Source organism: Protopterus annectens, chromosome 1.part2, assembly GCF_019279795.1.
Source record: "Protopterus annectens isolate FY-2018-M chromosome 1.part2, PAN1.0, whole genome shotgun sequence".
Taxonomy (NCBI): Eukaryota; Metazoa; Chordata; order Ceratodontiformes; family Protopteridae; genus Protopterus; species Protopterus annectens.
In genome coordinates, this window is record NC_056727.1 from 1,184,770,670 (window position 1) to 1,184,914,848 (window position 144,179).

The following is a 144,179-nucleotide window of genomic DNA, read 5'->3' on the forward strand; positions in this document are numbered from 1 at the left end:
AAACTCAAGTAGTGTTGCAACATGGTTACAGCATCAGAACTGACAAACGGCCAAGTAACTCAACTAAACAAACTCCAGCAGTGTTACAACATGATTGCAGCATCAATACTGACAAATAACCATCTAACTCAAATAGGCAAGCTCAAGCAGTGTTACAACATGGTCCCAGCATCAATACTGACAAATATGCATCTAACTCAACTAAGCAAACTCAAGCAGTGTTACAACATGGTAGCAGCGCAAGTATTAACAAACATCCAACTAACTCAACTAAACAAACTACAGTACTGTTACAACATTGTTACAGCATCAGTACCGACAAATATCCAGTTACCTAAACTAAATAAAATGCAAACAGTGTTACAACATTGTCACAGCAAAAGTATTGACAAGCATGCAACTACCTCAAGTAAATAAACTCAAGCAGTGCTACAAAATGTTCACAGCACCAATACTGACAAATGTCCAACTAACTCAACTAAACAAACTCAAGTAGTGTTACAACAAGGTTACAGCATCACTACTGACAAACATCCAATTAACTGAACTAAATAAACTAAAGCAGTACTACAACATGGCTACAGCATCAATACTGAAAAAAGTCGAACTAACTCAACTTAACAACCTCAAGCAGTGTTACTACATGGTTGCAGCATCAAAACTGACAAACATGCAACTAAATCAACTAAACAAGCTTGAGCAGTATTATAACATGGTCATAGCAAAAGTACTGACAAACACCTAAATAACGCACCTAAACAAACTCAAGCAGTGTTACATCATGGGTGCAGCTCTAGTACTGACAAACATCCAACAAACTCAACTAAGCAAACTCAAGCAGTGTTACAACATGGTCGCAGCAACAGTACTGAGAAACATCCATCTAACCCAAAGAAACAAACTCAATCAGTGCTATAACTTGGTCGCAGCCCCTATACTGACAAACATCCAACTAACTCAACTAAACAAAATCAAGCAGTGTTACAACATGGTTACAGCACCAATACTGACAAATATCCAAGTTGCTCAATTAAACAAACTCAAACAGTGGTATAACATGGTCAAATCATCAATACTGACAAATATCCATCTAATTCAACTAAGCAAACGCAAGCAGCGTTACAGCATGGTCGCAGTACAACTATTGACAAACATCCAACTAACTCAACAACAAAATCCAACCAGTATTGCATTGTCACAGCACCAGTACTGACAAACATCCAACTAACTCAAACAAACTCAAGCAGTTCTACATCATGCTCACAGCACCAATTCTGACAAACATCGAACTAACTCAACTGAACAAACTCAAGCAGTGTTACAACATGGTCCCAGCATCAATACTGACAAATATCCATCTAACTCAACTAAGCAAACTCAAGCTGCGTTACAACATGGTAGCAGCACAAGAATTAACAAACATCCAACTAACTCAACTAAATAAATCCAAGCAGTATTACAACATTGTCAAAGCACCAGTACTGACAAACAGCCAAATAACTCAACTAAACTAACTCAGGCAGTGCCTCAACATGGTCACAGCACCAGTTCTGACAAAAACCCATCTAAATAAACTTATCAAACATTAACAGTGTTAAAACATGGTTACAATACCACTACTGACAAACATCCAAGTAACTCAACTAGGCAAGCTCAAGCAGTGTTACAACACTGTTGAAGTAGAGGTATTGATAAACATCCAGCTAACTCAACTAAAAAACCTCAAGCAGTGCTAGAATATGATTACATCACCAATACTGCTAAACATCCAGCTAACTCAACTGAACAAACTCAAGCAGTGTTACAACATGGTCCCAGCATCAAAACTGACAAATATCCATCAAACTCAACTAAGCAAACATAAGCAGTGTTACAACATGGTAGCAGCACAAGTATTAACAAACACCCAATGAACGAAATTAAACAAAGGTAAGCAATATTGCATCATGGTCACAGCACCAAAAATGAGAAACATCTAACTCAACTAAACAAACTCAAGCAGGGTTACAACATGGTTACAGCATCAGTACTGATAAATGTCCAATTAACTCAACTAAACAAATGCAAACAGTGTAACAACATGATCACAGCAAAAGTATTGACAAACATCCAACTGCCTCAAGTAAACAAACTGAAGCAGTGCTACCAAATGGTCACAGCACCAATACTGACAAATGTCCAACTAACTCAACTAAAGAAACTAAAGCAGTCTTAGAACAAGGTTCCAGCATCACTACTGAAAAAAAATCCAATTAACTCAACTTCAAAAACTCAAGCAGTACTACAACATGGTCACAGCATCAATAATGACAAAAGTCGAACTAACTCAACTAAACAAACTCAAGCAATGTTACTACATGGTTGCAGCATCAATATTGACAAACATGCAACTAAATCAACTAAACAAGCTTGAGCAGTATTATAACATGTTCACAGCACCAGTACTGACAAACACCTAACTAACTCACCTAAACAAAGTTAAGCAGTGTTACATCATGGGTGCAGCACTAGTACTGCCAAACATCCAACTAACTCAACTTAGCAAACTCAAACAGTGTTACAACATGGTCACAGCACCAGTACTGAGAAGCATCCAACTAACTCAACGAAACAGACTCAAGCAGTGCTATAACATGGTTGCAGCCCCTATACTGACAAACATCCAACTAACCCAACTAAACAAAATCAAGCAGTGTTACAACAGGGTTACAGCACCAATACTGACAAATATCCAAGTTGCTCAACAAACTCAAACAGTGGTATAACATGGTCAAATCATCAATACCGACAAATATCCATCTAATTCAACTAAGCAAACTCAAGCAGTGTTACAGCATGGTCGCAGTACAACTATTGACAAACATCCAACTAACTCAACAAAAAAATCCAACCAGTATTGCATTGTCACAGCACCAGTACTGACAAACATCCAACTAACTCAAACAAACTCAAGCAGTTCTACATCATGCTCACAGCACCAATTCTGACAAGCATCGAACTAACTCAACTAACCAAACTCAGGCAGTGTTACAACATGGTTACAGCACCAGTACTGACAAACATTGAACTAACTCAACTAAACAAACTCAGGTAGTGTTACAACATGGTTACAACACCATTACTGATAAACATCCAACTAACTCAACTAATCAAATTCAAGCAGTACTACAACATGGTTACAGCACCAGTTGTGACAAACATTGAACTAACTCAACCAAAAAATCTCAAGCAGTGTTACAACATGGTTAAATCACCACTACTGATAAACATCCAACTAAAGCAACAAAACTACTCAAGCAGTGCTACAACATGGTCACAGCAGCAATACTGACAAACATCCAACTAACTCAACTAAACAAACTCAAGCAGCATTACAACATGGCCGCAGCACAAGTATTGACAAATAAATAACTAACTCAATTAAACAAATGCAAGCAGTATTCTAACATGGTCACAGTACCAGAACTGACAACATCTAACTAACTCAACTAAATAAACTTAAGTAGTGCTACAGCATGATCAAGGCAGCAATACTGACAAACATCAAACTAATTCAACTAAATAAACTTTGGCATTGTTCCAACATGGTTAGAGCACCACTACTGATAAAAATCCAACTAACTCAACTAAACAAACTCAAGCACTGCTACGATATGGTCACAGTACCAATACTGACAAACATCCAAATAAGTCAACTAAACAAACTCAAGCAGAGTTTCAACATGATTACAGCACCAGTACTGACAAACAACCAATTACGTCAACTAAACAAACTTAAGTAGCGTTGCAACATTGTTACAGCATCAGAACTGACAGTCAAGTAACTCAACTAAACAAACTCAAACAGTGTTACAACGTGATCGCAGTATCAATACTGACAAATATCCATCGAACTCAACAAAGCAAACTCGAGCAGTGTTACAACATGGTAGCAGCACGAGTGTTGTCAAACATCCAACCAACTCAACTAAATATACCCAAGCAGTATTACAACATTGCAAAAGCACCAGTACTGACAAACATCCAAATAACCCAACTAAACAAACTCGAGCAGTGCCACAACATGGTAACAGAACTGGTACTGACAAACATCAAACTAACTCAACTAAACAAACTCAGGTAGTGCTTCAACATGGTCACAGCACCAGTTCTGACAAAAATCCATCTCAATTAACTTATCAAACTCTAACAGTGTTAAAACATGGTCACAGCACCAATACTGACAAACATCGAACTAACTCAACTAACCAAACTCAGGTAGTGTTACAGCATAGTTACAGCACCATTACTGATAAACATCCAACTAACTCAAAGAAACAAACTCAAGGAGTGCTACAACATGGTCACAGCACCAGTACTGACAAACCACGAACTAACTCAACTAAACAAACTCAGGCAGTGTTAAAACATGGTTACAGCACCATTACTGATAAACATCCAACTAACTCAAGTAAACAAACTCAAGCAGTGTTACAACATGGTTACAACACCACTGCTGATAAACATCCAACTAACTAAACAACAAAAACTCAAGTAGTGTTACAACATGGTCACAGCGCCAATACTGACAAACATCCAGCTAACTCAACTAAATAACCTCAAGCAGTGTTACAACATGGTCACAGCACAAGTATTGACAAACAACCAAATAACTCAACTAAACAAATACAGGCAGTGCTACAACATGGTCACAGCAGCAATACTGACAAAAATCAAACTAATTCAACTAAAACTCAGGCAGTGTTACAACATGGTTAGAGCACCACTACAGATAAAAACCCAACTAACTCAACTAAACAAACCCAAGCAGTGCTACAACGGATTCACAGCACCAATACTGACAAACATCCAACTAACTCAACTAAACAAACTCAAGCAGTGTTACAACATGGTTACCACATCAGAATTGACAAACATCCAGCTAACTCAATTAATAAACTCAAGCAGTGTTACAATATGGTCACATCACCAATACTGATAAACATCCAGCTAACTCAACTGAACAAACTCAATCAGTGTTACAACATGGTCCCAGCATCAATACTGACAAATATCCATCTAACTCAACTAAGCAAACTCAAGCAGTGTTACAACATGGTAGCAGCACAAGAATTAACAAACATCCAACTAACTCAACTAAATAAATCCCAAGCAGTATTACAACATTGTCAATGCACCAGTACTGACAAACAGCCAAATAACTCAACTAAGCTAACTCAGGCAGTGCCTCAACATGGTCACAGCACCAGTTCTGACAAAATCCATCTAAATAAACTTATCAAACATTAACAGTGTTAAAACATGGTTACAATACCACTACTGACAAACATCCAAGTAACTCAACTAGGCAAGCTCAAGCAGTGTTATAACACTGTTGAAGTAGAAGTATTGATAAACATCCAGCTAACTCAACTAAACAACCTCAAGCAGTGCTAGAATATGATTACATCACCAATACTGCTAAACATCCAGCTAACTCAACTGAACAAACTCAAGCAGTGTTACAACATGGTCCCAGCATCAAAACTGACAAATATCCATCTAACTCAACTAAGCAAACATAAGCAGTGTTACAACATGGTAGCAGCACAAGTATTAACAAACATCCAACTAACGAAATTAAACAAAGGTAAGCAATATTGCATCATGGTCACAGCACCAAAAATGAGAAACATCTAACTCAACTAAACAAACTCAAGCAGGGTTACAACATGGTTACAGCATCAGTACTGATAAATGTCCAATTAACTCAACTAAACAAATGCAAACAGTGTAACAACATGATCACAGCAAAAGTATTGACAAACATCCAACTGCCTCAAGTAAACAAACTGAAGCAGTGCTACCAAATGGTCACAGCACCAATACTGACAAATGTCCAACTAACTCAACTAAAGAAACTAAAGCAGTCTTAGAACAAGGTTCCAGCATCACTACTGAAAAAAATCCAATTAACTCAACTTCAAAAACTCAAGCAGTACTACAACATGGTCACAGCATCAATAATGACAAAAGTCGAACTAACTCAACTAAACAAACTCAAGCAATGTTACTACATGGTTGCAGCATCAATATTGACAAACATGCAACTAAATCAACTAAACAAGCTTGAGCAGTATTATAACATGTTCACAGCACCAGTACTGACAAACACCTAACTAACTCACCTAAACAAAGTTAAGCAGTGTTACATCATGGGTGCAGCACTAGTACTGCCAAACATCCAACTAACTCAACTTAGCAAACTCAAACAGTGTTACAACATGGTCACAGCACCAGTACTGAGAAGCATCCAACTAACTCAACGAAACAGACTCAAGCAGTGCTATAACATGGTTGCAGCCCCTATACTGACAAACATCCAACTAACCCAACTAAACAAAATCAAGCAGTGTTACAACAGGGTTACAGCACCAATACTGACAAATATCCAAGTTGCTCAACAAACTCAAACAGTGGTATAACATGGTCAAATCATCAATACTGACAAATATCCATCTAATTCAACTAAGCAAACTCAAGCAGTGTTACAGCATGGTCGCAGTACAACTATTGACAAACATCCAACTAACTCAACAAAAAAATCCAACCAGTATTGCATTGTCACAGCACCAGTACTGACAAACATCCAACTAACTCAAACAAACTCAAGCAGTTCTACATCATGCTCACAGCACCAATTCTGACAAGCATCGAACTAACTCAACTAACCAAACTCAGGCAGTGTTACAACATGGTTACAGCACCAGTACTGACAAACATTGAACTAACTCAACTAAACAAACTCAGGTAGTGTTACAACATGGTTACAACACCATTACTGATAAACATCCAACTAACTCAACTAATCAAATTCAAGCAGTACTACAACATGGTTACAGCACCAGTTGTGACAAACATTGAACTAACTCAACCAAAAAATCTCAAGCAGTGTTACAACATGGTTAAATCACCACTACTGATAAACATCCAACTAAAGCAACAAAACTACTCAAGCAGTGCTACAACATGGTCACAGCACCAATACTGACAAACATCCAACTAACTCAACTAAACAAACTCAAGCAGCATTACAACATGGCCGCAGCACAAGTATTGACAAACAAATAACTAACTCAATTAAACAAATGCAAGCAGTATTCTAACATGGTCACAGTACCAGAACTGACAACATCTAACTAACTCAACTAAATAAACTTAAGTAGTGCTACAGCATGATCAAGGCAGCAATACTGACAAACATCAAACTAATTCAACTAAATAAACTTTGGCATTGTTCCAACATGGTTAGAGCACCACTACTGATAAAAATCCAACTAACTCAACTAAACAAACTCAAGCACTGCTACGATATGGTCACAGTACCAATACTGACAAACATCCAAATAAGTCAACTAAACAAACTCAAGCAGAGTTACAACATGATTACAGCACCAGTACTGACAAACAACCAATTACGTCAACTAAACAAACTTAAGTAGCGTTGCAACATTGTTACAGCATCAGAACTGACAGTCAAGTAACTCAACTAAACAAACTCAAACAGTGTTACAACGTGATCGCAGTATCAATACTGACAAATATCCATCGAACTCAACAAAGCAAACTCGAGCAGTGTTACAACATGGTAGCAGCACGAGTGTTGTCAAACATCCAACCAACTCAACTAAATATACCCAAGCAGTATTACAACATTGCAAAAGCACCAGTACTGACAAACATCCAAATAACCCAACTAAACAAACTCGAGCAGTGCCACAACATGGTAACAGAACTGGTACTGACAAACATCAAACTAACTCAACTAAACAAACTCAGGTAGTGCTTCAACATGGTCACAGCACCAGTTCTGACAAAAATCCATCTCAATTAACTTATCAAACTCTAACAGTGTTAAAACATGGTCACAGCACCAATACTGGCAAACATCGAACTAACTCAACTAACCAAACTCAGGTAGTGTTACAGCATAGTTACAGCACCATTACTGATAAACATCCAACTAACTCAAAGAAACAAACTCAAGGAGTGCTACAACATGGTCACAGCACCAGTACTGACAAACCACGAACTAACTCAACTAAACAAACTCAGGCAGTGTTAAAACATGGTTACAGCACCATTACTGATAAACATCCAACTAACTCAAGTAAACAAACTCAAGCAGTGTTACAACATGGTTACAACACCACTGCTGATAAACATCCAACTAACTAAACAACAAAAACTCAAGTAGTGTTACAACATGGTCACAGCGCCAATACTGACAAACATCCAGCTAACTCAACTAAATAACCTCAAGCAGTGTTACAACATGGTCACAGCACAAGTATTGACAAACAACCAAATAACTCAACTAAACAAATACAGGCAGTGCTACAACATGGTCACAGCAGCAATACTGACAAAAATCAAACTAATTCAACTAAAACTCAGGCAGTGTTACAACATGGTTAGAGCACCACTACAGATAAAAACCCAACTAACTCAACTAAACAAACCCAAGCAGTGCTACAACAGATTCACAGCACCAATACTGACAAACATCCAACTAACTCAACTAAACAAACTCAAGCAGTGTTACAACATGGTTACCACATCAGAATTGACAAACATCCAGCTAACTCAATTAATAAACTCAAGCAGTGTTACAATATGGTCACATCACCAATACTGATAAACATCCAGCTAACTCAACTGAACAAACTCAATCAGTGTTACAACATGGTCCCAGCATCAATACTGACAAATATCCATCTAACTCAACTAAGCAAACTCAAGCAGTGTTACAACATGGTAGCAGCACAAGAATTAACAAACATCCAACTAACTCAACTAAATAAATCCCAAGCAGTATTACAACATTGTCAATGCACCAGTACTGACAAACAGCCAAATAACTCAACTAAACTAACTCAGGCAGTGCCTCAACATGGTCACAGCACCAGTTCTGACAAAAATCCATCTAAATAAACTTATCAAACATTAACAGTGTTAAAACATGGTTACAATACCACTACTGACAAACATCCAAGTAACTCAACTAGGCAAGCTCAAGCAGTGTTATAACACTGTTGAAGTAGAAGTATTGATAAACATCCAGCTAACTCAACTAAACAACCTCAAGCAGTGCTAGAATATGATTACATCACCAATACTGCTAAACATCCAGCTAACTCAACTGAACAAACTCAAGCAGTGTTACAACATGGTCCCAGCATCAAAACTGACAAATATCCATCTAACTCAACTAAGCAAACATAAGCAGTGTTACAACATGGTAGCAGCACAAGTATTAACAAACATCCAACTAACGAAATTAAACAAAGGTAAGCAATATTGCATCATGGTCACAGCACCAAAAATGAGAAACATCTAACTCAACTAAACACACTCAAGCAGGGTTACAACATGGTTACAGCATCAGTACTGATAAACATCCAATTAACTCAACTAAACAAACGCAAACAGTGTAACAACATGATCACTGCAAAAGTATTGACAGACATCCAACTGCCTCAAGTAAACAAACTGAAGCAGTGCTACAAAATGGTCACAGCACCAATACTGACGAATGTCCAACTAACTCAGCTAAAGAAACTAAAGCAGTCTTAGAACAAGGTTCCAGCATCACTACTGACAAAAATCCAATTAACTCAACTAAAAAAACTCAAGCAGTACTACAACATGGTCACAGCATCAATAATGACAAAAGTCGAACTAACTCAACTAAACAAACTCAAGCAATGTTACTACATGGTTGCAGCATCAATATTAACAAACATGCAGCTAAATCAACTAAACAAGCTTGAGCAGTATTTTAACATGGTCACAGCACCAGTACTGACAAACAGCTAACTAACTCACCTAAACAAATAAAGCAGTGTTACATCATGGGTGCAGCACTAGTACTGCCAAACATCCAACTAACTCAACTTAGCAAACTCAAGCAGTGTTACAACATGGTCACAGCACCAGTACTGAGAAACATCCAACTAACTCAATGAAACAGACTGAAGCAGTGCTATACTATGGTCACAACCCCATATACTGACAAACATCCAACTAACGTAACTAAACAAAATCAAGCAGTGTTACAACATGGTTACAGCACCAATACTGACAAATATTCAAGTTACTCAATTAAACAAACTCAAACAGTGATACAACATTGTCGAAGTACAAGTACTAAAAAACATCCAGCTAACTCCACTAAACAAACTCAAGCAGTGTTACAACATGGTCACAGCAATAATACTGACAAATATCCATCTAACTCAACTAAGCAAACTCAAGCAGTGTTGCAACATAGTAGCAGAACAAGTATTAACAAACATCCAACTAATGAAACTAAACAAAAGCAAGCAATATTATGTCATGGTCACATCACCAATACTTATAAACATCCAACTAACTCAACTAAAAAAACTCCAGCACTGTTACATGGTTACATCATCAGTACTGACAAACATCCAATTACCTCAACTAAACAAACACTAACAGTGTTACAACATGGTCACATCAAAAGCATTGACAAACATCCAACTACCTCAACTAAACAAACTGAAGTAGTGCTACAAAATGGTCACAGCACCAATACTGACAAATGTTACACAAACTCATATAAACTAACTCAAGAAGTGTTACAACAAGGTTACAGCATCAGTACTGACAAACATCCAATTAACGCAACTAAAAAAAACTTAAGCAGTACTAAAACATGGTCACAGCACCAATACTGACAAAAGTCCAACTAACTCAAGTAAATAAACTTAAGCAGTGTTACTACATGGTTGCAGCATCAATACTGACAAACATGCAGCAAAATCAACTAAACAAGCTTGAGTAGTATTGCAACATGGTTACAGCACTAGTGCTGACAAACATCTAACTAACTCACATAAACAAAGTCAAGCAGTGTTACATCATGGGTGCAGCACTAGTCCTGACAAACATCCAACTAGCTCAACTAAGCAGACTCAAGAAGTGCTATACCATGGTCACAGCCCTTATAATGACAAACATCCAACTGACTTAACTAAACAAAATCAAGCAGTGTTACAACATGGTTACAGCACCAATACTGACAAATATTCAAGTTACTCAATTAAATAAACTCAAACAGTGGTACGGCATTGCCGAAGTACAAGTATTGAAAAACATCCAGCTAACTCAGCTAAACAAACTCAAGCAGTGCTACAATATAGTCATATCACCAATACTGATAAACATTCAGCTAACTCCACTGAGCAAACTCAAGCAGTGTTACAACATGGTCCCAGCATTAATACTGACAAATATCCATCTAACTCAACTATGTAAACTCAAGCAGTGTTGCAACATGGTAGCAGAACAAGTATTAACAAACATCCAACTAAGGAAACTAAACAAAAGCAAGCAATATTTGTCATGGTCACATCACCAATACTGATAAACATCCAAGTAACTCAACTAAAAAAACTCCAGCACTCTTAAAACATGGTTACAGCATCAGTACTGACAAACATCCAATTACCTCAACTAAAAAAACTCAAGCAGTACTACAAAATGGTCACAACACCAATACTGACAAAAGTCAACTAACTCAAGAAAACCAATTCAAGCAGTGTTACTACATGGTTGCAGCATCAATACTGACAAACATGCATCAAAATCAACTAAACAAGCTTGAGCAGTATTACAACATGGTCACAGCACCAGTACTGACAAACATCTAACTAACTCACATAAACAAAGTTAAGCAGTGTTACATAATGGGTGCAGCACTAGTACTGACAAACATCCAACTAACTCAACTAAGCAAACTCAAGCAGTGTTACAGCATGGTCACAGTACAACTATTGACAAACATCCAGCTAACTCAACTAAACAAACCCAACAAGTATTACAACTTTATCACAGCACCAGTAATGACAAACATCCAACCAACTCAATTAAACAAGCTCAAACAGTTCTACATCATGGTCACAGCACCAATTCTGCAACACATCAAACTAACTAAACTAACCAAACTCAGGTAGTGTTATAACATGGTTACAGCACCATTACTGATAAACATGTAACTAACTCAAAGAAACAAACTCAAGCAGTGCTACAACATGGTCAGAGCACCAGTACTGAAAAACATCGAACTAACTCAATGAAAAAAACTCAGGCAGTGTTACAACATGGTTACAACACCATTACTGATAAGCATCCCACTAACTCAACTAATCAAATTCAAGCAGGCTACAAGATGGTTACAGCACCAATCATGACAAAGATTGAACTAAATGAAAGGTAAAAAGTAAAAAGTAAAAAATGCACCAAGATAACACACAGCAAACATTTAATCACAGCAAAGTACAAAGTGGTAAGCGCTTTCACAACCAAAGTTTCTTCATCAGACACCACAGTAAACAATGCACAGGTTTAAATAGAGATTCTAAAATGCCAATTAATCAATAAAAATCACACAATGATTAAGTAGCAGTGAAAAACAATTAAGCCTCATGCTCAAACTAAAAAAAGCATTGCTTAAAAACATTGCTTAAAAACATTGTACAAGAAGGAATCAAATACTATACATGAGAAAGCACTTAAAAAACTTATAAAATCATTATAAAACATGGAAAAATACTAGGCAGGAAAAAGTTAAATAGAATACTTGGAAACTAATAGTTCTCAAAGATAGAACTAACTCAACTAAAAAAACTCAAGCAGTGTTGCAACATGGTCACATTACCAGAACTGACAACATCCAACTATCTCAACTAAATAAACTTAAGCAATGCTAACACATGGTCACATCAGCAATACTGACAAACATCAAACTAATTCAACTAAACAAATGCTGGCAGTGTTACAACATGTTTAGAGCACCACTACTGATAAAACTCCAACTAACTCAACTAAACAAACTCAAGCAGTGCTACAACATGGTCACAGCACCAATACTGACAAATGTCCAACTAACTCAACTAAACAAACTCAAGCAGTGTTGCTACATGGTTGCAGCATCAATACTGACAAACATGCAGCTAAATCAACTAAACAAGCTTGAACAGTATTATAACATGGTCACAGCACCATTACTGACAAACATCAAACTAACTCACCTATACAAAGTTAAGCAATGTTCCCTCATGGGTGCAGCACTAGTACTGAAAAACATCCAGCTAACTCAACTATGCAAACCAAAGCAGTATGACAACATTGTCACAGCACCAGTACTGGCAAACATCCAACAAACTCAATTAAACAAACTCAAGCAGTTCTACATCATGGTCACAGCACCAATACTGACAAACATCGAACTAACTCAACTAACCAAACTCAAGCAGTGTTACAACATGGTTACAGCACCATTACTGATAAGCATCCAACTAACTCAACTAATCAAATTCAAGCAGGCTACAACATGGTTACAGCACCAATCGTGACAAACATTGAACTAACTCAACTAAACAAACTCAAACAGTGTTACAACATGATCGCAGCAACAATACTGACAAATATCCATCTAACTCAACTAAGCAAACTCGAGCAGTGTTACAACATGGTAGCAGCACAAGTACTGACAAGAATACAACTAACTCAACGAAATATACCCAAGCAGTATTACAACATTGTCAAAGCACCAGTACTGACAAACATCCAAATAATTCAACTAAACAAACTCAAGCAGTGCTACAACATGGTAAGAGCACCAGCACTGACAAACATCGAACTAACTCAACTAAACAAACTCAGGCAGTGCTACAACATGGTCACAGCACCAGTTCTGACAAAAATCCATCTAAATTAACTTATCAGACTCTAACAGTGTTAAAACATGGTTACAGCACCAGTACTGACAAACATCAAAGTAACTCAACTAGGCAAGTTCAAGCAGTCTTACAACATTGTCGAAGAACAAGTATTGACAAACATCCAGCTAACTGAACGAAACAAACTCAAGCAGTGCTACAATATGGTCACACCACCAATACTGATAAACATCCAGCTAACTCAACTGAACAAACTCAAGCAGTGTTACAACATGGTCTCACCATCAATACTGACAAATATCCATCTAACTCAGCTAAGCAAACTCAAGAAGTGTTACAACATGGTCGCAGCACAAGTATTATCAAACATCCAACTAATGAAACTAAACAAAAGCAAGCAATATTACATCATGGTTACAGCACCCATAATGAGAAACATCAAAGTAACTTACTAAACAAACTCAAGCAGTGTTCCAACATGGTTACAGCATCAGTAGTGACAAACATCCAATTACCTCAACTAAACAAACACAAACAGTGTTACAACATGGTCACAGCAAAAGTATTGACAAACATCCAACTACCTACACTAAACAAACTCAAGCAGCATTACAACAAGGTTACAGCATCAGTACTGACAAAAATCTAATTAACTCAACTAAAAAACTCAAGCAGTACTACAACATGGTCACAGTACAAATACTGACAAATGTCCAAGTAACTGAAGTAAACAAACTCAAGCAGTGTTACTTCATGGTTGCAGCATCACTACTGACAAACATGCAGCTAAATCAACAAAACAAGCTTGAGCAGTATTATAACATGCTCACAGCACCAGTACTGACAATCATCTACCTAACTCACCTAAACAAAGTCAAGCAGTGATATCTCCTGGGTGCAGCACTCAAACTGATAAACATCCAACTAATACAACTAAGCAAACTCAAGCAGCGGTACAACATGGTTGCAGCACTAGTACTGAGAAACATCCAACTAACTCAACAAAACAAACTTATTCAGTGCTACAACATGGTCACAGCCCCAATACTGACAAACATCCAACTAACTCAACTAAACAAACTCAAACAGTTTTACAACATGGTCACATCATCAATATTGACCAATATCCTTCTAATTCAACTAAGCAAACTAAATCAGTGTTACAACATGGTCGCAGCACCAGTACTGCGGAACATCTAACTAGCTTAACTAAAGAAACTCAAACAGTGTTACAACATGGTCAAAGCACCAATACTGAAAATCATCCAACTAACTCAAATGAACAAACTTGAGCAGTATTACAACATGGTCACTGCACCAGTATTGACAAACCTCCATGTAACTCAACTAAACAAACTCAAACAGTGTTGCAACATGAAAACATTGATACAGACAAATTTCCATCTAACTCAACTAAGCAAACTAAAGCTGTGTTACAGCATGGTTGCAGAACAACTATTGACAAACATCCAACTAAATGAACTAAACAAACTTGAGCAGTATTACAACATGGTCACAGCACCAGTCCTGACAAACATCTAACTAACTCAATTAAGCAAACTCAAGCAGTTCTACATAATTGTCACAGCAACAACACTGACAGACATTGAACTAACTCAACTAACCAAACTCAGGCAGTGTTACAACATGGTCACAGCACCATTATTGATTAACATCTAACTAACTAAATGAAACAAACTTAATCAGTGCTACAACATGGCCACAGCAACACTACTGACAAACATCAAAATAACTCAACTAAGCAAACCCAGGCAGTGTTACAACATGGTTACAGCACCGTTACTGATAAACATCCAACTAATTTAACTGATCAAATTCAAGTAGTGCTACAACATGGTAACAGCACCAATACTGACAAACATTGAACTAACTCAACTAAACAAATTCAAACAGTGTTACAACATGGTTACAGCACCACTACTGATGAAAATCCAACTAACTCAAATAAACAATCTCAAGCAGTGTTATAACATAGTAGCAGCACAAGTATTGACAATCAACTAACTCAGCTAAACAAACCCACAGTGTTAAACAACATGGTCACAGTACCAGAACTGACATCCAACTAAATCAACTAAATAAACTTAAGCAGTGCTAAAACATGGTCACGCCAGCTATACTGGGAATCATCAAATTAATACAACTTAACAAACTCAGGCAGTGTTAAAACATGGTTAGAGAACCACTACTGATAAAAATCCAATGAATGCAACTAAACAAATTCAATCAGTGCTACAACATGGTCACAGCACAAATACTGACAAACATCCAACAACTCAACTAAACAAACTCAAGCAGTGTTTCAACATGGTTACAACTTCAAAACTGACAAACAGCCAAGTAACACAACTAAACAAACTCAAACAGTTTTACAACATGATTGCAGCATTGATACTGACAAATATCAATCTAACTCAACTAAGCAAACTCAAACAGTTTTACAAAATGGTAGCAGCACAGTAATTGACAAATATCCAACTAACTCAACTAAACAAACCCAAGCAGTATTACAACATTGTCACAGCACCAGTACTGACAAACATCCAACTAACTCAACTAAACAAACTCAGGCAGTGCTTCAACATGGTCACAACACCAGTTCTGAAAAAAATCCATCTAAATTAACTTATTAAACTCGAAGATTGGTAAAATATGTTACAGCACCAGTATTGACAAATAACTAGGCAATCTCAAGCAGTGTTATAACATTGTTGAAGTACAGGTATTGACAAACATCCAGCTAACTTAACTAAATAAACTCAAGCAGTGCTACAATATGGTCACAGCACCAATACTGCTAAACATCCAGCTAACTCAAATGAGCAGTCTCAAGGAGTGCTGCAACATGGTTCCAGCATCAATACTGACAAATATCCATGAAACTAAATGAAGCAACTCAAGCAGTGTTACAACATGTTAGCAGCACAAGTATTGACAGATATCCAACTAACAAAACTAAGCAAACACAAGCAGTACTGCATCAGGATCACAGCAGCAATACTGACAAACATCCAACTAACTCATCTAAACAAACACAAGCAGTGTTACAACATGGTTACAGCACCAGTACTGACAAACATCCAATTAAATCAACTAAACAAACTCAAACAGTGTTATAACATGGTCATAGCACAAGTACTGACAAACATCCAACTACCTAAACTAAACAAACTAAAGCAGTGCTACAAAATGGTTACAGTACCAATACTGACAAACATCCACCTAACTCAATTAAATAAACTCAACCAGTGTTACAACAAGTTTATAGCATCAGTACTGACAAACATCCAATTAACTCAACCAAAAAAAGTCAAGCAGTGGTGCAACATGGTGATAGCACTAATACTGACAAATCTCCACCTAACTCAAATAAACAAACTCAAGCAGTGTTACAACATCATTGCCGCATCAATACTGCCAAACATGCAACTAACTCAACTAAACAAACCCAAACAGTATTATAACATGGTTACAGCACCAGTGCTCACAAACATCTAACTAACTCAAATAAACAAAACCAAGCAGTGTTACATTATGGGTGCAGCACGAGTACTGACAAACATTAAACTACCTAAACTAAACAAACTCAAGCAGTGTTACAACATGCTCACAGCACCAGTACTGAGAAGCATCCAACTAACTCAAACAAACAAACACAAGATGTGTTTCAACATGGTCACAGCACCAATACTGAAAAACATCCAACTAACTCAACTAAACATACTCAAGCAGCATTACAACATGGTCACAGCACCAATACTGACAAATATCCAACTAACTCAATGAAAAAACTCAAGGAATGCTACAACATGGTCACAGCCCCAACTCTGACAAACATTCAGCTAACTCAACTAAACAAAATCAAGCAGTGTTACAACATGGTTACAGCACCAGTACTGACAAACATCCAAGTAACTCATGTAAACAAACTCAAAGAGTGTTACAACATGGTCATCATAAATACTGACAAATATCCATCTAACTCAAATAAGGAAACTCAAGCAGTGTTATAGCATGGTCACAGTACATGTATTGACAAAAATACAAGTAATTTAACTAAACAAACCGAAGCAGTATTAAAAAATTGTCACAGCACCAGTACTGACAAACATCCAACTAACTCAATTAAAAAAACTCAAGCAGTGCTACATCATGGTCACAGCACCAATACTGACAAACATCGAACTAACTCAACTAAACAAACTCAGGCAGTGTTACAACATGATTACAGCACCATTACTAATAAACATTCAACTAACTCAACAAAACAAACTCAAGCAGTATTACAACATGGTCACGCACCAATACTGACAAACATCGAAGTAACTCAACTAAACAAACTCAGGCAGTGTTACAACATGGTTACAGAACCATTACGATAGACATCCAACTAACTCAACTAATCAAATTTAAGCAGTGTAACAACATGGTCACAGCACCAATACTGACAAACATCGAACTAACTCAATTAAACAAACTCAAGTAGTGTTATAACATGGTTACAGCACCACTACTGACAAACATCCAACTAACTCAAATAAACACAATCAAGCAGTATTTCAACATGGTCACAGTACCAGAAATGACAATATTCAACTTACTCAACTAAACAACCTTAAGCAGTGTTACAAAATGTTCACAACAGCAATATTGACAAACATCAACCTAGTTCAACTAAACAAACTCAGGCAGTGTTACAACATGGTTAGTGCACCACTACTGATAAAAAGCCAACTAACTCAACTAAACAAACTCAAGCACTGCTACAACATGGCCACAGCACAAATACTGGGAAACATCTAACTTAACTAAACAAACTCAAGCAGTGTTACAACATGGTTACAGCACCAGAACTGACAAACAGCCTAGTAACTCAACTAAACAAACTCAGTGTTACAACATGATGGCAGCATCAATACTGACAAATATCCATCTAACTCAACTAAGCAAACTCAAGCAGTATTATAACATGGTCACAGCACCAGTGCTGACAAACATCTAACTAACTCAAATAAACAAAGTCAAGCAGTGTTACATTATGGGTATGACACTAGTACTGACAGACATTAAACTACCTAAACTAAACAAACTCAAGCAGTGTTACAACATGGTGACAGCATCAGTACTGAGAAACATCCAACTAACTCAACCAAAAAACATGGTCACAGCACCACTACTGAAAAACATTCAACTAACTCAACTAAACATACTCAAGCAGCATTACAATATGGTCACAGCACCAATACTGACAAAAATCCACAAACTCAATGAAAAAACACAAGGAAAACTGTTTGTAAGTTTCTTGGAGGCCAGTGCTTACTTGGTCTAAAGGGAAGTCTCTGTGTTCACCAGTGGCAGTGGTTAACACCGAGCAGCCTGCCTGTCCCTGTAGGAGTGTTTACTGCCTAGAAACTGTAGTTTTATTGGCCATTTTGGGTCAATTCCAAACTCCTTGATCTCTCTCTCTTAAAACCCTGTAACCGTGTGGTTTTGGGGTCTTTCCAGGCTTGATAATTGTTGCTGAAGCACCTACCAAGAGGAGAAAACACTGAGAGAAGAAAGGAGCCACTTTTGAGATTTTAAGAATTTTCTTCTGATTTATTTCTTAGAAAAACTGCATTGCCACCTACTTTTCAGAATTTTCTTGCTTGCAAAAGTTGATATCTTTGTTAGAAACAATATTTAGAACATACCTAGAGCCTGTTTATTGCATTTTTTGTGTTGCACTTAATTTAAAATCATTTTTTTCTTAAAATTGCATTTTACCTGCCTCTGACCTAGCACACACGTGTTGGGTAATTTATTGCACTGTTCTGACTAGTTTGCTACTTGTGTGTCTCTGCTATCCTTAAACAATAACAAAAAAATCTTGCTATTTTCCCACTTTCTATAATTTAAAAAAAGTTCAGATGCAGAGTTGCTGTTCTGAACTGTTTGTAAGTTTCTTGGAGGCCAGTGCTTACTTGGGCTAAAGGGAAGTCTCTGTGTTCACCAGTGGCAGTGGTTAACACTGAGCAGCCTGCCTGTCCCTGTAGGAGTGGTTACTGCCTAGAAACTGTAGTTTTATTGGCCATTTTGGGTCAATTCCAAACTCCTTGATCTCTTGCTCTTAAAACCCTGCAACTCTCTTTTTGCATGGTCTTGTGCATAGAGCAGTGTTGGCCAGCGCCGGTTAGCTGGGGTATACTATTCCTGGCTCCACAAAGTCTGCACTGCAAATTTTCCCTTAGAACTAGGCAAGCCTCAACACAAGTGCTTCAGATCAACTGCTCTTATTGCAGCACTTGCATAACCCAAATCAGCACTTGTCCAAATCTCCTAGACAGCACTATTATTTTCCAAATCTCCTAGATAGCACTATTATAATACAGCATAATACCCTCGACTGTCCACAAGACAAGTTAAACTCACTCTTCCAAGCATGTCCAGAGGTCAGCTTCTGGTGTACTCTCCAGTTCATCTGGTGGAATTGGGCATCCTGAGGCAATGTCACAACTGCCTCATGTATACAGACAACCCTCTTCTCTTACCTCTAGACAATAACACTTGTGAGAGATGCAAATACACAGCCAGACTGGAGGCTAAGCGCTCCCAACCCATGACTGTAACAGACAGTCAAGAGGAGAAGAGACACACTAGCATCACACCACCAGTCACACATGGATCTAAAAAACAAGCACCAGCAAAACATACACATAAATACACAAAAACATATTTGGAGGCACTAGGTACCAATCTGAAAAAGAAACAGTGCCCTCCAAAGCAGACAAGCAAGCAACCTGCACCTCCAAACATAAGCCAGAAAACACATAATTCACATCAGCAGTGTGCCTCATGACAGCCCCTAAGGCAAAACACCATAACCAACACACTAGTAATAGGAGACTCTATAGTAAGGCACACAGATGTTCCACTCACCAGGCTGAACAAGGAGAAAGTTACTGTCAGGTGCTAGGATCCACCATATAACACAGGCACTTAGGTCACTCCAGAACAAGTACAAGTATGATGCTGTCATTGTACATGTTGGTGTGAATGAACTAAGACGTACCTCCCTGGACTACAATGAAAGAGACATTGCAGAGCTCTCTGATCATATAGCCCAAGCTGGTATGACCCTGACCTTGAGTAGCATACTACTTTCACCTAGAATGATACCACAATACAAAGACAAAATGATCAATTTCAACAATTGGCTAAGCTTCTGGTGCCATTCTAAGGGGATCCAGTGTCTGTCTGCCTGGGATGACATGATAGACAAGCCTAGCTGTTTCGCCAGAGATGGTTTGCACCTGTCAACCCTAGGCTTTCGAATACTGGCCAAGGATCTTGCCAACCCCATAGTGCCTTTTTTAGGCAAGCTCAAAGGACAAACCAACCACCATAACCAGCATAGGTAAACAAAAACTAAGGGCAATGCTACTCAACGCCAGAAGTCTCAACCTCAAAATGCACGTACTCAAGGCACTCCTCAGTATGGAGAAAACTGATGTTTGTGCAGTGACGGAAACCTGGTTCAAGGCTCCAGAGAGCACCCCAGCACTACCAGGTTACAGTTCATATCATATCTTCCAGCCTCAGTTACTGGACCGCTGTACAAAGGGTGGAAGTATATCCATATTCATCAAGGATACCCACATCTCCAGGTTAGTGGCACTGCATGATGCCCCAGAGATCATCCATGCGCAACTATCAGCAGGCAAAACCACATTTCAAGTTGTAGCCTGTTATAGATCGCCCACCATGTCCCAAGATGCTCACTCAGCATTCCTTGAGGCATTGGAAAATATAAAGGTCCTACCCAACACCATAATTTTGGGTGATTTCAACTACACTGGTATAGACTGGGCGAACTACCAAAGTTCTAACTCCTATGCCCAGCGGTTCATAGAATTTATAAATTCAAATGCCCTTGAACAACTGGTATGTTCTCCCACTAGAGGGGACAACATATTGGATTTAGTCATCGCAAATATGGGCGCCCATTGTACCACACCCATTATCACTCTCTCTCTGGTCAGATCAGACCACAAACTGATAACCCTGGATGTCCTCACCCCTCCACCTCCCCCAGTCAAAGAAACCATCATAAAATACCTTTCCAAAGCAAACTTCAAACTACTTGTGCCAGAAGTGGAAAGCTTCACTATTTCCTTGCAGAAGGATAATGATATCCAGGATGCAGAAACCTACACCAAGGCACTTTATATACATATTCAGGACTGCATGGACTGTGCTATCCCAAATAAAACCAAGACTCCTTCCTCAAGCAAGAAGAAACCAGTCTGGTGGACCCCGGCCATAAGCAAACTATACAATAAAAGAAGGAGACTTATACAAAAAAAGGCCAAATCTCAAGTAGAAAAAACATCCCTGATCAGCATTAGTAAGAAATTGAGGGTCCTCATAAAGTCAACTAAAGCTAATTTCGAAAAGAAGGTTGCCAAGGATGCCAAGGATAACCATAAGGCCTTCTATGGTTACATCAAAAACCTAAATGACAACGCTCAGGTCTGTTCTGAGCTAGTACAAAATGGAACAAAATACACTGATCCCACTGACATTGCCAACATCTTGGCTGATAGGTTCAGTACAAATCCCCCCCCCCCTCACCACCTACATGGCCTATTACTATTCCAGGGGACTGTGTAACTCCAATTATTACTGATATATTGGTTAATAAGGCTCTATCTAAAGCTAAAAACACTGCCTCCATGGGACCATACGCGAGCTCCAAAATAAATTAACCCCGCATCTGAATACCCTGTTCATTCTCAGCCTCTCAACAGGATATGTGCCCATAGAATGGTGCACAGCAATGGTGGTTCCACTGCACGAGGGTGGGCCCACAAATGACCCTGGGAGCTACCGACCAATAAGTCTGATCAGTCTGATCTATAAGTCAATGGAGCGAATCATTATGGAACTCATAAGTGGAAAGATTGGGAACCTCCAAACACTTGACCCCACACAGTTCAGCTTCATCAAGGGCAGATCATGCCTCCTGAACCTGGTGGACTTCTTTGAGACAGTTACTCAGGCTATAGATATGGGAAAGGAGGTACACACGGCTTACCTTGACCTTGCTAAAGCATTTGACACCATTCCCATTTGGGTATTATTGATAAACTCACCAACCTGGGCATAAACCCTTACATCACAAGATGGATCGCAAACTGGCTCTCAGACAGATCCCACAAAGTAAGAGTAGCGGGATCTATGTCTGAATCCAGACCAGTAATGAGTGGTGTGCCTCAGGGCTCTGTCCTGGGGCCCCTCCTGCTTGGCATATACTTCTCAGAAGTACAGGCAAGCACTGAAGGGCTGTGGCTGACCAAGTTTGCGGACGACTGCAAACTGGGTGCTATAATGGAGTCTCCGGCTGACATGGATATCCTCCAGAAGGGCCTTAATGAGACTGATGCATGGTGTCAAAGCCATGGTCTCAAGCTAAATGCTAAAAAATGCGTAGTAATCCCCTTTGGAAAAAACAGAGTACCAGCAAACTACCACATAGGAGGTAACTCCCTGAAATCTGAAGAGGTAATAAAGGATCTAGGAACCCAAGTAGATAGTCAGCTTTCCTTTGATAACCATGTTGCCAAAGTGGTTAGAAAATCCTTATATGTGACCCATCTGATCACAAAAGGGTTCGAATCAAGATCTAAGGATGTAGTGGTGCCCCTCTACTCTTCCCTCATCAGACCCATTATTGAGTACAATGCACCAATTGGAATGTACCTGGCTAGGCATCTCCAGCAGCTGGAGAGACCACAGAGGTACCTCACTAAGAGGATTACTGGCCTCAAACAGTTGCCCTGTGCAGCATGACTGAAAAAACTAAGGCTTTTCTCTGTTGCATACCGCCTTATCAGAGGCAAACTCATTCTAACATACAGAGCCATGTCCAACCCAGAACTGTTGAACATGCTCCATCTTAGCAAAACAAAATCTACTTGAGCTACACGCTCTAGGGATATAAACCTCAGCACAACAATGAATATAACATGCTGGAGGGATAGATTCCCTTCGCAAAGACTTCCCTTGCTATAGAACAAGGTCCCGATCTACATAAGACAGAGCCCCTCACTATCACTCTTCAAGAGGAACCTTGACGAGTGGATGGGTAACAGAAAGTTCACACCAGGGATCATACCAACAGCTCTACTAGATAGGGGCCAAGGGTACTAGATGCTAGATCAAGGGCCTAGGGAACTAACCAAAGGGGCGGTGAATACCGCACAATGTGGCTGGGCTAATATATGCCTTCGGGCAGATAGCTCAGTACCTACCTATGAACCTATGAGTACTACAACATGATCACAGCCCCAACACTGACAAACATTCAACTAACTCAACTAAACAGAATCAAGCAGTGTTACAACATGGTTACAGCACTAGTACTGCCAAACATCCAAGTAACTCATCTCAACAAACTGAAACAGTGTTACAACATGGTCACATCATAAATACTGACAAATATCTAAGGAAACTCAAGCAGTGTTACACTATGGTCACAGTACAAGTATTGACAAAAATACAAATAATTCAACTAAACAAACCGAAGCAGTATTAAAAAATTGTCACAGCACCAGTACTGACAAACAACCACCTAACAACAAAAATGAAACACAGTGTCAGCAAGAAGAAATAAAAGTTCAGATTTAATCCAATTTGACAAGGAAACACACTCCAAGCCAGTAGTAAGCACTTTCGTCAGACTAATGGCTGTGGCCATAAAAACACAAACTTTAAATAGTGCAAAAGCCATCAATTAAAAAGCAATTAAAAAGCATCAATTAGCATTTAAATGCAGAGTTCCATAAAATATGAAATATGAAGCTGTGCCAAATAAAACCTTCCTAGTGTTTCAACCCCTTCCTTTTCAAGTATATTTTAAATTATTCCCTATTGTTGAGTCCTGGAGGGAAACAAGCATTTAATCTAACCTGCCAACAATATTCCAACCATCCTAATTCTTCATCTATATTAATTATCTTAACATTAGGGTGCACTGTATCTAACACTATACATTTGAAACTAATTTTACATTTATTCTCAGCATAATGTTTACTCATAGCATTTTTTGTGTCACCTTTACTAATGGCATAATTGTGCTCATAGATTCTTTTGTATAGTTCCCTTTTTGTTCTTCCTACATAAAATGAACTACAGTCTAAACATACTAATTACATTATACATTTTTAGATTTGCATGTGAATCTTCCTGGGACCTGTACTGTTTTTCCAACCATTATTTCATTATTGTCAGTAAACAAATACTGGCAGTAATTGCAGTTATAACACTTAATCATCCCCTTTCTCTCCTCAACTTTTTTAACTTTATTGAGTTTACTTTGAAAAAATCTTTGAAGCTCTTAGCTCTTTTTTGTACAAACCTGGGTTCATTTCCTATTTTCTCTACAATTTCTCTATTTCCATTAAAAATTCCCCAGTTCCTTCTGACTATGTTTTTGATAGTATTAGAATCAGTACTATTTTGTATAGCTAAAGCTGTAGTATAATTTGTATAGGTCTCATCACCTGTGTGTTCAATTTCTGTATTCTTTCTTTTGGTCAGTTCATCAGTAAACACCGTATCTACCACTTCTTGTGGATAACCTCTGATTAACATTATTTTACAAAAATTCATAGCCTCAAATTCGAACACTTCATCTTTGTTAGTTAAATTGCTAATCCTTTTTAGTTGGCCTTTAACTATATTCGTCTTAGTTCTTTGGGATGTAAACTCAAATAGTGAAGACACATATTATTCTGAAAATCTTTTTTATAAATCTTAGAAATTAGCTTGTTCTCTTTTTTATAGATCATCAAATATAAAAAAATGTATTTTATCTTCACTAAAACTATACGTAAATTTATATAGGAACATACTTTATTTATATATTTCAGAAAATCATTTAATTCATTAATAGTACCATCCCATATTACAAGAACATCATCAATAAACCTTAACATCTTAACTATATTTTTAGCATATACACTTTGTAATATATTGGCTGTCCCACCCCTGCATGAAAATATTAGCATAACTAGGGGCTAAAGCAGCACCCATTGCAACACCATTGTTTGTACAAATAGTTGATCATAAAACTCTAGATAATTATGGCTCAAAACTAAGTCAATCATCTCCATTAATAGTCCCACTGTATTTGAAGAAAATTCTTTTGATTTCAGTAGTTCAATTCTAACTGTTTCCACCCCTTCTTTGTTGGGAATCATAGTATACAAAAATTGATATTTAATGTAACTAATAAATGAGAATCTGAGACCCTAATATCTTTCAGTTTATTTATACAATCATAAATGTCTTTTATGTAGTTGGTACTTTTTTGTACTACTTTTTGCAGATGCTTGTCAACTAACATTGACATTCCCTCTGTTCTGCTGTTTCTGCTGACAACTATAGGTCTTAATGGAGGAGAATCAATATTTGTATGGATTTTAGGTATTCCAAAAATCATACTTAGTTTAGGATTATTGTTGGATATATTTATTTTGATTTTGTCATCTATTCTCCCTGTATAGAGCCACTCCTCTATACATGAATCAATCAATGAAAATCCCTTATTTACCTCAGACATGTTAATCAGTTTGTAAAAATTCATAACAGATAACATCTCTCTCATTTTATTCTCATATTCATTTCTATCTAACAATACCATAGAACCACCTTTGTCAGCTTTGAAAATCAGCACATCTTCATTTTTAACTAAATCATCAAAACATTCATTTTCTTTTCTCGTCAAATTGTAGTATCTAAAGTTAGTATCATTATCTAACATTTCAAGCATCTGCAGTTCACATACATTGAGAAACATCTCTAGTTCTTTAATTAATGGTGGATTATAACAGCTGGGTTTATACATTTTACAATTACTTTGAATTTGTGTCCCCAGTATTATGTTTAGATTTAACTTCCTCACAAACATTCAACTAACTCAATTAAACAAACTAAGCAGTGGTACATCATGGTCACAGAACCAGTACTGACAAACATCAAACTAACTCAACTAAACAAACATAGGCAGTGTTACAACATGGTTACAGCACCATTACTGATAAACATCCAAATAACTCAACAAGACAGACTCAAGCAGTGCTACAACATGGTCAAAGCACTAATACTGACAAACATTGAAGTAACTCAATTAAACAAACTCAGTATGTGTTACAACATGGTTACAGAACCATTACTGATAGACATCCAACTAACTCAACTAATCAAATTCAAGCAGTGTGACAACATGGTCACAGCACCAATACTGACAAACATTGAACTAACTCAACTAAACAAACTGAAGCAGTGTTACAACATGGTTACAGCACCATGACTGACAAACATCCAACTAACTCAATTAAACAAACTTAAGCAGTGCTACAAAATGGTCACAGCAGTAATACTGACAAACATCAAACTAGTTCAACTAAACAAACTCAGGCACTGTTACAACATGATTAGAGCACCATTACTGATAAAAATCCAACTAACTCAACTAAAACAACTCAAGCAGTGCTATAACATGGTCACAGTACAAATACTGGCAAACATCAAACTAACTCAACTGAACAAACTCAAGCAGTGTTACACCATGGTTACAGCACCAGTACTAACAAAGTTCTGACTACCTCAACTAAACAAACTCAAACAATGTTACAACATGATCACAGCATCAATACTGACAAATATCCATCTAACTCAACTAAGCAAACTCAAGCAGTGTTACATGGTAGCAGCACAAGTATGACAAACATTCAACTAACTCAACTAAACAAACCTAAGCAGTATCACAACATTGTCACACCACCAGTACTGACAAAGATCCAACTAACTCAACTAAACAAAGTCAAGCACTGCTACAATATGGTCATAGCACCAATACTGATAAACATCGAACTTACTCAACTAAACAACCTTAGGTAGTGTTACAACATAGTTACAGCACCATTACTGACAAACATCCAACTAACTCAACTACACAAACTCAAGCAGTGTTACAACATGGTCATAGCACCAATACTGACAAACATCGATCTTACTCAACTAAACAATCTTAGGCAATGTTACAACATAAGCACAGCACCATTACTGAAAAACATCCAACTAACTCAACTAAACAAGCTCATGCAGTGCTTCAACATGGTCAAAGCACCACTACTGACAAATATCCAACTAATTCAACTAAACAAGCTCAAGCAGTGTTACAACATGATCACAGCAACAGTACTGACAAACATCCAACTAACTAAAGTAAATAAGCTCAAGCACTGTTACAACATCATTACAGCACCAGTAATGAAAAACATCCAATAAACTCAACTAAACAAAGTCAAACAGTGTTACAACATAGTCACAGCACAAGTACTGACAAACAACTAACTATCTCAACTAAACAAACTCAATCAGTGCTACAAAATTGTCACAGGACCAATACAGACAAACATCCACCTAACTCAAGTAAACAAACTCAACCAGTATTACAACAATGTTACAGCATCAGTACTGACAAACCCCAACTAATTCAACTAAAAAACACAGTAGTGATACAACATGGTCACAGAACAAATACTGATGAATCTCCAACTATCTTAACTAAACAAGTTCAAGTAGTATTACAATATGGTTGCAGCATCAATACTGAAAAACATGCAAGTAACTCAACTAAACAAGCTCGAGCAGTATTATAACTGGATTTATATGTGTATGAATATAAGTTCTTCAAACAATAGCCTACTCTCTGTTGTCACCTTTCTCGATGTATTATCATGCGAACAGAATGTGTCTAACCCTAGAATTACCATATATAAGTTTTTTTTATTTTTATGCTTATTCAAACATGTATGTACAACAATCTTTATTTGTCAATGTTAAAATACTTAGTGTTTTTAGTCTTTTATACCAGTTTGTATAACATTAGCTTATTTTTACTGTATTATGGAGCTTTTCTCCCCGAGACTTGGCTGAAAAAGGGCTATGGCTCAGTCAGCCATGCCAGGTCAACAAATGTAAAATAAAAATAATAAATAAAACAAAATAAATAACATGGTCACAGCACCAGTACTGACAAACATCTAACTCAACTAAACAAAGTCAAGCAGTGTTACATAATGGGTGTAGCACTAGTAATGACAACCATCCATATAACTCAACTAAGCAAACCCAAGCAATGTTACAACATGCTAACAGCACCAACACTGAAAAAAATACATCTAACTCAAATAAACAAACTTCAGCAGTATTACAACCTGGTCACTGCACCAGTACTGAAAAAATCCAAGTAAATCAACTAAACAAACTCAAGCAGCATTACAACATGGTCACAGCACCAGTACTGACAAAACTCCAGCTAACTCAACAAAGCAAACTCAAGAAGTGCTAGAATATGATCACAGCCCCTATACTGGCAAACATCCAACTATTTCAACTAACCAAAATCAAGCAGTGTTACAACATGGTTACAGCACCATTACTGACAAACATCCAGCTATCTCAAATAAACACATTTGATTAGTATTACAACATGGTCACTGCACCAGTATTGACAAAAATCCAAGTAACTCAACAACACAAACTCAAGCAGCATTACAACATGGTCACAGCACCAGTACTGGCAAAAATTCAAATAACTCAAAGAAACAATCTCAAGCAATGTTACAGCATGGTCACAGCGCAACTATTGACAAACATCCAACTAACTCAACTATACAAACCCAAGCAGTTCTACATCATGGTTACAGCACTAATACTGACAAACATCGAGCTAACTCAACTAATCAAAGTCAGGCAGTGTTACAATACGGTTACAGCACCATTACTGATAAACATCCAAATAACTCATCTAATCAAATTAAAGAAGAGATGCAACATTGTCACAGCACCAATACTGACAAACATTGAACTAACTCAACTAAACAAACTTAAGCAGTGTTACAACATGGTTACAGCATCACTACTGATAACCATCCAACTAACTCAAAGAAACAAACTCAAGCAGTGCTACAACATGGTCACAGCACCAATACTGGAAAACATCCAACTAACAACTAAACAAACTCAAGCAGTGTTACAACATGGTTACAGCACCAATACTAACAAAATTCTCAATACCTCAACTAAACAAACTCAGGTAATGTTACAACATGGTTAGAGCACCACTACTGATAAAAATCCAACTAATTCAACTAAATTAACTCAAACAGTTCAGCATCATGGTCACAGCACCAATACTGGCAAACATCCAACTAACTCAACTAAACAAACTCAAACATTATTACAACATGATCACAGCATCAAGACTGACAAGTATCCATCTAACTCAACTAAACAAACTCAAACATTGTTACAACATGATCACAGCATCAAGACTGACAAGTATCCATCTAACTCAACTAAGCAAACTCAAGCAGTGTTACATGGTAGCAGCACAAGTATGACAAACATTCAACTAACTCAACTAAACAAACCCAAGCAGTAGGACAACATTGTCACACCACCAGTACTGACCAAGATCCAACTAACTCAACTAAACAAAGTCAAGCACCAATACTGATAAACATCGAACTTACTCAACTAAACAACCTTAGGCAGTGTTACAACATAGTTACAGCACCATTACTGAAAAACATCCAACTAACTCAACTGAACAAGCTCAAGCAGTGCTTCAACATGGTCACAGCACCAGTACTAACAAATATCCAACTAATTCAACTAAACAAACTCAAGCAGTGCTACAACATGCTCACAGCAACAGTACTGACAAACATCCAACTAACAAGTAAATAAGCTCAAGCAGTGTTACAACATTGTTACAGCACCAGTACTGAAAAACATCCATTAAACTCAACTAAACAAACTCAAACTGTGTTACAGCATAGTAACAGCATAAGTATTGACAAACAACTAACTATCTCAACTAAACAAACTCAATCAGTGCTACAAAATGGTCACAGTATCAATACAGACAAACATCCATGTAACTCAACTAAACAAACTCAGCCAGTATTACAACAATGTTACAGCATCAGTACTGACAAACCCCCAAATAATTCAACTAAAAAACTCAGCAGTGATATAACATGGTCACAGCAAAAATACTGACACATCTCCAACTATCTTAACTAAACAAATTCAAGTAGTATTACAACATGGTTGCGGCATCAATACTGACAAACATGCGAGTGACTCAACTAAAGAAGCTCGAGCAGTATTATAACTGTATATATATGTGTATGAATATAAGTTTTTCAAACATTAGTCTACTCTCTGTTGTCACCTTTTTCAATGTATTATCATCTGAACAGAATGTGCCTAAACCTAGAATTACCACATATAAGTTTTTTTTTTTTGCTTATTCAAACATGTATGTACAACATTCTTTGTTTGTCAGTGTTAAAATACTTACTGTTTTTAGTCTTTTATACCAATTTGTATAACATTAGCTTATTTTTACTGTATTATAGGTTCATAGGTTCATAGGTTTATACTAGGCTATCTGCCCGAGGGCATTTACAAGCCTAGCCCATCGTTTTGTGGCTTACGCCACCCCTTTAGTATGGGGAACTATACCCATTATTTTGCTGTGCCTCTGTCGAGCAGTGACACTGAGGTAATCCCTGGGGTATATCTGCGATCTCCCATCCATTGGTCAAGATTTCTCTTGAACAAGGCCAGCGAGGTGCTCTGCCTCACATGTACCGGGATTTTGTTCCACAGCATAGGGAGTCTTTGGTAATGAATCTATCCTCTCCAGCACGCCCTATTAATAGCCGTGTGGTTTAAGTCTCCCGCCTTTTCTGATGGATCTAGATTTTTGAGGTGAAGCATATTCATCAAATCTGGGTTTGACATGGCCTTGTATGTTAGGCAAAGGTCACCTCTGAGCAGCGCTGAATAGAGCTGGAGAGCTTTCAGTCCAGCAAGGACAGATTTTTGAGACCCTTTATCCTTTTGGTGAGGAACTTTTGTGGCCTCCAGCTGCTGCAGGTGTCGGGTCAGATACATCCCAAATGGGGCATTGTACTCAATCATTGGTCTGATGAGTGATGAGTAAGGGGAGACTATGACCTCCCTTGATCTAGATGAGAATCCTTCATAATAAGGTGGGTAATGTAGAAAGTCTTCCTAACTACTTTAGCTACATGGGTGACGAATGACAGACTACTATCAACCTGGGTCCCCAGGTCCCTGATAACTTCTTCTGTGCTCAGTGGATTGCCACCTATTTGGTAGCTAGGGGTAACCTTGTTTTTCCCAAAGGGTATGACTATGCATTTTGGCATTTAACTTCAGGCCGTGGCTCTGGCACAGTTTATCGTTTCTGAGTTACCCTTCTGACCCTTGAAGGATATCTGTGTCAGATGTGTTTTCTACTATGGCGCCAGTTTGCAGTCATCTGCAAACTTTGTCAGCCATAACCCTCCTGTGTTTGCTTGTACTTGAAAAGTAGATGCCAAACAAGAGTGGGCCCAGGACTGAGCCTGTGGGACACCACTTGTGACAGGTTTTGAGTCTGACATGGGCGCAGCACTCTGACCCTGTGGGTTCTTCTCACTCCAGCCAGTTTGCAACCCATCTTGGTGATGTATGGGTTAACATTTTGATGAGTTTTTTTTCATGATACCGGTGGGGTATTGTATCAAAAGCCCTAGCCAGATCGAGAGGTAGGCTATGGACTGCCTTTCCCTCATCAATGGCTTTGGTGACTGTTTCAAGAAGTCAACCAAGTTTAAAAGGCATGATCTGCCTTTGACAAAGCCAAACTGGGTTGGATCCAAAGTCTGCAAATTCCTATGTCTTTATTTATGAGGTCCATTATGATCCTCTCCATGGCTTTGCAGATAAGGCTTGTCAGGCTAATGGGGTAATTTCCAGGGTCGGTGGAGGCACGCCTTTGTGAAGTGGGACCACAGTTGCAGTCGCCACTCCTGGGTGCGTGCCAGGAGGGTAGACTTAGATTTTTCCTAGCTGTCTGCTGTGGGTTTAATTCCTCATTGAGTTCGTGGAGCACACAGCCGGGGACACCATCAGGTCCCATGGATGCTGTGTTTTGCTTTGGAGAGAGCAGTTCTCACTTGGGCTGGGGATGTTTGGGGGCTGCAATCGTATAGATATCTCCTTTGGGGAGGGGAGAAGTTTGCACTGAACCTGTCAGCCAGTATGTTGGCAATGTCTGTAGGATCAGTCTCACATCATTTTGCACTAGTTCTGAGCATATCTGGGAGTTTCCTCCTAGGTGTCTAACATAGCTAAAGAAGGCCTTATGATCGTCTTTTGAGTCTTTAGCTATTTTCTTCTCGAAATTTGCTTTGGATGATTTTATGAGAGCTCTTAGTTTTTTATAGTGATCAAGGGTGTCTTACCTTTTAAGGATTTTGCTGTATCTTGTAGTAGCTTCCTCCTTTTATTGTAGAGTTTGTTTATGGCTGGGGTCCACCAGACTTTGCCTTTGGTACTAAGAGTCTTTGTTTTGTTTGGGATTGCCTTATCCATGCAGTCCTGCAGGTGCTGGTAGAAGGCCTGTAAGTGATTCAGCGGCTTGAGTACTGTTTTCCACCAGCTCGGGGCCTTAAAGGAGACCACACTAGTCTTTAGAAGTGTGAAGTCGGCTTTTGAGAAGTTCTTTACTGTGGTCTTTTATTTCAGGGTGGGGTGGGATGAGGACCTCCAGCGAGATTAGTTTGTGATCTGATCTCACCAGTGAGGGGTATACTCCGGTGTTGAACATTGTGCTCCCATGTTCGTGATGATGAGATCAAGTATGTTATCTCCTCTTGTGGGGATGGTGACTAGTTGTTCCATGGCATTTGAGTTTATGAATTCCAGGAACTTTTGGGCTAGGTGTGGGCTTGAGTAGTGTTCCCAGTCTATATTAGGGTAATTGAAGTCACCTAGTATGATGGTGTTTGGTGATACATTTATCCCCTCTAGTGTTTTCAGGAAGGCCATGTGAGGTTCCTGAGTTTGTGAGGGTGGCCTGTAACATGCTAAATTTGCAGAGCAGTCTTGCCTATGGTTAATTGCACCTGGATGGTCTCCGATGCATCGTTGCCACCAGTCTTGAGGTGTGGGTGTCCTTAATGAATATGGATACCCCCTCCTTTCTTGGTATTGTCCGATTTTGATTTTGGGCGAACGCATGATATGAGGTAAAACCTGATAGCGCTGGGGTGCTCTCAGGAGCCTTGAACCAGGTTTCTGTCACAGCACAGACATCGATGTTCTCCATACTGAGAAGGGCCTCGAAAAGTGCATTTTGAGATTGAGACTTCTGGCATTGAGCAGCATTACCCTTAGTTTTTTTCCTTTTTGTGTTCTAGGGTGGTAGGTTTAGAATTTGAGCCTTGCCTAAAAAGGCACTATGGGGGTGGCAAGAGCCTTTGCCAATATCCGAATCCCAGGGTGAAGCAGCGTGGCTTGTCCAGCATGTCATCCCAGGCAGACAGATACTGGATCCCCTTTGAATGACACCAGTGTTTAAGCCAATTGTTAAAGCTGATCATCTTATCTCTGTATTGTGGCATCACTCTTGGTGAAGGTAGGATACTGCTCAAGGTCAGGGTCATACCTGCCTGGGCTACATAGTCAGAGAGCTCCTCAATGTCTCTTTTCATGTAGTCCGTCTCAGGTCGTTTACACCAGCGTGGACAATGACTGAGTCATATTTGTACTTGCTGTTGAGAGACCTGAGTGCTTGCGTTATGTGGCGGATTCTAGCGCCCGACAGGCAGCTTACTGTGACCTTCTCCTTACTCAGTCTGGTGAGCGGGACATCAGTGTGTCTGACTATGGAGTCACCAATGACTAGTGTGTCTGGCATTGTGTTTGGCCTTAAGGGCTGTGACTGTTTGACACTCTGACTGTGAGGTCTATGGAGCTTTTCTCCCTGGGACTCTTCTGAAAAAGAGCTATGTCTCAGTCAGACATACCCGGTCAACAAATGTAAAATAAATAAAATAAAATAAATAACATGGTCACAGCACCAGTATTGACAAATATCCAAATAACTCAACTAAGAAAACCCAAGCAATGTTGCAACATGGTTGCAGCACTAGTACTGGGAAATATTCAACTTACTCAACTAAACAAACTCAAGCAGTGTTACATGGCAACAGCGCCAATACTGAAAAACATCCAACTAACTCAAATAAACAAACTTCAGCAGTATTACAACCTGGTCACTGCACCAGTATTGAAAAAATCCAAATAACTCAACTAAATAAACTCAAGCAGCATTACTAAATGGTCACAGCACCAGCACTGACAAAAATCCAATTAACTCAATGAAACAAACTCAAGCAGTGTTACAACATGGTTACAGCACCAGTACTGACAAACATCCAACTATCTCAAATAAACACATTTGATTAGTATTACAACATGGTCAGTGCACCAGTATTGACAAAAATCCAAGTAACTCAATAACACAAACTCAAGCAGCATTACAACATGGTCACACCACCAGTACTGGCAAAAATTCAACAAACTCAACAAAACAAACTCAAGCAGTGCTACAACATGGTCACAGCCCCGATACTAACAAACATCCATCTAACTCAACTAAGGAAACTCAAGCAGTGTTACAGCATGATCACAACGCAACTATTGACAAACATCCACCTAACTCAACTATACAAACCCAGGCAGTTCTACATCATGGTTACAGCATCAATACTGACAAACATTGAGCTAACTCAACTAACCAAACTCAGGCAGTATTAAAATACGGTTAAGGAACCATTACTGATAAACATCCAAATAACTCAACTAATCAAATTAAAGAAGTGCTACAACATTGTCACAGCACCAATACTGACAACCATTGAACTAACGGAACTAAACAAACTCAACCAGTGTTACAACATGGTTACAGCATCACTACTGATAAACATCCAACTAACTCAAAGAAACAAATGCAAGAAGTGCTACAACATGGTCACATCACCAATACTGGCAAACATCCAACTACCTAAACTAAACAAACTCAAGCAGGGTTATAACATAGTTGCAGCACAAGTATTGACAAACAAACACCTAACTCAACTAAAAAATCCCAAGCAGTATTACAACTAACTCACATAAACAAACTAAATTAGTGTCATAACATGGTTACAGCATCAGAACTGACAAAAAGCCAATTATCTCAACTAAACAATCTCAAACAGTGTTATAACATAATTGCAGCATCAATACTGACAAATATCCATCTAACTCAACTAAGGAAACTCAAACAGTATTACAAAACGGTAGCAGCACAGGTATTGACAAACACCCAACTAACTCAACTAAAAAAACCTAAGCAGTATTACAACATTGTCACAGCACCAGTACTGACAAACATCCATCTAACTGAACTAAATTAACTCAAGCAGTGCTACAACTTGGTCACAGCACCAGTTCTGACAAAAACATCTAAATTAACTGTTTAAACTCTATCAGTGTTAAAACATGTTACAGCACAAGTATTGACAAACATCCAAGTAACTTAACTAGGCAATCTCAAGCAGTGTTACAACATTGTCGATGTACAGGTATTGAAAAACATCCAGCTAACTCAAGTAAATAAACTCAAGCAGTGCTACAATATGTTCACAGCATCAATACTGATAAACATCTAGCTAACTCAAATGAACTGTCTAAAGCAGTGCTACAACATGGTTCCAGCATCAATACTGACAACTATCCATGTAACTCAGCAAAGCAAATTCAAGCAGTGTTACAGCATTGTAGCAGCACAAGTATTGACAAATATACAACTAACGAAATTAAACAAACACAAGCATTATTACAACATGGTTACAGCACTAGTATTGACAAACAACGAATTAACTCAACTAAAAAAACTCAAACAGTGATACAACATTGTCATAGCACAAGTATTGGCAAAAATCCAACTACCTAAACTTAACAAACTCCATCAGTACTACAAAAAGGTTACAGTACCAATACTGACAAACATCCACCTAACTCAATTAAACAAACTCAACTCAACCAGTGTTACAGCAAGTTTAAAGCATCAGTACTGACAAACGTCCAATTAACTCAACTAAAAAACTCAAGCAGTGGTACAACATGGTCACAGCACCAATACAGGCAAATATCCAACCAACTCAAATAAAAAAACTCAAGCAGTGTTACAACATCATTGCAGCATCAATACTGACAAACATGTAACTAACTCAACTAAACAAACTCGAGCAGTTATAACATGGTTACAGCAGCAGTGCTAACAAACATCTCACTAACTCAAATAAACAATGTCAAGCAGTGTTACATTATGGGTGCAGCACTAGTTCTGACAAACATCCAACAAATTCAACTAATCAAACCCAAGTAGTGTTACAACATTGTCACACCACCAATACTTTAAAACATCCAAATTAACTCAACTAATCATACTCAAGCAGCATTACAATATAGTTACAGCACCATTACTGATACACTTCTAACTTAACTAAACAAGCTCAAGCAGTGCTTCAACATTGTCACAGCACCTGTACTGACAAACATTCAACTAACTCAACTCAAAAAATGCAAGAAGTGTTACAACATGGTCACAGCACCTGTACTGACAAACAACCAACTAACTCAAATAAATAACCTCAAGCAGTGTTACAACATTGTTACAGCAACTATTCTGACAAACATCCAATTAAGTCAATTAAAGAAACTCAAACAGTGATACAACATGCTCACAACACAAGTATTGACAAACATCTAACTATCTCAACTAAACAAACTCAATCAGTGCTACAAAATAGGCACAGTACGAATACTGACAAACATACATCTAACTCAACTAAACAAACTCAGGCAGTTTTACAACATGGTTGAAGCACCATTAGTGATAAACATCCAACTAACTCAACTAAACAAGCTCAATCAGTGCTTCAACTTGGTCACAGCACCCGTACCAAGAAAAATCCAAATAAATTAACTTAGCATATTCTAACAGTGTTACAACATGGTTACAGCACCAGTACTGAAAACCATCCAGCTAACTCAACTGAAAAAACTGAAGAAGTGCTACAATATGGTCACAGCACCAATAGTGGTAAACATCCAGCTAACTGAACTGAACAAACTCAAGCATTGTTACAACATGGTCCCAGCATTAAATACTGACAAATATCCATCTAAATCAACTAAGCAACTTCAAGCAGTGTTACAACATGGTAGCTGCACAAGTACTGACAAACATTTAGCTAACGAAACTAAAGAAACCCAAGCAGTATTACATCATGGTCACAGCACCATCATTGATAAACATCCAACTAACTCAACTAAACAAACTCAACCAGTGTTACAACAAGGTTACAGCATCATTACTGACAAACACCCAATTAAGTCAACAAAAAAAAAACCTCAAGCAGTACAACAACATGGTCACAGCACCAATACTGACAAATGTCCAACTGACTCAACTAAAAAAACGTAAGCAGTGTAACATGTTTGCAGCATCAGTACTGTCAAACATGCAACTAACTCAACTAAACCTCCTCAAGCAGTATTATAACATGGTCACAGGACCGCTAATGACAAATATCCATCTTACTCAACTAAATAAGCTAAAGCAGTGTTACAACATGGTTACAGCACCAGTACTGACATTTATCTATTTAACTCAACTAAACAAACCCAAACAGTGTTACAACTTGGTCACAGCACAAGTATTGACAATCCTCCAACTACCTCAACTAAACAAATTCAAGCAGTACTACAAAATGGTCACAGTACCAACACTGACAAACATCCACCTACCTCGACTAAACAAACTCAACCAGTGTTACAACATGGTTACAGCATCACTACTGATAAATATCCAACTAACTCAAAGAAACAAATGCAAGAAGTGCTACAACATGGTCACAGCACCAATACTGGCAAACATCCAACTACCTAAACTAAACAAACTCAAGCAGGGTTATAACATAGTTGCAGCACAAGTATTGACAAACAACCACCTAACTCAACTAAAAAATCCCAAGCAGTACAACAACATGGTCACTATAACATGGTCACAGGACCACTACTGGCAAACATCCATCTTACTCAACTAAATAAGCTAAAGCAGTGTTACAACATGGTTACAGCACCAGTACTGACACTTATCTATTTAACTCAACTAAACAAACCCAAACAGTGTTAGAACGTGGTCACAGCACAAGTATTGACAATCCTCCAACTACCTCAACTAAACAAATTCAAGCAGTACTACAAAATGGTCACAGTACCAACACTGACAAACATCCACCTACCTCAACTAAACAGACTCAACCAATGTTACAACATGGTTCCAGCATCACTACTGAGAAACATCCAACTAACTCAAAGAAACAAATGCAAGACGTGCTACAACATGGTCACAGCACCAATACTGGCAAACATCCAACTACCTCAAATAAACAAACTCAAGCAGTGTTATAACATAGTTGCAGCACAAGTATTGACAAACAACCACCTAACTCAACTAAAAAATCCCAAGCAGTATTACAACATGGTCACAGTACCAGAACAGAAAAGATCCAATTAACTCAACAAAACAAACTTAAGCAGTGCTACAACATGGTCACACCAGCAATACTGAGAAACATCAAACTAATTCAAATAAACAAACTGAGGCAGTTTTAAAACATAGTTACAGCACCACTACTGATATAAATCCAAATAATGCAACTAAATAAACTCAAGCAGTGCTACAACATGGTCAGAGCACCAATACTGACAATCATCCAAATAACTCAACTAAACAAACTGAAGTAGTGGCACAACATGGTTACAGCATCAGAACTGACAAACAGCCAATTATCTCAACTAAACAATCTCAAACAGTGTTATAACATGATTGCAGCATCGATACTAACAAATATCCATCTAACTCAACTAAAGAAACTCAAACAGTATTACAAAACGGTAGCAGCACAGGTATTGACAAACATCCAACTAACTCAACTAAAAAAACCTACGCAGTATTACAACATTGTCACAGCACCAGTACTGACAAACATCAATCTAACTCAACTAAATTAACTCAAGCAGTGCTACAACTTGGTCACAGCACCGGTTCTGACAAAAACATCTTAATTAACTGTTTAAACTCTATCAGTGCTAAAACATGTTACTGCACAAGTATTGACAAACATCCAAGTAACTTAACTAGGCAATCTCAAGCAGTGTTACAACATTGTCGATGTACAGGTATTGACAAACATCCAGCTAACTCAAGTAAATAAACTCAAGCAGTGCTACAATATGTTCACAGCATCAATACTGATAAACATCTAGCTAACTCAAATGAACAGTCTAAAGCAGTGCTACAACATGGTTCAAGCATCAATACTGCCAACTATCCATGTAACTCAGCAAAGCAAATTCAAGCAGTGTTACAGCATTGTAGCAGCACAAGTATCGACAAATATCCAACTAATGAAATTAAACAAACACAAGCATTATTACAACATGGTTACAGCACTAGTACTGACAAACATTCAATTAACTCAACTAAACAAACTCAAAAAGTGATACAACATTGTCATAGCACAAGTATTGACAAACATCCAACTACCTAAACTTAACAAACTCCATCAGTACTACAAAAAGGTTACAGTACCAATACTGACAAACATCCACCTAACTCAATTAAACAAACTCAATTCAACCAGTGTTACAGCAAGTTTAAAGCATCAGTACAGACAAATGTCCAATTAACTCAACTAAAAAACTCAAGCAGTGGTACAACATGGTCACAGCACCAATACAGGCAAATCTCCAACTAACTCAAAAAAAAAAAAACTCAAGTAGTGTTACAACATCATTGCAGTATCAATACTGACAAACATGCAACTAACTCAACTAAACAAACTCGAGCAGTAATAACATGGTCACAGCACCAGTGCTAACAAACATCTCACTAACTCAAATAAACAATGTCAATCAGTGTTACATTATGGGTGCAGCACTAGTTCTGACAAACATCCAACTACATCAACTAAACAAACTCAAGCAGTGTTACAACATGGTCACAGCACCAGTATTGACAAACATCCAACGAATTCAACTAAACAAACCCAAGTAGTGTTACAACACTGTCACACCACCAATACTGAAAAACATCCAAATTAACTCAACTAATAATACTCAAGCAGCATTACAACATAGTTACAGCACCATTACTGATACACTTCTAACTAACTTAACTAAACAAGCTCAAGCAGTGCTTCAACATTGTCACAGCACCTGTACTAACAAGCATCCAACTAACTCAACTCAACAAATGCAAGAGGTGTTACAACATGGTCACAGCACCTGTACTGACAAACATCCAACTAACTCAAGTAAATAACCTCAAGCAGTGTTACAACATTGTTACAGCAACAATACTGACAAATATCCAATTAAGTCAATTAAACAAACTCAAACAGTGATACAACATGCTCACAACACAAGTATTGACAAAGATCCAACTAACTCAACTAAACAAGCTCAAGCAGTGCTTCAACATGGTCACAGCACCAGTACTAACAAAAATCCAAATAAATTAACTTAGCATACTCTAACGGTGTTACAACATGGTTACAGCATCAGTACTGAAAACCATCCAGCTAACACAACTAAAAAAACTGAAGCAGTGCTACAATATGGTCACATCACCAATAGTGGTAAACATCCAGCTAACTGAACTGAACAAACTGAAGCATTGTTACAACATGTTCCCAGCATGAAATACTGACAAATATCCAACTAACTCAACTAAACAAACTCAACCAGTGTTACAACATGGTAGTTGCGCAAGTACTGACAAACATTTAGCTAACGAAACTATTACATCATGGTCACAGCACCATCATTGATAAACATCCAACTAACTCAACTAAAAAAACTTAAGCAGTACAACAACATGGTCACAGCACCAATACTGACAAATCTCCAAATGACTCAACTAAAAAAACTTAAGCAGTATAACAACACATTTGCAGCATCATTACTGACAAACATGCAACTAACTCAAATAAACCACCTCAAGCAGTATTATAACATGGTCACAGGACCACTACTGACAAACATCCATCTTACTCAACTAAATAAGCTAAAGCAGTGTTACAACATGGTTACAGCACCAGTACTGACACTTATCTATTTAACTCAACTAAACAAACCCAAACAGTGTTACAACTTGATCACAGCACAAGTATTGACAATCCTCCAACTACCACAACTAAACAAATTCAAGCAGTACTACAAAATGGTCACAGTACCAACACTGACAAACATCCACCTACCTCAACTAAACAGACTCAACCAGTGTTACAACATGGTTACAGCATCACTACTGATAAACATTCAACTAACTCAAAGAAACAAATGCAAGAAGTGCTACAACATGGTCACAGCACCAATACTGGCAAACATCCAACTACCTCAACTAAACAAACTCAAGCAGTGTTATAACATAGTTGCAGCACAAGTATTGACAAACAACCACCTAACTCAACTAAAAAATCCCAAACAGTATTACAACATGGTCACAGTACCAGAACAGAAAAGATCCAATTAACTCAACAAAACAAACTTAAGCAGTGCTACAACATGGTCACACCAGCAATACTGAGAAACATCAAACTAATTCAACTAAACAAACTGAGGCAGTTTTAAAACATAGTTACAGAACCACTTCTGATATAAATCCAACTAATGCAACTAAATAAACTCAAGCAGTGCTACAACATGGTCAGAGCACCAATACTGACAAACATCCAACTAACCAACTAAACAAACTAAAGTAGTGGCACAACATGGTTACAGCATCAGAACTGACAAACAGCCAATTATCTCAACTAAACAATCTCAAACTGTGTTATAACATGATTGCAGCATCGATACTGGCAAATATCCATCTAACTCAACTAAGGAAACTCAAACAGAATTACAAAATGGTAGCAGCACAGGTATTGACAAACATCTAACTAACTCAACTAAAAAAACCTACGCAGTATTACAACATTGTCACAGCACCAGTACTGACAAACATCAATCTAACTCAACTAAATTAACTCAAGCAGTGCTATAACTTGGTCACAGCACCAGTTCTGACAAAAACATCTAAATTAACTGTTTAAACTCCATCAGTGTTAAAACATGTTACAGCACAAGTATTGACAAACATCCAAGTAACTTAACTAGGCAATCTCAAGCAGTGTTACAACATTGTCGATGTGCACGTATTGACAAACATCCAGCTAACTCAAGTAAATAAACTCAAGCAGTGCTACAATATGTTCACAGCATCAATACTTATAAACATCTAGCTAACTCAAATGAACAGTCTAAAGCAGTGCTACAGCATGGTTCCAGCATCAATACTGAAAACTATCCATGTAACTCAGCAAAGCAAATTCAAGCAGCGTTACAGCATTGTAGCACCACAAGTATTGACAAATATCCAACTAATGAAATTAAACAAACACAAGCATTATTACAACATGGTTACAGCACTAGTACTGACAGACATCCAATTAACTCAAATAAAAAACTCAAGCAGTGGTACAACATGGTCACAGCACCAATACAAGCAAATCTCCAACTAACTCAAATAAAAGAACTCAAGCAGTGTTACAACATCATTGCAGCATCAGTACTGAACAACATGCAACTAACTCAACTAAACAAACTCGAGCAGTGCTACAACATGGTCACACCAGCAATACTGAGAAACATCAAACTAATTCAACTAGTTACAGAACCACTTCTGATATAAATCCAACTAATGCAACTAAATAAACTCAAGCAGTGCTACAACATGGTCAGAGCACCAATACTGACAAACATCCAACTAACTCAACTAAACAAACTAAAGTAGTGGCACAACATGGTTACAGCATCAGAATTGACAAACAGCCAATTATCTCAACTAAACAATCTCAAACAGTGTTATAACATGATTGCAGCATCGATACTGGCAAATATCCATCTAACTCAACTAAGGAAACCCAAACAGTATTACAAAACGGTAGCAGCACAGGTATTGACAAACATCCAACTAACTCAACTAAAAAAACCTAAGCAGTATTACAACATTGTCACAGCACCAGTACTGACAAACATCCATCTAACTCAACTAAATTAACTCAAGCAGTGCTACAACTTGGTCACAGCACCAGTTCTGACAAAAACATCTAAATTAACTGTTTAAACGCCATCAGTGTTAAAACATGTTACAGCACAAGTATTGACAAACATCCAAGTAACTTAACTAGGCAATCTCAAGCAGTGTTACAACATTGTCGATGTACAGGTATTGACAAACATCCAGCTAACTCAAGTAAATAAACTCAAGCAGTGCTACAATATGTTCACAGCATCAATACTTATAAACATCTAGCTAACTCAAATGAACAGTCTAAAGCAGTGCTACAACATGGTTCCAGCATCAATACTGACAACTATCCATGTAACTCAGCAAAGCAAATTCAAGCAGCGCTACAGCATTGTAGCAGCACAAGTATTGACAAATATCCAACTAATGAAATTAAACAAACACAAGCATTATTACAACATGGTTACAGCACTAGTACTGACAAACATCCAAATAACTCAACTAAAAAACTCACGCAGTGGTACAACATGGTCCCAGCACCAATACAGGCAAATCTCCAACTAACTCAAATAAAAAAACTCAAGCAGTGTTACAACATCATTGTAGCATCAGTACTGAACAACATGCAACTAACTCAACTAAACAAACTCGAGCAGTAATAACATGGTCACAGCACCAGTGCTAACAAACATCTCACTAACTCAAATAAACAATGTCAAGCAGTGTTACATTATGGGTGCAGCACTAGTTCTGACAAACATCCAACTACATCAACTAAACAAACTCAAGCAGTGTTACGACATAGTTACAGCACCATTACTGATACACCTCTAACTAACTTAACTAAACAAGCTCAAGCAGTGCTTCAACATTGTCACAGCACCTGTACTGACAAACATCCAACTAACGCAACTCAACAAATGCAAGACGTGTTACAACATGGTCACAGCACCTGTACTGACAAACATCCAACTAACTCAAGTAAATAACCTCAAGCAGTGTTACAACATTGTTACAGCAACAATACTGACAAACATCCAATTAAGTCAATTAAACAAACTCAAACAGTGATACAGCATGCTCACAACACAAGTATTGACAAACATCTAACTATCTCAACTAAACAAACTCAATCAGTGCTACAAAATAGGCACAGTACGAATACTGACAAACATACATCTAACTCAACTAAACAAACTCAGGCAGTGTTACAACATGGTTGCCGCACCTTTAGTGATAAACATCCAACTAACTCAACTAAACAAGCTCAAGCAGTGCTTCAACATGGTCACAGCACCAGTACTAACAAAAATCCAAATAAATTAACTTAGCATACTCTAACGGTGTTACAACATGGTTACAGCACCAGTACTGAAAACCATCCAGCTAACTCAACTAAAAAAACTGAAGAAGTGCTACAATATGGTCACAGCACCAATAGTGGTAAACATCCAGCTAACTGAACTGCACAAACTCAAGCATTGTTACAACATGTTCCCAGCATGAAATACTGACAAATATCCATCTAAATCAACTAAGCAACTTCAAGCAGTGTTAACACATGGTAGTTGCACAAGTACTGACAAACATTTAGCTAACGAAAATAAAGAAATCCAAGCAGTATTACATCATGGTCACAGCACCATCATTAATAAACATCCAACTAACTCAACTAAACAAACTCAACCAGTGTTACAACAAGGTTACAGCATCAGTACTGACAAACACCCAATTAACTCAACTAAAAAAACTCAAGCAATACAACAACATGGTCTCAGCACCAATACTGACAAATCTCCAACTGCCTCAACTAAAAAAACTCAAGCAGTGTAACAACATGTGTGCAGCATCAGTACTGACAAACATGCAACTAACTCAACTAAACCACCTCAAGCAGTATTATAACATGGTCACAGCACCAGTACTGACAAACATCCATCTTATTCAACTAAATAAGCTAAAGCAGTGTTACAACATGGCTACAGCACCAGTACTGACACTTATCTATTTAACTCAACTAAACAAACCCAAACAGTGTTACAACTTGGTCAAAGCACAAGTATTGACAATCCTCCAACTACCTCAACTTAACAAAATCAAGCAGTGCTACAAAATGGTCACAGTACCAACACTGAGAAACATCCACCACCTCAACTAAACAAACAACCAGTATTACAACAAGGTTAGAACCTCAGTACTGACGAACATCCATTTAACTCAAAAAAAAAACTCAAGCAGGGATACAACATGGTCATAGCACCAATACTGACAAATCTCCAACTAAATCAACTAAACAAACTCAAGCAGTGTTACAACATGGTTGCAGCATTAATACTGAAAAACATGCAACTAACTCTGCTAAACAAGTCCTAACATGATTATAACATGGTCACAGCACCTGTACTGACAAACATCTAACTAACTCAACTAAACAACGTCAAGCAGTGTTACATCATAGGTGCAACACTAGCACTGACAAAAATCCAGCTAACTCAAATAGCCAAACTCAATCGGCATTACAACATGGACACAGCAGCAGTACTGACAAAAATCCAACTAACTCAATGAAACACACTCAAGCAGTGCTACAACATGGTTACAGCACCAGTACTGACAAACATCCAGCAAACTCAACTAAACAAAGTCATGCAGTGTTACAACATTGTCACATCATCAGTACTGATAAAAATCCATCTAACTCAACAAAGCAAACTCAAGCAATGTTACAGCATGGTCACAGTGCAACTAATGACTAACATCCAACAAGCTCAACTAAACAAATCCAAGCTGTTCTACATCATGGTTACAGCACCAATACTGACAAACATTGAAATAACTAAACTAACCAATCTCAGGCAGTGTAACAACATGGTTACAACACCATTAATGGTAAACATCCAACTAACTCAACGAAACAAACACAACCAGTGCTTCAACATGGTCAAAGCACCAGTACTAACAAACATTCAACTAACTCAACTAAACAAACTCAGTGTTAGAACATGGTTACAGTACCATTACTTATAAACATCCAACTAACTCAACTAATTAAATTCAAGCAGTGCTACAACATGGTCTCAGCACCAGTACTGATAAATATCCAACTAACTCAACTAAACAAACTCAAGCAGTGTTACAACATGGTAAAAACACCAATACTGAAAACATCCGACTAACTCAAATAAACAAACTTCAGCAGTATTACAACATGGTCACTGCACCAGTATTGAAAAATCCAAGTAACTCGACTAAACAAACTCAAGCAGCATTACAACATGGTCACATCCCCAGTACTGACAAAAATCCAACTAACTCAATGAAATAAACTGAAGCAGTGGTACAACATGGTCACAGCCCCAATACCGACAAACATCCAACTATCTCAACTAAAATAAAACAAGCCGTGATACAACATGGTTACAGCACCAGTACTGAGAAACATCCAAGTAACTCAACTAAACAAACTCAAACAGTGTTACAAATTGGTCATATCATCAATACTGACAAATATTCATATAACTCAACTAAGCAAACTAAAGCAGTGTTACAGCATGGTCACAGTACAACTATTGACAAACATCCATATGACTCAACTAAACAAACCCAAGCAGTTCTACATCATGGTCACAGCACAAATACTGAAAAACATCCAACTATCTCAAGTAATACAGCACCCTAAAAAAACAAAATTGTTACTTTTTGCTCCCACCCAAAAGTCACCAGAGTTCCACTTCACAATTACCTCTAACAACGGAACTACTATTTCCCCTGACACTACCACACGTCTACTGGGCATAACCATAGATAATAACCTCAGCTTTGATGATCATATCAACAATACTATACAGACTGTCAATAAAATACTAGGCTCCCTGTATAGAATCAAACACTTCCTCACACCACTAGCTAGAACCTCCATTGCCCAGATTCACCTAACTTCTACCCTATTCTATGCTTCTGCCATATACATCAACCTTTCAAAACACAATCTAAGCAAGCTTGAAACTAGCTATAATAACATAGCTAGATTTGTCACTGCCACCCCTTTCAGAACCCACCACTGTCACAACCTTAAACAACTCAGATGGTCAGAACTACAAAACCATCTACTGTATAATCAACTGGTTATCTCACATAATATTCTTTATCACCCAAATAACAAAACCATCTACTGTATAATCAACTGGCTATCTCACATAATATTCTTTATCACCCAAATAATACCCCAATCCTCTCTAACCTGATCTCCCCTTATAGAAATCTTGCAACACTTTGCTCAGCAAATAAGCTATTAATCTCCAACATTAAATCTAACAATAAAGCTGGGGACTCACGTTTTACTAACATTGTAGGTTAAATCTGGAATAATCTTCCTAGTACATTCACATCTCTCTCATCCACACCACTCTTCAATAAACATTTCAAAGAACATCTGAAAATTCATTGGCTTTGCCCCTGTTCTAAACCTGACTAAATCCTACTTTCTCCCCCTTAATGCTCTTTTTTCTATACCCCTTCCTTCTGGCCTCTGTCCCCTCTACAGCTTTAATCAATAGAATCTAACTTTATTCTAGTCCTTCTTTTTTTCTTTCTTCTACTTTTTTCTCTTTCTCTTTCTCTGACCTACAAATCATTACTTTAGAATTCTGAGTATTCTTGTACTCGATTGTATTTCTAACCTTTGCATAGACTGTGAGACATTATTCATAGACACAATTTTTACTTTTATATTGTATTTTAAACCTTGCACAGACTGCAAGCCATTATTCATAGAAACAATTTTGATTCTCTTAAAACATTTTTAATCTCTTTGTATTTGAATTTAGTCATTTTTTAATTATTGTAATCTTTTTTGTAATTTACTAATGCTTGGAGCTTATCTCCCTGGGCCAGTACTGAAAATGGACATGTATCCAGCTAGACTAGCCCAGCCAACAAAAGTAAAATAAATAAAAATAAAATAAATAAATAAACAAACTTGAGCAGTATTACAACATGGTCACTGCACCAGTATTGACAAAAATCCAAGTAACTCAACAAAACAAACTCAAGCAGCATTACAACATGGTCACAGCACCAGTACTGGCAAAAATTCAACTAACTCAATTAAACAAACTCAAGCAGTGCTACAACCTGGTCAGAGCCCCAATACTGACACCCAACTAACTCAACTCAATAAAATCAAGCAGTGTTACAACATGTTCACATCATCAATACTGACAAATATCCATCTAACTCAACTAAGCAAACTTAAGCAATGTTACAGCATGATTGCAGTGCAACTATTGACAAATGTCCAACTACCAAAACTAAACAAACCCAAGCAGTTCTACATCATGGTCACAGCACCAATACTGACAAACATCCAACTAACTCAACTAAACAAAATCAAGCAGTGCTACAACATGGTCACATCATCAATACTGAAAATATCCATCTAACTCAACTAAGCAAACTCAAGCAATGTTACAGCATGGTCGCAGTGCAACTATTGACAAACATCCAGCTACCTCAACTAAATAAACCCAAGCAGTTCTACATCATGGTCGCAGCACCAATACTGACAAACATCGAGCTAACTCAACTAACCAAACTCAGACAGTGTTACAACACGGTTACAGCACCATTACTGATAAATATCCAACTAACTCAACTAATCAAATTCAAGAAGTGCTACTACATGGTCACAGCACCAATACTGACAAACATTAAGCTAACTCAACTAAACAAACTCAATCAGTGTTACAAAATGGTTACAGCATCACTACCGATAAACCTCCAACTAACTCAATGAAACAAACTCAAGCAGTGCTACAACATGGTAACAACAGCAATACTGACAAACATCCAACTACCTCAACTAAAAAAACTTAAGCAGTGCTACAACATGGTCACACCAGCAATACTGAGAAACATCAAACTAATTCAACTAAACAAACTCAGGCAGTGCTAAAACATGATTAGAGCACCACTACTGATAAAAATCCAACTAATGCAATTAAACAAACTCAAGCAGTGCTACAACATGGTCACAGCACCAATACTGACAAACATCCAACTAACTCAACTTAACAAACTCAAGCAGTGTTACAACATGGTTACAGCACCAGTACTGACAATCAGCCATCTACCTCAACTAAACAAACTAAAGTAGTGTCACAACATGGTTACAGCATCAGAACTGACAAACAGCCAATTATCTCAACTAAACAATCTCAAGTGTTACAACATGATTGCAGTATCGATACTGTCAAATATCCATCTAACTCAACTAAGAAAACTCAAATAGTATTACAAAATGGTAGCAGCACAGGTATTGACAAACATCCAATTAACTCAACTAAAAACCTAAGCAGTATTACAACATTGTCACAGCACCAGTACTGACAAACATCCAATTAACTCAACTAAACAAACTCAAGCAGTGCTAAAATTGGCCACATCACCAATACTGACAAACATCGAACTAACTCAACTAAACAAACTCAGGCAGTGCTTCAACATGGTTACAGCACCAGTTCTGACAAAAATCCATCTAAATTAACTTATTAAACTTTATCAGTGTTAAAACATGTGACAGCACCCGCATTGACAAACATCCAAGCAACTTAACTAGGCAACCTCAAGCAGTGTTGCAATATTGTCTAAGTACAGGTATTGATAAACATCCAGCTAACTCAAATAAATAAACTCAAGCAGTGCTACAATATGGTCACAGCACCAATTTTGATAAACATCCAGCTAACTCAAATGAACAGTCTAAAGCAGTGCTACAACATGGTGCCAGTATCAATACTGAGAAATATCCATGTAACTCAACAAAGCAAATTCAAGCAGTATTACAACATCGTAGCAGTACAAGTATTGACAAATATCTAACAAAACTAAACAAACACAAGCAGTATTACAACATGGTTACAGCGCCAGTACTGACAAACATCCAATTAACTCAATTAAACAAACTCAAACAGTGTTACAACATGGTCATAGCACAAGTATTGACAAACATCCAACTACCTAAACTTAACAAACTCAAGCAGTGCTACAAAATGATTACAGTACCAATTCTGACAAACATCCACCTAACTCAATTAAACAAACTCAACTCAACCAGTGTTGCAACATGTTTACAGCATCAGTACTGACAAACGTCCAATTAACTCAACTAAAAAACTCAAGAAGTGGTACAACATGGTCACGGCACCAATACTGACTAATCTCCAACTTACTCAAATAAACAAACTCAAGCAGTGTTACAACATCATTGCAGCATCAATACTGACAAACATGCAAGTAACTCAACTAAACAAACTTGAGCAGTAATAGCATGGTCACAGCACCAGCGCTGACAAACATCTCACTAACTCAAATAAACAAAGTCTAGCAGTGTTACATTATGGGTGCAGCAGTAGTACTGACAAACATCCAACTACATCAACTAAACAAACTCAAGCAGTGTTACAATATGGTCAAACCACCAGTATTGACAAACATCCAGCTAATTCAACTAAACAAACCCAAGCAGTGTTACAGCATTGTCTCACCACCAATACTGAAAAACATCCAAATTAACTCAAGTAAACATACTCAGGCAGCATTACAACATGGTCACAGCACCAATACTGACAAAAATCCAACTAATTCAACTAAACAACCTCAGGCAGTCTTACAACATAGTTACAACACCATTACTGATAACCTTCCAACTAACTCAACTAAACAAGCTCAAGCAGTGCTTCAACATTGTCACAGTACCAGTACTGACAAACATCCAATTAACTCAAATCAAAAAACTCAAGCAGTGTTACAACATGGTCACAGCACCTGTACTGACAAACATCCAACTAACTCAAGTAAATAACCTCAAGCCATGTTACAACATCATTACAGCAACAGTACTGACACACATCCAATAAAGTCAATTAAACAAATGCAAACAGCGATACAACATGGTCACAACACAAGTATTGACAAACATCTAAATACCTCAACTAAACAAACTAAATCAGTGCTACAAAATAGGCAGAGTATCAATACTGACAAACAACCACCTAACTCCACTAAGCAAACCCAGGCAGTGTTACAACATGGTTACAGCACCATTAGTGATAAACATCCAACTAACTCAACTAAACAAGCTCAAGCAGTGCTACAATATGGTCATAGCACTAATACTGGTAAACATCCAGCTAACTGAACTGAACAAACTCAAGCATTGTTACAATATGGTCCCAGAATTAAATACTGACAAATACCCATCTAAATCAACTAAGCAACTTCAAGCAGTGTTACAACATGGTAGCTGTACAAGTACTGACAAACATCTAGCTAACAAAACTAAAGAAACCCAAGCAGTATTACATCATGGTCACAGCACCCTCATTGATAAACATCCACCTAACTCAACTAAACAAACTGAACCAGTGTTACAACAAGGTTACAGCATCAGTACTGACAAACATCCAATTAACTCAGCTAAAAAAAACTCAAGCAGTGCAACAACATGGTCACAGCACCAATACCAACAAATCACCAACTAACTCAACTAAAAAAATTCAAGCAGTGTAACAACATGTTTGCAGCATCAGTACTGACAAACATGCAACTAACTCAACTAATCCACCTCAAGCAGCATTATAACATGGTCACAGCACCAGTACTGACAAACATCCAACTAATTCAACTAAATAAGCTAAAGCAGTGTTACAACATGGTTACATCACCAGTACTGACAAATATCTATTTTACTCAACTAAACAAACTCAAACAGTGTTACAACATAGTCAGAGTACAAGTATTGACAATACTCAAACTACCTCAACTAAACAAATTCAAGCAGTACTACAAAATGGTGACAGTACCAATACTGAGAAACATCCAACTAACTCAACTGAATAAACATAACCAGTATTACAACAAGGTTACAGCATCAGCACTGACAAACATCCAATTAACTCAGCTAAAAAATTCAAGCAGGGATACAACATGGTCACAGCACCAATACTGACAAATCTCCAACTAACTCAACTAAACAAACTCAAGCAGTGTTACAACATGGTTGCAGCATTAATACTGAAAAACATGCAACTAACTCAACTAAACAAGCCCTAACAGGATTATAACATGGTCACAGCACCTGTACTGACAAACATCTAACTAACTCAACTAAACACCGTCAAGCAGTGTTACATCATAGGTGCAACACTAGTACTGACAAAAATCCAATTAACTCAACTAGCCAAACTCAATCAGCATTACAACATGGACACAGCAGCAGTACTGACAAAAATCCAACTAACTCAATAAAACACACTCAAGCAGTGCTACAACATGGTTACAGCACCAGTACTGACAAATATCCAACAAACTCAACTAAACAAAATCATGCAGTGTTACAACATTGTAACATCATCAGTACTGATAAAAATCCATCTAACTCAACTAAGCAGACTCAAGCAATGTTACAGCATGGTCACAGAGCAACTAGTGGCAAACATCCAACTAGCTCAACTAAACAAACTTAAGCAGTTCTACATCATGGTCACAGAACCAATACTGACAAACCAACCAATCTCAGGCAGTGTAACAACATGGTTACAGCACCATTACTTATAAACATCCAACTAACTCAACGAAACAAACTCAAGCAGTGCTACAACATGGTCACATCACCAATACTGACAAACGTTCAACTAACTCAACTAAACAAACTCAGGCAGTGTTACAACATGGTTACAGTACCATTAATGATAAACATCCAACTAACTCAACTAATTAAATTCAAGCAGTGCTACAACATGGTCACAGCACCAATGCTGACAAACATTGAACTAACTCAACTAAACAAAGTCAAGCAGTATTACATAATGGGTGTAGCACTAGTACTGACAAACATCCAAATAACTCAACTAAACAAACTCAAGCAGTGTTACAACAGGGTAACAGCACCAATACTGAAAAACATCCAACTAACTCAAATAAACAAGCTTCAGCAGTATTACAACATGGTCACAGCACCAGTACAGACAAAACTCCAACTAACTCAACGAAACAAACTCAAGCAGTTCTAGAATATGGTCACAGCCCCAATACAGATAAATATCCAACTATCTCAACTAACAAAACTCAAGCAGTGTTACAACATGGTACAGCACAAGTACTGACAAACATCCAAGTAACTCAACTAAACAAACTCAAACAGTGTTACAGCATGGTCACAGTACAATGAATGACAAACATCCAACTGACTCAACAAAACAAACCCAAGCAGTTCTACATCATGGTCACAGTACCAATACTGACAAACATCGAACTAACTCAATGAACCACACCCAGGCAATGTTACAATGGGTCTATATTATAACATCGAAGTCTTAAAACATTGAATGTTATAATATCGACCCCATTTAATTGAAACACCAGAACACTGAACAATCAGAATAGCAAATTTTTTCTCAGGGAAAAAAATTGCTGTTCCGACAAACATACACACAGCTCAAGCACACCAAAATAAATAATACACACACATACACTTCACAAAACCCTCCACTAAACCAGACATGCACCACTAGCTACCCACTTACCTTAACCCAACCCTAACCCTAAGGTCCCTAATTATTGCACACTCACCTTACCCGCTCCCTAACCCTACCTCACTGGGTCTATATTATAACATCAAATTTTATAAACAGTGAATGTTATAATATCGAACCCGTAATGTTGAACGCTGAAAAAGCGAAGGTGCAGGACACCAAATTCTTTCCCAGGGAAAGAATTTGGTGGGCCATTGCTGTGGCTTCGCTGTTTTCAGCGTTTGATATGTTGGAACGTTACAGTCAGGTTCAGGTAAGTGTGCGATTGTGTGTAGGTTAGGGTTAGGGGCAGGATAGGTGAGTTAGGGCTAGGGAGCGGGTCAGGTAAGTGTGTGGTTGTGTGGACGTTAGGGTTAGGGGGCGGGTTATGTGAGTTAGGGTTAGGGCGCAGGTCAGGTAAGTGTGCGATTGTGTGTAGGTTAGGGTTAGGGGTGGGTTAGGTGAGTTAGGGTTAGGGCGCGGGTCAGGTAAGTGTGTGGTTGTATGTAGATTAGGGTTAGGGGGTGGGTTAGGTGAGTTAGGGTTAGGGCGCACGTGAGGTGAGAGTGCGATAGTGACGGACCTTAGGGTTAGGGTTGGGTTAAAGTAAGTGGATAGCTAGTAGTGTATGTAAAGTTTAGTTTAGGTTTAGGTGTAAGATTTTAAGTGTATGTGTGTGGATTGCTGTTTTTTGTGTGTGTTTGCGTTGTGTGTATGTTTCTCGGAATAGCGATTTTTTCCCTGGGAAAAAATTTGCTATTCTGACTGTTTGATGTTTTCAGATTTCGGTGTTTGGGGTTTGATTTTATAACATTATATGTTTAAGAACTTCGCTGTTATAATATAGACCCAACTCACATACCCCCACCCTAACCCTCACGTCCACACAATCACACATTTACCTGACCCGAGCCCTAGCCCTAACTCACTTAACCTGCCCCTAACCCTAAAGTCTGTCACTACTGCACACTCACCTCACCAGTGCCCTAACTCTAAAGTCCCTAACTACCGCACACTCACCTTAACCCAGTCCATTCGCTCACTTATCTTAACCCTATCCGTAACCATCGCACCACACTTACCTGAACCCAATCTGTAACCTCCGTTAGCTAACTTCCCTAAACCTGGTCCATAACCATCGCACCACACTACTGTAAATAACTCAACTAAACAAACTCAAACAGTGTTACAACATGATCACAGCATCAATATTGACAAATATCCATCTAACTCAACTAAGCAAACTCAAGCAGTGTTAAAACATGGTAGTAGCAAAAGTATCGACAAACATCCAATTAACTCAGCTAAACAAACCCAAGCAGTATTATAACATTCTCACAGCACCAGTACTGACACAGATCCAACTAACTCAACTAAACAAAGTCAAGCAGTGCTACTACATGCTAAAAGCACCATTACTGATAAACATCCAACTAACTCAACCAAACAAGCTTAAGCAGTGCTTCAACATGGTCACAGCACCAGTAGTGGTAAGCATCCAACTAATTCAAATAAATAAACTAAAGCAGTCCTACAACATGGTCACAGCACCAATATGGACAAACATAGAATTAACTAAACTAAACAAACTGATGCAATATTACAACATAGTTACAGCACCAGTACTAACAAATATCCAAGTAACTCAACTAGGCAAGCTCAAACAATGTCTCAATATTGTCGAAGTACAAGTATTGACAAACATCCAGATAACTCAACTAAACAAACTCAAGCAGTGCTACAATATGGTAACAGCGCCAATACTGATAAACATCCAGCTAACTCAACTTGAACAAACTCAAGCAGTATTACAACATGCTCCCAGCATCAATACTGACAAATATCCATCTAACTCAACTAAGCAACTTTAAGTAGTGTTATAACATGAAAGCAGCACAAGCATTGACAAACATCCAACTAACGAAACTATACAAACCCAAGCAGAATTACATCATGGTCACAGCACCAATACTGACAACCATCCAACTCACTCAACTAAACAAACTTAAGTAATGTTACAATGTGGTCACAGCACCAATGCTGACACACATCAAACTCACTCAACTAAACAAACTCAAGCAGTTTTACAACATGGTTACTGCACCACACTGAGAAACATCCAACTAACTCAACGAAACAAACTGAATCAGTGCTAAAACAGGGTCACAGCACTAATAATGACAAACATCCAACAAACTAAAATAAACATACTCAAGGTGTGTAACAACATGGTTGCAGCACAAGTATTGACAAACATCCAACTAACTCAGCTAAACAAACCCAAGCAGTATTACAACATTGTCACAGCACCAGTACTGACAAACATCCAACTAACTCAACTGAAAAACTCAAGCAGTGCTACAACATGGTCACAGCACCAATACTGACAAACATTGAACTAACTCAACTAAACAAACTTGGGCAGTGTTACGCATTGTTACAGCACCATTACTGCTAAACATCCAACTAACTCAACTTATCAAATTCAAGCAGTGCTACAACAAGTTCACAGCACCAATACTGACAACATTGAGGTAGGTCAACTAAACAAATGCAGGTAGTGTTACAACATGGTTACAGCACCAATACTGATAAATATCCAACTAACTCAATGAAACAAACTCAAGCAGTGCTACAACATGGTCACAGCACCAATACTGACAAATATCAAACTAACTTAACTAAACAAACTCTGGCAGTGTTAGAATATGGTTATAGCACCATTACTGTTAAACAACCAACTAACTCAATGAGACAAACTTAAACAGTGTTACACCAGGGTCACAGCACCAATACTAAAAAAATCTAACTAATTCAAATAAACAAACTTTAGAAGTATTACAACATGGTCACTGCACCAGTATTGACAAAAATCCAAGTAACTCAAATAAACAAATTCAAGCAGCATTACAACAATGTCACAGTACCAGTATGGACAAATATCCAACTAACTCAATGAAACAAACTCAAGCAGTGGTACACCATGGTTACAGCACCAGTACTGACCAACCTTAAAGTAACTCAACTAAAAAATTCAAATCATCAATACTGCCAAATATTCATCTAACTCAACTAAGCAAACTCAATCAGTGTTACAGCATGGTCGCAGTACTATTGACAAACATCCAATTAACTCAACTAAACAATCCCAAGCAGTTCTACGTTATGGTCACAGCACCAATACTGAGAAACATTGAACTAAGTCAACTAACCAAATTCAGGCAGTGTTACAACATGGTTACAACAATATTACTGATAAACATTCAACTAACACAATGAAACAAATGCAAGCAGTGCTACAACATGGTCACAGCACCAGTACTGAGAAACATTGAACTAACTCAACTAAACAATCTCAGGCAGTGTTTTATCATGGTTACTGCACCACTACTGATAAACATCCATCTAAGTTAATGAAACAAACTCAAGCAGTGCTACAACATTGTTACATCACCAATACTGATAAACATCCAACTAACTGAACTAACAAAAACTCAAGCAGTGTTATGATATGGTTGCAACACAAGTATTGACAAACAACCAATTAACTCAACTAAACAAACACAAGCAGTATTACAACATGGTCAAAGTACCAGAACTGACAACATCCAAATAACTCAACTAAACAAACTCAAGCAGTGGTACAATATGATCACAGTAGCAATACTGACAAACATCAAACTAATTCAACTAAACAAACTCAGGCAGTGTTGCAACACGGTGAGAAAATCACTACTGATAAACATCCAACAAAGTCAACTAAACAAACTGAAGCACTGCTACAACATGGTCACATCACAATTACTGACAAACATCCAACTAACTCAACTAAACAAACTCAAGCAGTGTTACAACATGGTTGCAGCATCAATACTGACCAACATGCAACTAAATCAACTAAACAAGCTTGAGCAGTACTATAACATGGTCACAGTACCAGTAATGACAAACATCTGACTAATTCAACTAAATAAATTCAAGCAGTGTTTCATCATGGGTGCAGCACTAGTACTGACAAACATCCAACTAGCTCAACTAAACAAACTCAAGCAGTGTTACAACATGGTTGCATGGTACTAAGAAATATCCAAATAACTCAACTAAAAAAACTCAAGCAGTGGTACAACATGGTCACAGCACCAAGCCTGAAAAACATCCAACTAACTCAAATAAACAACCTTGAGCAGTATTACAACATGGGCACTGCACCAGTATTGACAAAAGTCCAAGTAACTCAACTAAACAAACTCAAGCAGCATTGCAACATGGTTATAGCACCAGTACTGACAAACATCCAAGTAACACAACTAAACAAACTCAAACAGTGTTACAACATGGTCATATCATCAATACTGACAAATATCCATCTAACTCAACTAAGCAAACTCAAGCAGTGTTACATCATGGTCGCAGTACAACTATTGACAAACAAACAACTAACTCAACTAAACAAAGCCAAGCAGTTCTACATCATGGTCACAGCAACAATACTGGAAAACATCGAACTAACTCAACTAACCAAACTCAGGCAGTGTTACAACATGGGTACAGCACCATTACTGATAAACGTCCAATTAACTCAATGAAACAAACTCAAGCAGTGCTACAACATTGTCACAGCACCAATACTGAAAAACATCGAAATAACTCAACAAGACAAACTCAGACAGTGTTACAACATGGTTACAGCACCAGTACTGACAAACATCCAATAAACCCAACTAAAAAAAACTCAAACAATGTTACGACATGGTCACATCACAAGTATTGACAAACATCCAACTACCTCAATTAAACAAACTCAAGCAGTGATACAAAATGGTCACAGTACCAATACTGGCAAACATCCACCTAGCTTAACTAAACAAACTCAATCAGTATTACAACAAGGTTACAGCATCAGTACGGACAAAAATGCAATTAACTCATCTAAAAAACTCAAGCAGTGATACAACATGGTCACAGCCCTAATACTGACAAATCTCCAAAAAAGTCAACTAAACAAATTCAAGCAGTGTTACAGCATGGTTGCAGCATCAATACTGACAAAAATTAAAATGACTCAACTAAAAAAGATCAAGCAGTATTATAACATGGTGACAGCACCAGTACTGATGAACATCTGACTAACTCAACTAAATAATGTCAATCAGTGTTACATCATGGGTGCAGCACTAATGCTGACAAACATCCAACTAACTCAACTAAATGCACTCAAACAGTGTTACATGGTCACAGCACCAGTACTGAGGAATATCCAACTCACTCAACTAAGCAAACTCAAGCAGTGTTACAAAATGGTCACAGTACAACTATTGACAAACATCCAACTGACTCAACTAAATAAAGCCAAGCAGTTCTACATCATGGTTACAGCACCAATAGTGACAAACATCGAACTAACTTAACTAACCAAACTCAGGCAGTGTTACAACATGGGTACAGCACAATTACTGATAAACATCCAACTAACTCAATGAAACAAACTCAAATAGTGCTATAACATTGTCACAGCACCAATATTGACAAATATCAAACTAACTCAACTAAACAAACTCAGGCAGTGTTACAACACGGTTACAGCACCATTACTGATAAATATCCAACTAACTCAACTAATCACATTTAAGCAGTGCTACAACATGGTCACAGCAGCTATACTGACAAACATCAAACTAAGTCAACAAAATAAACTCAGGCAGTGTTACAACATAGTTAGAGCCAGACCACTGATAAAAATTCAACTAACTAAACTAAACAAACTCAAGCAGTGCTACAACATGGTCATAGCACCAATACTAGCAAACATCCAACTAACTCACCTAAACAAACTCAAGCAATGCTACAACATGGTTCCAGCACCAGTACTGAAAAATATCTGATGACCTCAACTAACAAAACTCAAGCAGTGTTACAACATGATCACAGCATCAATTCTGACAAATATCCATCTAACTCAACTAAGCAAACTCAAGCAGTGTTAAAACATGGTAGAAGCACAAGTATCGACAAACATCCAAGTAACTCAACTAAACAAACCCTAGCAGTATTATAACATTCTCACAGCACCAGTACTGACAAAGATCCAACTAACTCAACCAAACAAGCTTAAGCAGTGCTTCAACATGGTCACAGCACCAGTACTGGTAAGCATCCAACTAATTCAAATAAATAAACTAAAGTAGTCCTACAATGTGGTCACAGCACCAATATGGACAAACATAGAATTAACTGAACTAAATAAACTCAGGCAATGTTACAACATAGTTACAGCACCAGTACTAACAAATATCCAAGTAACTCAACTAGGCAAGCTCAAACAGTGTCTCAATATTGTCGAAGTACAAGTATTGACAAACATCCAGATAACTCAACTAAACAAACTCAAGCAGTGCTACAATATGGTAACAGCACCAATACTGATAAACATCCAGCTAACTCAACTGAACAAACTCAAGCAGTATTACAACATGCTCCCAGCATCAATACTGACAAATATCTATATAACTCAACTAAGCAACTTTAAGCAGTGTTACAACATGGCAGGTGCACAAGTATTGGTCACAGCACCAATACTGACAACCATCCAACTCACTCAACTAAACAAACTTAAGCAATGTTACAACATGGTCACAGCACCAATGCTGACACACATCAAACTGACTCAACTAAACAAACTCAAGCAGTTTTACAACATGGTTACAGCACCACTCTGGGAAACATCCAACTAACTCAACGAAACAAACTGAATCAGTGCTAAAACAGGGTCACAGCACTAATAATGACAAACATCCAACAAACTAAAATAAACATACTCAGGTGTGTAACAACATGGTTGCAGCACAAGTATTGACAAACATCCAACTAACTCAGCTAAACAAACCCAAGCAGTATTACAACATTGTCACAGCACCAGTACTGACAAACATCCAACTAACTCAACTGAAAAACTCAAGCAGTGCTACAACATGGTCACAGCACCAATACTGACAAACATTGAACTAACTCAACTAAACAAACTTGGGCAGTGTTACGCATTGTTACAGCACCATTATTGATAAACATCCAACTAACTCAACTTATCAAATTCAAGCAGTGCTATAACAAGTTCACAGCATCAATACTGACAACATTGAGGTAGGTCAACTAAACAAATGCAGGTAGTGTTACAACATGGTTACAGCACTAATACTGATAAATACCCAACTAACTCAATGAAACAAACTCAAGCAGTGTTACAACATGGTCACAGCACCAATACTGACAAATATCGAACTAACTCAACTAAACAAACTCTGGCAGTGTTAGAATATGGTTATAGCACCATTACTGTTAACAACCAACTCACTCAATGAAACAAACTTAAACAGTGTTACAACAGGTTCACACCACCAATACTAAAAAAATCTAACTAATTCAAATAAACAAACTTTAGAAGTATTACAACTGGTCACTGCACCAGTATTGAGAAAAATCTAAGTAACTCAAATAAACACATTCAAGCAGCATTACAACAATGTCAAAGTACCAGTACTGACAAAAATTGAACTAACATAATGAAACAAACTCAAGCAGTGGTACAACATGGTTACAGCAGCAGTACTGACCAACATTAAAGTAATTCAACTAAAAAACTCAAATCATCAATACTGACAAATATCCATCTAACTCAACTAAGCAAACTCAAGCAGTGTTACAGCATGGTCACAGTACTATTGACAAACATCCAATTAACTCAACTAAACAATCCCAAGCAGTTCTACATTATGTTCACAGCACCAATACTGAGAAACATCGAACTAAGTCATCTAACCAAACTCAGGCAGTGTTACAACATGGTTACAACACCATTACTGATAAACATTCAACTAACTCAATGAAACAAATGCAAGCAGTGCTACAACATGGTCAAAGCTCCAGTACTGAGAAACATCGAACTAAGTCAACTAAACAAACTCAGGCAGTGTTACAGCATGATTACAGCACCATTACTGATAAACATCCGACTAACTCAACGAAACAAAGTCAAGCAGTGCTACAACATGGTAACAGCACCAAAATTAACAAACATCCAACTAACTGAACTAATCAAACTCAAACATTGTTACAACATGGTTACAGCACAAGTATTGACAAACAACCAACTAACTCAACTAAGCAAACACAAGCAGTTTTACAACATGGTCACAGTGCCAGAACTGACAACATCCAACTAACTCAACTATACAAACTTAAGCAGTGCTGCAACATGGTCACAGCAGCAATACTGACAAACATCAAACTAATTCAACTAAACAAACTCAAGCAGTGTTACAACATGGTTAAAACACAACTATTGATAAAAATCCAACTAACTCAACTAAACAAACTCAAGCAGTGCTACAACATGGTCACAGCACAAATACTGGAAAAATCCAGCTAACTCAACTAAACAAACTGAATATGTGTTACAACATGGTTACAGCACCCGAACTGACAAACAGCCAAGTATTTCAACTAAACAAACTCAAAATGTGTTACAACATGATTGCAGCATCAATACTGAAAAATATCCATCTAACTCAACTAAACAAACTCAAGCAGTGTTACATCATGGTAGAAGCACAAGTATCATCAAACATTCAGCTAACTCAACTAAACAAACCCAAGCAGTGTTGCAACATGGTCACAGCACCAATACTGACAAACATCGAACTTACTCAACTAAACAAACTCAGGCAGTGTTACAACATGGTTACAGCACCATTACTGATAAACATCAAACTAACTCAACTAAACAAGCTCAAGCAGTGCTTCAACATGGTCACAGCACCATTACTGACAAACATCCAACTAACTCAACTAAACAAATTCAAGATGTGCTACAACATGATCACAGCACCAGTACTGACAAACATCCAACTAGCTCAAGAAAATAAGCTCAAGCAGTGTTGCAACATGGTTATAAACATGGTTATAGCACCAGTACTGACAAACATCCAATAAACTCAACTAAACAAGCTCAAGCAGTGTTACAACATGATTGCAGCATCAATACAGACAAACATGCAACTAACTCAACTAAACAAGCTCAAGCAGTATTATATCATGGTCACAGCACCGGCACTGACAAACATCTGACAAACTCAACTAAGTAAAGTCAAGCAGTGTTACATCATGGGTGCAGTACTAGTACTGACAAACATCCAACTAACTCAACTAAGCAAACCCAAGTAGTGTTACAACATGGTTGCAGCACTGGTACTGAGAAATATATAACTAACTCAACTAAACAAACTCAAAGTCTGAAAAACATCCAACTAACTCAAATAAAGAAACTTGAGCAGCATTACAACATGGTCACAGCACCAGTATTGAAAATATCCAAGCAACTCAACTAAACAAACTCAAGCAGCATTGCAAAATGGTTATAACACCAGGACTGACAAACATCCAAGTAACTCAACTAAACAAACTCCAAACAGTGTTACAACATGGTCATACCATAAATACTGACAAATATCCATCTAACTCAACTAAGCAAACTCAAGCAGTATTACAGCATGGTCGCAATACAACTATTGAGAAACATCCAACTGACTCAACTAAACAAAGCAAGCAGTTCTGAATCATGGTCACAGCACCAATACTGGCAAACATCGAACTAACTCAACTAACCAAACTCAGGCAGTGTTACAATATGGGTACAGCACCATTACTGATAAACATCCAACAAACTCAACAAAACAAACTCAAGCAGTGCTACAACTTTGTCACAGCACCAGTACTGACAAACATCAAACTAACTCAACAAGACAAACTCAGGAAGTGTTACAACATGGTTAGAGCACCATTACTGATAAATATCCAACTAACTCAACTAATCACATTTAAGCAATGCTACAACATGGTCACAGCAGCTATATTGAAAAACATTAAACTAATTCAACTGAATAAACTCAGGCAGTGTTACAACATGGTTAGAGCACCACTACTGATAGAAATCCAACTAACTCAACTAAACAAACTCAAGCAGTGCTAGAACCAGGTCATAGCAGCAATACTGGCAAATATCCAACTAACTCACCTAAACAAACTCAGACAATGCTAAAACATGGTTCCAGCACCAATACTAACCAATATCTGATGACCTCAACTAATGAAACTTAAGGAGTGTTACAACATGGTAACAGCACCCCAACTGACAACAAGCCAAGTATCTAAACTAAACAGACTCAAACAGTGTTACAACATTATCGCAGCATCAATACTGACAAATATCCATCTACGTCAACTAAGCAAACTCAAGCAGTGTTACAACATGGCAGCAGCACAAGTATTGTCAAACATCCAACTAAATCAACTAAACAAACCCAAGCATTATTACAACATTGTCACAGCACCAGTACTGATAAAGATCCAACTAACTCAACTAAAAGTCAAGCAGTGCTACAATATGGTCACAGCACCAATACTGACAAACATCAAACTTACTCAACTAAACAAACTCAGGCAGTGTTACAACATGGTTACAGCACCATTACTGGTAAGCATCCAACTAACTCAACTTAACAAGCTCAAGTAGTGCTTCAACATGGTCACAGCACCAGTACTGGTAAACATTCAAGTAATTCAAATAAACAAACCCAAGCAGTCCTACAAGGTTACAGCACCAATACTGACAAACATCGAATTAACTAAACTAAACAAACTCAGGCAGTGCTGCAATATGGTTACAGCACCAGTACTAACAAATATCCAGGTAACTCAACTAGGCAAGCTCAATCAGTGTCACAACATTGTTGAAGTACAAGTATTGACAAACATCCAGATAACTCAACTAAACAAACTCAAGCAGTGCTACAATATGGTAACAGCACCAGTACTGATAATCATCCAGCTAACTCAACTGAACAAACTCAAGCAGTGTTACAACATGCTCTGAGCATCAATACTGACAAATATCCATCTAACTCAACCAAGCAAATTTAAGCAGTGTTACAACATGGTAGCAACACAAGTACTGACAAAAATCTAACTAACGAAACTAAACAAACCCAAGCAGAATTACATCATGGTCACAGCACCAATACTGAATACATCCAATAAACTCAACTAAACAAATGCAAGCAGTATTACAACATTGTCACAGCACCAGTACGGATAAAGATCCAACTAACACAAATAAACAAACTTGAGCAGAACTACAACATGGTCACTGCACCAATATTGACAAAAATCCAAGTAACTCAACTAAACAAACTCAAGCAGAATTACAACATGGTCACAGCACCAGTACTGACAAAAATCCAACAAACTCAACTAAACAAACTCAAGCAACATTACAACATGGTTATAGCACCAGTACTGACAAACATCCAAGTAACTCAACTAAACAAATTCAAACAGTGCTACAACATGGTCATATCATCAATACTGACAAATATCGATCTAAGTCAACAAAGCAAACTCAAGCAGTGTTACAGCATGGTTGCAGTACAACTATTGACAAACATCCGACTGACTAAACTAAACAAAGCCAAGCAGTTCTACATCATGGTTACATCACCAATACTGGCAAACATCGAACTAACTCAACTAACTAAACTCAGGCAGTGTTACAACCTGGGTACAGCACCATTACTTATAAACATCCTACTAACACAATGACACAAACTCAAGCAGTGCTACAACATTGCCACAGCACAAGTAGTGACAAACATCCATCTACCTCAACTAAACAAACTCAAGCAGTGCTACAAAATGGTCACAGTACCAATACTGACAAACATCCACCTAACTCAACTAAACAAAATCAATCAGTATTACAACAATGTTCAGCATCAGTACTGACAAACATGCTATTAACTTGACTAAAAAAACTCAAGCAGTGATACATGGTCACAGAAGCAATACTGAAAAATCTCCAACAAAGTCAACTAAACAAACTCAAGAAGTGTTATAACATGGTTGCAGCATCAGTACTGACAAACATGTAACTAACTCAACTAAACAAGATCGAGCAGTAATATAACATGGTCACAGCACCAGTACAGACAAACATCTGACTAACTCAAATAAATAAACTTAAGGAGTGTTACATCATGGGTGCAGCAGTAGTACTGACAAACATCGAACTAACTCAACTAAACAACCTTAAGCAGTGTTACAACATGGTCACAGCACCAATACTGAGAAACATCCAAGTAACTCAATTAAACTAACTCAAACAGTGTTACAACATGATCACATCATCAATACTGACAAATAAACATCTAAGTCAACAAAGCAAACCCAAGCAGTGTTACAGCATGGTTGCAGTAAAACTACTGACAAAAATCCAACTGACTCAACTAAACAAAGCCAAGCAGTTCTACACCATGGTCACAGCACTAATACTGGTAAACATCAAACTAATTCAACTTACCAAACTGAGGTAGTGTGACAACATGGGTACAACACCATTACTGATAAACATCTAACTAACTCAATGAAACAAACTCAAGCAGTGCTACAACATTGCCACAGCACCAATACTGACGAACATTGAACTAACTCAACTAAAAAAACACAGGCAGTGTTAAAACATGGTTACAGCACCATTACTGATAAATATCCAACTAACTCAACTAATCAAATTCAAGCAGTGCTACAACATGGTCACGGGAGCTATATTGACAAACATCAAACTAATTTCACTAAACAAACTCAGTCAGTGTTACAGCATGGTTAGAGAACCACTGTTGATAAAAATCCAACTAACTCAACTAAACAAACTCAAGCAGTACTACAACATGGTCACAGCACAAATATTTGCAAATATCCAACTGTTTCACCTAAACAAATTCAAACAATGCTACAACATGGTTCCAGCACCAGTACTGAAAAATATCTGATGACCTCAATTAAAGAAACTCAAGCAGTGTTACAACATGGTTACAGCACCAGAACTGACAAACATGCAATTAATCCAACTAAAAAAAATCATGCAGTGATACAACATGGTCACAACGATAATACTGACAAATCTCCAGCAAAGTCATCTAAACAAACTCAGGAAGTTTTCCAACATAGTTGCAGCATCAGTACTGACAAACATGCAACTAACTCAACTACGCAAGCTTGAGCAGTATTATAACATGGTAATAGCACCAGTACTGACAAACATCTGACTAACTCAACTAAATAAAGTCAAGCAGTGTTACATCATGGGTGCAGCACTAGTACTGACAAACATCCAACTAACTCAACTAATAAAACTCAAGCAGTATTACAACATGGTCGCAGCACCAGTAGGGAGAAATATCCAACTAACTCAACTAAACAACTCAAGCAGTGCTACGACATTGTCGCAGCACCAGTAGTGACAAACATTGAACTAACTCAACTAACTAAACTCAGGTAGTGTTACAACATGGGTACAGCACCATTACTCATAAACATCCTGCTAACACAATGACACAAACTCAAGCAGTGCTACAACATTGCCACAGCACAAGTACTGACAAACATCCAGCTACCTCAGCTAAACAAACTCAAGCAGTGCTACAAAATGGTCACAGTACTAATACTGACAAACATCCACCTAACTCAACTAAATAAAATCAATCAGTATTACAACTATGTTACAGCATCAGTACTGACAAACATGCTATTAACTTGACTAAAAAAACTCAAGCAGTGATACATGGTCACAGCATCAATACTAAAAAATCTCCAATAAAGTCAACTATACAAACTCAACAAGTGTTAAAACATGGTTGCAGCATCATTATTGACAAACATGCAACTAATGCAACTAAACAAGCTCGAGCAGTATTATAACATGGTCACAGCACCAGTACAGACAAACATCTGACTAACTCAAATAAATAAATCCAAGCAGTGTTACATCATAGGTGCAGCAGTAGGGCTGACAAACATCAAACTAACTCAACTAAGCAAACTTAAGCAGTATTACAACATGGTCACATCATCAATACTGACAAATATCCATCTAAGTCAACAAAGCAAACTCAAGCCGTGTTACAGCAGGGTTGCAGTAAAACTATTGACAAAAATCCAACTGACTCAAGTAAACAAAGCCAAACAGTTCTACAGCATGGTCACAGCAGCAATACTGGCAAACATCGAACTAATTCAAATAATCAAACTGATGCAGTGCTACAACATGGATACAGCACCATTACTCATAAATATCCAACTAACTCAACTAATCAAATGAAAGCAGTGCTACAACATGGTCATAGGAGCTATATTGACAAACATCAAACTAATTCAACTAAACAAACTCAGGCAGTGTTAAGACATGGTTAGAACACCACTACTGATAAACATCCAACAAACTCAACTAAACAAACTGAAGCAGTGCTACAACATGTTCACAGCACCATTACTGACAAACATCCAACTAACTCAGCTAAACAAATTAAAGCAGTGTCACAACATGGTTACAGCACCAGTACTGAAAAACATCCAACTACTTCAAATAAACAAACTCAAGCAGTGTTACAACATGGTTACAGCACCAGGACTGTTAAACAGCCAAGTAACTCAACTAAACAGAGTCAGTGTTACAACATGACCGCAGCATCAATATTGACAAATATCCATCTAACTCAATTAAGCAAACTCAAGTGGTTTTACAGCATGGTCACAGGACATGTATTGACAAACATCCAAATAACTCAACTAAACAAACTCAAGTAGTGCTACAAAATGGTTGCAGCACCAATACTGACAAAAATCAAACTAACTCAAATAAACAAACTCACACAATGTTACAACATGCATACAGCACCAGTACTGACAAACAGCCAAGTAATTCAACTAAACAAACTCAGTGTTACAACATGACTGCAACACCAATACTGACAAATATCCATCTAACTCAACAAAAAAACACAAGCCACTGTTACAGCATGCTCACAGCAAAAGTATTGACAAACATCCAAATAACTCAACTAAAGAACCCATGCAGGATTACAAGGTCACAGCACCAGTACTGACAAACATCCAACTAACTCAACTAAATAAACTCAAGCAGTGATAAAACAAGGTCACAGCACCAGTACTGACAAACATCAAAATAACTCAACTAAACAAATTTGGGCTGTGTTACAACATGGTTACAGCACCAATACTGACACACATTGAACTAAATCAACTAAACAAACTCAGGAAGTTTTACAACATGGTTACAGCACCACTACTGATAAACATCCAAGTAACTCAATAAAAGGAACTCAAGCAGTGCTACAACATGTTAACAGCACCAATACTAACAAACATCCAACACACTCAACTAAACAAACTCAAGCAGTATTACAACATGGTCTCAGCACAAGTATTGACGGTTTACTATTACAATTTCGAACGGCACTCCGTCAACTGTACTATAGTCGAACACGGAAGTTCGAAAATGATAATTGTGAACTCAAAAAAACAATCTAGGAATGGGTTTTAACATGGGTCGAGGTAGGGGAGATGTTTGTAGTTCAGAATAATACTGAACACCTACCTCAACCCATGTTAAAACCATTCCTAGATTGATTTTATGACTTCGACATTTGACGTTTTTGAACTTTTATGGCTGACTATAGCACAGTCGACGGAGTGCCATTCGAAATTTTAATAGTAAACCGTATTGACAAACAACCAATTAACTCAACTAAACAAACCCATGCTGTATTAAAACAGGGTCACAGTACCAGAACTGAACAGATCCAACTAATTCAACAAAACAAACTCAAGCAGTGCTACATCATGGTCACAGCACCAATGCTGACAAACATCAACTACTTCAACTAACCACACTCAGGAAGTGTTACAATATGGTTACATCACCGCTACTCATAAACATCCAAGGAACTGAGCTAAACAAACTCAAACAGTGTTACAAACATCTTAGCAGCATCAATACTGAAATATATTCATCTAACTTAACTAAACAAACTCAAGCAATGTTACAACATGGTAGCAGCACCAATACTGAAAAACATTGAACTAACTCAACTAAACAAACTCAGGAAATGATGGTTTCTGAACCACTACTGATAAACATCCAACTAACTCAACTAAGCAAACACAAGTAGTGCTACAACATGGTCACAGCATCAACATTAACAAACATTGAACTAACTCAAATAAACAAACTCAGGCAGTGTTACAGCATGGTTACAGCACCAGTACTGACAAACATCCAACTAACTCAACTAAAAAAACTCAAGCAGTGGTACAACATGGTCACAGCAGCAATACTGACAAACATCAAACTAACTCAACAAAACAAACTCAGGCAGTGTCACAGGATGTTTACAGCACCATTACTGAGGAGCATCCAGGTAACTCAACTAATCAAATTCAAGCAGTGCTGCAACAAGATCACAGCACCAGTACTGACAACATTGAGCTAACTCAACTAAACAAACTCAAGCAGTGTTACAACATGGTTACAGCACCACAACTAATAAACATCCAACTAACTCAACAAAGCAAACTAAAGCAGTGCTACAACATGGTCACAGCACCAATACCGACAAAGATTGAACTAACTCAAGTAAACAAACTCAGGCAGCATTAGAACATGGTTACAGCACCATTACTGTTAAACATGCAACTAAGCCAACTAATAAAATTGAAGCAGTGCTACATCATGATCACAGCAAAAATACTGACAAAATCAAACAAACACAACTAAACAAAATCAGGCAGTGTTATAATATGGTTACAGCACCACTACTGATTAACATCTAACTAAGTCAATGAAACAAACTCAAGCAGTGTTACAATATGGTCACAGCACCAATACCGCAAAACATCCAACTAAGTCAACTAAACAAACTCAAGCAGTGTTATAACATGGTCACAGCACAGGTATTGACAAACAACCAACTAACTCAACTAATCAAACTCAAACATTGCTACAACATGGTCACAGAACCAGAACTGACAACATCCAAATAACTCAACTAAACAAACTCAAGCAGTGGTACAACATGATCACAACACCAGTGCTGACAAACATCCAACTAACTCAACTAAACAAATGCAGGCAGTGTTACAACATGGTTACAGTACCATTACCGATAAACATCTAATTAACTCAAATAAAAAAGCTCAAGCAGTGTTTCAACATGGTAACAGCTCCAGTACTGACAAACATCCAACTAAATTAACTTGGCAAAGTCTAGCAGTGTTACAACATGGTCACAGCACCAATACTGACAAACATCCAACTCACTCAACTAAACAAACTCAAACAATGTTACAACATGGTCACAGCACCATTGCTGACACACATCAAAATGACTCAACTAAACAATCTCAGGTAATTTTACAACATGGTTACAGTACCACTGTAATAAGCATCCAACTAATACAACAAGCTAAATCAGTGCTACAACATGGTCACAGCACCAATACTGACAAATATCCAAAAAACTCAACTAAACATACTCAAGCAGTGTTACAACATGGTCACAGCACAAGTTTTGAAAAACAACCAATACACTTAACTAAATAAACCCAAGCAGTATTACAACATGGTCACAGTAGCAGAACTAATAACATCCAACTAACTCAACTAAATAAACTCAAGCAGTTCTACAACATGGTAACAGCAGCAATACTGACAAACATCAAACTATTTCAACTAAAAACAACTCAGACAGTGTTACAGGATGGTTAGAGCTCCACTACTGATAAACATCCAACTTACTCAACTAAAGGAATTTAAGCAGTGCAGCAACATGGCTACAGCACCAGTACTGACAAACATGCAGCTACTTTAACTAAACAAACTCAAGTAGTATTACAACATGGTTACAGCAGCAGGACTGACAAACAGCAAGGAAACTTAACTAAACAAATTCAAACAGTGTTACAACATGATCACAGGATCAATACTGATAAATATCCATTTAACTCAACTAAGCAAACTAAAGTAGTGGTCACATAACAAGTATTGACAAACATTCAACTAACTCAAGTAAACCAACCCAAGCAGTATTACAACATTGTCACAGCACCAGAACTGAAAAACATCCAACTAACTCAACTAAACAAACTCAATCAGTGCTACAACATGGTCACAGCACCAATACTGACAAACATCGAACTAACTCAACTAAACAAACTCAGGCAGTGTTACATCACGGTTACAGCATCACTACTGAAAAATATCCAATTAATTTAATGAAACAAACACATGCATACAACATGGTCACAGCACCAATACAGAGAAACATCGAACTAACTCACATAATCAAACTCAGGCAGTGTTAGAACATGGTTATAGCACCATTGCTGTTAAACATCCAACTAACTCAACTAATCAAATTCAAGCAGTGCTACAACATGGTCATAGTGCAAATACTGACAAAATTCAATTAACTCAACTAAACTCAGGCAGTGTTATAACAGGTTACAGCACCACTACTGATAAACATCCAACTAAGTCAAGGAAACAAACTCAAGCAGTGCTAATACATGGTTACAGCACCAATACTGATAAACAACCAACTAACTCAACTAAAAAAACTCAAGCAGTGTTACAACATGGTCACAATATTAGTATTGACAAACAACCAATTAACTCAACTAAAAAAACCCAAGAAGTATTACAACATGGTTGCAGTACCAGAACTGACAACATCCAAATAACTCAACTAAACAAACTCAAGCAGTGGTACAACATGATCACAGCAGCATTACTGAAGAACAAACTAATTCAACTAAACAAACTCAGGCAGTGTTACTAGATGGTTAGTGCACCACTACTGATAAACATCCAACTAACTCAACTAAACAAACTGAAGCAGTGCTACAACATGGTCACAGCACCATTACTGACAAAACTCCAACTACTTCAAATAAACAAACTCAAGCAGTGTTACAACATGGTTACAGCACCAGAACTGACAAACAGTCAAATAACTCAACTAAACAAACTCAAAGAGTGTTACAACATGACCACAACATCAGCACTGAGAAATATCCATCTAACTCAAAATAAGAAAACTCTAGTAGTGTTACAGCATGGTCACAAAACATGTATTGACAAACATCTAACTAACTCAACTAAATAAACCCAACCAGTATTACAACATTGGCACAGCAGCATTACTGACAAACATCCAACTAACTCAAATAAACAAACTCAAGTAGTGCTACAACATGGTCACAGTAGCAATACTGACAAACATCAAACTAAGTCAACTAAACAAGCTCAAGCAGTGCGTCAAAATGGTCACAGCACCAGTACTGACAAACATCCAACTAAATTAACTTAGCAAACTCTAGCAGAGTTACAACATGGTTACAGCACCAGTACTGACAAACATCCAATTAAGTCAACTAGGGAAGCTCAAGCAGTATTACAAGATTGTGGAAGCACAAGATTTGACAAACATCCAACTAACTCAACTAAACAAACTCAAGCAGAGCTACAATATGGTCACAGCACCAATACTGATAAACATCAAGCTAACTCAATTGAGCAAACTCAAGCAGAGCTACAATATGGTCACAGCACCAATACTGATAAACATCAAGCTAACTCAACTAAGCAAACTCAAGTAGTGTTACAACATAGTAGCAGCACAAGTATTGACAAACATCCAACTAATGCAACTAAACAAACCCAAGCAGTATAACATCATGGTCACACCACCAATACTAACATCCAACTAACTTAACTAAACAAACTCAAACAGTGCTACAACATGGTCACAGCACCAATATTGACAAACATCGAACTAACTCAACTAAACAAACCCAGGCAGTGTAACAACATTGTTAGAGCACCTGTACTGATAAATTTCCAACTAACTCAAGGAGACAAATTCAAGCAGTGCTACAATATGGTCACAGCACCAGTACTAAAAACATCCAACTAGCTCAACTAAACAAACTCAAGCAGTGTTGCATCTTGATTAAAGCACCAGTACTGACAAACATTCAACTATCTCAACTAAACAAACTCAAGCAGTGTTACAACATGATTACAGCACCACTACTGAAAAACATCCAAGTAACTCAACTAAACAAAATCAAACAGTGTTATAAACATGGTTTCAGCATCAATACTGACACATATCCATCTAACTCAACTAAACAATTCAAGCAGTGTTACAACATGGCCAAGCACCAGTATTGACAAACATCAAACTAACTCAACTAAACAAACTCAGGAAGTGATGGTTTCAGCACCACTACTGTTAAACATCCAACTAACTCAACTAAATAAACTCAAGTAGTGTTACAACATGGTCACAGCACCAAAACTGACAAACATCGCACTAACTCAATTAAACAAACTTTCACAGTGTTACAACATGCTTACAGTATCATTACTGACAAACATCCATGTAAATTCACCTAAACAGACTCAAACTGTGTTACTAACATGGTTGCAGCATCAAGACTGAAAAATACCTATCTAACTCAAGTAAACAAACTCAGGCACTGTTACAGCATGCTCACTGCACAAGTATTGACAAACATCCAACTAACTCAAATAAATAAACCAAGGTAGTATTACAGCATGGTAACAGCACCAGTACTGACAAACATCTAACTAACTAATCGAAAAAAAACTCAAGCAGTGCTACAACATGGTCTCAACACCAATCCTGAAAAAAATTAAGTATACAAGCTTGGGTAGTGTTACAACATGGTTAAAGCACCAATACTGAAAAAACAGCAAACTAACTCAATTAAACAAACTCAAGCAGTGCTACAACATGATCCCAGCACCAGTACTGATGAAAATCCAACTAACTCAACTAAACAAACTCAAGCAGTGTTACAGCATGGTTGCAGCACACATATTGACAAACATCCAACTAACTCAACTAAACAAACACAAGCAGTATTACAACATTGTCACAGCACCAGTACTGACAAACATCAAACTCACTCAATTAAACAAGCTCAAGTAGTGCTGGAACATGGTCACAGCTCCAGTATTGACAAAAATCAAAAAACAAAATTAACTTACCAGACTCGAGCAGTGTTACAATATGGTTACAGCACCAGTACTGACAAAACTTCAAGTAAATCAACTAAGCAAGTTCAAGCAGTTTTACAACATTGTCAAAGTACAAGCATTGACAAACATCCAACTAACTCAACTTAACAAACTCAAACACTGTTACAATATGGTTAGAGCACCAATAAGGATAAACATCCAGCTAACTCAAGTGATCAAACTCTAGAAGTATTACAACATAGTCCATGCATCAATACTGACAATTATCCATCAAACTCAACTAAACAAACCCAAGCAGTATTACATCATGGTCACAGCACCAGTGCTGACAAACATCCAACAAACTCAATTAAACCAACTCAAACAGTGTTACATCATAGTCACAGCACCAATATTAACCAACATTGAACTAATTCATCTAAACAAACTCAGGCAGTGTTACAACATGGTTAAAGTACATCTACTGATAAAAATCCAACTAAATGAAGGAAACAAATTCAAGCAGTGCAAAAGGATGGTCACAGTACCAATACTGACAAACATCCAACTAACTCAACTAAACAAACTCAGGCAGTGTTACAACTTACTTACAGCACAAATACTGACAAACATTCAATTAACTCAACTAAACAAACTCAAGCAGTGTTACAACATGGTTACAGCACCACTACTGAAAAACATCCAAGTAACTCAACTAAACAAACTCAAACAGTGTTACAAACATGGTTGCAGCATCAAGACAGACAAATAACAATCTAACTCAACTAAACAACTCAAGCAGTGTTACAATATGGTCATAGCACCAATACTAACAAACATCGAACTAACTCTAATAAACAAACTCAGGCAATGTTACAACATGCATAGAGCACCAGTACAAACATCCAAGTAACTCAACTAAACAAACTCAAACTGTGTTACAAACATGGTTGCAGCATCAAGACAGACAAATATCCATCTAACTCAATTAAACACACTAAAGCACTGTTACAGCATTCTCACAGCACCAGTACTGAGAAACATCCAACTAACTCAACTAAGATAACTCAAGCAGTGATAAAACAAGGTCACAGCACCAATACTGCCAAACATTGAAATAACTCAACTAAACAAACTTGGGCAGTGTTACAACATGGTCACAGCACCACCACTGACAAACATCGAACTAACTCAACTAAACAAACTCAGGCAGTGTTACAACTTACTTACAGCACAAATACTGACAAACATCCAAGTAACTCAACTAAACAAACTCAAACTGTGTTACAAACATGGTTGCAGCATCAAAACAGACAAATATCCGTCTAACTCAACTAAACACACTCAAGCACCATTACAGCATTCTCACAGCACCAGTACTGAGAAACATCCAACTAACTCAACTAAGATAACTCAAGCAGTGATAAAACAAAGTCACAGCACCAATACTGCCAAACATTGGAATAACTCAACTAAACAAACTCGGGCAGTGTTACAACATGGTCACAGCACCACCACTGACAAACATTGAACTAACTCAAAAAAACAAGCTTAAGGACTGTTACAGCATGCTCACAGAACAAGTATTGACAAACATCCAACTAACTCAACTAAACAAACCCAGGAAGGATTACAACATGGTCACAGCACTAGTACTGAGAAACATCCAACTAACTCAACTAAACAAACTCAAGCAGTGATACAAAAAGGTCACAGCACCAACGCTGACAAACATCGAACTAACTCAACTAAACAAACTCAGGCACTGTTACAACATAGTTACAGCACCAATACTGACAAATGATCTAACTAAGTCAACTAAACAAACTCAGGCAGTTTTAAATCATGGTTTCAGTACCATTATTGATAGAAATCCAACTAACTAAACAAACTAAACTCAAGCACTGCTACAACATGGTCACAGAACCACTACTGGCAAACATCAAACTATTTCAACTAAACAAACTGAGGCAGTGTTACAACATGGTTACAGCATTGATAAAAATCCAAGTTACTCAACTATACAAACTCAAACAGTGTCACAAATATGGTAGCAGCATCAATACTGACAAATATCCATCTAACTCAACTAAACAAACTCAAGCAGTGTTACAACATGGTCACAGCACCAATACTGGCAAACATCGAACTAACTCAACTAAATAAACTCAGGAAGTGATGGTTTCAGAACCACTACCGATAAACATCCAACTAACTCAACTAAAAAAACTCACGCAGTGTTACAACATGGTCATAGCACCAATACTGACAAACATCAAACTAAGTCAACAAAACAAACTCAGGCAGTGTCACAGCATGGTTACAGCACCATTTCTGATAAAAATCTGGGTAACTCAATGAATCAAACTCAAGCAGTGCTACAACAAGGTCACAGCACTAATACTAACAACATTGAGCTCACTCAACTAAACAAACTCAGGCAGTGTTACAACATGGTCACAGCACCAATACAATTAAACATCCAACAATCTCAACTAAACAAACTCAAGCAGTGTTACAAAATGGTCACAGCACAGGTATTGACAAACAACCAAGTAACTCAACTAAAAAAAACCCAAGCAGTATTATAACATGGTCACAGTACCAGAACTGACAAAATCCAAATAACTCAACTAAACAAACTCAAGCAGTGGTACAACATGATCACAGCAGCAATACTGACAAACATCAAGCTAATTCAACTAAAGAAACTCAGGCAGTGTTACAACATGGTTAGAGCACCACTACTGATAAACATCCAACAAACTAAACTAAACAAACTAAAGCAGTGCTATAACATGGTCACAACACCAGTACTGACAAACATTCAAGCGGTGTTACAACATGGTTGCAGCACCAGATCTAACAAAAAGTGAAGTAACTCAACTAAACAAACTCAAACAGTGTTACAACATGACCGCAGCATCAATACTTACAAATATCCATTTAACTCAACTAAGCAAACTCAAGCAGTATTGCCACAATGTCACAGCACCTGTACTGACAAACATCCAACTAACTCAACTAAATAAAGGCAAGCAGTGCTACAACATGGTCGCAGTAGCAATACTAAGAAACATTGAACTAACTCAACTAAAAAAACTCAGGCAGTGTTACAACAGCACCATTACTGGTAAACATCCAACTAACTCAACTAAACAAGCTCAAGCAGTGTTTCAACATGGTCACAGCACCAGTACTGACAAACATCCAACTAAATTAACTTAGCATACTCTAGCAGTGTTACAACATGGTTATGGCACCAGTACTGAACAACATCCAAGTAAGTCAACTAGGCTAGCTCAAGCAGTCTTACAACATCGTTGAAGCACAAGTATTGCAAACATCCAACTAACACAAATAAACAAACTCAACCAGTGCTACAATATGGTCACAGCACAAATACTGGTAAACATCCAGCTAACTCAATTGAGCAAACTCAAGCAGTGTTACAACATGGCCCCAGCAACAATGCTGACAAATATCCATCTAACTCAACTAAGCAAACTCCAACAGTGTTACAACATAGTAGCAACACAAGTATTGTCAAAGATCCAAATAACGAAACTCAACAAACTCAAACAGTGCTACAACATGGTCATAACACCAATATTGACAAACATCAAACTAACTCAATTAAACAAACTCAGGCAGTGTAACAACATGGTTAGAGCACCTGTAGTGATAAATATCCAAATAACTCAAATAAACAAATTCAAGCAGTGCTAAAACATGGTCACAGCACCAATACTGATAAACATCCAACTATCTAAACTAAACAAACACAAGCAGTGTTACAAAATGGTCACAGCACAGGTATTAACAATCAATCAAGTAACTCAACTAAAAACCCAAGCAGTATTACAACATGGTCACAGTAGCAGAACTGACAAAATCCAAATAACTCAACTAAACAAACTCAAACAGTGTTACAACATGACCGCAGCATCAATACTGACAAATAACCATCTAACTCAACTAAGCAAATTTAAGCAGTGTTACAGCATGGTCACAGTACTAGTATTGACAAACATCCAACTAACTCAACTAAACAAACCCAAGCAGTATTACAACAATGTCACAGCACCAGTACTGGCAAACATCCAACTAACTCAACTAAACAAAGTCAAGCAGTGCTACAACATGGTCACAGTAGCAATACTGACAAACATTGAACTAACTCAACTAAACAAACTCAGGCAGTGTTACAACAGGTTACAGCACCATTACTAGTAAACATCCAACTAACTCAACTAAACAAGCTCAAGTAGTGTTTCAACATGGTCACAGCACCAGTACTGACAAACATCCAACTAAATTAACTTAGCAAACTCTAGCAGTATTAAACATGGTTACAACACCAGTTTTAAACAACATCCAAGTAAGTCAACTAGGCAAGCTAAAGCAGTCTTAGAACATTGTTGAAGCACAAGTATCGACAAACATCCAACTAACACAAATAAACAAACTCAACCAGTGCTACAATATGGTCACAGAACAAATACTGATAAACATCCAGCTAACTCAATTGAGCAAACTCAAGCAGTGTTACAACATGGCCCCAGCATCAATGCTGACAAATATCCATCTAACTCAACTAAGCAAACTCAAACAGTGTTACAACATAGTAGCAGCACAACTATTGTCAAACATCCAACTAATGGAACACAGCAAACTCAAACAGTGCTACAACATGGTCACAGCACCAGTACTGACAAACATCCAACTAACTCAACTAAACAAACTCAAGCAATCCAACAACATTCTCACAACAGCAATACTGACAAACATTGAACTAACTCAACTAAACAAACTCAGGCAGTGTTTCAACATAGTTACAGCACCATTACTAATAAATATCCAACTAACTCAACTAAACAAGCTCAAGCAGTGCTTCAACATGGTCTCAGTACCAGTACTGACAAATGTACAACTAAATTAACTTAGCAAACTCTTGCAGTGTTACAACATGGTCACAGCACCAATACTGACAAACATCCAACTCAATTAACTAAACAAACTCAAGCAATATTACAACATGGTCACACCACTAGTGCTGACACACATCAAATTTGACTCAAGTAAACAAACTCAGGCAGTTTTCCAACATGGTTACAGCACCACTGTAATAAACATCCAACTAATTCAATGAAACAAACTCAAGCAGTGATACAACATGGTCACACCAATAATACTAACCAGTATATCTAACAAACTCAACTAAACATACTCAAGGAGTGTTACAACATGGTCACAGCACAAGTATTGACAAACAACCAATGAACACAACTAAATAAACCCAAGCAATATTACAACATGGTCACAGTAGCAGAACTGACAACATCCAACTAACTCAACTAAACAAACTCAAGCAGTGCTATGACATGGTAACAGTAGCAATACTGAAAAACATCAAACTAATTCAACTGAAACAACTCAAAGAGTGTTACAGGAAGGTTAGAGCTCCACTACTGATAAACATCCAACTAACTCAACTAAAGGAATTTAAGCAGTGCAGCAACATGGTCACAGCACCAATACTGACAAACGTTGAGCTAATTCAACTAAAAACACTCAAGCAGTGTTACAACTTGGCTACAGCACCAGTACTGAAAAACATGCAGCTACCTCAACGAAACAAACTCAAGTAGTATTACAACATGGTTACAGCAGCAGAACTGACAAACAGCAAGGAAACTTAACCAAGTAAACTCAAGCAGTGTTACAGCATGATCACATCAAAAGTAATGACAAACATCCAACTAACTCAACTAAACAAACTCAATCAGTGCTACAACATGGTCACAGCACCAATTCTGACAAACATCAAACTAACTCAACTAAACAAACTCAGGCAGTGTTACATCACGGTTACAGCCCCATTACTGATAAACTTCCAACTAACTCAACTAAACAAGCTCAAGCAGTGTTTCAACATGGTCACAGCATCAGTACTGACAAACATCCAATTAAATTAACTTAGCATACTCTAGCAGTGTTACATCATGGTTATGGCACCAGTACTGAACAACATCCAAGTAAGTCAACTAGGCTAGCTCAAGCAGTCTTACAACATCGTTGAAGCACAATATTGCAAGCATCCAACTAACACAAATAAACAAACTCAACCAGTGCTACAATATGGTCACAGCACAAATACTGGTAAACATCCAGCTAACTCAAATGAGCAAACTCAAGCAGTGTTACAACATGGCCCCAGCAACAATGCTGACAAATATCCATCTAACTCAACTAAGCAAACTCAAACAGTGTTACAACATAGTAGCAGCACAAGTATTGTCAAATATCCAAATAACGAAACTCAACAAACTCAAACAGTGCTACAACATGGTCATAACACCAATATTGACAAACATCAAACTAACTCAACTAAACAAACTCAGGCAGCGTAACAACATGGTTAGAACACCTGTAGTGATAAATATCCAAATAACTCAAATAAACAAATTCAAGCAGTGCTACAACATGGTCACAGCACCAATACTGATAAACATCCAACTATCTAAACTAAACAAACTCAAGCAGTGTTACAAAATGGTCACAACACAGGTATTAACAATCAATCAAGTAACTCAACTAAAAAAACCCAAGTAGTATTACAACATGGTCACAGTAGCAGAACTGACAAAATCCAAATAACTCAACTAAACAAACTCAAACAGTGTTACAACATGACCGCAGCATCAATACTGACAAATAACCATCTAACTCAACTAAGCAAATTCAAGCAGTGTTACAGCATGGTCACAGTACTAGTATTGACAAACATCCAACTAACTCAACTAAACAAACCCAAGCAGTATTACAACAATGTCACAGCACCAGTACTGGCAAACATCCAACTAACTCAACTAAACAAAGTCAAGCAGTGCTACAACATGGTCACAGTAGCAATACTGACAAACATTGAACTAACTCAACTAAACAAACTCAGGCAGTGTTACAACAGGTTACAGCACCATTACTAGTAAACATCCAACTAACTCAACTAAACAAGCTCAAGCAGTGTTTCAACATGGTCACAGCACCAGTACTGACAAACATCCAACTAAATTAACTTAGCAAACTCTAGCAGTATTAAACATGGTTACAACACCAGTTTTGAACAACATCCAAGTAAGTCAACTAGGCAAGCTAAAGCAGTCTTAGAACATTGTTGAAGCACAAGTATCGACAAACATCCAACTAACCCAAATAAACAAACTCAACCAGTGCTACAATATGGTCACAGCACAAATACTGATAAACATCCAGCTAACTCAATTGAGCAAACTCAAGCAGTGTTACAACATGGCCCCAGCATCAATGCTAACAAATATCCATCTAACTCAACTAAGCAAACTCAAACAGTGTTACAACATAGTAGCAGCACAACTATTGTCAAACATCCAACTAACGGAACACAACAAACTCAAACAGTGCTACAACATGGTCACAGCACCAGTACTGACAAACATCCAACTAACTCAACTAAACAAACTCAAGCAATCCAACAACATTCTCACAGCAGCAATACTGACAAACATTGAACTAACTCAACTAAACAAACTCAGGCAGTGTTTCAACATGGTTACAGCACCATTACTAATAAATATCCAACTAACTCAACTAAACAAGCTCAAGCAGTGCTTCAACATGGTCTCAGTACCAGTACTGACAAATGTACAACTAAATTAACTTAGCAAACTCTTGCAGTGTTACAACATGGTCACAGCACCAATACTGACAAACATCCAACTCACTCAACTAAACAAACTCAAGCAATATTACAACATGGTCACACCACTAGTGCTGACACACATCAAATTTGACTCAAGTAAACAAACGCAGGCAGTTTTCCAACATGGTTACAGCACCACTGTAATAAACATCCAGCTAATTCAATGAAACAAACTCAAGCAGTGCTGCAACATGGTCACACCAATAATACTAACCAATATCTAACAAACTCAACTAAACATACTCAAGGAGTATTACAACATGGTCACAGCACAAGTATTGACAAACAACCAATGAACACAACTAAATAAACCCAAGCAATATTATAGCATGGTCACAGTAGCAGAACTGACAACATCCAACTAACTCAACTAAACAAACTCAAGCAGTTCTATGACATGGTAACAGTAGCAATACTGAAAAACATCAAACTAATTCAACTGAAACAACTCAAAGAGTGTTACAGGAAGGTTAGAGCTCCACTACTGATAAACATCCAACTAACTCAACTAAAGGAATTTAAGCAGTGCAGCAACATGGTCACAGCACCAATACTGACAAACGTTGAGCTAATTCAACTAAAAACACTCAAGCAGTGGTACAACTTGGCTACAGCACCAGTACTGAAAAACATGCAGCTACCTCAACGAAACAAACTCAAGTAGTATTACAACATGGTTACAGCAGCAGAACTGACAAACAGCAAGGAAACTTAACCAAGTAAACTCAAGCAGTGTTACAGCATGATCACATCAAAAGTACTGACAAACATCCAACTAACTCAACTAAACAAACTCAATCAGTGCTACAACATGGTCACAGCACCGATACTGACAAACATCAAACTAACTCAACTAATCAAATCCAAGCAGTGCTACAATAAGGTCACAGATCCAATACTGAGAACATAGAGCTAGCTCAACTAAATAAACTCAGGCAGTGTTAGAACATGGTAACAGCACCATTACTGTTAAAAATCCAACTAACTCAACTAATCAAATTCAAGCAGGGCTACAACATGGTCACAGAACAAATACTGACAAAATCAAACTAACTCAACTAAACAAACTCAGGCAGTGTTATAACATGGTTACAGCAACACTGCTAATAAACATCCAACTAAGTCAAGGAAACAAACTCAAGCAGTGCTGCAACATGGTCACAGCACCAATACTGATAAACAACCAACTACTCAACTAAACAAACTCAAGCAGTGTTAGAACATGACCGCAGCACAAGTATTGACAAACAACCAACTAACTCAACTAAACACACCCAAACAGTATTTTAACATGGTCACAGTACCAGAACTGACAACATCCAAATAACTCAACTAAACAAACTCAAGCTGTGGTACAACATGATCACAGCAGCATTACTGACAAACATCAAACTAATTCAACTAAACAAACGCAGGCAGTGTTACAAGATTTTTAGTGCACCACTACTGATAAACATCCAACTAACTCAAGTAAGCAAACTCTAGTAGTGTTACAGCATGTTCACAAAACATGTATTGAGAAACATCCAACAAACTCAACTAAATAAACCTAACCAGTATTACAACATTGTCACAGCACCAGTACTAACAAACATCCAACTAACTCAACTAAACAAACTCAAGCAGTGCTACAACATGGTCACACAAGCGATACTGACAGACATTGAACTAACTCAACTAAACAAACTCAGGCAGTGTTATAACATGGTTACATCACTATTACTGATAAAAAATCCAACTAACTCAACTAATCAAGCTCAAGCAGTGCTTCAACATGGTCATAGCACCAGTGCTGCCAAACATCCAACTAAATTAAGTTAGCAAACTCTAGCAGTGTTAAAACATGGCTACAGCACCGGTACTGACCGACATCCACTTAAGTCAACTAGGGAAGCTCAAGCAGTGTTACAACACTGTGGAAGTACAAGAATTGAGACGCATCCAACTAACTCAACTAAACAAACTCAAGAAGAGCTACAATATGGTCACAGCACCTTTACTGATAAAAATCCAGCTAACTAAAGGAAGGAAACTCAAACAGTGCTACAATATGGTCACAGCACTAATACTGACAAACATGCAACTCACTCAAGGAAACAAACTCAAGCAGTGTTACAACATTGTCACAGCACAAGTATTGACAAGCAACCAACTAACTCAACTAAACAAAATCAAGCAGTATTACAACATGGTAAAGCACCAATACTGACAAGCATACAACTAACTCAACTAAACAAACTCAAACAGTGTTACAAACAGGTTGCAGCATCAATACTGACAAATATCTATCTAACTCAACTAAACAAACTCAAGCACTGTTACGGCATGCTCACTGCACAAGTATTGACAAACATCCAACTAACTCAATTAAACAAACCCAGGTAGTATTACAACATGATCACAGCACCAGTACTGACAAACATCCAACTAACTCATCTAAATAAACTCAAGCAGTGTTACAACATGGCCCCAGCAACAATGCTGACAAATATCCATCTAACTCAACTAAGCAAACTCCAACAGTGTTACAACATAGTAGCAACACAAGTATTGTCAAAGATCCAAATAACGAAACTCAACAAACTCAAACAGTGCTACAACATGGTCATAACACCAATATTGACAAACATCAAACTAACTCAATTAAACAAACTCAGGCAGTGTAACAACATGGTTAGAGCACCTGTAGTGATAAATATCCAAATAACTCAAATAAACAAATTCAAGCAGTGCTAAAACATGGTCACAGCACCAATACTGATAAACATCCAACTATCTAAACTAAACAAACACAAGCAGTGTTACAAAATGGTCACAGCACAGGTATTAACAATCAATCAAGTAACTCAACTAAAAAAACCCAAGCAGTATTACAACATGGTCACAGTAGCAGAACTGACAAAATCCAAATAACTCAACTAAACAAACTCAAACAGTGTTACAACATGACCGCAGCATCAATACTGACAAATAACCATCTAACTCAACTAAGCAAATTTAAGCAGTGTTACAGCATGGTCACAGTACTAGTATTGACAAACATCCAACTAACTCAACTAAACAAACCCAAGCAGTATTACAACAATGTCACAGCACCAGTACTGGCAAACATCCAACTAACTCAACTAAACAAAGTCAAGCAGTGCTACAACATGGTCACAGTAGCAATACTGACAAACATTGAACTAACTCAACTAAACAAACTCAGGCAGTGTTACAACAGGTTACAGCACCATTACTAGTAAACATCCAACTAACTCAACTAAACAAGCTCAAGTAGTGTTTCAACATGGTCACAGCACCAGTACTGACAAACATCCAACTAAATTAACTTAGCAAACTCTAGCAGTATTAAACATGGTTACAACACCAGTTTTAAACAACATCCAAGTAAGTCAACTAGGCAAGCTAAAGCAGTCTTAGAACATTGTTGAAGCACAAGTATCGACAAACATCCAACTAACACAAATAAACAAACTCAACCAGTGCTACAATATGGTCACAGAACAAATACTGATAAACATCCAGCTAACTCAATTGAGCAAACTCAAGCAGTGTTACAACATGGCCCCAGCATCAATGCTGACAAATATCCATCTAACTCAACTAAGCAAACTCAAACAGTGTTACAACATAGTAGCAGCACAACTATTGTCAAACATCCAACTAATGGAACACAGCAAACTCAAACAGTGCTACAACATGGTCACAGCACCAGTACTGACAAACATCCAACTAACTCAACTAAACAAACTCAAGCAATCCAACAACATTCTCACAACAGCAATACTGACAAACATTGAACTAACTCAACTAAACAAACTCAGGCAGTGTTTCAACATAGTTACAGCACCATTACTAATAAATATCCAACTAACTCAACTAAACAAGCTCAAGCAGTGCTTCAACATGGTCTCAGTACCAGTACTGACAAATGTACAACTAAATTAACTTAGCAAACTCTTGCAGTGTTACAACATGGTCACAGCACCAATACTGACAAACATCCAACTCAATTAACTAAACAAACTCAAGCAATATTACAACATGGTCACACCACTAGTGCTGACACACATCAAATTTGACTCAAGTAAACAAACTCAGGCAGTTTTCCAACATGGTTACAGCACCACTGTAATAAACATCCAACTAATTCAATGAAACAAACTCAAGCAGTGATACAACATGGTCACACCAATAATACTAACCAGTATATCTAACAAACTCAACTAAACATACTCAAGGAGTGTTACAACATGGTCACAGCACAAGTATTGACAAACAACCAATGAACACAACTAAATAAACCCAAGCAATATTACAACATGGTCACAGTAGCAGAACTGACAACATCCAACTAACTCAACTAAACAAACTCAAGCAGTGCTATGACATGGTAACAGTAGCAATACTGAAAAACATCAAACTAATTCAACTGAAACAACTCAAAGAGTGTTACAGGAAGGTTAGAGCTCCACTACTGATAAACATCCAACTAACTCAACTAAAGGAATTTAAGCAGTGCAGCAACATGGTCACAGCACCAATACTGACAAACGTTGAGCTAATTCAACTAAAAACACTCAAGCAGTGTTACAACTTGGCTACAGCACCAGTACTGAAAAACATGCAGCTACCTCAACGAAACAAACTCAAGTAGTATTACAACATGGTTACAGCAGCAGAACTGACAAACAGCAAGGAAACTTAACCAAGTAAACTCAAGCAGTGTTACAGCATGATCACATCAAAAGTACTGACATACATCCAACTAACTCAACTAAACAAACTCAATCAGTGCTACAACATGGTCACAGCACCAATACTGACAAACATCAAACTAACTCAACTAAACAAACTCAGGCAGTGTTACATCACGGTTACAGCCCCATTACTGATAAACATCCAACTAACTCAACTAAACAAGCTCAAGCAGTGTTTCAACATGGTCACAGCATCAGTACTGACAAACATCCAACTAAATTAACTTAGCATACTCTAGCAGTGTTACATCATGGTTATGGCACCAGTACTGAACAACATCCAAGTAAGTCAACTAGGCTAGCTCAAGCAGTCTTACAACATCGTTGAAGCACAATATTGCAAGCATCCAACTAACACAAATAAACAAACTCAACCAGTGCTACAATATGGTCACAGCACAAATACTGGTAAACATCCAGCTAACTCAAATGAGCAAACTCAAGCAGTGTTACAACATGGCCCCAGCAACAATGCTGACAAATATCCATCTAACTCAACTAAGCAAACTCAAACAGTGTTACAACATAGTAGCAGCACAAGTATTGTCAAATATCCAAATAACGAAACTCAACAAACTCAAACAGTGCTACAACATGGTCATAACACCAATATTGACAAACATCAAACTAACTCAACTAAACAAACTCAGGCAGCGTAACAACATGGTTAGAACACCTGTAGTGATAAATATCCAAATAACTCAAATAAACAAATTCAAGCAGTGCTACAACATGGTCACAGCACCAATACTGATAAACATCCAACTATCTAAACTAAACAAACTCAAGCAGTGTTACAAAATGGTCACAACACAGGTATTAACAATCAATCAAGTAACTCAACTAAAAAAACCCAAGTAGTATTACAACATGGTCACAGTAGCAGAACTGACAAAATCCAAATAACTCAACTAAACAAACTCAAACAGTGTTACAACATGACCGCAACATCAATACTGACAAATAACCATCTAACTCAACTAAGCAAATTCAAGCAGTGTTACAGCATGGTCACAGTACTAGTATTGACAAACATCCAACTAACTCAACTAAACAAACCCAAGCAGTATTACAACAATGTCACAGCACCAGTACTGGAAAACATCCAACTAACTCAACTAAACAAAGTCAAGCAGTGCTACAACATGGTCACAGTAGCAATACTGACAAACATTGAACTAACTCAACTAAACAAACTCAGGCAGTGTTACAACAGGTTACAGCACCATTACTAGTAAACATCCAACTAACTCAACTAAACAAGCTCAAGCAGTGTTTCAACATGGTCACAGCACCAGTACTGACAAACATCCAACTAAATTAACTTAGCAAACTCTAGCAGTATTAAACATGGTTACAACACCAGTTTTGAACAACATCCAAGTAAGTCAACTAGGCAAGCTAAAGCAGTCTTAGAACATTGTTGAAGCACAAGTATCGACAAACATCCAACTAACCCAAATAAACAAACTCAACCAGTGCTACAATATGGTCACAGCACAAATACTGATAAACATCCAGCTAACTCAATTGAGCAAACTCAAGCAGTGTTACAACATGGCCCCAGCATCAATGCTAACAAATATCCATCTAACTCAACTAAGCAAACTCAAACAGTGTTACAACATAGTAGCAGCACAACTATTGTCAAACATCCAACTAACGGAACACAACAAACTCAAACAGTGCTACAACATGGTCACAGCACCAGTACTGACAAACATCCAACTAACTCAACTAAACAAACTCAAGCAATCCAACAACATTCTCACAGCAGCAATACTGACAAACATTGAACTAACTCAACTAAACAAACTCAGGCAGTGTTTCAACATGGTTACAGCACCATTACTAATAAATATCCAACTAACTCAACTAAACAAGCTCAAGCAGTGCTTCAACATGGTCTCAGTACCAGTACTGACAAATGTACAACTAAATTAACTTAGCAAACTCTTGCAGTGTTACAACATGGTCACAGCACCAATACTGACAAACATCCAACTCACTCAACTAAACAAACTCAAGCAATATTACAACATGGTCACACCACTAGTGCTGACACACATCAAATTTGACTCAAGTAAACAAACGCAGGCAGTTTTCCAACATGGTTACAGCACCACTGTAATAAACATCCAGCTAATTCAACGAAACAAACTCAAGCAGTGCTGCAACATGGTCACACCAATAATACTAACCAATATCTAACAAACTCAACTAAACATACTCAAGGAGTATTACAACATGGTCACAGCACAAGTATTGACAAACAACCAATGAACACAACTAAATAAACCCAAGCAATATTACAGCATGGTCACAGTAGCAGAACTGACAACATCCAACTAACTCAACTAAACAAACTCAAGCAGTTCTATGACATGGTAACAGTAGCAATACTGAAAAACATCAAACTAATTCAACTGAAACAACTCAAAGAGTGTTACAGGAAGGTTAGAGCTCCACTACTGATAAACATCCAACTAACTCAACTAAAGGAATTTAAGCAGTGCAGCAACATGGTCACAGCACCAATACTGACAAACGTTGAGCTAATTCAACTAAAAACACTCAAGCAGTGGTACAACTTGGCTACAGCACCAGTACTGAAAAACATGCAGCTACCTCAACGAAACAAACTCAAGTAGTATTACAACATGGTTACAGCAGCAGAACTGACAAACAGCAAGGAAACTTAACCAAGTAAACTCAAGCAGTGTTACAGCATGATCACATCAAAAGTACTGACAAACATCCAACTAACTCAACTAAACAAACTCAATCAGTGCTACAACATGGTCACAGCACCGATACTGACAAACATCAAACTAACTCAACTAATCAAATCCAAGCAGTGCTACAATAAGGTCACAGATCCAATACTGAGAACATAGAGCTAGCTCAACTAAATAAACTCAGGCAGTGTTAGAACATGGTAACAGCACCATTACTGTTAAAAATCCAACTAACTCAACTAATCAAATTCAAGCAGGGCTACAACATGGTCACAGAACAAATACTGACAAAATCAAACTAACTCAACTAAACAAACTCAGGCAGTGTTATAACATGGTTACAGCAACACTGCTAATAAACATCCAACTAAGTCAAGGAAACAAACTCAAGCAGTGCTGCAACATGGTCACAGCACCAATACTGATAAACAACCAACTACTCAACTAAACAAACTCAAGCAGTGTTAGAACATGACCGCAGCACAAGTATTGACAAACAACCAACTAACTCAACTAAACACACCCAAACAGTATTTTAACATGGTCACAGTACCAGAACTGACAACATCCAAATAACTCAACTAAACAAACTCAAGCTGTGGTACAACATGATCACAGCAGCATTACTGACAAACATCAAACTAATTCAACTAAACAAACGCAGGCAGTGTTACAAGATTTTTAGTGCACCACTACTGATAAACATCCAACTAACTCAAGTAAGCAAACTCTAGTAGTGTTACAGCATGTTCACAAAACATGTATTGAGAAACATCCAACAAACTCAACTAAATAAACCTAACCAGTATTACAACATTGTCACAGCACCAGTACTAACAAACATCCAACTAACTCAACTAAACAAACTCAAGCAGTGCTACAACATGGTCACACAAGCGATACTGACAGACATTGAACTAACTCAACTAAACAAACTCAGGCAGTGTTATAACATGGTTACATCACTATTACTGATAAAAAATCCAACTAACTCAACTAATCAAGCTCAAGCAGTGCTTCAACATGGTCATAGCACCAGTGCTGCCAAACATCCAACTAAATTAAGTTAGCAAACTCTAGCAGTGTTAAAACATGGCTACAGCACCGGTACTGACCGACATCCACTTAAGTCAACTAGGGAAGCTCAAGCAGTGTTACAACACTGTGGAAGTACAAGAATTGAGACGCATCCAACTAACTCAACTAAACAAACTCAAGAAGAGCTACAATATGGTCACAGCACCTTTACTGATAAAAATCCAGCTAACTAAAGGAAAGAAACTCAAACAGTGCTACAATATGGTCACAGCACTAATACTGACAAACATGCAACTCACTCAAGGAAACAAACTCAAGCAGTGTTACAACATTGTCACAGCACAAGTATTGACAAGCAACCAACTAACTCAACTAAACAAAATCAAGCAGTATTACAACATGGTAAAGCACCAATACTGACAAGCATACAACTAACTCAACTAAACAAACTCAAACAGTGTTACAAACAGGTTGCAGCATCAATACTGACAAATATCTATCTAACTCAACTAAACAAACTCAAGCACTGTTACGGCATGCTCACTGCACAAGTATTGACAAACATCCAACTAACTCAATTAAACAAACCCAGGTAGTATTACATGATCACAGCACCAGTACTGACAAACATCCAACTAACTCATCTAAATAAACTCAAGCAGTGTTACAACATGGCCCCAGCAACAATGCTGACAAATATCCATCTAACTCAACTAAGCAAACTCCAACAGTGTTACAACATAGTAGCAACACAAGTATTGTCAAAGATCCAAATAACGAAACTCAACAAACTCAAACAGTGCTACAACATGGTCATAACACCAATATTGACAAACATCAAACTAACTCAATTAAACAAACTCAGGCAGTGTAACAACATGGTTAGAGCACCTGTAGTGATAAATATCCAAATAACTCAAATAAACAAATTCAAGCAGTGCTAAAACATGGTCACAGCACCAATACTGATAAACATCCAACTATCTAAACTAAACAAACACAAGCAGTGTTACAAAATGGTCACAGCACAGGTATTAACAATCAATCAAGTAACTCAACTAAAAACCCAAGCAGTATTACAACATGGTCACAGTAGCAGAACTGACAAAATCCAAATAACTCAACTAAACAAACTCAAACAGTGTTACAACATGACCGCAGCATCAATACTGACAAATAACCATCTAACTCAACTAAGCAAATTTAAGCAGTGTTACAGCATGGTCACAGTACTAGTATTGACAAACATCCAACTAACTCAACTAAACAAACCCAAGCAGTATTACAACAATGTCACAGCACCAGTACTGGCAAACATCCAACTAACTCAACTAAACAAAGTCAAGCAGTGCTACAACATGGTCACAGTAGCAATACTGACAAACATTGAACTAACTCAACTAAACAAACTCAGGCAGTGTTACAACAGGTTACAGCACCATTACTAGTAAACATCCAACTAACTCAACTAAACAAGCTCAAGTAGTGTTTCAACATGGTCACAGCACCAGTACTGACAAACATCCAACTAAATTAACTTAGCAAACTCTAGCAGTATTAAACATGGTTACAACACCAGTTTTAAACAACATCCAAGTAAGTCAACTAGGCAAGCTAAAGCAGTCTTAGAACATTGTTGAAGCACAAGTATCGACAAACATCCAACTAACACAAATAAACAAACTCAACCAGTGCTACAATATGGTCACAGAACAAATACTGATAAACATCCAGCTAACTCAATTGAGCAAACTCAAGCAGTGTTACAACATGGCCCCAGCATCAATGCTGACAAATATCCATCTAACTCAACTAAGCAAACTCAAACAGTGTTACAACATAGTAGCAGCACAACTATTGTCAAACATCCAACTAATGGAACACAGCAAACTCAAACAGTGCTACAACATGGTCACAGCACCAGTACTGACAAACATCCAACTAACTCAACTAAACAAACTCAAGCAATCCAACAACATTCTCACAACAGCAATACTGACAAACATTGAACTAACTCAACTAAACAAACTCAGGCAGTGTTTCAACATAGTTACAGCACCATTACTAATAAATATCCAACTAACTCAACTAAACAAGCTCAAGCAGTGCTTCAACATGGTCTCAGTACCAGTACTGACAAATGTACAACTAAATTAACTTAGCAAACTCTTGCAGTGTTACAACATGGTCACAGCACCAATACTGACAAACATCCAACTCAATTAACTAAACAAACTCAAGCAATATTACAACATGGTCACACCACTACTGCTGACACACATCAAATTTGACTCAAGTAAACAAAATCAGGCAGTTTTCCAACATGGTTACAGCACCACTGTAATAAACATCCAACTAATTCAATGAAACAAACTCAAGCAGTGATACAACATGGTCACACCAATAATACTAACCAGTATATCTAACAAACTCAACTAAACATACTCAAGGAGTGTTACAACATGGTCACAGCACAAGTATTGACAAACAACCAATGAACACAACTAAATAAACCCAAGCAATATTACAACATGGTCACAGTAGCAGAACTGACAACATCCAACTAACTCAACTAAACAAACTCAAGCAGTGCTATGACATGGTAACAGTAGCAATACTGAAAAACATCAAACTAATTCAACTGAAACAACTCAAAGAGTGTTACAGGAAGGTTAGAGCTCCACTACTGATAAACATCCAACTAACTCAACTAAAGGAATTTAAGCAGTGCAGCAACATGGTCACAGCACCAATACTGACAAACGTTGAGCTAATTCAACTAAAAACACTCAAGCAGTGTTACAACTTGGCTACAGCACCAGTACTGAAAACATGCAGCTACCTCAACGAAACAAACTCAAGTAGTATTACAACATGGTTACAGCAGCAGAACTGACAAACAGCAAGGAAACTTAACCAAGTAAACTCAAGCAGTGTTACAGCATGATCACATCAAAAGTACTGACAAACATCCAACTAACTCAACTAAACAAACTCAATCAGTGCTACAACATGGTCACAGCACCAATACTGACAAACATCAAACTAACTCAACTAAACAAACTCAGGCAGTGTTACATCACGGTTACAGCCCCATTACTGATAAACATCCAACTAACTCAACTAAACAAGCTCAAGCAGTGTTTCAACATGGTCACAGCATCAGTACTGACAAACATCCAACTAAATTAACTTAGCATACTCTAGCAGTGTTACATCATGGTTATGGCACCAGTACTGAACAACATCCAAGTAAGTCAACTAGGCTAGCTCAAGCAGTCTTACAACATCGTTGAAGCACAATATTGCAAGCATCCAACTAACACAAATAAACAAACTCAGCCAGTGCTACAATATGGTCACAGCACAAATACTGGTAAACATCCAGCTAACTCAAATGAGCAAACTCAAGCAGTGTTACAACATGGCCCCAGCAACAATGCTGACAAATATCCATCTAACTCAACTAAGCAAACTCAAACAGTGTTACAACATAGTAGCAGCACAAGTATTGTCAAATATCCAAATAACGAAACTCAACAAACTCAAACAGTGCTACAACATGGTCATAACAACAATATTGACAAACATCAAACTAACTCAACTAAACAAACTCAGGCAGCGTAACAACATGGTTAGAACACCTGTAGTGATAAATATCCAAATAACTCAAATAAACAAATTCAAGCAGTGCTACAACATGGTCACAGCACCAATACTGATAAACATCCAACTATCTAAACTAAACAAACTCAAGCAGTGTTACAAAATGGTCACAACACAGGTATTAACAATCAATCAAGTAACTCAACTAAAAAAACCCAAGTAGTATTACAACATGGTCACAGTAGCAGAACTGACAAAATCCAAATAACTCAACTAAACAAACTCAAACAGTGTTACAACATGACCGCAGCATCAATACTGACAAATAACCATCTAACTCAACTAAGCAAATTCAAGCAGTGTTACAGCATGGTCACAGTACTAGTATTGACAAACATCCAACTAACTCAACTAAACAAACCCAAGCAGTATTACAACATGGTCACAGCACCAGAACTGACAACATCCAACTAACTCAACTAAACAAACTCAAGCAGTTCTATGACATGGTAACAGTAGCAATACTGAAAAACATCAAACTAATTCAACTGAAACAACTCAAAGAGTGTTACAGGAAGGTTAGAGCTCCACTACTGATAAACATCCAACTAACTCAACTAAAGGAATTTAAGCAGTGCAGCAACATGGTCACAGCACCAATACTGACAAACGTTGAGCTAATTCAACTAAAAACACTCAAGCAGTGGTACAACTTGGCTACAGCACCAGTACTGAAAAACATGCAGCTACCTCAACGAAACAAACTCAAGTAGTATTACAACATGGTTACAGCAGCAGAACTGACAAACAGCAAGGAAACTTAACCAAGTAAACTCAAGCAGTGTTACAGCATGATCACATCAAAAGTACTGACAAACATCCAACTAACTCAACTAAACAAACTCAATCAGTGCTACAACATGGTCACAGCACCGATACTGACAAACATCAAACTAACTCAACTAATCAAATCCAAGCAGTGCTACAATAAGGTCACAGATCCAATACTGAGAACATAGAGCTAGCTCAACTAAATAAACTCAGGCAGTGTTAGAACATGGTAACAGCACCATTACTGTTAAAAATCCAACTAACTCAACTAATCAAATTCAAGCAGGGCTACAACATGGTCACAGAACAAATACTGACAAAATCAAACTAACTCAACTAAACAAACTCAGGCAGTGTTATAACATGGTTACAGCAACACTGCTAATAAACATCCAACTAAGTCAAGGAAACAAACTCAAGCAGTGCTGCAACATGGTCACAGCACCAATACTGATAAACAACCAACTACTCAACTAAACAAACTCAAGCAGTGTTAGAACATGACCGCAGCACAAGTATTGACAAACAACCAACTAACTCAACTAAACACACCCAAACAGTATTTTAACATGGTCACAGTACCAGAACTGACAACATCCAAATAACTCAACTAAACAAACTCAAGCTGTGGTACAACATGATCACAGCAGCATTACTGACAAACATCAAACTAATTCAACTAAACAAACGCAGGCAGTGTTACAAGATTTTTAGTGCACCACTACTGATAAACATCCAACTAACTCAAGTAAGCAAACTCTAGTAGTGTTACAGCATGTTCACAAAACATGTATTGAGAAACATCCAACAAACTCAACTAAATAAACCTAACCAGTATTACAACATTGTCACAGCACCAGTACTAACAAACATCCAACTAACTCAACTAAACAAACTCAAGCAGTGCTACAACATGGTCACACAAGCGATACTGACAGACATTGAACTAACTCAACTAAACAAACTCAGGCAGTGTTATAACATGGTTACATCACTATTACTGATAAAAAATCCAACTAACTCAACTAATCAAGCTCAAGCAGTGCTTCAACATGGTCATAGCACCAGTGCTGCCAAACATCCAACTAAATTAAGTTAGCAAACTCTAGCAGTGTTAAAACATGGCTACAGCACCGGTACTGACCGACATCCACTTAAGTCAACTAGGGAAGCTCAAGCAGTGTTACAACACTGTGGAAGTACAAGAATTGAGACGCATCCAACTAACTCAACTAAACAAACTCAAGAAGAGCTACAATATGGTCACAGCACCTTTACTGATAAAAATCCAGCTAACTAAAGGAAAGAAACTCAAACAGTGCTACAATATGGTCACAGCACTAATACTGACAAACATGCAACTCACTCAAGGAAACAAACTCAAGCAGTGTTACAACATTGTCACAGCACAAGTATTGACAAGCAACCAACTAACTCAACTAAACAAAATCAAGCAGTATTACAACATGGTAAAGCACCAATACTGACAAGCATACAACTAACTCAACTAAACAAACTCAAACAGTGTTACAAACAGGTTGCAGCATCAATACTGACAAATATCTATCTAACTCAACTAAACAAACTCAAGCACTGTTACGGCATGCTCACTGCACAAGTATTGACAAACATCCAACTAACTCAATTAAACAAACCCAGGTAGTATTACAACATGATCACAGCACCAGTACTGACAAACATCCAACTAACTCATCTAAATAAACTCAAGCAGTGCTACAACATGGTCCCAGAACCAGTACCGAGGAACATCACACTAACTCAACTAAACAAACTCAAGCAGTGTTACAGCATGGTTGCAGCACAAGTATTGACAAACATCGAACTAACTCAACTAAACAAACACAAGCAGTATTACAACATTGTTGCAGGACCAGTACTGACAAACATCGAAAACACTCAACTAAACAAGCTCAAGTAGTGCTGCAACATGGTCACAGCCCAGTACTGACAAAAATAAAAAAAATAACTTACCAAACTCGAGCAGTGTTACAATATGGTTACAGCACCAGTACTGACAAACATCCAACTAATTCAACTAAATAAACTCAAGCAATGTTACAATATGGTCATAGCACCAATAAGGATAAACATCCAGCTAACTCAAGTGAACGAACTCTAGCAGTATTACAACATGGTCTAAGCATCAATACTGACAAATATCCATCTAACTCAACTAAACAAATCCAAGCAGTATTACATCATGATCACAGCACCAGTGCTGACAAACATCCAACAACCTCAACTAAGCCAACTCAAACAGTGCTACATCATAGTCACAGCACCAATATTGACCAACATTGAACTAAGTCAACTAAAAAAACTCAGGCAGTGTTACAACATGGTTAAAGTTCCTCTACTGATAAAAATCCAATTAACTGAAGGAAACAAATTTAAGCAGTGCAAAAAGATGGTCACAGTACCAATACTGACAAACATCCAACTAACTCAACTAAACAAACCCAGGCAGTGTTACTCCTTCCTTACAGCACCAATACTGACAAACATTCAACTAACTCAACTAAACAAACCCAAGCAGTGTTACAACATGGTTACAGCACCACTACTGAAAAACACCCAAGTAACTCAACTAAACAAACTCAGTGTTACAAACATGGTTGCAGCATCAATACCGACAAATAACCATCTACCTCAACTAAACAACTCAAGCAGTGTTACAATATGGTCACAGCACCAATACTGGCAAACACCGAACTAACTCAAATAAATAAACTCAGGCAGTGTTACAACATGGTTACAGCACCAGTACTGACAAATATCCAAGTAACTCAACTAAACAAACTCAAACTGTGTTACAAACATGGTTTCAGCATCAAGACAGACAAATATCCATCTAACTCAACTAAACAAACTAGAGCACTGTTGCAGCATGCTCACAGCACAAGTATTAACAAACATCCATCTAACTCAACTAAACAAACCCAGGCAGGATTACACATGGTCACAGCAGCAGTACTGAGAAACATCCAACTAACTCAACTAAACAAACTCAAGCAGTGCTACAATATTGTCACAGCACCAGTACTGACAAACATCGAACTAACTCAACTAAACAATCTGAAGCAGTGCTACAACATGGTCACAGCACCAATACTGACAAACATCCAGCTAACTCAACTAAACAAATTCAAGCAGTGTTACAACTTTGTTACAGCACCAATACTGACAAATATACTATTACCTCAACTAAACAAACTCAAGCAGTGTTACAATATGGTTACAGCACCAGAACTAACAAACAGCCTAGTAACTCAATTAAACAAACTCAAACAGTGTTGCAATATGACTGAAGAATTAATGCTGACAAATATCCATCTAAATCAACTAAGCAAACTCAAGCAGTGTTACAGCATGGTCACAGCACTAGTATTGACAAACATCCAACTAACTCAACTAAACAAATCCAAGCAGCATTACAACATTGTCACAGCACTAGTGCTGACAAACATCCAACTAACTCAACTAAACAAACTCAAGCAATGTTACAACATGGTCACAGCAGCGATACTCACAAACATTGAACTAACTCAACTAAACAAACTCAGGCAGTGTTACAACAGGTTACAGCACCGTTACTGATAAACATCCATCTAACTCAAGTAAACAAGCTCAAGCAGTGTTTCAACATGATCACAGCATCAATACTGACAAATATCCATCTAGCTCAACTAAGCAAACTCAAACAATGTTACAACATAGTAGCAGCACAAGTATTGTCAAACATCAAACTAACGAAACTAAACAAACTCAGTGCTACAACATGGCACTGACAAAAATCCAACTAAATTAACTTAGAAAACTCTAGCAGTGTTATTACATGGTTATTGCACCAGAACTTAACAACATCCAAGTAAGTCAACTAGGCAAGCTCAATCAGTCTTACAACATTGTCGAAGCACAAGTATTGACAAACATCCAACTAACTCAAATAAACAAACTCAAGCACTGCGACAATATGGTCACAGCACAAATACTAATAAACATCCAGCTAACTCAAGTGAACAAACTCTAGCGGAGTTACAACATGGTCCAATCATCAATACTGACAAATATCCATCTAACTCAACTAAACAAACCCAAGCAATATTACATCATGGTCACAGCACCAGTACAGACAAACATCTAACTAGCTCAACTAAACCAACTCAAATAGTGCTACAACATGGTCACAGCACCAATATTAACCATCATCGAACTAACTCAACTAAACAAACTCAGGCAGTGTTAGAACATGGTTAGAGTACCTCTACTGATAATAATCCAACTAACTCATGGAAAAAAATTTCAAGCAGTGCAAAACCATGCTGACAGTACCAATACTGACAAACATCCAACTAACTCAACTAAGCAAACTCAAGGAGTTTTACAACTTGGTTGAAGCACCAATACTGACAATCATTCAACTAACTCAACTAAACAAATTCAAACAGTGTTACAAACATGGTTGCAGCATCAATACTGACAAATATCCATTTAACTCAATAAAACAAACTCAAGCACTGTTACAGCATGCTCTCAGCACAAGTATTGACAAACATCTAAGTAACTCAACTAAACAAACCCAGGCAGTATTACAACATGGTCACACCACCAGTACTGACAAACATCAAACTAACTCAACTAAACAAACTCAAGCAGTGCTACAATATGGTCAAAGCAACAATACTGACAAACATCGAACTAACTCAACAAACTTGGGCAGCGTTACACCATGGTTAAAGCACCAACACTGACAAAGATCAAACTAACTCAACTAAACAAACTCAGGCAGTTTTACTGCATGGTTACAAACACCACTACTGATTAGCATCCAACTACCTCAACTAAACAAACTCAAGCAGTGCTTCAACATGGTCACAGTACCAATACTGACAAAAATCCAACTAACTCAACTAAACAAACTCAAGCATTGTTACAACATGATTGAAGCACAAGTGCTGACAAACAGCCAACTAACTCAACTAAACAAACCCAAGCTGTATTACAACATGGTCACAGTCCAAGAGCTGTTAACATCCAACTAACTCAAGTAAACAAACTCAAGCAGTGGTACAACATGGTCACAGCAGCAATACTGATGAACATCAATCTAATTCCATTAAACAAATTCAGGCAGTGTTACAACATGGTTACAGTACCACTACTGATAAACTTCGAACTAACACTACTAAACAAACTCAAGCAGTTTTACAACATGGTTACATCACCAGTACTGAAAAACATCCAACTAACTCAACTAAATAAACTCAAGCAGTGTTAGAACATGTATGCAGATCAAGTATGGACAAACATCCAACTAACTCAAGGAAACAAACCAAGCAGTATTACAACATTGTTACAGCACCAGTACTGACACATATCCAACTAAATTGAATTGCCTCATGTATACCAGGCTGCATAGTCGCTCATAAGTATAAGGGCAAACATGTTAATGTTTGTTGACATACATACCTGTAATTACCCAATCTATGAACTGTAGTTAACTGTTCCAGAATGGAACATACAAATATTCTATTCTGGCTAAACACTACAGTTGTACATAGGGCAATATGGCAGTCCTTAACTTTCATAGGGTATGTATGATCTGTAAAACAGTATCACACTTACCAGATATAGGACCATGGACTTGGGCCACACCTGCTGGACCTATGAAAAGGTGAGGGAGAGGTATTGTCAGCACCACCAAATTTTGCAACACTACAAGGTAATATGTGCATATATCCTCATGTACAGTAGCTACTGTGATAATGGCTATATTGCTGACATTCTGAGTATGTGTGCACAGTTGAAGATAAACCCCAACCCCCAATGCAGAGAGACCTGACAGATATGTACTGCTATGTACAGCCTGCCACAATGACTAATACAGTATTACACTGGTGGACACAGTAAGCTTACCTGGACGTTCCTCTGCTGTGGACACTGTTGCACCCATCTCCACGATGTATGGTGTGATGGATGCCTGGGAGCTGTTGGGTGTTCCTAGGTTTGCTAGGCATTTTTCTGTGGCCAAGAGTGGTTGTTCCATCACAGGCCCTCCACCAGTGGCTGCACATTCCCTGGCAATAGCAGCTGCCCTTTGTTGTACAGCATTCACTATGTCTATTGCCCGGTGTCAGACCTGGTCATAGGTCCTGTCGTCTCGGCCAGTCTGACTCCCACACAAGGTCTGCCCACAAAGTTGTCTGGTGTTCCCGATTATGCCTCACCCTGGGCAACAAGATCTGATGGTGCTGTCTCAGTCCATCCAGTATTATGTCATTCTCCCCATTCAAGAAGGGGGCATGTCTTCTGTGGTACATGGTTCCTGAAAGACAACAAAAGGGGAACACATTACAGGACCAGATACATGGACAGTCCACTATGTACAGATCCAGCACTGGCATAATGGCCTGCAGTATCCACTGCTCCCTCACATGTCATATCCCACAGTCTGGCAATACACTACGTTTGTGGATACCACCAGTATAGTAGCAATACTGAGGTATGTCCCTCTGTGCCATGACAGATTCTGCTGTATGTTCCTACACCCAGCACTGCAGTCTACTGTGGTATGTCCCCTATGGGCAAATTCCCACTAATATGTCATACAGCCACTTCCAGACATATAGCAATGTGCTATTACAACAACTATATGGGGACAGTCCAGCAATACCAGTGTGCCACAATGACAGAAAACAATGCAAACCTGCTGTATTATATGTTCCCTGTAGACATCATACCTCTCTACTACACAGATGTTTGCAGAATGTAAAGATGTTAGCCTCATAGTTTTGGTTATTTTCACACAAACATGTAGATTTCTGACAAATGGCTGGGCAATCATTGATGGTTGATGTCAGAAAATAAAGACAGACATCTGAGTTTCACACTCCATACCCTTCAGAACACAGTTTTGCTACAGTAATATCTGTTATTCTATTCACATTCTTACTTTGTACAAGCAATATTTAAACACTGCTGCTAATTTTGGGCCTTTGTTCCCCCATTAATTATGCCTTTGTCCTGATTTCTTGCTGTAAGAGGTTGACAGGTATGTTAGGCATAGCTCTCAAGCAAACAGGGACAAATGTCAACAGAAACAGCGACTTAGCCAGAGTGCACATTGGACATCCAGGGACACTTTTAAAATGTTAGAGCTATTTATGTGAGGCATTGACAGAACGAGAGGAGGAGAGTTACATTGTTTGACATTACGGGAGTGTACACCCTTATTGTCACTATGTATTATGTGTAATCCATTAGCTTTCCTACAACACCAATCATTGCAGGAGGGATTGACAGAGACAGAGCTAAGATGTGATTGAAAATCAGGGACAGTTGAGAGGCATGCCTGTAGTTGTAGGACAATAGAGTATCAATGACATGTCATTACCATACATCTAAGACAAGCTTACTGCTGTAATCCTTATTCCCCATAGCTCCATCTTCCCATCTGCATCCTGTTATATGGAGAAATGTATTGCATACCTGGTGGAGTGCAGTACTCCTTTGTTGAACTTTGCTTCTGGTTATCTTTTGGAAATACACTCTCTGTGTGCATTAGGTCTCATACAGACCTGTTCCCTATAACCAGCTGCTTGCCCTTTTAAGCTGAATTGCACTATCATTAGCCAATGATATGCTACTACAGTGCAATATATAAGGCCTTCATGTAGACCTTGGGCCCTTTCTTAGTTGTTAAGATAGACATGACTGAAGTGTGGGGACTATAGGATCTCAGAGGGTAGGTACCATAATTGTCAGCTGTAGAGATTTATGAAATATGTCCACAATTTCTCCCCATATGTGTGTTCAGTGTCACATGACATTGTGGTCATCTGGCAGTTCACTGTCAAACATTGTAGGCTGAGGTCAGTAAGGAAAGATACACATTTGAGTGTCAGACTTCATACCTGTCAGAATATGCATGCTAATGCAATAGATGTTATTCTATCAACTTACTATCTTTGTAGGAGTAGACTGTTATACACGTACCTATCTCTGGGCCTTTGCCCCCCCCCCCATTAAGTATGGGTGTGTCTGGATCCCTTGCTCTAGGGGGTTAGGAAGTATGGTAGGTCTGTAGCAGATACTTTTACATACAGCTGTGTATGCTACAGGCTACTGCAGCCTAGAACACATAGTGGGGAGTGTGAACACTTTGAAGGGCAGCAAGCTGTATGTGTAACTGTGGTAGCCATGGCAGTCTTGTCATTACGGCATAGCCAGGGTAAGGCTACCCTTTACAGTCCACTCGAGGCATGTGATTAAGGTACATGTGTTATGCAACAGTGCCAATAACAGAGTAGTAGGCAACATATAGTTGGGCTATACAGATATGTGTTGTGTGTCCTTACCTGCAGGCCTATGACTTGCAAAATTGGGCAGCAGTTCATTAATTAGCAGTAACCTGTGAGGATTAGTATTGCATGACTCATTCATTACTTGCTGCCTTCACAATAATGTAATTGAACTGCAACACAAAACTGGATTTGAACCCATGACTGTGTTTGGCAAAATGTATTGTATGCAGGGGATTTAAGAGACTGAGCTACTGAGTCAGTGCTGAAGCAGGTGTATTAACAAGGTATATGTGCAGACATACAAGCTGTGACACACATTGTCTGCATCTATCAGTATGTGCATGGCTTTCAATGGCTGTATTTCTGCACAAAGATCCCAGTTGCACATATGTACTTTGCCATTGATGCATTAGCAGGTGTGTTTAAACATGTTGCTGATAAGAGGGCACATTTACTTGTTATCACAGGTCTCACTTACATCCATTATTATGTCTTTGGTTATCTACTGGTGTATTATTGCACCAGAGTCCAAGGTAAACTCCCAATTTTTTCCATTATTTTTTATTTCAGTTTGTGAGGTGCAGCGCTGTGCAGCTCTGCTGAGACACGCCTAATGACTGTAAATTGTAATCAGTATGTTTTGTTGAAAACACCTGTCTTAATTAACATTTATGTGGCATGGTGGGTTAATGCAGTGTGCTGTAGGTGTGAGGGGCTTGAGTTCAAAACATGGCAGAGGTGTTTATTTTGTAAATGTGTCTAACAATGTAATAAACACAATTAATCATTAAAGCTCCATTTAAGATTAGCTGAGTGAAGCAGCATACCAAGCCCACACCATTATGCGCAGCTCCATGCAAATCTGTGCTAAAAAATATAACGAAAAGAAAAGGAGGTGATAGGAAAGTGGTGAAATGTGGCAAGCAGGGGGAAACACATAGCAAAAGGCAGGTAGGGATGTGCAGAAAGGGTGTAGGAAAGAACCATAGCTATCCATTTCTTGTACAGCAACAGCTGTACACTTTGACAGATTTTCTAGATGAATTTGTACTCTCAAACCCCACAGAGAGGGGTGAGGATGACATCTCTCTCTCTTAAAACCCTTCAACTCTCTTTTTGTGCGGTCTTGCACACAGAGCAGCATCGGGCAGCACCGCTTAAACAGGTTTAAACTATTCCCAGCTCCACAAAGTCTGCTCTTCACGTTTTCCCTTAGAACTGCTCTAAATCTCAAAATAAGCACTCTATTTTCATTCTAAAGCCCTGCACTTGCTCGTACAAGTAATCTCATAGGTAAACACTAATAAATGTAAGCACTACATCCTCTTATACTCCTTTTAAGCTCTTGCTCCCTATTGGTTCTTTCTAATCAGTCAATAAGTAGTTCCCTATATTATTCAGGCATGTCCAAAGGTCAGTTTCGGGTTTACTCTCCGGTCCAGCTGGTGAATCTGGGAATCCTGAGGCAATGTTACAACTGCCTTATGTATACAGACCACACTCTCCTCCTCCCAACAAGCTGAAATATATGTGAGAGATGCAACTATATAGCCAAACTGGAGGCTAAGCTCTCTCAACCCAGTACTGGCACAGCCTGTCAGGAGGAGAAGGTAACCACACACACCACAAATCCAGTCTCACATAGACCTATCGCATCAGCAAACCAAACACATAAACACACAAAAACATACTCGGAGGCTCTAAATAAAAATCTGCCTAAGCAGCATAGACCTCCAAAGCAGACATCCAAGCAACCCCTACCACAAAACAATACCCACATAGCACATAGCTCACAAAGTCAGTGTGCCACACATTCACAGCCCTTAAGGCTAAACAACACACCTAATGCACTTGTAATAGGTGACTCTATTGTCAGACACACTGACGTCCCACTCACCAGGCTGAACAAGGAGAAGGTCACTGTAAGCTGCCTGTCGGGTGCCAGGATCCGCCACATAATACAAGCACTCAGGTCACTCCAAAGCAAGTACAAATATGACTCCATCATTGTCCATGCTGGTGTGAATGACCTGAGATGTACCTCCATGGACTACATGAAAAAAGACATATAGATCTCTTTGATCATGTAGCCCAAGCTGGTATGACCCTGACCTTGAGTAGCATCTTACCCTCACCAAGAATGATGCCACAGTATAAAGACAAAATGATCAGTTTTAACAATTGGCCAAAATATTGGTGTCATTCAAAGGGGATCCAGTGTCTGTCAGCCTGGGATGACATGCTCGACAAGCCACGTTGCTTCACTAGGGACGGCTTGCACCTGTCACCCCTGGGTTTTTGAATACTTTCAAAGGCTCTTGCCCCCCCCAATAGTGCCTTTTTTAGGCAAGGCACAAAAGACAAACCCACCTCCATAGACAACACAACGAAAAAAAAACTAAGGGTAATGCTGCTCAACACCAGAAGTCTAAACCTCAAGATGCATGCACTCGAGACTCTCCTCAGTATGAAGAATATCAATATCTGTGCAGTAACAGAAACCTGGTTCAAGGATCCCGAGAGCACCCCAGCACTAACAGGTTATACTTCATACCATGCTTTCCGGCCCCAAAACTCGGACCGAACCACAAAAGGAGGGGGAGTATCCATATTTATCAAAGATACCCACACCTCCAGGTTAGTGGCACTGCAAAAAGCATCGGAAACCATCCATGTGCAACAAACAGTGGGAAAAACTGCCTTTCAGTTTGTAGCCTGCTATGGACCACCCTCCCAAACACAGGAACCTCACTCGGCTTTCCTGAAAACACTGGAGAATATGAAGGTCTCTCCAAACACCATTATATTGGGTGACTTCAACTACCCAAACATTGATTGGGAAAACTACTCAAGCCCAAACACCCTCGCCCAATGGTTCCTAGAATTTATAAACTCAAATGCTATGGAACAACTGGTCACCACTCCCACAAGAGGGGAAAACATATTGGATCTGGTCATCTCCAACATGGGGTCTCTATGTTCCACAACACAGGTATACCCCTCATTGGTAAGATCAGACCATAAATTAATCTCACTGGACATCCATATTCCTTCCCCACCCCTAGCCAAGGAAACCACAGTGAAGAACTTTGCAAAAGCAAACTTCACACTTCTCAAAACCAAGGTGGAATCCTTCAAAGCCCCTGGGCCAGTGAAACATATGGCCCAAAATGCAGAATCCTTTACAAAAGCATTCTATGGACACCTACAGGAATGCATGGAGCATGATATCCCAAATAAAACCAAGACTCACTCCTCCATAGGCAGAAGACCTATCTGGTGGACCCCGGCCATAAATAAGCTATACAACAGAAGGAGAAAGCTGCTACATGATGGAGCAAAATCCCAAAAAGGGAAGGTGTCTCTGATCAGTACTAGCAAGAAACTACGATCCCTCATAAAATCATCTAAGGCCAGCTTCGAAAGAAAAAGTGCACAAGACACTAAAGATAATCACAAGGCCTTCTTTAGTTATGTCAGAAACCTGGGAGGCAACTCCCAGATATGCTCTGAGTTAGTGCAAAATGACAAAAAATACACTGAACCCACAGACATTGCTAACATCCTGGCAGAAAGGTTCAGTGCAAACTTCTCCCCCCTTCCCCCCAAAAGAGCAAATGTCTATCCCAACAGAGTGTAGCCTTCCTGAGATCACAGGTGCACAGGTGAGAGCTGCCCCCTCCAAAGCAAAAAACACAGCATCAATGGGACCAGACGGTGTACCGGGCTGCATCTTACACGAGCTCAAAGAAGAACTAAACCCTCATATAAAGTCACTGTTCAATCTTAGCCTTACTACAGGATATGTACCCAAGGAACAGTGTACAGCAACAGTGGTCCCACTCCACAAAGGTGGTGCCACAACAGACCCCGGAAACTATCACCCTATAAGCCTGAATAGCCTGGTCTGCAAAGCTATGGAGCGTATCATCATGGAAATCATAAACAAAGAAATTGGGAACCTCCAGACACTGGATCCTACCCAATTCGGCTTAGTTAAGCGCAGATTTTACCTCTTGAACCTGGTCGACTTCTTTGAAATAGTTACCAAAGCCATAGATGAAGAGAAGGTAGTCCACACAGCCTACCTGGACCTTGCAAAAGCCTTTGACACAATACCCCACTCGGGTATCATAAATAAGCTCACCAGCTTAAATATCAACTTCTATGTCACAAGATGGGTTGCAAACTGGCTCAGGGATAGAACCCACATGGTCAGAATAGCAGGTGCCATGTCAAACTCTAAACCAGTTATAAGTGGCGTCCCACAAGGCTCAGTCCTGGGACCTCTCTTATTCGGTATATATTTCTCAGAGGTACAGGCTAACATGGGTGGAGTATGGCTGACCAAGTTCGCAGATGACTGCAAACTGGGTGCTGTAATCGACTCTCCGGCTGACACAAGCATCCTCCGAAAGGGTCTCACAGAGACGGATAACTGGTGCCAGAGCCATGGCCTAAAGCTAAATGCCAAAAAGTGCATAGTCATCCCCTTTGGGAAAAACAAAGTGCCCACAAATTACCACATAGGTGGTAATCCATTAAGTACGGAAGAAGTAGGTATGGACTTGGGGACCCAAGTAGATAGCAAGCTCTCCTTTGACAACCACGTTGCCAATGTGGTTAGAAAGACCTTTTATATAGCCCACCTTATCATGAAAGGATTCACATCTAGATCAAGAGAGGTCATTGTGCCCCTCTACTCATCACTTATCAGGCCCATAATTGAATACAATGTCCCATTTGGGATGTACGTTACCCGACACCTGCAGCAACTGGAAAGACCCCAAAAGTACCTCACCAAGAAGATCAAGGGGCTCAAACAGATGCCCTATGCAGCTTGGCTAAAGAAACTCCAGCTCTACTCAGTTGCATACCACCTACTCAGAGGCGATCTGTGTCTGACGTATAAAGCCATGTCCAACCCAGAATTAATGGACATGCTTCACCTCAGGAAATCCAAATCCCTTAGAGCTACATGCTCCAGGGACTTGAACCTCAGCACAGAAATAAATAGGACATGCTGGAGGGACAGATTCATATCCCAGAGGCTCCCCTCACTCTGGAACAAAATCCCAATCCATGTTAGGCAGAGACCCTCACTGACCCTCTTCAAGAGAAATGTTGACGAGTGGATGGGAGACTGTAAGTTTACTCCTGGGATCTCTTCTGTGTCCCTGCTTGACAGAGGTACAGTAAACTAACCTTAAAACGGCTACCTTCTGTGACCTACTATACAGAGGCACAGTCAACTAATCTAAAAGGGTGGTGAAAGCCAAACACACTCTGGCTAGGCTTATAAATGCCCTAGGGCAGATAGCGTAGTATCAACCTATGAACCTATAACTGCATTGTCAAGCTAATTGGGCCAAATTACTTGTGTCCAGTGGACATGTGTACAAAATGGAGAGTTATGGATGGAATGATTTTTTTTTTTTTTTTTGTGATAGGTGCCCACTTTCTTTTTTTTTTTATTAAGGTGAGAGTGGAATGTTGGGGAAGGGGTATAGGTACATGTGGGGAGGTAAGTTGGGTAGGAGAGGATGCATGAGCAGACAGACAAAGACAAGGCAGCAGACAGGGGCTGCGTGTGACACATGAGGTGGGTAAACACCTTGGATGGGGAGGTAGATGTGGAATCCAAGTCATATGTGCCTCCAGGTGGCAGCACCATGACTTGCATCCCCACCCATGGGACTGTTGGTACTGCTCTTTCACTGCCCCAAGGGTGGCTGTGCTGGAGGCTGAGAGCCAGGGTGAGCTTGCCCCACCAGGTTCACCAGCATGCTCTCAATCTGGCACAGGTGGCATTCATAGCTGCGATGAATAATCCTGCACACCATGACCAGCAGTTGAGCCTGGGTGACAATGATCCCTCTGCCACCACTCCCAGGGGGAGGCCAGGCACCATCCCTGTGGGGGTCCACCCAATGCTACGGGTGGTGTAGAGGCAGCGGAGGGTGGCAGGACCTCTCTGGGACCCAGATGTGCTTTGACCCAGTGTCACAGCAAGTTGAGGCAAGGTAGGCAGATCAGCCAGAACCAGCCTACTTCGATGTACTGTGTAATGGAGGTATAGCAATAAGTTTAGGTTAGTTGTGAACAAATCATTGTTAGTAATAACAACATAGCAAAACATTGGAAATAACCCAATTACTTAACAAATGCATATTATGTCAAACACAACATGAAATAACAGAACAGTCAGTATGTTAACAGCATGCTAGTAACAGTTACAGCATAAGGCCATCAAAATATGTAATTTAACAATATATGTTAATATGCAACCATTGCAATACATAACAATAATAAAACACATGTCCCAAAAACAGTTAATGTAACAACATGTGTTAATAGTAAACCATAACCAATGAATAACAAAAATAAGTAAATAAAGATAAGGGATGAGAAGAGAAAGAAAAACAGTCCATTAGTAACACTACAGCTTATTTCCTTGACAACAGTACTACTTTCTACTCTACAGGCCTGTATTTTCTTTATGTGTACAGTGACTGCAAGTCTCCTATAGCAGATGTAGCACGTACATACCTTTCAAGCTATGACCATGGGACAATATGGGACAATTAGTAACAATTGCAGGTACACAACTACACAGAACACTTGCACATCAGGTGGACCTATATAACTACCAAGGTGTTCTGTGGGCTATGGTGATACTTTAAAATCTAGATAATCATGTCCATGGTAATCCTGTAACAGATGGATTACGCACTATTAATTACATAACATGAGATTGTGACACTTGAGAGACATGTATGTGTGCAGTACAGACACTAAACAGCAGTCATGCCTTGGTTGCAAGCATGGGAAGAGAACCCAATAACAGTGACTGCAGGGGACATCTGCATGGAATGTATTAATTGATTGCAGCAACTTTTAACAGACACTGCAGGCATACAGACATACCAGGATTACACATTTTATTTCTGACTGCACAGTGCTGATTTTTCACATTATTGCTAATGATTTTAACAGTCTGTGTCATCTAAACACACAATTATCTACTCATAATATGGGCTAACTCACCCATTTACCTGTAGTTGCAGTGGAGAGAGAAACTGTGAGCATTACATCACTGCTACTGTAATATTTAGTGCTACATACCTTTGGAGTCAAACACTGGTCTGTGTGTGGCAAAATGTACTATATACAGAGGATTTAACAAACTGATCTACTGAGTTATTGCTGATTACTGACTGACTGATATTTGCCTAGTGCTCACCTGGAACCAGCATATGACCTGGTAGTACAACTACAGTGTTATACTAGACTGCAGTGTCAGTAGAACGCACATGCATTAAATACTTCAGTATCATAGCTGTGAAGCCAACAAACAATATCAGCTCATGGAGTGGGCTACCTCACCCATATACCTTTATTACCTGATGTCTGTGGATGACAGAGCTTTATGTGACCAATACTGGCCTAGAGACAAGCTTGAACAGTACTATATGACATAACCAATACAATTTGCAGCTATTAGATTTGCATTCTACAGCTATTACACTGTTGTTATATTTGACTGCCACACCTTACCTTACAGCCTAAATGCATACAGCTCTACTACAATGGTTACAACAAGACAATCCTGATATACACCATTTTCCTTGGTGTTATTGGTATTGGTTCATTTTTTTTATTGCACAACAGTTGGCATTATTTATTTCATTCAATACAACTCTAATTCCACATTTATTGCACTACAGACTTTACTGTTTACACTTTAATGCAGTTATTGGTATAGTTTCATGTTTTTATTGCACTTCTAGGGACGGCTTGCACCTGTCACCCCTGGGCTTTCGAATACTGGTTAAGGCTCTTGCCACCCCCATAGTGCCTTTTTTAGGCAAGGCTCAAAAGACAAACCCACCTCCATAGACAACACAAGGAAAAAGAAAATAAGGGTAATGCTGCTCAACACTAGAAGTCTAAACCTCAAGATGCACGCACTCGAGGCTCTCCTCAGTATGGAGAATATTGATATCTGTGCAGTAACAGAAACCTGGTTCAAGGCTCCCGAGAGCACCCCAGCACTACCAGGTTATACCTCATACCATGCTTTTCAGCCCCAAAACTCGGACCGAACCACAAAAGGAGGGGGAGTATCCATATTCATCAAAGATACCCACACCTCCAGGTTAGTGGCACTGCACGAAGCATCGGAGACCATCCATGTGCAACTAACAGTGGGCAAAACTGCCTTTCAGTTTGTAGCCTGCTACAGACCACCCTCCCAAACTCAGGAACCCCACTCAGCTTTCCTGAGAACACTGGAGAATATGAAGGTCTCTCCAAACACCATGATATTGGGTGACTTCAACTACCCAAAGATAAACTGGGAGCACTACTCAAGCCCCAACACCCTCGCCCAACGCTTCCTAGAATTTATAAACTCAAATGCTATGGAACAACTGGTCACCATTCCCACAAGAGGGGAAAACATATTGGACATGATCATCACCAACATGGGGACTCTATGTTCCATACCAGAGGTATACCCCTCATTGGTAAGATCTGACCATAAATTAATCTCACTGGACATCCATATCCCTTCCCCATCCACAGCCAAGGAAACCACAGTGAAGAACTTCTCAAAAGCAAACTTCACACTTCTCAAAACTGAGGTGGAATCTTTCAAAGCCCCCAGGCCAGTGGAAAATAAGGCTCAAACCACAGAATCCTTTACAAACGCATTCTATGGACACCTACAGGAATACATGGAACGTGCTATCCCAAATAAAACCAAGACTCACTCCTCCAAAGGCAAGAGACCTGTCTGGTGGACCCCAGCCATAAATAAGCTATACAACAGAAGGAGGAAGCTACTACATGATAGAGCAAAATCCCAAAAAGGGAAGGCATCTCTGATCAGTACTTGCAAGAAACTACGATCCCTCATAAAATTATCTAAGGCCAGCTTCAAAAGAAAAATTGCACAAGACACTAAAGATAATCACAAGGCCTTCTTTAGTTATGTCAGGAACCTGGGTGGCAACTCCCAGATATGCTCTGAGTTAGTGCAAAATGACAAAAAAATACACTGAACCCACAGACATTGCCAACATCCTGGCAGACAGGCTCAGTGCAAACTTCTACCCCCCCTTCCCCCCCAAAAGAGCAAATGTCTATCCCAACAGAGTGTAGTCTCCCTGACATCACAGATGCACAGGTGAGAGCTGCCCTATCCAAAGCAAAAAACACAGCATCAATGGGATCGGACAGTGTCCTGGGCTGCGTCTTACATGAGCTCCAAGAAGAACTGAACCCTCACATAAAGTCACTGTTCAATCTCAGCCTTACTACAGGATATGTACCCAAGGAATGGTGTACAGCAACAGTGGTCCCACTCCACAAAGGTGGTGGCACAACGGAACCCGGAAACTATCGCCCTATAAGCCTGACTAGCCTGGTCTGCAAAGCTATGGAGCGTATCATCATGGAACTCATAAATAAAGACATTGGGAACCTCCAAACACTGGATCCTACCCAATTCGGCTTTGTTAAGGGCAGATCTTGCCTCTTGAACCTGGTTGACTTCTTTGAAACAGTCACCAGTGCCATAGATGAAGGGAAGGAAGTCCACACAGCCTACCTGGACTTCGCAAAAGCCTTCGACACAATACCCCACTCGGGCATCATAAATAAGCTCACCAGCTTAAATATCAACCCCTATGTCACAAGATGGGTTGCAAACTGGCTCAGGGATTGAACCCACATGGTCAGAATTGCTGGTGCCATGTCAGACTCTAAACCAGTTACAAGTGGCATCCCACAAGGCTCAGTCCTGGGACCTCTCTTATTCGGTATATATTTCTCTGAGGTACAGGCTAACACGTGTGGACTATGGCTGACCAAGTTTGCAGATGACTGCAAACTGGGTGCCATAATCAACTCGCCAACTGACACAGGCATCCTCCAAAAGGGTCTCACAGAGATGGATAACTGGTGCCAGAGACATGGCCTAAAGCTAAATGCCAAAAAGTGCATAGTCATCCCCTGTGGGAAAAACAAAGTGCCCACAAATTACCACATAGGTGGTAATCCATTAAGTACAGAAGAAGTAATTAGGGATTTGGGGACCCAAGTAGATAGCAATCTCTCCTTTGACAATCACGTTGCCAAAGTTGTTAGAAAGACCTTCTATATAGCCCACCTTATCATGAATGGGTTCACATCTAGATCAAGAGAGGTCATTGTGTTCCTCTACTCATCACTCATCAGGCCCATAATTGAATACAATGCCCCATTTGGGATGTACCTTACCCGACACCTGCAGCAAATGGAAAGACCCCAAAAGTACCTCACCAAGAGGATCAAGGGACTCAAACAGATGCCCTACGCTGTTAAGCTAAAGAAACTCCAGCTCTATTCAGTTGCTTACCACCTACTCAGAGGTGATCTGTGCCTGACGTATAAAGCCATGTCCAAACCAGAATTAATGGACATGCTCCAACTCAGGAAATCCAAATCCCTTAGAGCTACATGCTCCAGGGACTTAAACCTCAGCACATAAATAAATAGGACATGCTGGAGGGACAGATTCATATCCCAGAGGCTCCTCTCACTCTGGAACAAAATCCCAATCCATGTTAGGCAGAGCCCCTCAATGACTCTCTTCAAGAGAAATCTTGACGAGTGGATGGGAGATCATAGGTTTACTCCTGGGATCTCTTCTGTGTCCCTACTAGAAAGAGACACAGTAAACTAACCTTAAAAGGGCTGTTTTCTGTGACCTACTATACAGAGGCACAGTCAACTAATCTAAAAGGGTGGCGAAACCCAAACACACTCTGGCTAGGCGTATAAATACCCTAGGGAAGATAGCCTAGTATCAATCTATGAACCTATGAACCTATAAATCAACTAAACAAACTCAAACTGTGCTACAAAAATGGTTGCTGCATCAATACTGAAAAATATCCATCAAACTCAACTAAACAAACTCAAGCACTGTTACAGCATGCTCAAAGCACAAGTATGGACAAACATCCAACTAACTCAACTAAACAAACCCAGGCAGGATTACGACATGGTCACAGAACCAATACTGAGAAACATCCAACTAACTTAACTAAAGAAACTCAAGCAGTGATAAAACAAGGTCACAGTACCAATAATGACAAACATCGAAATTACTCAACTAAACAAACTCGGGCAGTGTTACCACATGATTACAGCACCAATACTGAAAAACATCGAGCTAACTCAACTAAACAAACTCGGGCAGTGCTGCAACATGGTTACAGCACCAATACTGACAAACATTGAACTAATTCAACTAAACAAACTCGGGCAGTTTTAACACGTGGTTGCATCACCATTACTGATAAACATCCAACTAACTCGACAAAAAAAACTCAAGCAGTGCTGCAACATGGTCACAGCACCAATACTGACAAACATCAAACTAATTCTAATAAAAAAAATCAGGCAGTGTTAAAACATGTTTACGGTACCACTGCTGATAAATATCCAAGTAACTCAACTAAACAAACTCTAGCAGTGCTACAACATGGTAACAGCACCAATATTGACAAACATCGAACTAACTCAATTAAACAAACTCAGGAAATGATGGCTTCAGCACCACAACTGATAAACATCCAACTAACTCAACTAAGCATACTCAAGTAGTGCTACAACATGGTCACAGCACCAACTCTGACAAACATCAAACTAACTCAAATAATCAAACCCAGGCAGTGTTACACTTTGGTTACAGCACCAGTACTGACAAACATCCAACAAACTCAACTAAACAAACACAAACAGTGTTAAAACAGGTTGCAGCTTAATACTGATAAATATCCATCTACCTCAACTAAACAAACTCAAGCACTGTTACAGCATGTTTACAGCACAAGTACTGACAAACATCCAACTAACTCAATTAAACAAACTCAAACAGTATTACAAACATGGTCATAGCACCAGTACTGACAAACATCCAACTACCTAAACTAAACAAACTCAAGCAGTGCTACAACATGGTCACAGTACCAGTACTGACAAAATCCAACTAATTCAACTAAACAAAGTCAGGCAGTGTTACAGCATGGTTACAGCACCATTAATGACAAACATTCAAGTAACTCAACTAAACAAACACAAGCAGTGCTACAGTATGGTCACAGCACCAATGCTGATAAACATCCAGCAAACTCAAGTGAACAAACTCTAGTGGTGTTACAACATGGTCCAAGCAGCAATACTGACAAATATCCATCTAATTCAACTAAACAAACCCAAGCAGTATTACATCATGGTCACAGCATCAGTACTGACAAACAACCTACTAACTCAACTAAACCAACTCAAAGAGTACTACAACATGGTCACAGCACCAATATTGACCATCATCATACTAACTCAACTAAACAAACTCATGCCGTGTTACAACATGGTTAGAGCACCTCTGCTGATAAAAATCCAACTAATTCATGGAAACAAATTCAAACAGTTCAAAACTATGGTCACAGTGACAATACTAACAAACATCCAACTAACTCAACTAAGCAAACTCAGAGAGTGTTACAACGTGGTTAAATCATCAATACTGACAAACATACAAATAACTCAACTAAACAAATTCAAACAGTGTTACAAACATACTGTCAAAAAGCAAACCAAAAGGTTCCGAACCAGCAGGTGTAAAACTCCAAAGGTTTATTAGGAAATGTAGAAGTAAAGCGCTTTTCGTCTCCCTTAGTAGGAAGACTTCTTCAGACAAAGGAAAAAATCATCAAACACAATTTAAAACCCAAAAAAAGGGGTGCGTGTTACAAAATTACAAACAGCTGCTTAATTGAACCCACTGACATACCTTCACATTTAAAGTTGTATTACATTAAAAGCATAAATAAATGTCTACTTAGTGTAGACAGGGTGTCAAACATAAAAAAGTTTTCAAAAAAGAAACATGAACTTGATAAAAGTAATCAAGAATGTCTTAGTGAAGATTCATGGACCTAATCAAGTGTAAATACTGTTTGTTTCCCTTAAAATACATTTTAGCAAACAACTTTTCATAGGGTAAAACAAAACTCATACAGAATCTTGTGATTAAAAAGAAAATAAAATGAAGTAATGCTTGCAACTAAGTATATACAAATATAATGTCCATTCCTTAACAGAAAAGGTAGTAAGGAGTACACATCTCTAATGCATAATGAAGAATCAATGAATAAATAAACAGTATTTCTAGACACATACACCTTTTTGCGTAAGCAACAATGAGATCTTAATGTTTAGACCCATGGTATTTTGAAGTGCTATGTTTACCTATTGTCAATGTCATTGAACACCAACAGCTGTGGATTTACTTAGGTGTTGCGTTTCTTTCTTTCTTTTGTCTTCTGCTACTTTATTTATTACCTTTTTCGCACACAGTATAAACTCATTTGCAGAACAATGTGTCGTATTCATGGGCACGATTGTGAACTGATTTTTCATTTGTTTGGCTATCCGCCTTTTTCGCATGCTTAGCACCTGCATGGTTCTTGAATGAAGTACCATCTTGTGAATCCGGCGGTTTGTTTGTTTTGATTTAGACGTGTCTTACACCCAATGCCTTGCCATATTTTTTCTGAAACAGCTGTATTTTGACTTGTTTTGGCTGCTACAACTGTGCATACTAAAAGCTTAGAAAGTGTTCTCATCGCAGCTTGGTGCTTTACCCATTGCTCAAGGAACATTTTAAAAAAAATTATTTTTCAGATACTGTTGTTGCATTCTGTTGGCGTTGAAATGACAAGCAATTTCTGTGTTAGATTTTTAACACAGAAATAAACATATCCGGTTATTTAACATTAGAAATAACATTTCTTTTATTAGAAGCGCCTTTGAAATTCCGGCTATTGCAGACTCCTAGTTGAGTTGCACTGCTTATTTATTCATTGATTCTTCATTATGCATTAGAGATGTGTACTCCTTACTACCTTTTCTGTTAAGGAATGGACATTATATTTGTATATACTTAGTTGCAAGCATTACTTCATTTTATTTTCTTTTTAATCACAAGATTCTGTATGAGTTTTGTTTTACCCTATGAAAAGTTGTTTGCTAAAATGTATTTTAAGGGACACAAACAGTATTTACACTTGATTAGGTCCATGAATCTTCACTAAGACATTCTTGATTACTTTTATCAAGTTCATGTTTCTTTTTTGAAAACTTTTTTATGTTTGACACCCTGTCTACACTAAGTAGACATTTATTTATGCTTTTAATGTAATACAACTTTAAATGTGAAGGTATGTCAGTGGGTTCAATTAAGGCAGCTGTTTGTAATTTTGTAACACACACCCCTTTTTTTGGGTTTTAAATTGTGTTTGATGATTTTTCCTTTGTCTGAAGAAGTCTTCCTACTAAGGGAGACGAAAAGCGCTTTACTTTTACATTTCCTAATAAACCTTTGGAGTTTTACACCTGCTGGTTCGGAACCTTTTGGTTTGTTTTTTGACAGTTTGTTTTTCTTCAGTTTTGGAATTGTTAGTGTTACAAACATGGTTGTAGCTTCAATACTGACAAATATCCATTTAACTCAACAAAACAAACTCAAATACTGTTACAGCACGCTCTCAACAAAAGTATTGACAAATATCTAAGTAACTCAACTAAACAAACACAGGCAGTGTTACAACATGGTCACACCACCAGTACTGACAAACATCCTCCTAACTCAATGAAACAATCCCAAGCAGTGCTACAATAAGTTCACAGCAACAATACTTTCAAACATCGAACTAATTCAACTAAGCAAACGTGGGCAGCGTTACAGCATGGTTACAGCACCAATACTGACAAAGATCGAACTAACTCAACTAAACAAACTCAAGATTGTTACAACATGGTCGAAGCACAAGTGTTGACAAACAGTCAACTAACTCAACTAAACAAACCCAGGCTGTATTACAACATGGTCACAGTCCAAAAACTGTTCACATCCAACTAAATCAATTAAACAAACTCAAGCAGTGGTACAACATGGTCACAGCAGCAATACTGACAACCATTAATCTAATTCCACTAAATAAATTCAGGCAGTGTTACAACATGGTTACAGTACCACTACTGATAAACATTGAACTAACACAACTAAACAAACTCAAGCAGTGTTACAATATGGTTACAGCACCCGTACTGACAAACATCCAACTAACTCAACTAAACAAACTAGGGCAATGCTACAACATGGTTACAGCACCAATACAGGCAAACATCAAACTTACTCAACTAAAACTCAGGCAGTTTTAACACATGTTACAGCACCATTACTGATAAACATCCAACTAACTCAAGGAAAGAAACTCAAGCAGTGCTACAACATGGTCACAGCACCAATACTGACAAACATGCAACTCACTTAGCTAAAAAAACTCAAGCAGTGTTACAGCATGAGCTCAGCACAGGTAATGACAAGCAACCAATTAACTCAACTAAACAAACCCATGTTGTATTACAACATGATCACAGTACCAGAAGTGACAAGATCCAACTAACTCAATTAAACAAACTCAAGCAGTGCTACAACATGGTCACAGCATCAAAATTGACAAAAATCAAACTAATTCTAATAAACAAACTCAGGCTGTGTTAAAACATGTTTACGGCACCACTACTGATAAACTTCCAAGTAACTCAACTAAACAAACTCAAATAGTGTTACAACATGGTCACAGCACCAATACTGACAAACATCAAACTCCGTCAACTAAACAAACTTGGGCAGAGTTACAACATGGTTACAGCACCGATTCTGACAAACATTTAACAAACTCAACTAAAAAACTCAAACAGTGTTACAAACATGGTTATAGTAGCAGTACTGACAAACATCCAACTAACTAAACTAAAAACCCTCAAGCAGTGCTACAACATGATCACAGTACCAGTACTGACAAGCATCCAACTAACTCAACTAAACAAAGTCAGGCAGTGTTACAACATGGTTACAGCACCATTACTGACAAACATTCAAGTAACTCAACTAAACAAACTCAAGCAGTGCTACAATATGGTCACAGCACCAGTACTGATTAACATACAGCTAACTCAAGTGAACAAACTCTAGCAGAGTTACGACATGATCCAAGCATCAATACTGACAAATATCCATCTAACACAACTAAACAAACCCAAGCAATATTACATCAGGGTCACAGCACCAGTAGAAACAAACATCTAACTAGCTCAACTAAACCAACTCAAAAAGTGCTACAACATGGTCACAGCACCAATATTAACCATCAGTGAACTCAACTAAACAAACTCAGGCAGTGTTAGAACATGGTTAGAGCACCTCTACTGATAATAATCCAACTAACTCATGGAAAAAAAATTCAAGCAGTGCAAAACCATGCTGACAGTACCAATACTGACAAACATCCAACTAACTCAACTAAGGAAACTCAGGGGGTTTTGCAACTTGGTTAAAGCACCAACATTGACAATCATTCAACTAACTCAACTAAACAAATTCAAACAGTGTTACAAACATGGTTGCAGCATCAATACTGACAAATATCCATTTAACTCAATAAAACAAACTCCAGCACTGTTACAGCATGCTCTCAGCACAAGTATTGACAAACATCTAAGTAACTCAACTAAACAAACCCAGGCAGTATTACAACATGGTCACACCACCAGTACTGACAAACATCAAAATAACTCAACTAAACAAACTCAAGCAGTGCTACAATATGGTCAAAGCGACGATACTGACAAACATTGAACTAACCCAACTAAACAAACTTGGGCAGCGTTACACCATGGTTAAAGCACCAATACTGGCAAAGATTGAACTAACTCAACTAAACAAACTCAGGCAGTTTTACTGCATGGTTACAAGCAACACTACTGATTAGCATCCAACTACCTCAACTAAACAAATTCAAGCAGTGCTTTAACATAGTCACAGTACCAATACTGACAAAAATCCAACTAACTCAAATAAACAAACTCAAGGATTGTTACAACATGGTCGAAGCACAAGTGCTGAAAAACAGCCAACTAACTCAACTAAACAAACCCAAGCTGTATTACAACATGGTCACAGTCCAAGAGCTGTTAACATCCATCTAACTCAAGTAAACAAACTCTAGCAGTGGTACAAAATGGTCACAGCAGCAATACTGATGGACATCAATCTAATTCCATTAAACAAATTCAGGCAGTGTTATAACATGGTTACAGTATCACTACTGATAAACTTCGAACTAACACTACTAAACAAACTCAAGCAGTTTTACAACATGGTTACATCACCTGTACTGAAAAACATCCAACTAACTCAAGTAAACAAACTCAAGCAGTGTTAGAACATGTATGCAGACCAAGTATGGACAAACATCCAACTAACTCAAGGAAACAAACCCAAGCAGTATTACAACATTGTTACAGCACCAGTACTGACACATATCCAACTAAATCAACTAAACAAACTCAAACTGTGCTACAAACATGGCTGCTGCATCAATACTGAAAAATATCCATCTAACTCAACTAAACAAACTCAAGCACAGTTACAGCATGCTCACAGCGCAAGTATGGACAAACATCCAACTAACTCAACTAAACAAACCCAGGCAGGATTACGACATGGTCACAGCACCAATACTGAGAAACATCCAACTAACTTAACTAAACAAACTCAAGTAGTGATAAAACAAGGTCACAGCACCAATAATGACAAACAACGAACTTATTAAACTAAACAAACTCGGGCAGTGCTACAACATGGTTACAGCACCAATACTGATAAACATCGAACTAACTCAACTAAACAAACTCAAGCAGTTTTAACACATGGTTGCATCACCATTACTGTTAAACATCCAACTAACTCAATAAAAGAAACTCAAGAGTGCTACAACATGGTCACAGCACTAGTATTGACAAACATCAAACTAATTCTAATAAAAAAAATCAGGCAGTGTTAAAACATGTTTACGGCACCACTACTGATAAACATCCAAGCAACTCAACTAAACAAACTCTAGCAGTGCTACAACATGGCAACAGCACCAATATTGACAAACATCAAACTAACTCAATTAAACAAACTCAGGAAATAATGGCTTCAGCACCACAACTGACAAACATCCAACTAACTCAACTAAGCAAACTCAAGTAGTGCTATAACATGGTCACAACACCAACTCTGACAAACATCAAACTAACTCAAATAATCAAATCCAGGCAGTGTTACACCTTAGTTACAGCACCAGTACTGACAAACATCCAAGACACTCAACTAAACAAACTCAAATAGTGTTAGAAACAGGTTGCAGCATTAATACTAACAAATATCCATCTACCTCAACTAAACATACTCAAGCATTGTTATAGCATGCTCACAGCACAAATACTGACAAACATCCAACAAACTCAAATAAACAAACACAAACAGTGTTAAAAACAGGTTGCAGCATTAATACTGACAAATATCCATCTACCTCAACTAAACAAACTCAAGCACTGTTACAGCATGCTCACAGCACAAGTACTGACAAACATCCAACGAACTCAACTAAACAAACTCAAACAGTGTTACAAACATGGTCATAGCACCAGTTCTGACAAACATCCAACTACCTAAGCTAAACAACTCAAGCAGTGCTACAACATGGTTACAGTACCAGTACTGACAAAATCCCACTAATTCAACTAAGCAAAGTCAGGCAGTGTTACAACATGGTTACAGCACCACTAATGACAAACATTCAAGGAACTCAACTATACAAATGCAAGCAGTGCTACAATATTGTCACAGCACCAATACTGATAAACATCCAGCTAACTCAACTGAACAAACTCTAGTGGTGTTACAACATGGTCCAAGCATGAATACTGACAAATATCCATCTAACTCAACTAAACAAACCCAAGCAGTATTACATCATGGTCATAGCACTATAACTGACAAATAACCTACTAACTCAACTAAACCAACTCAACAGTGCTATGACATGGTCACAGCACCAATATTGACCATCATCAAACTAACTAAACTAAACAAACTCAGGCAGTGTTACAACATTGTTAAAGTACCTCTGCTGATAAAAATCCAACTAACTCATGGAAACAAATTCAAGCAGTTCAAAACCATGGTCACAGTGACTATACTAACAAACATCCAACTAACTCAACTGAGCAAATTTAGGGAGTGTTACAACTTGGTTAAATCATCAATACTGACAAACATACAAATAACTCAACTAAACAAATTCAAACAGTGTTACAAACATGGCTGCAGCTTCAGTACTGACAAATATCCATTTAACTCAACAAAACAAACTCAAGTACTGTTACAGCATGCTCTCAGCAAAAGTATTTACAAACATCTGAGTAACTCAACTAAACAAACACAGGCAGTATTACAACATGGTCACACCACCAGTACTGACAAACATCCACCTAACTCAACTAAACAATCTCAAGCAGTGCTAGAATAAGTTAACAGCGGCAATACTTTCAAACATCGAACTGACTCAACTAAACAAACTTGGGCAGCGTTACAGCATGGTTACAGCACCAATACTGAGAAAGTTCGAACTAACTCAGCTAAATAAACTCAAGATTGTTATAACATGGTCGAAGCACAAGTGTTGACAAACAGCCAACTAACTCAACTAAACAAACCCAGGCTGTATTACAACAAGGTCCAGTCCAAAAACTGTTAACATCCAACTAAATCAATTAAACAAACTCAAGCAGTGGTACAACATGATCACAGCAGCAATACTGACAAACATCAATCTAATTCCACTAAATAAATTCAGGCAGTGTTACAACATGGTTACAGTACCACTACTGATAAACATCGAACTAACACAACTAAACAAACTCAAGCAGTGCTACAATATGGTTACAGCACCCGTACTGACAAACATTTATTTATTTATTTTATTTATTTATTTTACATTTGTTGACCGGGCTAGTCCAGCTGGATCAATGTCCATTTTCAGTGGAGGCACGGGGAGAAAAGCTCCATTGGTTAAAACAAGATTAGAGAATACAAATACACATAAAACAAAAGCATTAAGCATAAAGGATAAGAAGATTTTAGTATAGGTAATACACATCTAAGAGTAAAAAATATCCAAAACAAGAAAATATTCAAGTAAATGGTTAACGACTTTCAATACGAAATTTGATAGTATCTAGTCATACAGTGTATCAATACATTGTTTGAAAAAATGGTAGACAATATGAATTTTTTTTTTTTTTTTAATACAACATATATGAGATCAGTAATATCTACAAAGATATTATGTCAGAGGAAGTCACTCAGGATATCATAGCAGAGAAGGAAGAATTGTGGTAAAGAAAATGAAGAAGGTAGGTTAGTCAGGGTTGGTACAAGAGCAAAGCCAGAATTTATTAAGATGTGTTTGCAGTTGTTTCTTAAAGAGTGGAAGAGTAGCCAAACAGGAGATATTTGATGGAAGGTTGTTCCATATTTTGCCAACTGAGTTGGAAAAAAGGCAATTACCTGCAGAATTAATAGTTTTGGTACTATTAACTAGTAGTTTGTCTGAAGAACGTAGTTGCTTCAGGTTGTTATAGGGAGTCAAGAGATTACCGAGAACTGGTGTTTTAGATGGTTGATATAGAATTTTGTGAGCTATTAAGAGTTGTTGATAAATGAGCTTGTTAGGAAGTTCAAGCCAGTCTAGTTGTTTTAAGTTTAGACAGTGGTGAGTTCTAAACTGAGATCCTGTGGCAAATCGAGCAATATTATGGTAAGATGTAGTAAGTTTCTTAAGGTTACTTTTAGAGAGATTAATGAAAATAGGGGAAGCATATAGAAGGGTAGAGATAAGGTGTGATTGGGCTAAGGTGGTCCGGGCATCAGGTGTAAGGAAGGGTTTGATTCTGTACAGGGATCCAATCTTTTTATTAACTGCTTTTATTGTGTTGATGTGACAATCATAGTTAAGATTATTGTCTATAGCAACACCTAGAAGTTTTGTTGAAGAATCAGGAGAAATTTGAGTGTTATCAGTGGAAGTAATAGAGAAGTTTATAGAAGTAGATTTACGGGTAGGTGAAAATAGTAACAATTTGGTTTTCTTAGGGTTAAGGAGTAGACAGCGGTCAGAGAACCACTGTTCAACAGTTGAAAAGGCTTTTTGTGTAAGAGACTGGAGTTCTGTTTGAGAGGAAACAGTGCAAATTATAGTGGAATCATCTGCATATTGTATGCAGGTAGTGTTAGGGATAGCTGATTGGAGGTCATTAATAAAGATAGAAAATAGAAGTGGGCCTAGGATAGACCCTTGAGGTACACCTAAAGAGATAGGAAGGAGAGCAGATAGTGAATTTTTCCAGAGTACTGCCTGGTCACGGTTTTCTAGATAAGAAGTAAACCAGGTTAAGGAAGAGGGATCCAGTGCAAGAGATTTTAGTGTGTGCAGAAGAAGTATATGATTAACCATGTCAAAGGATATTGATAGGTCTATGAATAGAGAAGATGTAAGTTTATTATTGTTATGGTTATAGTTGATGGTGTTGGTAAAGGAGAGTAAAGCTGTGGTAGTACTGTGGGAAGGTCTAAATCCATGTTGAGTGTTAGCAAGTAGGTTATTATGGAGGAGATGGTTCAGTAGTTGTTTGTGTATACATTTTTCCATAATTTTGGCTAAGGGAGATAGAAGTGCTATGAGACAAAAGTTAGAGAAGTCATTAGACTTGCCTCCAACTAACTGAACTAACAAACTAGGGCAATGCTACAACATGGTTACAGCATCAGTACAGACACAAATCGAACTTACTCAACTAAAACTCAGGCAATTTTAACACATGTTACAGCACCATTACTGATAAACATCCAACTATCTCAATGAAAGAAACTCAAGCAGTGCTACTACATGGTCACAGCACCAATACTGACAAACATAGAACTCACTTAGCTAAAAAAACTCAAGCAGTGTTACAACATGAGCTCAGCACGAGTATTGACAAGCAACCAACTAACTCAACTAAACAAACCCATGCTGTATTACAACATGGTCACAGTACCAGAAGTGACAAGATCCAACTAACTCAACTAAACAAACTCAAGCAGTGCTACAACATGGTCACAGCATCAAAATTGACAAAGATCAATCTAATTCTAATAAACAAACACAGGCTGTGTTAAAACATATTTACGGCACCACTACTGATAAACTTCCAAGTAACTCAAACAAAACAAACTCAAATAGTGTTACAACATGGTCACAGCACCAATTCTGACAAACATTTAACAAACTCAACTAAACAAACTCAAACAGTGTTACAAACATGGTTATAGCAGCAGTACTGACAAACATCCAACTAACTAAACTAAAAAACCTCAAGCAGTGCTACAACATGGTCACAGTACCAGTACTGACAAGCATCCAACTAACTCAACTAAACAAAGTCAGGCAGTGTTACAACATGGTTACAGCACCATTACTGACAAACTTTAAAATAACTCAACTAAACAAACTCAAGCAGTGCTACAATGTGGTGACAGCACCAGCACTGATAAACATCCAGCTAACTCAAGTGAACAAACTCTAGCGGAGTTACAACATGGTCCAAGCATCAATACTGACAAATATCCATCAAACACAACTAAACAAACCCAAGCAATATTACATCATGGTCACAGCACCAGTACAGACAAACACCTAACTAGCTCAACTAAACCAACTCAAACAGTGCTACGACATGGTCACAGCACCAATATTAACCATCATCGAACTAACTCAACTAAACAAACTCAGGCAGTGTTAGAACATGGTTAGGGTACCTCTACTGATAATAATCCAACTAACACATGGAAAAAATTATAAGCAGTGCAAAACCATGCTGACAGTACCAATACTGACAAACATCCAACTAACTCAACTAAGCAAACTCAGGGAGTTTTACAACTTGATTAAAGCACCAATACTGACAATCATTCAACTAACTCAACTAAACAAATTCAAACAGTGTTACAAACATGGTTGCAGCATCAATACTGACAAATATCTATTTAACTCAATAAAACAAACTCAAGTGCTGTTACAGCACACTCTCACCACAAGTATTGACAAACATTTAAGTAACTCAACTAAACAAACCCAGGCAGTATTACAACATGGTCACACCACCAGTACTGACAAACATCAAACTAACTCAACTAAACAAACTCAAGCAGTGCTACAATATGGTCAAAGCAACAATACTGACAAACATTGAACTAACTCAACTAAACAAACTCAGGCAGTTTTACTGCATGGTTACAAACAACACTACTGATTAGCATCCAACTACCTCAACTAAACAAACTCAAGCAGTGCTTCAACATGGTCAAAGTACTAATACTGACAAAAATCCAACTAACTCAACAAAACAAACTCAAGCATTGTTACAACATGGTCGAAGCACAAGTGCTGACAAACAGCCAACTAACTCAACTAAACTAACCCAAGCTGTATTACAACATGGTCACAGTCCAAGAGCTGTTAACATCCAACTAACTCAAGTAAACAAACTCAAGCAGTGGTACAAAATGGTCACAGCAGCAATACTGATGAACATCAATCTAATTCCATTAAACAAATTCAGGCAGTGTTACAACATGGTTACAGTACCACTACTGATAAACTTCGAACTAACACTACTAAACAAATTCAAGCAGTGTTACAACATGGTTAAATCACCTGTACTGAAAAACATCCAACTAACTCAACTAAACAATCTCAAGCAGTGTTAGAACATGTATGCAGACCAAGTATGGACAAACATCCAACTAACTCAAGAAAACAAACCCAAGCAGTATTACAACATTGTTACAGCACCAGTACTGACACATATCCAACTAAATCAACTAAACAAACTCAAACTGTGCTACAAACATGGTTGCTGCATAAATACTAAAAAATATCCATCTAACTCAACTAAACAAACTCAAGCACTGTTACAGCATGCTCACAGCGCAAGTATGGACAGACATCCAACTAACTCAACTAAACAAACCCAGGCAGGATTACGACATGGTCACAGCACCAGAACTGAGAAACATCCAACTAATTTAACTAAACAAACTCAAGTAGTGATAAAACAAGGTCATAGCACCAATAATGACAAACATCAAACTTACTAAACTAAATAAACTCGGGCAGTGCTACAACATGGTTACAGCACCAATACTGACAAACATCGAACTAACTCAACTAAACAAACTCAGGCAGTTTTAACACATGGTTGCATCACCATTACTGATAAACATCCAATTAACTCAATAAAAGAAACTCAAGAGTGCTACAACATGGTCACAGCACCAATATTGACAAACATCAAACTAATTCTAATAAAAAAAAAATCAGGCAGTATTAAAACATGTTTACGGCACCACTACTGATAAACATCAAAGTAACACAACTAAACAAACTCTAGCAGTGCTACAACATGGTAACAGCACCAATATTGACAAACATCGAACTAACTCAATTAAACAAACTCAGGAAATGATGGCTTCAGCACCACAACTGATAAACATCCAACTAACTCAACTAAGCAAACTCAAGTAGTGCTACAACATAGTCACAGCACCAACTCTGACAAATGTCAAACTAACTCAAATAATCAAACCCAGGCAGTGTTACACCTTAGTTACAGCACCAGTACTGACAAACATCCAAGAAACCCAACTAAAAAAACTCAAATAGTGTTAGAAACAGGTTGCAGCATTAATACTAACAAATATCCATCTACCTCAACTAAACAAACTCAAGCACTGTTACAGCATGCTCACAGCACAAGTACTGACAAACATCCAACTAACTCAACTAAACAAACTCAAACAGTGTTACAAACATGGTCATAGCACCAGTAATGACAAACATCCAACTAACCAAACTAAACAACTCAAGCAGTGCTACAACATGGTCACAGTACCAGTACTGACAAAATCCAAGTAATTCAACTAAACAAAGTCAGGCAGTCTTACAACATGGTTACAGCGCCATTAATGACAAACATTCAAGTAAGTCAACTAAACAAACACAAGCAGTGCTACAATATAGTCACAGCACCAATACTGACAAACATCCAGCTAACTCAACGGAACAAACTCTAGCGGTGTTAAAACATGGTCCAAGCTTGAATACTGACAAATATACATCTAACTCAACTAAACAAACCTAAGCAGTGTTACATCATGGTCACAGCACCAGTACTGACAAATAACCTACCAACTCAACTAATCCAACTCAAACAGTGCTACAACATGGTCACAGCACCTATATTGACCATCATCAAACTAACTCAACTAAACAAACTCAGGCAGTGTTACAACATAGTTAGAGTACCTCTGCTGATAAAAATTCAATTAGCTCATGGAAACAAATTCAAGCAGTTCAAAACCATGGTCACAGTAAGAATACTAACAAACATCCAACTAACACAACAAAGCAAACTTAGGGAGTGTTACAACTTGTTTAAATCATCAATACTGACAAACATACAAATAACTCAACTAAACAAATTCAGTGTTACAAACATGGTTGCAGCTTCAATACTGACAAATATCCATTTAATTCAACAAAACAAACTCAAGTACTGATACAGCACGCTCTCAGCAAAAGTATTGACAAACATTTAAGTGACTCAACTAAACAAACACAGGCAGGATTACAACATGTTCACACCACCAGTACTGACAAATATCCACCTAACTCAACAAAACAAACACAAGCAGTGCTACAATATGTTTACAGCACCAATACTGACAACGATCAAACTAACTCAACTTAACAAACTCAAGATTGTTATAACATGGTCGAAGCACAAGTGTTGACAAACAGCCAACTAACTCAACTAAACAAACCCAGGCTGTATTACAACATGGTCACAGTCCAAATACTGTTAACATCCAACTAAATCAATTAAACAAACCCAAGCAGTGGTACAACATGGTCACAGCAGCAATACTGACAAACATCAATATAATTCCAATAAACAAATTCAGGCAGTGTTACAACATGGTTACAGTAACACTACTGATAAACATCGAACTAACACAACTAAACATACTCAAGCAGTGTTACAATATGGTTACAGCACTCGTACTGACAAACACCCAACTAACTCAACTAAACAAACTAGGGCAATGCTACAACATGGTTACAGCACCATTACTAACAAACATCCAACTAACTCAACTATGCAAACTCAGGGAGTGTTACAACTTGGTTAAATCATCAATACTGACAAACATACAAATAACTCAACTAAACAAATTCAAACAGTGTTACAAACATGGCTGTAGCTTCAATACCGACAAATATCCATTTAACTCAACAAAACAAACTCAAGTACTGTTACAGCACACTCTCAACAAAAGTATTGACAAACATCTAAGTATCTCAACTAAACAAACACATGCAGTATTACAACATAGTCACACCACCAGTACTGACAAACATCCACCTAACTAAACTAAACAATCCCAAGCAGTGCTACAATCAGTTCACAGCAAGAATACTTTCAAACATCGAACTAATTCAACTAAACAAACTTGGCCAGCGTTACAGCATGGTTACAGCACCAATACTGACAAAGATCGAACTAACTCAGCGAAATAATCTCAAGATTGTTATAACATGGTCGAAGCACAAGTGTTGACAAACAGCCAACTAACTCAACTAAACAAACCAAGGCTGTATTACAACATGGTCACAGTCCAAAAACTGTTAACATTCAACTAAATCAATTAAACAAACTCAAGCAGTGGAACAACATGGTCACAGCAACAATACTGACAAACATCAATCTAATTCTACTAAATAAATTCAGGCAGTGTTACAATATGGTTATAATACCACTACTGACAAAAATCGAACTAACACAACTAAACAAACTCAAGCAGTGTTACAATATGGTTACAGCACCCGTACTGACAAACATCCAACTAACTCAACTAAACAAACTAAGGCAATGCTGCAGCATGGTTACAGCACCAATACAGACAAACATCAAACTTACTCAACTAAAACTCAGGCAGTTTTAACACATGTTACAGCACCATTACTGATAAACATCCAACTAACTCAATGAAAGAAACTCAAGCAGTGCTACAACATGGTCACAGCACCAATACTGACAAACATGCAACTCACTTAACTAAAAAAAACTTAAGCAGTGTTACAACATGAGCTCAGCACGGTATTGACAAGCAACCAACTAACTCAACTAAACAAACCCATGCTGTATTACAACATGGTCACAGTACCAGAAGTGACAAGATCCAACTAACTCAACTAAACAAACTCAAGCAGTGCTTCAACATGGTCACAGCATCAAAATTGACAAACATCAAAATAATTCTAATAAACAAACTCAGGTTGTGTTAAAACATGTTTACGGCACCACTACTGATAAACTTCCAAGTAACTCAACTAAACAAACTCAAATAGTGTTACAACATGGTCACAGCACCAATACTGACAAACATCGAACTCCGTCAACTAAACAAACTTGGGCAGTGTTAAAACATGGTTACAGCAACAATTCTGACAAACATTTAACTAACTCAACTAAACAAACTCAAACAGTGTTACAAACATGGTTATAGCAGCAGTACTGACAAACATCCAATTAACTAAACTAAAAAACCTCAAGCAGTGCTACAACATGGTCACAGTACCAGTACTGACAAGCATCCAACTAACTCAACTAAACAAAGTCAGGCAGTGTTACAACATGGTTACAGCACCATTACTGACAAACTTTAAAATAACTCAACTAAACAAACTCAAGCAGTGCTACAATGTGGTGACAGCACCAGCACTGATAAACATCCAGCTAACTCAAGTGAACAAACTCTAACGGAGTTACAACATGGTCCAAGCAGTAATACTGACAAATATCCATCTAACACAACTAAACAAACCCAAGCAATATTACATCATGGTCACAGCACCAGTACAGACAAACACCTAACTAGCTCAACTAAACCAACTCAAACAGTGCTACGACATGGTCACAGTACCAATATTAACCATCATCGAACTAACTCAACTAAACAAAGTCAGGCAGTGTTAGAACATGGTTAGAGTACCTCTACTGATAATAATCCAACTAACACATGGAAAAAATTATAAGCAGTGCAAAACCATGCTGACAGTACCAATACTGACAAACATCCAACTAACTCAACTAAGCAAACTCAGGAGTTTTACAACTTGATTAAAGCACCAATACTGACAATCATTCAACTAACTCAACTAAACAAATTCAAACAGTGTTACAAACATGGTTGTAGCATTAATACTGACAAATATCCATTTAACTCAATAAAACAAACTCCAGCGCTGTTACAGCACACTCTCACCACAAGTATTGACAAACATTTAAGTAACTCAACTAAACAAACCCAGGCAGTATTACAACATGGTCACACCACCAGTACTGACAAACATCAAACTAACTCAACTAAACAAACTCAAGCAGTGCTACAATATGGTCAGAGCAACAATACTGACAAACATCGAACTAATTCAACTAAACAAACTTGGGCAACGTTACACCATGGTTAAAGCACCAATACTGACAAAGATTGTACTAACTCAACTAAACAAACTCAGGCAGTTTTACTGCATGGTTACAAGCAACACTACTGATTAGCATCCAACTACCTCAACTAAACAAACTCAAGCAGTGCTTCAACATGGTCACAGTACTAATACTGACAAAATCCAACTAACTCAACAAAACAAACTCAAGCATTGTTACAACATGGTCGAAGCACAAGTGCTGACAAACAGCCAACTAACTCAACTAAACAAACCCAAGCTGTATTACAACATGGTCACAGTCCAAGAGCTGTTAACATCCAACTAACTCAAGTAAACAAACTCAAGCAGTGGTACAAAATGGTCACAGCAGCAATACTGATGAACATCAATCTAATGCCATTAAACAAATTCAGGCAGTGTTACAACATGGTTACAGTACCACTACTGATAAACTTCGAACTAACACTACTAAACAAATTCAAGCAGTGTTACAACATGGTTAAATCACCTGTACTGAAAAACATCCAACTAACTCAACTAAACAATCTCAAGGAGTGTTAGAACATGTATGCAGACCAAGTATGGACAAACATCCAACTAACTCAAGAAAACAAACCCAAGCAGTATTACAACATTGTTACAGCACCAGTACTGACACATATCCAACTAAATCAACTAAACAAACTCAAACTGTGCTACAAACATGGTTGCTGCATAAATACTGAAAATATCCAACTAACTCAACTAAACAAACTCAAGCACTGTTACAGCATGCTCACAGCGCAAGTATGGACAAACATCCAACTAACTCAACTAAACAGACCCAGGCAGGGTTACGACATGGTCACAGCACCAGTACTGAGAAACATCCAACTAATTTAACTAAACAAACTCAAGTAGTGATAAAACAAGGTCATAGCACCAATAATGACAAACATCAAACTTACTAAACTAAATAAACTCGGGCAGTGCTACAACATGGTTACAGCACCAATACTGACAAACATCGAACTAACTCAACTAAACAAACTCAGGCAGTTTTAACACATGGTTGCATCACCATTACTGATAAACATCCAATTAACTCAATAAAGAAACTCAAGAGTGCTACAACATGGTCACAGCACCAATATTGACAAACATCAAACTAATTCTAATAAAAAAAAATCAGGCAGTATTAAAACATGTTTACGGCACCACTACTGATAAACATCCAAGTAACTCAACTAAACAAACTCTAGCAGTGCTACAACATGATAACAGCACCAATATTGACAAACATCGAACTAACTCAATTAAACAAACTCAGGAAATGATGGCTTCAGCACCACAACTGATAAACATCCAACTAACTCAACTAAGCAAACTCAAGTAGTGCTACAACATAGTCACAGCACCAACTCTGACAAATGTCAAACTAACTCAAATAATCAAACCCAGGCAGTGTTACACCTTAGATACAGCAGCAGTACTGACAAACATCCAAGAAACCCAACTAAACAAACTCAAATAGTGTTAGAAACAGGTTGCAGCATTAATACTAACAAATATCCATCTACCTCAACTAAACAAACTCAAGCACTGTTATAGCATGCTCACAGCACAAGTACTGACAAACAGCCAACAAACTCAACTAAACAAACACAAACAGTGCTAAAAACAGGTTGCAGCATTAATACTGACAAATATCCATCTACCTCAACTAAACAAACTCAAGCACTGTTACAGCATGCTCACAGCACAAGTACTGACAAACATCCAACTAACTCAACTAAACAAACTCAAACAGTGTTACAAACATGGTCATAGCACCAGTACTGACAAACATCCAACTAACCAAACTAAACAACTCAAGCAGTGCTACAACATGGTCACAGTACCAGTACTGACAAAATCCAAGTAATTCAACTAAACAAAGTCAGGCAGTCTTACAACATGGTTACAGCGCCATTAATGACAAACATTCAAGTAAGTCAACTAAACAAACACAAGCAGTGCTACAATATAGTCACAGCACCAATACTGACAAACATCCAGCTAACTCAACTGAACAAACTCTAGCGGTGTTACAACATGGTCCAAGCTTGAATACTGACAAATATACATCTAACTCAACTAAACAAACCTAAGCAGTGTTACATCATGGTCACAGCACCAGTACTGACAAATAACCTACCAACTCAACTAAACCAACTCAAACAGTGCTACAACATGGTCACAGCACCAATATTGACCATCATCAAACTAACTCAACTAAACAAACTCAGGCAGTGTTACAACATAGTTAGAGTACCTCTGCTGATAAAAATTCAATTAGCTCATGGAAACAAATTCAAGCAGTTCAAAACCATGGTCACAGTAACAATACTAACAAACATCCAACTAACACAACTAAGCAAACTTAGGGAGTGTTACAACTTGTTTAAATCATCAATACTGACAAACATACAAATAACTCAACTAAACAAATTCAGTGTTACAAACATGGTTGCAGCTTCAATACTGACAAATATCCATTTAATTCAACAAAACAAACTCAAGTACTGATACAGCACGCTCTCAGCAAAAGTATTGACAAACATCTAAGTAACTCAACTAAACAAACACAGGCAGGATTACAACATGTTCACACCACCAGTACTGATAAACATCCACCTAACTCAACTAAACAAACTCAAGCAGTGCTACAATATGTTTACAGCACCAATACTGACAAAGATCAAACTAACTCAATTTAACAAACTCAAGATTGTTATAACATGGTCGAAGCACAAGTGTTGACAAACAGCCAACTAACTCAACTAAACAAACCCAGGCTGTATTACAACATGGTCACAGTCCAAAAACTGTTAACATCCAACTAAATCAATTAAACAAACTCAAGCAGTGGTACAACATGGTCACAGCAGCAATACTGACAAACATCAATATAATTCCACTAAACAAATTCAGGCAGTGTTACAACATGGTTACAGTAACACTACTGATAAACATCGAACTAACACAACTAAAGAAACTCAAGCAGTGTTACAATATGGTTACAGCACCCGAACTGACAAACACCCAACTAACTCAATTAAACAAACTAGGGCAATGCTATAACATGGTTACAGCACCATTACTAACAAACATCCAACTAACTCAACTATGCAAACTCAGGGAGTGTTACAACTTGGTTAAGTCATCAATACTGACAAACATACAAATAACTCAACTAAACAAATTCAAACAGTGTTACAAACATGGCTGTAGCTTCAATACCGACAAATATCCATTTAACTCAAGAAAACAAACTCAAGTACTGTTACAGCACACTCTCAACAAAAGTATTGTCAAACATCTAAGTATCTCAACTAAACAAACACATGCAGTATTACAACATAGTCACACCACCAGTACTGACAAACATCCACCTAACTAAACTAAACAATCCCAAGCAGTGCTACAATAAGTTCACAGCAAGAATACTTTCAAACATCGAACTAATTCAACTAAACAAACTTGGCCTGCGTTACAGCATGGTTACAGCACCAATACTGACAAAGATCGAACTAACTCAGCGAAATAAACTCAAGATTATTATAACATGGTCGAAGCACAAGTGTTGACAAACAGCCAACTAACTCAACTAAACAAACCAAGGCTGTATTACAACATGGTCACAGTCCAGAAACTGTTAACATTCAACTAAATCAATTAAACAAACTCAAGCAGTGGTACAACATGGTCACAGCAGCAAAACTAACAAACATCAATCTAATTCCACTAAATAAATTCAGGCAGTGTTACAATATGGTTATAGTACCACTACAGACAAAAATCGAACTAACACAACTAAACAAACTCAAGCAGTGTTACAATATGGTTACAGCACCCGTACTGACAAACATCCAACTAACTCAACTAAACAAACTAGGGCAATGCTGCAGCATGGTTACAGCACCAATACAGACAAACATCAAACTTACTCAACTAAAACTCAGGCAGTTTTAACACATGTTACAGCACCATTACTGATAAACATCCAACTAACTCAATGAAAGAAACTCAAGCAGTGCTACAACATGGTCACAGCACCAATACTGACAAACATGCAACTCACTTAACTAAAAAAAACTTAAGCAGTGTTACAACATGAGCTCAGCACGAGTATTGACAAGCAACCAACTAACTCAACTAAACAAACCCATGCTGTATTACAACATGGTCACAGTACCAGAAGTGACAAGATCCAACTAACTCAACTAAACAAACTCAAGCAGTGCTTCAACATGGTCACAGCATCAAAATTGACAAACATCAAAATAATTCTAATAAACAAACTCAGGCTGTGTTAAAACATGTTTACGGCACCACTACTGATAAACTTCCAAGTAACTCAACTAAACAAACTCAAATAGTGTTACAACATGGTCACAGCACCAATACTGACAAACATCGAACTCCGTCAACTAAACAAACTTGGGCAGTGTTAAAACATGGTTACAGCAACAATTCTGACAAACATTTAACTAACTCAACTAAACAAACTCAAACAGTGTTACAAACATGGTTATAGCAGCAGTACTGACAAACATCCAATTAACTAAACTAAAAAACCTCAAGCAGTGCTACAACATGGTCACAGTACCAGTACTGACAAGCATCCAACTAACTCAACTAAACAAAGTCAGGCAGTGTTACAACATGGTTACAGCACCATTACTGACAAACTTTAAAATAACTCAACTAAACAAACTCAAGCAGTGCTACAATGTGGTGACAGCACCAGCACTGATAAACATCCAGCTAACTCAAGTGAACAAACTCTAACGGAGTTACAACATGGTCCAAGCAGTAATACTGACAAATATCCATCTAACACAACTAAACAAACCCAAGCAATATTACATCATGGTCACAGCACCAGTACAGACAAACACCTAACTAGCTCAACTAAACCAACTCAAACAGTGCTACGACATGGTCACAGTACCAATATTAACCATCATCGAACTAACTCAACTAAACAAAGTCAGGCAGTGTTAGAACATGGTTAGAGTACCTCTACTGATAATAATCCAACTAACACATGGAAAAATTATAAGCAGTGCAAAACCATGCTGACAGTACCAATACTGACAAACATCCAACTAACTCAACTAAGCAAACTCAGGGAGTTTTACAACTTGATTAAAGCACCAATACTGACAATCATTCAACTAACTCAACTAAACAAATTCAAACAGTGTTACAAACATGGTTGTAGCATTAATACTGACAAATATCCATTTAACTCAATAAAACAAACTCCAGCGCTGTTACAGCACACTCTCACCACAAGTATTGACAAACATTTAAGTAACTCAACTAAACAAACCCAGGCAGTATTACAACATGGTCACACCACCAGTACTGACAAACATCAAACTAACTCAACTAAACAAACTCAAGCAGTGCTACAATATGGTCAGAGCAACAATACTGACAAACATCGAACTAATTCAACTAAACAAACTTGGGTAACGTTACACCATGGTTAAAGCACCAATACTGACAAAGATTGTACTAACTCAACTAAACAAACTCAGGCAGTTTTACTGCATGGTTACAAGCAACACTACTGATTAGCATCCAACTACCTCAACTAAACAAACTCAAGCAGTGCTTCAACATGGTCACAGTACTAATACTGACAAAAATCCAACTAACTCAACAAAACAAACTCAAGCATTGTTAGAACATGGTCGAAGCACAAGTGCTGACAAACAGCCAACTAACTCAACTAAACAAACCCAAGCTGTATTACAACATGGTCACAGTCCAAGAGCTGTTAACATCCAACTAACTCAAGTAAACAAACTCAAGCAGTGGTACAAAATGGTCACAGCAGCAATACTGATGAACATCAATCTAATGCCATTAAACAAATTCAGGCAGTGTTACAACATGGTTACAGTACCACTACTGATAAACTTCGAACTAACACTACTAAACAAATTCAAGCAGTGTTACAACATGGTTAAATCACCTGTACTGAAAAACATCCAACTAACTCAACTAAACAATCTCAAGGAGTGTTAGAACATGTATGCAGACCAAGTATGGACAAACATCCAACTAACTCAAGAAAACAAACCCAAGCAGTATTACAACATTGTTACAGCACCAGTACTGACACATATCCAACTAAATCAACTAAACAAACTCAAACTGTGCTACAAACATGGTTGCTGCATAAATACTGAAAAATATCCATCTAACTCAACTAAACAAACTCAAGCACTGTTACAGCATGCTCACAGCGCAAGTATGGACAAACATCCAACTAACTCAACTAAACAGACCCAGGCAGGGTTATGACATGGTCACAGCACCAGTACTGAGAAACATCCAACTAATTTAACTAAACAAACTCAAGTAGTGATAAAACAAGGTCATAGCACCAATAATGACAAACATCAAACTTACTAAACTAAATAAACTCGGGCAGTGCTACAACATGGTTACAGCACCAATACTGACAAACATCGAACTAACTCAACTAAACAAACTCAGGCAGTTTTAACACATGGTTGCATCACCATTACTGATAAACATCCAATTAACTCAATAAAAGAAACTCAAGAGTGCTACAACATGGTCACAGCACCAATATTGACAAACATCAAACTAATTCTAATAAAAAAAAATCAGGCAGTATTAAAACATGTTTACGGCACCACTACTGATAAACATCCAAGTAACTCAACTAAACAAACTCTAGCAGTGCTACAACATGATAACAGCACCAATATTGACAAACATCGAACTAACTCAATTAAACAAACTCAGGAAATGATGGCTTCAGCACCACAACTGATAAACATCCAACTAACTCAACTAAGCAAACTCAAGTAGTGCTACAACATAGTCACAGCACCAACTCTGACAAATGTCAAACTAACTCAAATAATCAAACCCAGGCAGTGTTACACCTTAGTTACAGCACCAGTACTGACAAACATCCAAGAAACCCAACTAAAAAAACTCAAATAGTGTTAGAAACAGGTTGCAGCATTAATACTAACAAATATCCATCTACCTCAACTAAACAAACTCAAGCACTGTTATAGCATGCTCACAGCACAAGTACTGACAAACAGCCAACAAACTCAACTAAACAAACACAAACAGTGCTAAAAACAGGTTGCAGCATTAATACTGACAAATATCCATCTACCTCAACTAAACAAACTCAAGCACTGTTACAGCATGCTCACAGCACAAGTACTGACAAACATCCAACTAACTCAACTAAACAAACTCAAACAGTGTTACAAACATGGTTGTAGCATTAATACTGACAAATATCCATTTAACTCAATAAAACAAACTCCAGCGCTGTTACAGCACACTCTCACCACAAGTATTGACAAATATTTAAGTAACTCAACTAAACAAACCCAGGCAGTATTACAACATGGTCACACCACCAGTACTGACAAACATCAAACTAACTCAACTAAACAAACTCAAGCAGTGCTACAATATGGTCAGAGCAACAATACTGACAAACATCGAACTAATTCAACTAAACAAACTTGGGCAACATTACACCATGGTTAAAGCACCAATACTGACAAAGATTGTACTAACTCAACCAAACAAACTCAGGCAGTTTTACTGCATGGTTACAAGCAACACTACTGATTAGCATCCAACTACCTCAACTAAACAAACTCAAGCAGTGCTTCAACATGGTCACAGTACTAATACTGACAAAAATCCAACTAACTCAACAAAACAAACTCAAGCATTGTTACAACATGGTCGAAGCACAAGTGCTGACAAACAGCCAACTAACTCAACTAAACAAACCCAAGCTGTATTACAACATGGTCACAGTCCAAGAACTGTTAACATCCAACTAACTCAAGTAAACAAACTCAAGCAGTGGTACAAAATGGTCACAGCAGCAATACTGATGAACATCAATCTAATTCCATTAAACAAATTCAGGCAGTGTTACAACATGGTTACAGTACCACTACTGATAAACTTCGAACTAACACTACTAAACAAATTCAAGCAGTGTTACAACATGGTTAAATCACCTGTACTGAAAAACATCCAACTAACTCAACTAAACAATCTCAAGCAGTGTTAGAACATGTATGCAGACCAAGTATGGACAAACATCCAACTAACTCAAGAAAACAAACCCAAGCAGTATTACAACATTGTTACAGCACCAGTACTGACACATATCCAACTAAATCAACTAAACAAACTCAAACTGTGCTACAAACATGGTTGCTGCATAAATACTGAAAAATATCCATCTAACTCAACTAAACAAACTCAAGCACTGTTACAGCATGCTCACAGCGCAAGTATGGACAAACATCCAACTAACTCAACTAAAAAAACCCAGGCAGGATTACGACATGGTCACAGCACCAGTACTGAGAAACATCCAACTAATTTAACTAAACAAACTCAAGTAGTGATAAAACAAGGTCATAGCACCAATAATGACAAACATCAAACTTACTAAACTAAATAAACTCGGGCAGTGCTACAACATGGTTACAGCACCAATACTGACAAACATTGAACTAACTCAACTAAACAACCTCAGGCAGTTTTAACACATGGTTGCATCACCATTACTGATAAACATCCAATTAACTCAATAAAAGAAACTCAAGAGTGCTACAACATGGTCACAGCACCAATACTGACAAACATCAAACTAATTCTAATAAAAAAAAATCAGGTAGTATTAAAACATGTTTACGGCACCACTACTGATAAACATCCAAGAAACTCAACTAAACAAACTCTAGCAGTGCTACAACATCATAACAGCACCAATATTGACAAACATCGAACTAACTCAATTAAACAAACTCAGGAAATGATGGCTTCAGCACCACAACTGATAAACATCCAACTAACTCAACTAAGCAAACTCAAGTAGTGCTACAACATAGTCACAGCACCAACTCTGACAAACGTCAAACTAACTCAAATAATCAAACCCAGGCAGTGTTACACCTTAGTTACAGCACCAGTACTGACAAACATCCAAGGAACCCAACTAAACAAACTCAAATAGTGTTAGAAACAGGTTGCAGCCTTAATACTAACAAATATCCATCTACCTCAACTAAACAAACACAAGCACTGTTATAGCATGCTCACAGCACAAGTACTGACAAACAGCCAACAAACTCAACTAAACAAACACAAACAGTGCTAAAACAGGTTGCAGCATTAATACTGACAAATATCCATCTACCTCAACTAAACAAACTCAAGCACTGTTACAGCATGCTCACAGCACAAGTACTGACAAACATCCAACTAACTCAACTAAACAAACTCAAACAGTGTTACAAACATGGTCATAGCACCAGTACTGACAAACATCCAACTAACCAAACTAAACAACTCAAGCAGTGCTACAACATGGTCACAGTACCAGTACTGACAAAATCCAAATAATTCAACTAAACAAAGTCAGGCAGTCTTACAACATGGTTACAGCGCCATTAATGACAAACATTCAAGTAAGTCAAATAAACATACACAAGCAGTGCTACAATATAGTCACAGCACCAATACTGACAAACATCCAGCTAACTCAACTGAACAAACTCTAGCGGTGTTACAACATGGTCCAAGCTTGAATACTGACAAATATACATCTAACTCAACTAAACAAACCTAAGCAGTGTTACATCATGGTCACAGCACCAGTACTGACAAATAACCTACCAACTCAACTAAACCAACTCAAACAGTGCTACAACATGGTCACAGCACCAATATTGACCATCATCAAACTAACTCAACTAAACAAACTCAGGCAGTGTTACAACATAGTTAGAGTACCTCTGCTGATAAAAATTCAATTAGCTCATGGAAACAAATTCAAGCAGTTCAAAACCATGGTCACAGTAACAATACTAACAAACATCCAACTAACACAACTAAGCAAACTTAGGGATTGTTACAATTTGTTTAAATCATCAATACTGACAAACATACAAATAACTCAACTAAACAAATTCAGTTTTACAAACATGGTTGCAGCTTCAATACTGACAAATATCCATTTAATTCAACAAAACAAACTCAAGTACTGATACAGCACGCTCTCAGCAAAAGTATTGACAAACATCTAAGTAACTCAACTAAACAAACACAGGCAGGATTACAACATGTTCACACCACCAGTACTGACAAACATCCACCTAACTCAACTAAACAAACTCAAGCAGTGCTACAATATGTTTACAGCACCAATACTGACAACGATCAAACTAACTCAACTTAACAAACTCAAGCAGTGCTTCAACATGGTCACAGCATCAAAATTGACAAACATCAAAATAATTCTAATAAACAAACTCAGGCTGTGTTAAAACATGTTTACGGCACCACTACTGATAAACTTCCAAGTAACTCAACTAAACAAACTCAAATAGTGTTACAACATGGTCACAGCACCAATACTGACAAACATCGAACTCCGTCAACTAAACAAACTTGGGCAGTGTTAAAACATGGTTACAGCAACAATTCTGACAAACATTTAACTAACTCAACTAAACAAACTCAAACAGTGTTACAAACATGGTCATAGCAGCAGTACTGACAAACATCCAATTAACTAAACTAAAAAACCTCAAGCAGTGCTACAACATGGTCACAGTACCAGTACTGACAAGCATCCAACTAACTCAACTAAACAAAGTCAGGCAGTGTTACAACATGGTTACAGCACCATTACTGACAAACTTTAAAATAACTCAACTAAACAAACTCAAGCAGTGCTACAATGTGGTGACAGCACCAGCACTGATAAACATCCAGCTAACTCAAGTGAACAAACTCTAGCGGAGTTACAACATGGTCCAAGCAGTAATACTGACAAATATCCATCTAACACAACTAAACAAACCCAAGCAATATTACATCATGGTCACAGCACCAGTACAGACAAACACCTAACTAGCTCAACTAAACCAACTCAAACAGTGCTACGACATGGTCACAGTACCAATATTAACCATCATCGAACTAACTCAACTAAACAAAGTCAGGCAGTGTTAGAACATGGTTAGAGTACCTCTACTGATAATAATCCAACTAACACATGGAAAAAATTATAAGCAGTGCAAAACCATGCTGACAGTACCAATACT